Here is a 106,679-nt window from a genome sequence, read left to right as displayed (position 1 = left end):
ACATTTACATTTATTTCTTTAGCTGACACTTTTCTCCCAAGCGACTCAGAGTGTTAAGCTATTCTTGGTGATTTACACATTTACTAGCACATAAACTAGCGCACAAGCCTGAAGGAGAAAAACTCACATCTGGCTCCTCCTTTAATCATAATTACACTAAATAAACCCACTAATGCTGTGTTACTTATGTGAGTATTTTCAGGTTTGTGACCGGCTGGTGACCCCACCCTGGGGTTAGGCAAAGAAGCCATGGACACGATCGGCCAGATCCGACTACTGCTGTGGAAGAACTGGACTCTGCGCAAAAGACAGAAGGTAGAGCTAGCTGCTCAGCTGCTTCACCCTTCCTTCGCTCGGCCTTTTGCTCCGTCAGAGGTGACAGGGACTCTCGGGACTGTCATCTTGTGCAAGTACTCCACGCGGGTATCACCCCACCCTTGACTTATGGGGCCGTTGCAGAGTTTTTTACAGTACCCCGTTGTGGAGGCTGAGGGGTTAGGCAGCACCTAACTGGGGACTGTGGTCTCCAGAAAGACATTGCAAAGCGTTGGAGATGCTTTCATGCTGCACCTCTTGACCAAGATCACGCAGACTTGGACGGGGATCCAACGTGGGGGCCCATGCAGTCCATGTAGCCATTAAAAAGCTACTAAACTGTTTCCACTGAAAAATTTTGAAGTTGAGCGGAAACAAGTTTTCAGGTGATAAAATACCCGACACTGCAGTTTATTTACCCATGTATTCATTGATATAAGTACAGTAATAACCAACCAACCAACCAATTTCAAGAACTACTTGTCCCGAGTGGTGTCGCGGTGAGCCGGAGCCTATCCCGGAGTCATTGGGCACAGGGCTGAAGGGGGCCACACCCCACACGGGACGCCAGTCCATCGCAGGGTAAACACAGTAATGGTTATCAAAAAACATAACAATCCATTTATCAAATTAGCCTTATAAATGTAGTGTTTGTCAAAGTGTTTTCAATGAGCATTGGGGAGGAAAATGTAGAGACCAGGCTGCCTGCTGCAATGCAGTATTTATTTACTCACAAGGCAGAAAGAGGGTACATCCCAAGGGAATGATGGGAAATATTGCCTATTTGGGCTATGGACTTTGACTCCTCCAGTGGGGGCTAATACCCCCAAGCCTGCCTGCCCAGATAGAGGTTGGTTCTCACCCCATTACTGGTGTGAACCTTTCCCAGATATCTATGGCATTTAACCCACCTGTCATAAAGGTACATGCAATGCATCCCGTAGATGTGCAAACAACACCAAGAAACACATTACAGATGAACAAAGAAAGTATGTGAATATAAAAAGACTTTTCCATTATGCAAATTAGCAGTCCAACTAAATGAAGCTCAGTTCTTTCTGGACGCAACTTTACAATTTCAGATATTTTACAGAACATATCAGTGCGGACCCCTTCCCCAGGAATCAGGATGAATAAGAACAATTGTCTGATCTTCCTGCACAGATTCGTTTCCTCGCTGAGATCCTGTGGCCGGTGGCATTGTTTATCGGTCTGGTGTGGCTGCGAAACGCTAACCCATTATACCAGCAACATGAATGTAAGCTTTTAAAATCACGTTTTCACTCCTCAGCCATCTTCCTCTGGCATCTAAGTTACTATAGTGTTGCTTTTACTGTAGCCTTGTAAATGTTCCTTTGCGTCGCTCTTCCTAAGAAAACTGAACAGATTTAATGTGGAAGCTATTGTGTATTGAGTGTTGTATAAACTCAGGGTTAGGTGCTAGTGGACCACCTTTAATAGTAACGTGGGTTAGGGTTCGGTTGGCCGGTGATGCGTACCAAAAAGAGCGGGAGTTGTTGCTTGCGCGTGGTTCAGTAAATAGAAATTAGAAAATATAATCCGTAGTGTCTTGTCTTTATTCGTTTTCCGGTGTAACGAATACGCCAGCAAAATTCAACAGAAACATAGTGTTTCTTTATCCCGGTATTACTTCTAATGTTATGATAAAATATATCTAACTTCCTTTTTCTCAGTCAGTGCCAAAGTGCTTTTGAACGAACTCATGGAATAAATTTAAAATTAACGCATAATGTGAATGAATACCTTGCCACTACCGTGTTAAGGCTCTGCCACACCTTTCTTCCTGTTTCAGGCCATTTCCCCAGCAAAGCAATGCCCTCTACGGGGATTCTGCCCTGGATCCAGGGCATTTTCTGCAATGCCAACAACCCCTGCTTTCGGTACCCCACCCGCGGAGAGTTGCCTGGTGTTGTCTCCAACTATAACGGCTCCATGTAAGCGGACTGATCCCAAATCTTATTCAAAGAAGTCTCTCGCTGCTGATGTATCTGATGTAGCGCAATCCCAGATCTGCTGGCCCGAACACCTTCCTTGGCACGCTTCCCTGGGCAGCGAGCAGAAGCAGAAGGTAGTGTGCAGTAATTAAGGAAACTGAATTTACGTCAGCGGCCCAGGAGAGGCTCTGCTGTCGTACACTTCGGCGAGGTGCAGATTGTTTGCTATAGTGTAAATATTTGTCATTGTGAATAAACAAAATGTGGTAATCGGAGGATTCTTTGTTCAAAAATATTTACTAACCAAATAATCTGCACAACACACACGCACGCGCACTGTCCGAAACTGCTTGTCCCAAGCAGGGTCACAGTGAGCCAGAGCCTAACCCGGCAACACAGAGCGTAAGGCTGGAGGGGGAGGGCTCACCCACGACGGGATGCTAGTCCATCGCAAGGCACCCCAACTGGGACTCGAACCCCAGACCCGCCAGAGAACAGGACCCGGCCAGACCCGCTGCGCCACTGCACCCCCTCTATCTGCATAGCAATCATATGCAATTATTACTATGTATATATAATATAATTATTAAACCAGTTCAGTATCAGCCTAAATCCTGGAAGCGTCAGGAGTTGGTTTTGCATCCCATATCATTAGGACATTATGGAAGTTTATAATCATTGACTCTATGTACATCCTAATAGTGGACAAAAGACACTGTTTTGGCTACGCGGCTGACAGGTACTTGTTTCTTTAAATGCAGTCATGTGCAAAGTTGTCCCGGTTAGTGTATTTTGAAGTGACTCGTGAGCACATAGTGAACTAATAAATTTGTAAAAAACATTTGTTTTCATATATAAAATACTTCTTTGACAAAATGAGCCTAGTTAAACCTCTAGTTAAATACATTAATATAAAATGGCTGATAACCTTATTTTGTAATAAACTAGAGAGTATTACTAACTCCTACATTCTGCAAAAGTGTTGCCCATGTTGCTTTTGCTAATATGGGCAAACTAAGCAGTACCTTAAAACTAGAATTTATGAGCATAAATGTTCAATTAGACACAAGAATTTCAGCGTTAAGTAGATATTTTAACAACGTAATATGAATCATGCTCTACTTTAGGGGTGGAAGTTGCTCATGCTGCATGATGTGGTGGAGATTGAGAAAAATATGTCTTATAAGGAAGATTGGTCCTTTCATTTTCTGAAACAAATTTCCCTCAGAGAAATTCTAATGATAAATTAATTATTATGGAAAAAAGCATCTGCAAAATGAATATGTGTAAATGTTAAATATATTATTACCAACAATATATATAGTTTTTGTTGATGCTCTCTGAATTGTGCATGTCAAGCATTCAGCTGTGAAAAGTGATTTTCAGCAGTAGTGTCCAGTATCACGTTCTCTATTTGTCTATACACTAGTCCAGTTCCATTCTTCATACTCTCTGCAGAAGGGTGTGTGACAGTGATGCATCCACACATTTGATCAAAACAAATGTTTTGTATTTGTGTTACTGATTTCCACCACCGATCTCTAATTTTCCTGTGTCTCTCCGCACCTCCATCAGTCTTGCCCGGTTCTACGCAGATTCCCAAGAGCTGCTCTTCAATGACACCGAATTTCAACAGCTAGGGAGGCTGTGGAGAGAGCTGTCCACCATGAGCAACTTCATGGAGACCCTACGGAACAACCCGGGCCTTGTCTCAGGTGTGGGAAGGAACACATTACTTCCTTCTCCATTCTCATGCTCAGTGTTGCTCGTTGTCCTATGGTAAAGTGGAAACATGTCTCTGTGAGCTTCCTTCTTTCCCATTCTCCATATTAAACATCTCAGTCACCAAGCTGACCACAGGCATGGCTTCTGTACCAAAAATATAACCACAGTAACTGCAAAATGGGTCTTCGATGGCCGAAAGCAGAACTCCCGATGATCAGCACGCAGGTTGTTGTTCAGGGCGGTCCACTGCTTGAGGAGTCATGTGTGATGATCTCCTAAGAGGACTGCAGCTCCTTTGTTGGTGTGTTCACAAGGACAGAGTGGTGCAGCCTTAGGGAAGCTAGGAACAAAAGGATGGGGAAAGGGGACATCTCCCTCTTTGTCTGTAAAGTTCACTGACGTGCTCCGTCCTCTGTAAACAGGACATGGGGTGACGGCAGGGCCTGTGGGTGGAGGGCAGACACTGATAAAGTCTTTTCCAATGCCCTGGACATCCAGCCATGACAGCAATCTCTTTGAAGACCCGTCTCCTGTTTAATGGACCTGAAAATGTCATAAAATTCACTTCCCTTAGTAAACATCCAACTGTTACTTTGTATTTCTTTAACCACACTTGCAAGCATTTCTTTCTTATCGTTTTTGTCTGACTGGAAGAAACACTGAAGTCCTCATACGGTGTTATTCCAGAGCTTTCCTTGAGCACTAAAAAGGACTATGAATCAGTCTGGCTGCCACTCACATCCTGCACTGCTCCCTTTCTTGGATATATCCTGAGTAGTAGAGGTCCCGCTTATCTTCTGTTCTCTGTCCAGGTCGGGGCCTGAAAGTCGAGGACATTCTCAAGGATGACGAGACCCTCACGTCCTTCCTGTTGAGGGACGTGGGCCTATCAGACTCGGTAGTCCACCAGCTGGTGAAGGCCCAAGTGCGCCCTGAGCAGGTAGACACCATCATCCTGCTCACGTGTACAAGTGGTACAGCTACTTGGTTCTTCGCATTTCTGTAGAAGTGGTACACAAAGGCACTAAGTATAGTAATGCGTTTATTCATTTAGCTGAGTCTTTTCTCCAGAGCAAGTTACAGTGTTAAACTGGTTACAATGATTTACAACTTTATACAGTTGGGAAATTTTTCCTGAACAAATTTAGGGGAAGTACCTTGACCAAGGGTACTGCAGAAGGAGGTGAGATTCAAACATGAGAATTCATGTACACTGAGACTGACATCCTTTGGCAGACAAGGATGAGAACCCACATGTGGAATGCAGGAGGGTGTGTACCAAGTCTAACATTTTCAGCTCAGGGGGGAAGTGTACACAGCGTAGCCTCTGGGTTGGATAACCAAATAACCAGCCTGCTTGGTTCCAACAGGCATTTATTTCTGCAGTTTCTTTGTTTCATTTTGTCATTTTTCCAGAGTGTGTAATGCCTTTGTTTTAGAATAAATCACAGTTTCAAATAGATGAATTCAGTCCTAGTGGTATTATTGCCCTGCTATGAATATCTTTTGATTTGAGTCCAAGGCCCTTCATATCCACATGTGACTGAACAAAGGGCTGGATGTGAATCACTTTCATCTGTGTCTAGGACTTTGCTCACCAGAGAATGGGACAATGTATGGAAGGAAAAACACACGCTCACCCTTTGGTCCCCAAGAAAAGCACAATCCAAAAAAGCAGGAGCAGTTTTCATCATTAAACCTTTCCAAAGTACTACAGAGCTTTCACCAAGTCAGCCTCCTTGAACTTTTCCATTTCACTTGTGACTACGGTGGGATAAATCTGACTGGGGGACTCCTTGGCAAAGAAACACTGGTCGCCTTCCTGTCTATAGCACACCGCAGTCATACTTGGCTGAAATAATCACTGTCCACCTAGGGCTACGGTGGAGATGTGTCTGGAACATGTCCTTGGTGTCCATGTGGATGTGGGAGTCTCGGGTCTGTCACTTTCAGTTCTGAATAACAATGCCAGCAGGATGGACAGTGTCCCTGTGCAGGTTTTTCTGGCTGTCCTCCTGGAAGGGGGCTTCCATGACTGTTTAGTGGCTATAGAGTAGTGGGAAAATACCTGGCTTCCTGAACTCACCTCTCTCATAAGTCTGTCTCAGTCAGCTTCCCCCGCAGCTCTATCTAACACATTAAAAACCAGCTGAACTTCACAAAGAGCTTAACTAGTGTGTTTGTGAGTATGTGAGTCACTGTGATTTAATGCGTTTATTGTAAAATGTGTTTCATTTAATCAAATGAATTCAAAACGAACGCAATAATTTACTTTTGTCTTAGAAATGTTGGTGTCCTTTGTCTACACATAATGTGCTTTTGCGAAATGCTGTCTGCAGTACTTGTTGGCAGAGATTTAACCATTTCAGTGTTTCTGAGTCTTTTAAAGTGATAAAAAGTTGCAAGGCCAACTAACCCTATTGCCAATGACTTACGGAGATGATATATGAAAGCTTTTGCCCTCTCCTGTTGCCAGTTTGCCTATGGCGTGCCGGACCTCACCCTGAAGGACATCGCCTGCAGTCAGAGTCTGCTGGAACGCTTTATCATCTTCCAAAGCCGTCGAGCGCTGTACACTGTGCGCAATGCCATGTGTGCGCTCTCCCAGCAGAAACTACAGAAGATTGAGGACAAGCTGTATGCCAATGTGGACTTCTTCAAGCTCTTTAACCTGGTCAGTAGGCTATACATGTATATCCCCTGTACCCTGACTTCTCCAAGAACCCATGCACTGTGACTTTGTGGTATTTTACAGTTGCATTTATTCCTTTTGTAGACACCAAATTGACTTACAGTAATTATGAAATAGTATTTACCTGACACCTGACTTATGACGCTTAGAAAGCTACACTGAACTCCCTAAAATCACTGACCCGCCTATACACCAGAGCAGAATGACAAACACACAGCTGCACACAGCTGCACACACACACCCTCATACACACTGATCATCTCAAGTCTTTGTTTGTCAACATGTAGTCTACACAATATGAATATTTAGGATATTTTAACCAGTTTATAGTGAATTTACTATTGCCCCTATGTGATTCTTTAGATGTGAGTTCCACTGCTCAAGCATTTGTTGTCTTTTCTTTGGCCTGATGTAGAAACAGCACTTACATTTACATGTACATTTATTCATTTAGCAGATGCTTATCTCCAAAGTGATGTACATCTCATAGAAAATACAATGTGTGCATTATATCAGCAGGAAGAGAGACTTAGATGCAGACGCGTGATTCTAAAATAGTTAGTTTGTTACTTTCCACCATATGAACCAATGTACATCACACGAGTAGCTGCATAAAACTTCATCCAAATATCGACAATTCCTAATCACACACACACACACACTAATTGTTTTTTTAAATATATATAAACATTTACGTTACATTACAGGAGTAGCTGCGTAAAGGTTTATCCATTGTTTAACAGGCACGATCTCAAAGTCATAGTGCATGAACATTTACACCTTACACGAACTTAAGAGATCATGGGCGCAATGAGTCTGGAAGAGGTGAGTTTTAGGACCCTTCTTAAATGTGGACAGACTTTCAGCAGTCCTGAGTGAGAGGCGGAAGTCGTTCCGCTACAGCGGAGCCAGAGCCGAGAACCTCCGTGCTTTACTTTTCATGAGTGACTTAACTTGATGGGACACATGAGGCTGCACCTTAGGGCTATGCACTCTGCCTTCTCAGGCACAATACAGGACTATGATTAAATGGCGGTAATTAAACCAGAGACGCTCCAGCCGTCCCCTTTCCACCTGCACTTTCCAGCTGCCCTGGCAGTGCTGTATGTCCCTCAGGAAGAGCGAGGTGATCAACACGTGGGGGTTAACGGCCGAGGTTCCCTTGTCCTATTTCTATAATGGGATTAAAGGGAACAAGCCTCCTAGCACTAAGATGTAAAGGAGGCTGCCCGTTATAACCAGCTAAACTCGACTCTAGAGGAGAGACAGCTTTACAAGGACTGTGGATCTGCCCGTAGTCCCACACAAATGTGTGTAGGACAAACTTCTACTGTACTTCAATACAATGCAGCTAACATCTAGGCTTTTAAAAACTTTTTTTTGTATAATGCTCAAGTTTGTAACTATAATGATAGATGCGATTTATGAAGGACTCTTGGTTTCGCTGTTTTTCTATGTGTCTTGCTTTCATTCTGCAAATTAAATTTTTACAAACTGTTTCGGTTTTGCATGCTTGGTTCCCATTCGTTTTGAGCGTCCTGGAAGTGCGTTGATCCGCCTGAGCCAAACAATGATTTTCCAGGCCCTTTTCCCCTGCTGGTGAAAGAGCCAGATTCAGTGTTGCGCCAGGAATGTCACAGGAAGGATGTCTTATTTCAGCGTTTATGTCAGCCCATAGTGCTTCCTGAATGCTCACCCATTGTATTTTGAGCAAGTCGGGAGACTTTCTGGTTAGTCATTAATTTACTGGGAGTAGTGGCCCACTTTGTAAAATGGTGAAAAGGCACAGAACACTCTTCTTTTTGGGAAGAGGTCATGTTGTTCTTTTATAAATATCCTTATGTTGGGGGATTTCTTACAGTGAGGGATTTGAATCATGCCTGCATCCCTTCAGGGTAAATTCTCAGTGGTGAGCATGTGTTACATGTACTGTAGTTGTCTTAGACTGTCTAGAACCATCTAGCATGCTTGAGAAACTGAATTAAATAAAAGGTGTGAAGCTCTGGCATTGGCAGGCGGGGTCGTGTGAACTCCGGTTGTCCTGTTTCTTGTGATTGTTGCAGCTGTTTATGAGGCACTCACGTGAGCACTCTCCTCTTCCCAGCTGCCCCGGGTGCTCGACAACTACTCCTCAGGCATTGACCTGCACTTCTGGGGCCGTGTGCTCAATGCTGTGTCCGAGAAGCTACAAGAGGTACGCATTCCCCATCCTCCCTGGATCCTGCGTGGTCTGCTACCCTTATTTTTAGCATCCAGGAAGCTGTGGCTTCCTCTCGCTTTCGGCAAACGCAAACTGGAAGCCCAACACTGGCCTTGGTGTCAGGGCAGTTCAGAGTCTGAGAACAACTTTGCACTCCTACATATAGCTGTGGAGCAGTTTTCGCATATGCCTTGGGTTTGCTAACTCCAGGTGGGGCACTATTCAGGCATAGCAGGGAAGGGACGCAGCCGTGATCCCCCATTTGGTCCACGGTTTCAGGTGGGAGTCGTGGGGAGTGGGGGTTTCATTCTCTCAGAGCACATCCAGAGGACATCCCATACACATCCTGTAGGTGGGGCTCAATTCCCGGTTGTCGCTGGGTTGACAAAAGACCTCATTAGCCATGTACTTGGGAAAAGAGATTTTTGGAGAGCCAGTTGTTCCCTTGAAAGTATTTCTCAAAGGGCAAACTTGCCAAATGCTATTGACACTCCCTGTACCTTAAAGGAGTCTCCCCCCTCATGCGGAGGTGTGTGATACCACTAGACAGTGTTAAGTAGGTTTGTTAGACACTGCGTTGGCAGAATGTAAATGTGTTGCGTAGAGTGTTTGTGTAACAGTTCTGTGCTCCTTTGTGCGGTGTGAGAGGGTGGCTGAAGAGGTACCCCTAATGTAGTCACGCATTTAGTCCATTCAGGGTCTCTGGCAGGAACAGAAAAAACTTACTCTCCTGCTCCATCCATGTGATGTGTGAAAAGGGGGAATTGGACAGGTTTAAGACATCAGGTTTGAAATGGATGTTCCCACAGTTAGCAACAAGGAGCAGCGCTAAGGACCTGTTGCGGGTGCTGAGGTCCTTCCTGCAAGAAGGGGGTCCCTTGTCCTTCAGCCAGCTGATGAGCTCGGTATCGGACCTCTTCTGTGGGTACCCAGAGGATGGAGGCTCCCGGGTCTTCTCCTTCAATTGGTATGAGGACAACAACTACAAGGCCTTCCTGGGCATTGACGGCAGTAGGAGCCACGATCGCTACGTGTACGACAGAACTGCGAGTGAGTAGGGACGGCACTGGGGCCCACTCCGAGGTACTTTGGAAATGTAAAAGTACCACATCTTACACACCAGAACATTCACAAACAGCTAGTCTATTTACATTAGTTATTAGTGCTTCGGGATGTGCATTTGTTACTAAAAGGTAGGGAGGCATGTTACCGCAGTGGATAGCGTTGCTGCCTCACTGGTCCTGGGCTGCGTGCTTAAATCTGACTCGGTGTACGTGGAGATTGTATGTTCTCCATGTATTTTTGTGGGTTTCTTCTAGGTGCTCCTCTCATAGTCCAAAGGCACATTTCGGATGAATTGGTGACTCTAGATTGCCATAGGGTGTGTGTATGACTGTTATTGCCGATGCAACTGAAGTGAAATGCTCTGGTAAATAAGATATGGCTGGGTAAATGGACAAAACCACAAGTGATTTAAGCTAAATGACTGGATAGAAATGCCACCTATATGAGGAATGGTGCAAAAGTAAAGTTGCAAACTAAAGAAATCAAATGCTGATACTTACATTTACATTTACAGTTATTCATTTAGCAGACACTTTTCTCCAAAGTGACGTGCATCTCTGCAGGGGAATGCGATGACATTAATTAAAAATAAGGGATATGGAAGAGCTGAGGACACAAAGTTCTTGGTCATGTTTTCTCTCAACCTGTCCCATGTAGCTCCCTTTTGCAACACACTGATGGAGACCATGGAGTCCAACCCAGTCACAAAAATACTTTGGAACTCTGTGAAACCACTTCTGATGGGGAAGATCCTGTATGTGCCGGACTCACCTGCCGTGCGGCTGATCCTGAAGAGCGTAAGAGCTCCGCACATTCACACAGCGCTAGCTTACAGTCACGCACAAATGGAGCGCCCCCTATCAGCTCACTACCTGTCGTCACACTCCTGAGACAGACAAAAAAGCAGTTTGGGAGGGATTTTTAATTCAGAAACTAAAATAAAAAAAAAATAAAAATGACCTGCTTTCTTCATGTGGACAGTGGACACTGATAGCAGCGAGCATTTCGATTTCTTAAGTTTTATTACTTTGAATAGTTACTGTGGATGGGAACTGACAAAGTTGAAGGGCCCCTTGCTCACTTTTTAGCACCTTCTGCCTATTATTAATTTTAATCACACCCATTCAATGTAAATGCTTTATTTACAAAGTGCCATGCCCTATTAGTCACATGAATCCAGTTGTGCATTTAGTTAGATCTTCTACAAAGAACTTTTTTTGTAAAATTTCCTCCATATTTCACTATTTTATGCAATCAAACATCTTGGTTCACATAATTTAGCAAATATTTCGCAAAGTATTATTACTTAAAATAATACAGTGAAAATAATGCCCTCTCCTTCCATGGAGACTCCAGAAAGCCAGCAGGCCTTCGGACTGTGAGATGTCTGTGGGAGTTTTGGTCGGATGCTGGGGCAGTGACGGGTGTGTTGTGTGTACGTGTGTGTACCTGGCAGGCGAACACCACCTTCGAAGAGCTGGAGCGCCTGAGGAACATAGGCAAGGCCTGGGAGGAGGTGGGTCCTCAGCTGTGGGACTTCTTCCAGAGTGGCGTGCAGATGAACATGATTCGTGTAAGTCTGTTCAGCATTTTGTTTCTGATTTCTGATTTGTTTTTGATTTGTTTCAGATTAGTTTGTTTTCCTTTTTCTTATCTGCTTATCTTCTTATCTGCTCTTCCTTATCTGCTTAGAAAAATTGTTTTTTTTTTTTCCACCAAAATACATACCTAGTGCAGTATGTCAGATAAATTTATTGAAATTGGGCATGCTTTAATATTAGCTCTGTTCCTCTGTCTCTAGGACACCATTAGAAACCCCACTGTGAAAAACCTGATAGATAAGAACCTTGAAGGCACAGAATTTTCATCCAGAGACATTCTCAACTTCCTACACCATGGACCAGAAGAGGACCGTGAGGAGGACATGCCCAACTTCGACTGGAGAAATGTCTTCAACCTGACTGACCAGCTCATTCGCATTCTTAACAAATATGGCGAGGTGAGCAGCAATACAGCTGTTGTGTGTCTTATGTCCAGACATGCTATCCAAGGGGATACAAGCAAGGTGTCTCTTTTTGGTCACAAGGGCAGTCCCTTGCCTAGTGCTTCACCTGCTGTTTTGATGATTCAACTAACTCATGAAACTGCTGCACCTCCTCTTGTTTGGTCACTACATCAGGTTGCAAGCTGATGGGTCTCTAAACGTGGACTGTCTGCTGCCACTGCACTCAATCTTTATTAATAACAGTATACTTTTCAGGTCTGATATGAAATATCTAGCTTTTTTATGTGGAAGCAGTAGGTGGCATAGTGGTTAGAGCTGCTGCCTTTCACTCAAAATAAACAGGAATTAACCCCCTGATGTCACTGTAGTACACTTGATCAAGGCACTTGAATTGATACGGTAAGAATTTCCCAGCTATATAAAAGGGCAAACAACAGTAAGTAACAATGTAAGCTGCTTTGGAGAAAACGTCAAGTGTAAATAAACAAATGTGGATTTAAGATGTATATGTGTCATTAGCTTCACACTACAGTAAAGTGCTACTGAAATGCAGTTAGTTTTGCTGCAGGGTTGAAATACAGATGGTGAAAAGCAGGACACGTGGCTGCTGTTATGCAAACCCTACAATGGGATGCTTTTACACGTCGCTCTGCAGCTAAGCTAGGGCCAAGTTGGGAGCTGCTATTAAGTACTCTGATCCAGCCAATGGGTTCTATTTCGATAGCAGTCATTACTCTCACACATTCCCCCCCAAACTGATTGGCATGGCCATGTTCTAGAGCTACTGTTGTGGGCACTGCAGCCTCCAGGCCCCAGACATGCTTGTTTTTGCTTTATTGCAGTGCATTGACCTCAACAAGTTTGTGGGCCACACTGACGAGGACCAGATGACTCACCAAGCACTCTACCTGCTGGAGGCAAACAAATTCTGGGCTGGCCTGACCTTTCTAGACATGTATCCATGGACTGCCAAGGTGCCAGCTCATGTCAAATTCAAGATTCGCATGGACATTGATGCCGTGGAGCGCACTAACAAGATCAAGGACAGGTATTTCCACACCAAAGTCCTTAGGAAGGTTGGTTTATGTTAGGGACAGCTGGAAGCATAACGGTTAGAGCTGCTGCCTTTGGACCCAAATGTTACAGATTTGAATCCCACCTCCAGTTGTAGTGGCTTTGATCAAGGTACTCAACCTAAGTTGCTCCAGTAAAATTACCCAACTACAGTATATAAAGGGGTAAATAATTGTAAGTATCTCAACATTGTATATGGCTTTGGAGAAAAGTGTGAGTTAAATGAATAAATGTCAACATTGGGAGTTTGCTGATCCTGACCAAACACTGATGTGTGTTATTGTTCTTAAGAAGGTTTAGTTATGCCCACATTAAGAGAATAGAATAGGTTAGCATAATTGCTGTCAAGTTGAACTTGACCCATAGCGACCACTAGCCTGGTTTTCTTGGTAAAGGAGGTTATGGCAATGGTTTGCCATTTCCTTCATCCACCAAACATCTGCATTGCTGACACAGGGAGAACATACAAACTCCACACACCCTGAGCCAAATTGGAACCTACACCTATGCATAGCCCAGGTGCTGTGAGGCCGTGGCATTATCCATCATGCCACAATAGCCTAACTCTAAGCTAACCTTAAAATTTGTTTGTTACTGTTATATTGTCCAAAGAGTATCTTTCAGGACATCAGATAGGTTCTGTTTTTGTATATATGAATGTTGTAAGAAATGAATACATAAAACAATATGGAAGCTGCAGTAATTTTCAGAGCCCACACCTTGTTAGATGTAATCTCTGACATCCCACCACACTTACATCTAGTGGTGGAAACCAGGAAGGCAGAATATAGATTCAATGAGGGAAGAATGTGGCTGTGAATGAGGACGATACCATTGTGTTCTTCCAAGCGAGGGGGGTGGGTTGCCTTAGGCACTTATCCCATTAAAAGTTGATTGAAGTCACAGTTCATTGAAGTCACAGACACCATTTATTCTCACAGTTCCACCTATTGCTTCTTCTTCCAGGTTTGTCACTGAAAACAAACCCCCAAGTGTTTCATTCATCCCACACGCAAATGGCAGCGGTTGACTTGTTACAGAGATGTGTTAAATCAATGGATTTATTAAAGTGTCTTTGCAGTATAGGAGCATTTTTGACAAAATGAGGCCACTTTTCAAAACGGTATAAGACTGGAAACTGAGCAGAGGACCAGAATGTTTTTAACAACCATTTAATAGACACACTAGTAGAAAGAAATAGCATAGTGTTCTTGATGTGGACAAAGCATGGCCTCCCAGACAAATGTGAAGTCAGAGCCCAGTGAGACTCACTGGGCTTGAGGAAAAGCATAGGACACATGGATTTGGATCCTGAACTAACTCCCTTCCCTCACACCCCCATGAATAGTTCCAGTGGGAGAGCTGATGTATGTAATTGTCTCTAACCTCCCTGTGTGGTTCCTCCTTTCCTCCCCTGCAGATACTGGGATCCTGGCCCTAGGGCAGACCCTGTGGATGATCTGCGCTACGTATGGGGTGGTTTTGCCTACCTGCAAGACATGATAGAACATGGTATCCTCAAGCTGCACACGGGCAAGGACTGGCCACTGGGGGTCTACCTGCAGCAGATGCCATACCCATGTTATGTGGACGACCTGTGAGTTGCATGTGCCGACAAATTTAAAAGCACACTAAGTGCTGTAGTGGTTAAGGAGGAGTTTACGGTATACACATACCATGACATGTATCTTGATTTGCTTCAGAAAAAAATCAGAAATATCAAGCTATTTAACATACATACTCTGTTTAAATGACTTTGGTTAACTTTAATAATCTCACTCAGGCTTGATCAGTCTGGTGCCAGCTTTAATCCTGGAACTGGTGGGCTTTTCTTTTCTGTCCTGTTTGCAGCTTCATGCTGACGTTGAACCGCTGCTTCCCCATCTTCATGGTGCTGGCCTGGGTCTACTCTGTTTCTATGACTGTGAAGGGCATTGTGCTGGAGAAGGAAATGCGCCTCAAGGAGACTCTGAAGGCTATGGGTGTGGCCAATGGCGTCATCTGGTACACCTGGTTCATTGACAGCTTCCTCATGATGAGTGCAAGTACCATTCTGCTCACTACCATCATCATGGTGAGTGCAGGTTCTCATCATCCAGTCAGTGCATAATAATCCTATATCATTTGATCAGCACGCCCTCATTAGTGCCCTCCTATTTGTGCTCTTCTTATGAAACAGCAGCGGGAAATACACCCAGCCCTCATATACTTGGGTCCACAGCTGTCTAAACTTACAAACACAACTGGCCCGAAGTCGATAAGTAACTCAAATTGTTGGTAGGTTCACCCCCTACGTCACAGTCAATAAAGCTTTCGTAATATAGCTTAATCCTTCAATTTATTCATGGCTCAAATTCTGTTAGAAACATCAGATGCTAAAATCACAATGCTAAAATTAAAAAGAAAAATGCTGTTTGAATTTATTTGTTTGATTTTCATTAATATTTCATGCAAGATCTCAGTGTTCCTATTAGTTATCTATCCTGAAAACTTCACAAATGAGGCAGGACAGAACAGAGATGGAACATCAGTTTGTTTAATATTTCATGAACATGAAACATGATTAAAGCTGACTACTTTAAATCAACTGAATATATAAAAGAACTCATCTTCACAACCTTCTGCTCAAATCCTACTTTACACACAAGTAATTGTGCTGTTACGCACAAGAGGTGGTAGAGAAAGGCTGGTGAGTTACAATGTAATCACATGGGGAGAATGAATTAAAAACTGTTTGACAATTAAATGCCAACTGCATGTCTCATAGTAAACTTTAACAAAATTGGTCCAATGAAGGCCGACAATGCTTTGTGTTAACATATTTGTCAGAATGTGGTTAATTTAAGTTTGTGGTCCAAAAAAATTACCTCTATTTATTTGCTCTGTAGTTTCTATAAAATTCTCAACAATAATAAATGAAAAAATATGCTATCTGATATTTGTCCATGAAGTTGCTCACTTTTGCTCCCCTTCCCCAGCAGTGCGTTTTGCTGACTTCAAATGACAGCAAGTCAGCAAGGCTTTTTTTTTCACTCAGCAACAGAGAAATTCTCAAAAAATTCAAAAGTGAAGAAAATCCACTTCAAAATAAATAAACTGTAAAATCTTCAAAAATTTGTAGCTTGGATGTTCTTAACACTAGGTATAACTGTACACTCATCACTTGCCTGACAGAGTTTATTTTTTTCATGAAAACACTGCATGAATAATCACCGCATCAAATCATCATTTTTATTACATTTATAAAATATCTTAGTATTATCATTGTCATCCATAAAAATACCTTGTATTCTGTTATTTTAAAATTAGGTGACATATTTTAATTCCAGTTAGAAGTTATTTTATTTTCACTAAGAAATAAAGGCAATTCCACTTTCCTACAACGGTAATGACCTAACAGTAATCACCTAAGAAATGAAGAATAGCTGTACCCAAGGAATGGGTCTACTGTATTGGCCAAAAAAAGAAATTAATTGCATTGGCTTCTGCTAGCTGAGAATGAAGTAGTGAACAGGCACTGGAAAATGAGCCTGTGATAATAAAGCAAACTCAGGGTACCCACTCTTATGAGGAAAGTATTTTGGGTTCTCGGGTAGAATAAATATTTGTTGATGCTTGGATTTAACAATGTTATACAGTGTGTCAGCATGACTTTTCATGGTGCTGTTCGGTAAGCAACAGTTCGGTTTGCTAACTTGACTGCATTTTATGTGCATTACCCAAGATGAATCTGGAATTTATTACCTAACATTTACCTTCAGCTAATGATGCCTCACCCCTATTGTTTTCCAGCTTGGGAAAGTGCTGAACTACAGCAATCCTATAATCCTCTTACTCTTCCTACTGACGTTCACTGTGGCTACCATTATGCAGTGCTTCCTCATGAGTGTGTTCTTCAACAAGGCCAACTTGGCAGCAGCCTGCAGTGGCATCATCTACTTCACCCTTTATCTACCCCACATCCTCTGCTTTGCCTGGCAGGAGCGCCTCACTAAGAACGTGAAGATCATGGCTGTGCGTCACTCTATATTGTAATATAGATCATATATTGGTATTTGTACAAATATCAAATATTTATTTCAACAGCATTTCTTTTAAAACAGTGCCTGCTACCTTAATGATAGAGAAAAACATACCTTTTGTCAATTCTGACTTCCAATTTAATTTAAATTCTTTAATTAATAATTATAATACATTTTGTTCCAGTCGCAGATATCTTCCAATGATCAGTATCAGTTTTGTAAAGCATGATGACTGGTGGTTGTCTTTTCTCAGAGTCTGCTCTCCCCGGTGGCATTTGGCTTTGGAACAGAGTACCTGTCTCGGTATGAGGAGCAGGGCCTGGGCCTGCAGTGGGACAACATCAGGACCAGCCCATTAGAGGGAGATGAGTTCTCCTTCTTCACATCTATCCAGATGATGGTGTTTGACATCTTCCTGTACGCAGTGCTGGCTTGGTACCTCGATAATGTCTTCCCAGGTGTGGGGCTGTCAAATTATTATTATTATTATTATTATTATTATTATTATTATACAGTATAAACAATGGCTTGAAGTGGTTGTAACCCTCTGTTCTTCCCTATAGGCGAGTATGGTATTGGAAGACCATTTTACTTTCCATTTCAGCCCTCATACTGGCATGGGCCAAAACACTTGCATGCAGAGAAAAGCGATGTTGGTGAGTGATTTTCAACATCTATTAATTTTCTTAATATATTTTAAAAATTAAAAGATACCTGAAATGTCATGGAAAACCACCCATTCTTTTATAACAGAACACCACCTACTGGAGAAAAGCACAGTGACCCCAGATGATTGCAATGTGCTTAGTGTTCTTGTACTGTTTTCCTCCACTGTGCAGTCATCAAGCCAGATCCAGAGAAACAGGAGAAGCAGGAGGATGTGGAGGCGGCAACAAAGTTAGAAGTCAAAGGCTCCAATGAGTTGGATAAGAAGCCCTGCAAACACCAGGACAAGCGGGAGAAGCTTGAGAAAGAGAAACAGGAGCAGCTTAGGAGGGCTGAAGAGCAGAATCAGAACAATGAGAACAACATTGCAGGTAAATGAAGATACAAGTAATGATACTGGTGTCAAGTGTGTTGGTAATGGTAGCCACACACACACACACACACACACACACACACACACACACACACTGTCTGAAACTGTTTGTCTCATACGGGGTCGCGGAGAACCGGAGCCTAACCCGACAACACAGGGCGCAAGGGGACACACCCAGGATGGGATGCCAGTCTGCCGCAAGGCACCCCAAGCGGGACTCAAACCCCAGGCCCACCAGAGAGCAGGCACAGGCCAAACCTTCTGCGCCACCACATCCCCACTTAAGTAACCGTCTGGAGAAATTGTACTTTACAGAGTAAATTTGGTTTTTATTCTTTTTCTCCCACTGGTCAGTTTTAGCCTGCCTTTACTTCACTCACGAGCTGCAGAAAAGAATAATATAAAAAATGTTTAATATGAATAAAATGTATCTGATGACAGTTCTTGGACTCTGTATACTTCAATATGTTAAGAATAAGTTTTTTTTTTTTCCAAATTCTTAATTATATTTTAGCTCATATTTGGAAAATTGGGACATCTCATCATATTATACATTCAGAGCAGCTGGGATGGCTATTACAAACACTGCTGACAAAAAACATAATGTAACCAAGCAGAAACGAAGGAACTGGTCAATGTCACACACATAGTGTTTTATTAATATGTAGTAATAAACCAATTCATGAATGGGTGGAAAGTCTCACAGTCACATTCTCATTTTATTTTTAGGTCTCTCTTCTGCTCTAGCAATACTTCCATCTCATCATGATGTGATGGACACTCTGATGGCTGGCCATCTCTCTGTTACTGTTTTACTTCTCCAGTAAACTGCTACTTTGAGCCGGATCCAGCGGGACTTACTGTGGGCGTGATCATACAAGACCTGGTCAAGGTATTTGATGGAAGCCCTCGACCAGCGGTCAACTGCCTGAACATCACCTTTTACGAAGGACAGATCACCTCATTTCTGGGCCACAATGGGGCAGGGAAAACCACAACGATGTATGTTGATGCAGAAGGTTCTGTTCTCTATCTTTTGTTCCATAGTTCTGCCACACAGCTGAGCATGGCGTGTGACAGTGAATCACTGATCTTCTCTTTCCTTCCAGGTCAGTTCTCACAGGCTTGTACCCTCCTACCTCAGGGACGGCTTACATTAACGGGAAGGACATACGCTCAGACATGGACTCCATCCGCCTGTCCCTGGGAATGTGCCCCCAGCACAACATCCTGTTCCGCCAGTAAGCCTGCTCAGTCATCACACATAGGGATTTAAAGGACTTCATGGCCATATCCTAGAAAGCCATGGGATATAACTCACTAAATATCTCTTGTCCAAGGATTGTGATCCTGCATGAATGATGAATGAATGAAGGAATGAAACTTTATTAATTTCCGATGAAAATTCACTTTGGTTGTAGCAGCATGCAATACAACATTCATACATACACGCATATGACATCTGTACACATACATACATATGTAAAGTACTGAAACATAAAAGTAAATAAAACTTGGCAAGTAAAATAAGTTTAAAAAAGTTAACAAGTGAATGAACACACACATTGTCTGAAACCGCTGTGGGGTCATGGTGAGTGGGAGCCTAACTTGGCAACACACAAGGCATAAGGCCAAAGGGGGAAGGGACACACCCAGGATGGGACTCCAGTCTGTCACAAGGCACCCCAAGTGGGACTCGAACCCCAGACCCACTGGAGAGCAGAACCCAGTCAAACCCACTGTGCCACTACACCCCCCCCCCAGTGACTGAACAGTCACACATATTTAAATACAACCAAAGAGGGGCAGGGAGAAGGAACACACAGATACAGAGAGCGAAGAACACAAAAGACAAGAAACATGGATGCAACCTGTTTTACCAGTTAAATAATGACCAGGTTGGTGTATCGTCTCCTCTAACAAGGTACAGTAGAATGTGCTTCTGCTTGTTAGAGAGTGGCTGCATGGCCTAAGGATCTGTCCCGGCTCTTCTCAGCCTGACGGTGGAAGAGCACATCCTGTTCTACTCAATGCTGAAGGGTCGACAACTGGCTGCAGCTGTGCAAGAGGTTGAGGACATGCTGGAGGACCTGGGGCTACCGCACAAGCGCACTGATGAGGCACAGAACCTATCAGGTGAATCAGTAAGGAGTGCTCTGCATCCTGGGCAGCAGTTGGTACAGATTCGAGTATGCGGATCTCCAGGTACAGGTTCACACGTTTCAGTTGCTGTGATGGGATATCTTACATGAAGGTTCCTAACCTTGTTTTACATGCAGGGGGCATGCAGAGGAAGCTGTCTGTTGCCATGGCGTTCGTGGGTGGCTCAAAGGTCGTCATTCTGGATGAGCCCACATCTGGGGTAGATCCTTATTCGAGGAGATCCATCTGGGACCTCCTGCTGAAGTACCGTTCAGGTACATGTTTGTCACCAGCTGCACAAAACAAGTCATACATTACTCATAGTAGATAATAGACTTGCTCCACGAACAGAATTTTTAATACAGTACTTGATTTTTTTACTAAGAAGTAAATTCAGACTCTGAATGCATTCTATAAGAACCTTTTGATATCTGTGTTTCAGAAAAACAGAATAACAATACTTTTAAAAGGTTGACATTTTGGTAGGTTACTGTTCTTTACTAGGATCTGACCTACACTGTGTTCCATGAATGTATAATAACCACTGGTAAAGCCTGGATGCACTGGTTTTGATAAATAATAACCACAGGAACACACTACCACACTACTTCCTTTCAGGCCGGACAGTCATCCTGTCCACCCACCACATGGATGAGGCCGACCTTCTGAGTGACCGCGTGGCCATTATCTCTCAGGGCCAGCTGCACTGCTGTGGTTCTCCACTCTTCCTCAAAAGTTGCTTTGGTGCAGGATTCTACCTCACATTGGTGCGTCGCATGCAGGACCAGCGGCAGCGGAAGAAGGAGGTGAGAAGCTGGGCTCTGTGGTCACGTTTCCTTTCCCAAGCAGCGCTGAAGAGGACTAAGGCATTCCCCTTTTAGGTCACAGGGACAGAACAAGAAGAGTAGCACCAAGATGACATTGCACTGTGATCCAGCATGCGCCCATGTATGAACTTACAGTTAATAGGTTCTTTAGTACAACATTGATGTTCTGGGGTGGCCACTGATTTTTGTTTGCTTGCTAGTGTGCATGTTTTTGCATGCCTTTGGAGATATACCTCACTATGAGCCTGTGTCTTCTCACCGTCCAACCCCTACTACAGAACCAGTGTGACTGTGCCTCCGAATGTTCCTGTACCTGCTCCACCTGCACCAAATACAAAGATGAGGCGCAGACTCAGCCACAGATCCTGGAGCGAGCTCTGGACGGTGAGGCGTTAACATAGAGAGAGGCATGAAGACAGAACTTTTCAAAAAAGTGTCATGGGAGTTTCACATTTCTTTTTGTTCTGCACAAAGCTAGTTTGGGAGCAAAATCTCTGTGAATGTTATGATACATCTGGATCTTTGCAGGTGTGGTTCTAGAACATTTTACACGGAGAAGATCACACAGGCAGGTATACACATTCAAGATTATGACATGGCTGAGTCATATGTCCTTTCCATTACCCCAGGCAATGTGGAGAGCATCACCAGCCTCATTCACCACCATGTTCCAGAAGCCAGACTCATCGAGATGATTGGTCAGGAGATGATCTACCTGCTGCCAAACAAGGGCTTCAAGCATCGTGCCTATGCCAGCCTCTTCAGGGAGCTGGAGGAGACGCTGTCAGACATGGGACTGAGCAGCTTTGGAATTTCTGAAACCTCCCTGGAGGAGGTAGGCCTAGTATCTTATAAAGTCATGTATCTGTACAGTGATTTGCACTCTCCAGGCTATGTTATTTTGCCTTTTGTCTATATTCAGTCATGTTTAGTTCCCTGTTGAGTTGGCAACTTGAAAGAAAGGAAAAAAATCTTTGTATAAGCTTGTTTGCAGGAACCTGGATCTAAGGAAAGAAACTGCTGTTTGTAAAAAATAAAAATAAAAAAAACACCAGTGCATCTTGCTTGTACAGTTGACACAAGACAGAGAGATTTTTGTTTTCAGATATTCCTGAAGGTTACTGCTGATGGAGAAGCAGCTAACAGCAAAGCTCCACCAGGTAAACACAATACCTGCCTGTCTCAATACATACCATTTATCCCCAAACTTTTTCCAGTTTTTTTTTTAAAACTTGGTTTTAGACTTTCCAATTCTTTCCCTCGATCATATTTGTTTGTTTAGAAGATTTTTTTTCTTCCCAGTCTTTTGGTCTTGGGATTAGCAAGCCAAAGAAATGTGCTCTTCTTCTCTGCTGTGTAGTCTTTCATGTTGATTTCTTTTAGTTAGTTTTGTAGTTGATGCTCCTTGTGCCTGATATGTTGACCTGTGTGTTGTTTATGTGTTTCTGTCTTTTTCCACTTACTGTGCAGAACACTGAGTACTGGGGAAGAAATTCCCATTGTAGAGCTTGCTTTGTGCTATATATGATGTCCATACATTTGATGCATGGATCCATGTGAGATGTTCCTGTATTTGTCTCATAAATCCCTGTGTAATGTTGCTGTCTTTGATGTGTTTCCCTATTTTTGTCAACCCATGAATCAGAGAAGTGGATTCTGCAGCAGAGGAAAGCCCGAGGAAATTTATTAAGAGATAACACAGTAAATGTTGACATGCATGCAGGTGAAGATATAGAAGCTGTTACACTGATTTGAACTCATACAGAGTATAAAACAAAGTTTTGTTGGTTTACGGTAGAAATGAAAGGTACTATTGCTGAAAGATTCTGATGTGAAAGATGATTTTTGTCTTAAAGTAACCGAAGAAACTAGATTTTGTCACCTCTCTTTGATCTTCTGATATTGGCAGTAGCTGGAAGGGATGTTTACCACTATGTGCTGCAGATTTAACAGGGCATTGCCTGTTCCAAGTAAAACTTTCCACTTTATTGCTGGCCAAGCTATTTAACTGAATCTAGGTATAATTATATGAGAGATCTAAATTTGTAAATACTTTAAACAGCATGGAAAAATTTTTGCGTGTGTTCGTCAGAAAATTCTTAATCTGGATTGGAGAAAATTAAAGATTTAAAAGACATCAAGACTAACTGTTATTAAAGGATTATCATATCAAAGTTACCGACTGGTGTTCTGTCAGTAAAGCATCAGGATTAGTTCGTCCCTGGTACTGTCTAGAAGATGTAGATCTGGTTCCACAGTGCACCACAAAACACTCACGCTAGTGCAAAGAAAACTTTTTTTTAGTGATGTCTGTTGGGCTTCCTAGTTTTAAGTGCATTTATGGATGTTCATTTCTTCTCCACTCTAAAAGATTTTCCATTTTGTTCATTGTCTTCCAGAGGCCAATGGGGTGCCACAAGCCAATGGACAGGAAAACACTGGAGAGCCGGTCAGTGGTGATGGGAAGGGCTCACGGCAGGTGAAGGGAGCCAGTTTGGTTGTTAAGCAGTTCTTTGCCTTGCTTGTAAAGAGGTTCCACCATTCCACTCGCAGCTACAAAGACTTCCTTGCTCAGGTATCTAAGCCGTTCTTAAGGTTGCACAGTGAATACATGTATCCTTTACTTTTATAAGGTTTTCAGGGCCTTAACCTTAGCATACAATATCATTTTCATTTCAGATTGTTTTACCAGCAAGCTTTGTCCTATTGGCCCTGATATTCACGCTCATTGTTCCTCCGTTTGGTGAATACCCTAGTCTCACCCTCACACCATGGATGTATGGCAAACAGTTCACTTTCATCAGGTAGGGAGACCTGAACTGAGAAGTAGTTCTGTTAGAGACAAGGAGGTCTACAGGTTATGGTCAGACTTGTTGATCAAGTTCTCTGGTTAAGTAGCTCTGTTCTCTGGCTAAGTAGCTCTGCTAGAATTTTTAGAAATTAAGATATTGTTTCCAACTCACCTTTAGAAAACATATAGCTATATGAGAGGACCCAGTACTGTTGTGTTAATAATTCAAGAAAAAGGCTGCTTAACAGATCCATGCTCTTGCTTTTAGCAATGAACTTCCATCCAATGAAGAGATGAAACATTTTACAGAGAAACTGGTGAACCATCCTGGGTTTGGGACGCGGTGCATGGACAATCAACCGCCAGAGTAAGTGACTGGAAGTCCTGGGTCACTTGTACAGAGGACAGGCTACTGAGTGTCAGCCTTTACTTTATATTTTCTTTTGATAAATTGGGATGTAGGTGATGATAGTGGTAACAAGATATCCAGGACTATCTGCCATAGCAATAATAAAATTGAAACTTTTTGTGTATAAGTCTGAAGTACACAGGAGACACAAGACCGTAAGTATTGTCTTAATCACTTGACTTGCACTGAGCTTGTACATGTGGGGCCAACAGGATCCTGCCATGCAGTAACACTACCACAGAATGGGAGGTGCCCTTAGTTTCCCCAGTCATCACCAACATCCTGCAAAGCCCTGACTGGAACGAACTCAACCCCTCCCCCACCTGCCAATGTAGCACGAAAAAGAAGCTCACCATGCTGCCCTACTGTCCTGTGGGGGCTGGTGGTCTGCCCCCACCACAGGTTAGTTCCTAATTGCCCGTTTACTGAAACAGCAGAAAATGCAATGATTCTTGAAAGGGCCCTGTGATCATGAAGTTGCTAGGCCACAGTCCATAATAGTGTCATGGTTGAAAGGAGGTATCGGACCCAAGTGCAGTTGCACCATTTTATTTCTGCTGTCAGAGCGACAAGTGACAGGCGGAGAGAATCGTCAACAACAGGCAGGGGTCACTGATGAGTGATCATTGAAGCAAAGGGACAATCCGAAACGATAATCCAGGAAACAAAGTGAAAGACCAGAACACCAGGAAATTGTCAGGACAGGGACTCAGGGAATAAGAACACAGGCAATAGCACAGGAAAGCACAGGCGTAGGTGAGCGGCTGGTTCAAAGAGGTTCTGCAATCTGGGCAGTTCGGGATTGCCCTTTTATGCTCCATCTCCCAGATCAGCCACAGGTGCGTCGGATCATTGTGAGGCTGTGGGCATGACAGTACCGTCCCCGTATGTGCGACCCAAGTCGCTCTACGTCCCCTGGTGGAACATCCCCGCGGCCTGGGCGCCGGCTGATCCCTGTGAAAATCAGAAATAAAGACAGGATCCAACATATCCCGCATCGGCACCGAGCACTGCTCCTCCGGACCGTATCCCTCCCAGTCTACGAGGTACTGCAATTCCCTCCATCTGCAGCAGGAGTCCAGTAGTTCCCTAATGGCATAAGCCTGGCCCCCATTGACTCGCATCGGCGGAGGTGGTGCCGCAGCCACGGGTGGTTGGTGAAGGGACACAGCACCTTGAACAGACTGATATACTGGGGCCTGAGTTTCTCGGCTGGCAACTTCAACCGGTGATCCTTCTTGGACAACCACACTAGCTGACCCGGCAAAATGGAGAGCGGACACTGGTGGCAGTCCACTTGTTGTTTGTACCTATGGGTACAGCGTTGGAGATGGTCCCGGATGGCTCACCAGGTCTCCGCGCTGTCATTATACCAGGCGTCCACGGCCGGTACGTGGCTTGAGTTGGGGTGCCAAGGGAACAAAGGAGGTTGATAACCTAGCACACACTGGAACGGTGAGAGTCCTGTGGTCGTGTGGGTCAGTGTGTTGTGTGCGTATTCGGCCCACGGAAAGTATCGAACCCACTGCAGTAACACTGCAAAAAACTACTGATGTCTTGTTGCAGCGCTCGACCTACCCATTGGCCTGGGGGTGATACCCCGATGTCAGACTCACAGAGACCCCCAGCTTGTGCCAGAAAGTCTTCCAAATCTGGGATGTGAACTGGGGCCCCCAGTCCGAGACGACATCCTCTGGAAGGTTATAGAGACAAAACACATGATCGAAGAGCAGTTCCACAGTCTCCAGGGCTATGGGAAGCTTGGGAAGAGGGACAAGACGGCATGCTTTGGAAAACCGGTCGATCACTGTGAGCACTGTGGTCTTACCTTCCAATGGGGGAACATCCACGAGGAAGACGAGGGCCACATAGAACCAGGGACGGGCTGGGATTGGCAGAGGTTTGAGGAGCCCTGCTGCCTTCTGGGTGAGGGTCTTTGACTGGGTACAGGTGACACATGCACTAACGTAGTCCAAAATGTCTTCTCGAATGGAGGGCTACCAGAATTGTTTGTGGAGGAGGGGAGAGGGTTTACTGAGACCAGGATGTCCTGCTGCTGGGGAGTCATGTCCCCACTTCAGGAGTGTTGGTTGCATGCTTGTGGGTATGTATTGTTTCCTTGTTGGTGTCTCGGGGGTCCAGGTTTAGTCTGTTGCTCCTTCTGCAAATCCTGGGTGAATTGTCACTGCACAGGGGCAATCACACAGTCTCAAGGCTGGATGAGTTCTGAGTTAGCCGGGGATGGAGAGCCCTCGTGTACCCGGGAGAGAGCATCGGCCTTGGTGTTCTTGCTGCCTGGCCTATATGACACTGGGAAGTGGAACCTGGTAAAGAAAAGGGCCCAGTGGGCTTGTCTAGGGGCCAGACATCTGGCCTTCTGGAGGTACTTCAGGTTCTTATGATCGGTGAGGACCAAGAAAGGGTGCACAGCCCCCTCCAGCTAATGCCTCCACTCTTCTAGGGCCAGTTTGATGGCCAAGAGCTCCCGGTTCCCTATATCATAATTTTGCTCCGCCTTGGATAACTTGTGTGAGAAGTAAGTGCACAGGTTAAGCTTGGGTTGATCTCCCTGTCGTTGAGACAGCACAGCACCTACCCCATGATGGAAGCGTCCACCTCGATGACAAAGGGTAGTGTTGATGGCAGAGAACAGGTGCAAAGGTGAGTCGCTCCTTCAGGGCCTTGAAGGTGTGCTGTTCTGGTTTGGTCCAGTTGAGGCGAGTGCTCTTACCCGCTGTGAGCGCGGTGAGTGGAGTGGATGAACCCTGGATGAACCTCCTATAGAAGTTCACAAACTCCAGGAACCCCTGCAAGGCTTTCACGGGCCTCGGACAGGGCCACTATGTCACCGCTCAGACCTTCCCGGGGTCCATGGCCATCCCCTCATTGCTCAGGATGAAGCTGATGAACGCCATCTTCTCCTGGTGAAACAGACACTTCTCCACTTTAACAAACAACCAGGTGGTGCAACAGGCACTGGAGAACTTCTGTTACCTGTCTAATGTGCTGTTCCTTGAATCTGGAATAGATGAGAATGTCATCCAGGTACCCCAGGACTTTGTTGTTTACCAGGTCTCCTAACACATGATTCACAAAAGCCTGGAACACACTGAGCACGTTAGCTAGGCCAAATGGCATCACAAGGTACTCATAATGGCCCAGGGTAGTGCTGAAGGCCATCTTCCACTCATCCCCCTCTCATATCCGAACCAGGCTGAATGCGCTGCTGAGGTCCAACTTGGTAAATATCTGTGCCCCATGCATTTGCTTGAGTGTGGCAGTGATGAAGGGTAAGGGATGTGGATATTTGCCCATGATACTATTGAGTCCCCGATAGCCTGTATACAGATATAGGCCCCTGTCTTTCTTGCTGTTGAGAAAGAACCCGGCAGAGGCCAGAGAGGTCGAGAGATGAATGATGCCTGCTGCTAATGCTTCGGTCATGTACTGCTGCATGGCCTTCAGCAGTGACAGGGGGTAGACCTGGCCTCAGGGAGGTGTAGTACCCGGAAGGAAGTTGATCGCGCAATCCCAGGGTCTGTGCGGGGGCAGCACCGCTGCCTTTTCCTTGCTAAAGACCTCCCCGAGATATTCAGCAGGAACCACTACCTGCTGTGGGTTCTCAGCGCACTCCACCAAAGTGGCTCTGGACGGCATGGACAGACACGCCTTACTGCACTGGGACCCCCCACACGACCAATTCCCCCTTACTCCAGCAAAACATCAGGTCGTGCTGTACCAGCCAGGGGGAAATCCAGGATGATGGGGTTGTCTGGAGACTTAATCAAGGAGAACCCAAGCTCCTCCTGATGACGAACCCCTACTCCCAGGTGTAACGGGACCGTGCGGGTGTCTACAACCCCGCTCCCTAGAGGTTGTCTGTCCAAGGCACCGATTCTTAACGTAACATCACACGCCCACCTGGGTACTTGTCAAGCTTCTGAGAATCCAATATCCATAAAGCACCCTACTGCGCCTGAGTCCACCAGTGCCTGCGTACTGACCCGATTCTCCCCCCATTGTGAGAACCACTGGAAGCATTTACTGTGTGCTTACAAGGTGAGGACATCTAGCCTTATGTCAGGGTCATTTTGGGCAGGCTGCACGAAAGTGACCACAACTGTCGCAGTACAAGAACAGGCGGTCCCTGAAACAGCGCTGTCGCTCTTCAGGGGTCAGATGCTCCTGCCCCACCCGCATGGGTTCTGGCGCTTCTCCATGGACTCGGGGAGTTGGAGGCCACAATCTGGGTCGGGGTTCTCAGTCCCGGGCTAGGTTGTCAATGGCCATCACTGTTTCAATGAACCAATCTGGGGTCCAATCTTCCCCTCAGTACTGGAGCTCAACCTGTATCTGACGGCTCAGCCTATGCCGAAAACTGACCAGGATGGATGCCTCATTCCACCCACTCTGCTACACCAGGGTGTGGAACTCAAGAAAGCAGTCAGCCACCAAGTACTCCTCCTGCTGGATCTGCATCAGACGATCACCAGTGACACGCGCGGAAAGGGGGTGGCCGAAGACTGCCATGAAGCACTTCTTGAACCCTATGTAGGTGGTCTGGGAGTGTCTCTCCCATGCAGCCATGGCCCACTCGAGCGCCGGGTCAGTCAGTAGCGCAAGGATGTAGAGGATCTTGCTTTCAGCGGTCTGGTACACGTGAGACAAGCTGGAAAATATGAGCTCACATTGCACGAGGATGCCCATACAATGAGCTGGAGTATCATCATAGCGCTCTGTGGTGGCTAAGCACGGATCCTAGTCTGGGACGTGTGGTGCAGACTGCGCTGTCATTGCCACAGCTCGCTCTGTGGTCTCCTGCAGATCCACCGCTCCCTTTTCCTGCAGGACTTGAACCAGTCCCTGTAATGCCTTGGCAAATCTGGTCAAGGTCTGCTTGTGGGAGCCTAACAGCATGCTCTGAGATGAGAGCGCCTGTTGCAGGCGGTTCATCGCTGGGTCAGAAGGTGAGGTGGAACCTGTCATGCAAGGAGGCGATGGACCCAAGTGCCGTCGCCATGTTTTATTTTTGCTGTCAGACTGACAAGGGACAGGCAGAGAGAATCGTCAACAACAGGCAGGGGTCACCGATGAGTGAACGTCGAAGCAAAGGGACAATCTGGAACCGTAATCCAGGAAATGAAATGAATGGTCAGAACACCAGGAAATCGTCGGGACAGGGACTCAGGGAATAAGAACACAGGTGATAGCACAGGAGAGCACAGGCGTAGGTGAGCAGATGGCTCAAAGATGTCCGCGATCTGAGCGGTTTGGTGTCGTCCTTTTATGCTTCATCTCCCTGATCAGCCGCAGGTGCATCAGGTTGTTGCGAGGCCGTGGGCGTGACAAATACGTCCCAACATAGCTTTACCCGGTATAGTGCATTAAAAATAAAAAGAGTGCCTGTTGAGATTTATGTAAAACTCCAACAATAAAACAATATTTTTCGGCTTTATCTATTTTCATAAAGAATATTTCTGTCTGGTTTCAAAAGAAAAGGACGACCCCTTTCCATGTCGCTCTGTTTTGAATAAATTGTGCATACCTGTTCCACAGCGGGTTCAGGCCACTGGTGATGTGCTATTGGACCTTACCAACAGAAACATCTCAGACTACCTGGTCAAAACCTACCCTAGCCTCATCAGGACCAGGTATGCTGCACTTTTTCTCACAGCCATGTGTTCAGGAATAAGTGTAGCATTTCTTCTGTGTTTCACACCATTATATAAATTTGCATTTGATTCCACTTTAATCAGCGTTTTGACAAACAGGTTACTTCAGAACATTTAAAGCAGATTTTTCAAATAGCTCAGAGAAACCTGCAGTGGTTAAAATAACTAACAATATTACTCTTAAGACTGGTACAGGATTAAATGAAAAATCTAGGGGATAAAAGGTCATCTGTCCATCCACGTGTCCTTTCTATACTATTAAAAAAATATGGAAAAATTATTACTCAGTGAATCAGTTCTGGGGGGCGCGGTGGCGCAGTGGGTTGGACCGGGTCCTGCTCTCTGGTGGGTCTGGGGTTTGAGTCCCACTTGGGGTGCCTTGCGGGGCACTGGCGTCCCGTCCTGGGGTGTGTCCCCTCCCCCTCAGGCCTTACGCCCTGTGTTGCCGGGTAGGCACCGGTTCCCTCGCGACCCCATGTGGGACAAGCGGTTCAGAAAATGTGTGTGTGTGTGAATCAGTTCTACAGTATCCAGGTGGTTGTCTGAACACTCTGTCTCAGCAGTTATTCATCACTGGGTCTGCCAATGCAAAGTGGCAAGGGTTTACAGGCTTTGTTCATGAGTCAGATGGCGAAAATGAACATATACTCAACCTATGAACAAAAATGTGAAAGGAACCCTGTTTTGCGATTAAAATCTATCTTTCTTTCAACTAATTCAATGCACGCATTGTAGCTTCTATGAGATGTACATTGCTTTGAGGAAAAAGTTTGCTAAATTAATAAATGTAAATGTAAAATCTCCCTCCCTCTCCGGCCTTATGCCCTGTGTTGCTGGGTTGGGCTCCGGTTCCCCGCGACCCCGTATGGGACAAGCGGTTCTGAAAATGTGTGTGTGTGTGTAAATGTAAAATGCTGTCTTACTGATGTACTCTCATTTTTTCAGTTTGAAGAGCAAATATTGGGTGAATGAACAGAGGTAAACTTTCAGACATTTACAATTGTCATAAAACTTTATTCTTTTATTTGGTTTTGATTATTGTGCACACTGCCAATAACGATAGTAGCAATGTATAGATGATGGTACTGTATGTTACTAGTTTCTTGCAAGTATACTCAAAATTTTTACTAGTACTGTAGTCTATTAGTGTAAACATAAAAGACCATGAGAAACATCTTATGTTCATGTATATAGAAGTGAGAAAAAATTTGTGAGACCTTTGGACTATTCTGTATGAATAGCTTCTAAAACGTGACCTGCTTCAATCATAATGGTACATCAAGACAGATTAACAGACTGAGCTTCAAGTCGCAGATAGATACCCTAATTTTCTGCAGGATTTCCTGACATAACATTTTTAAGAAATTCATTGTTCCCTCAAGAAGCATAAGCCATCCACACTCTGAGATCGGAAAGGAGCCTCACACATTATTCTCCTTCTACTGTGCTTCAGAATTGAGATGAGGTTTTGGTCTTGGTATGCAGTATCTAGTGCGAGTGATTCCTGCTGATCTGTTACCCTAGGGTCCTTTTTTTACCTCCCTGAGACCTGTATATTACACTCTGACAGCAATCTGTGTACCCATTCATCCAGAAATTCACAAAATTCCAAAGGGCTCACAAATTTTTTGTCACAACTGTAAGTTCTAGAGCTCCTTTTAGAGGACATGTAAATCATTTAAAACCACCTGGTAGTTTAAGGAAATGTATGGATGTGTTTGATTGTAGATATGGAGGCATCTCTGTTGGAGGGCAGCTTCCTGTCCTTGATGTGGATCCCAAAAGCATCCAGGATGTCCTGGCACAGCTTGGTCGCATGCTCAATATTACAGGGGTAGCTTTGCTATATTAATTTCTGCCATTAGCCTGTGTAGGGCAGCACTCTTAGAAACCACAGAACTCACTTCGTAAGGAATAAGAGCCCTGGAAACAATAACATGAATCAAATACTGTACATACAGTGTCCTTACCTTCTAGGCTGAGGTTTAATTGTGCCAGTGTAATTCCCTTGGCCATCAACTAATAAGATCACATTATTTACCCTGCAATCAGACATAACCACATAATCACATAGTTGCAGAAAATTATTCTGCACAAAGTGCTTAATAAGACATATATAAGAATTAAAGGTTAAAATGCTAGTTTGCTGCAATGGAAATGTGTTATTTCAAGTGACTATCCACTTTCTGGTTGGTTTCACAGGGTAACTACACCAAACTTGCCATCAAAGAAATAGGGACATTCTTGAGGTTCATGGAGAGTGAATATAACGTCAAGGTAAGCAGGAGCTTTCAAATACTGTGAAGGTAGTTTATGCCTGTTATCTCTTAAAGACTTTATCGTTATTTATAAAAATTAATATGTGCATTTTGTTGTGCTGAAGCCTCCTTTTGTAATTTTTGTGGATAAAAAATTGCCTGGTAGCCAAAAAGAGCAGGTATATAGAGCAAAAGAAGCTACAAATCCTCGTTACTAAATTGTTACATTCTGTATAATTTTAACATAAAAGTGCTTGTGTATTATTTACTAATAAGCACTTCTTCCATGTGTGGCAGGTGTGGTTCAGCAACAAGGGCTGGCACTCCATAGTGTCCTTCTTGAATGTAGCTAACAATGCCATACTAAGGGCCAACCTGCCAGCCAGCGCCAATCCAGCAGAATATGGTATCACCACAATCAACCACCCCCTCAACCTGACCAAGGAACAGCTCTCTGAGGTCACTGTGTGAGTGTACACTACAAGGGTTCCTTCAGAGCAAAATCAACAAAGGAAAACTTGCAGTCCTCAATCTATTTTCCTTGGGACTGACATAATCCATACCATTTTGATTCCATTTTTCATTTGTTTGAACATGTTCAACACACACCTGAGTATACCACATGCCATATATGTTAATGATAAACTTGGTAAATTCAGGGTTTATGACTGAAAAAAAGTTCTCATTATGTTCATCCCTCACAGACTAACGACTTCGGTGGATGCAGTGGTGGCCATCTGTGTGATCTTTGCCATGTCCTTCATCCCAGCTAGCTTTGTGCTCTACCTCATACAGGAAAGAGTCACCAATGCCAAGCACCTCCAGTTTGTTAGTGGCGTCAGTCCTCTGGTCTACTGGGTGACCAGTTTCTTCTGGGACATGGTCAGTTGCTGAGAAAAGCCTTTGCCCATCTCAAGATCGTGAGTGTATAAATTTCCACAGCTGATCCCTGTCCTCTCTTTTCTTTTCTAGTTCAACTATTCCCTCAGCACTGCCATGGTTGTAGGGATTTTTATAGGTTTTGACAAAAAGTGCTACACGTCAGCGACAAACTTACCTGCCCTTGTTGCTTTGCTGTTACTCTATGGGTAGGTCACCACAAAGACAATCTACCAGCTCTCATTGTTTTGCTTTTACTCTGTGAATTACAAAAATTCTGATTCCAGTTCCTGTTTAATTTGTCTTCAGGTGGTCAGTGACACCTCTGATGTATCCCATGTCATACATCTTCAATGTTCCCAGCACGGCCTATGTATCCTTGTCCTGCCTCAACCTGTTTATTGGAATCAACAGCAGCGCCATCACCTTCATTCTGGAACTCTTTGAAAGCAACCAGGTATGATGAGGAAAAATTTTGCTGTTAAATACATTTAGCTATTTATTTATTTGATTGTTTTTACAAGCATATCAATGTAAACTATTTTATCAGAGCAACATTGCATGTTGATGGAGTGAAATGCAGTACAGCCATTTTTATTTGGTTTGTACAGTATCCAGTGCATTTCTGCTTGTTTAATGTTCTGTTGATCAGAATAATAATAATAATATATATACAAATTGTAGCAGTAATACTGTACCACATATTTTTGTACTGAAACATAATACTGTACACCAAGTATGGTTGATTTGTACATGGTTTATAGTTCTCAAATATGGGTTTGGTTTTTTTGGCTTTTTTCTTGCTCTCCAGACACTTATCAAGTTGAACGAGCTGCTGAAAAAAGCTCTGTTGGTATTTCCCCATTTCTGCCTGGGCCGGGGCTTGATTGACATGGCTATGAATCAGGCAGTAACCGAAGTGTATGCCCGCTTCGGTAAGTACTCTATGTCGACAAACAGGGTGGGGCTTTTATTTATGGCGGGAAAGAATGTAGGTGGTCAGCAAGTCCCCTTTGGTGGACAGAGTTATTGTAGCATTCTTTTCTGGGAGCATGGGTTCTACAGGAAAAACATATTAACTCCATGTGAGCATGATTAAGCATAACTTATCATTGATCACTCTCCTCTTCAGCTTTAACAGGCTTGATCTACAATATGAATTTGTGAAAAAAAAAATATGAACACTGCACTGCTTTGCGCCATCTGGTGTGAATAATTTAAGTGGAAGTTGGAATGTCACTGAAAAAATAACAGTATCCCTTCACTAATGGAGAAAACACTATATGCTGGAGCAACTTGACTGATCTTAGAGCACATTATACCTACTATTGTATTGAAGTTACAGTGCTGGTATTATATTGTTATTCTTTGTTATATTCTACAAATCTAGTACTGTTCCATACAGCTTTTAGCAAAGGAGTGAAAGGTTTTTTGTACAGTTCAACAGCATATTAAATGTTATAAAGTGCACAGGTATTTTACTCCTTATGTTAACTGTTAAAATGATTTTTATCTCCTTCAGGGGAAGAGTACAGTACAGATCCATTCAAATGGGATTTTGTGGGAAAGAACTTGGTCTGCATGGCGGCTGAAGGTTTCCTGTATTTCCTCTTGAATATATTGATTCAGTATCGTTTCTTCCTTGACCACTGGTGAGCGGTGGAGGCCCTTTTCAAGTTTTTCTCTTTGTGACCCTTTATTGATTTTGCCTCCCACAGCTTGAAAAAAACTGTGACAATATTGTTATGGTGGTACTTCTGAGGAAAATAAATAGTCAATATGGTTGACAAAAGAAACCATTCTTCTTATTCTAATGATAATAATAATAATAATAATAAGAAGAAGAAGAAGAATACATTTAAAGTGCTACGTACTGGGAAAGGTCCTTCACTGAAAATGTGCTCTGTGTTATCCAGGATGACGGAATCTAAGGCCACCCTTCCAAAAGATGAAGATGATGATGTGGCCCTTGAAAGGGAGAGGATCTATAAGGGTGGTGCCAGGAGTGACATATTGTGGATCAAAGACCTTTCCAAGGTATAATGTTTCAACAAAACACTTTTGGCATTATGATTTATATACAGGTAACTTCAGGGACATTCTCATACCCATGTCTTTGCAGACCTATGTCGGAAGAAACAGACCAGCTGTGGACCGGATCTGCTTGGGAGTACCCCCAGGAGAAGTATGTAGGGCTTATTTTGGGGACATTTGCATTAGTTCAGGGCTTATACTCAGGTATATACATGGGCATAGCATTTGATTATGTACTAACTATAAGTAGAGGTGGGTAGAGTTATCAAACATAGTAGACAGACACACACACACACACACACTGTCTGAAACCGCTTATCCAGTCACAGCAAACCGGAGCCTAACCCGGCAACACAGGGTGCGAGGCTGGAGGGGGAGGGGACACACCCAGGACAGGCCAAACACAGAACTTAAGTAAAACTGCAGTTAGCACTTGCTGATCTACACCACGCAATTAGAATATTATCGCAAGTAATAGGCATATACAATTAGCATATTAATCATCATGACAATTATCATTATTTACCAAATATTTCCCAGCTTTCTAGAATTTAGTTCTACAATTAGATGTTGAACAGCAAAACCAAACACATTAATTTCATTTGTCACTCGTTAGAAGTACAGTAAAATTCTCCATCCATCCATCCATTTACATTAATCACCTGTCCCAGTCATGGTCGCAGGGGTCTGGAGCCCATCCGGAAATCACTGGGAACAATAATGGTACCAATAATAATAGTTATTGATTCTTATTGATAATAATATTGATAATAAGAGTTGTTTTTTACCTGTATAATTTTTACAATGCTTTTCAAATATTGAACTTACAGTAAATATAAATGCAGGAGCATTAATGCAAAAAATGTATTAGTCCATACACTTAAAGCAATAAAATAGAAGTGATTCACCAAATAACTGATAAATTTCAGAAACAAAGACCTGTTTAGTTCTTATGCAACTTATTGATGTCAAACATTACTCTGAAAAGTACAATTTCTCCAAAAAATGACTTGAGTACAGGTAACTGAGTACATGTCACTTGTTACTACCCACCTCTGACTATAAGCCACTTTAAAGTCACTTTAAATATATCTGGTGAACAACATGACTGTATGTATAAAGTTTCCTGGATGGAGCCTGACCTCCCAGACTTTGAGCTAATTTTTGTAATATCCTCCTTGCCATTTTCAACTTGACCTCCTTTTACCTTTCCAGTGCTTTGGCCTTCTGGGGGTGAATGGTGCTGGAAAGACAACCACTTTCAAAATGCTGACCGGAGACATTGATGTCAGCTCTGGAGAGGCGTATATTGCTAGATACAGGTGCAGGACCAGGAAAACATCTGTACTGTTATTTATATGTCCATATCTGGGGGTAGTTCTCATTAGAACCTTCGTTATCTAGTTGTATACAGAAATATGAGTAATTTGTCATGCACACTGTACAGTAGTCCACCTATGGTTCTCAGCCTGTAGAAGCCAGCAGCCTATTCCAGAATTTGGGATTTGTGGTCATATTATCTGAAATATGAACCATCCCAGCTCCATGTCATATCTGACACTGATGTCTCACTCTCCCTCAGTATTCTCACCAACATTCTGGATGTACATCAGAACATGGGCTACTGCCCACAGTTTGACGCCATCGATGACCTGATGACGGGCCGGGAGCACCTCTGTCTATATGCTCGTCTTCGTGGAGTGCCCGAGTCTGAGGTTGGCAGGGTGAGTTGGGGGTTCTGCGCTGTCTGGTGGAGTTCGCTAGTGGAATATGGGAGGAGTTATGGAAGTACTGCACTTCCTGTCTAGCTGTACTGTCCCTCCCTGTCCACCAGGTAGCAGAGTGGGGCATCCAGAAACTTGGCCTCTCCCAGTATGCCGAATGCTGTGCAGGAACCTACAGCGGTGGCAACAAGCGCAAGCTCTCTACAGCCATTGCTATGATCGGCTGCCCCTCTCTGGTTCTGCTGGTAGGTGTCCTGTTGCAGTATTAGACATGGTTGGGACTGTGCATCATTTCATGACTCCAGATGGACTCCACACTATCTCTGTCAGCCCATCTCTGAGTTATTTGCTCACTCTCTTCTATTCCTATCAACCTGTTGCTTATTCTGTTTCTATCAACTGTTGTGGAAACTGCCAGAACTTGATGCCCTTAACACTGAGCTGTGGAGACGAATGTCTTACTTGAGTCAAATTATTTTCCAGTTTGGCTAGAAAGTCCACATTCATCATGCATGTTTGTTTGTGTGCATGTGTCTGATGCTTTAGGATGAACCCACCACAGGCATGGACCCCCACTCCCGCCGCTTTCTGTGGAATGCAATCTTAAGTGTCATCCAGGATGGGAGGGCAGTGGTGCTGACATCACACAGGCAAGTCCTTATGACAGCAGCTCGTGTGGTTTGTTTGTGTTCATATAGGTTGTCCTAGGAGCCTTTCTGATGAGCTTTTTACTTGAGTCACTGTAAAGGAACATGAGTCTTGTGACGAGTTTCAGTGTGTAGTGAGTGGTTAGATGGGGACCAACTCTCTTTCCTTGTACACTGCTCAGCATGGAGGAATGTGAAGCTCTCTGCACTCGCCTGGCCATCATGGTCAATGGAACCTTCAGATGTCTTGGCACCATCCAGCACCTCAAATATAAGTGGGTCCACAAACCCGGTGGCAAATACAGTTAATATTACACGTAGTCCTTACAGCAGTGTGGTGTGTATTTCGCTGTTTTGCATGTTACCAGGAATTTCATGATCTGTTTTTATACAAGACAATTTAATTAACTGAACAGATACTGGCAGTATTTATGATGATGCTTTAATGGCTTATATGAACAAGTCCCTTGTGTTGCTTTTTCTGGATCGTACTTCCAGTCCTTTATAAATACTAAGTCCCTCTTAGTCAACATTTTCCTTATTTTGTGTCAGACTGTGACGTTGTGCCTGTGTGTCCTAGGTTTGGTGATGGCTACGTGGTCACAATGAAGATCAGGGCAGCTAAGCCAGGGGCAGTACCGGACTTGAACCCTGCCGAGGCTTTCATGGAGAGCAGCTTTCCAGGTTGTGTGCAGCGTGAAAAGCACCATAACACCCTGCAGTACCAGATTGCCACCTCCTCTTTGGCCCGCGTCTTCCAGCTTGTCGTGTCCAACAAGGAGAAGCTCAACATTGAAGACTACTCTGTGTCTCAGACTACACTCGACCAGGTATTGGGATGCCAAACACTACCACTCTTCCAGTCAACAAATACATGCTAAAATTAAAAATGAATGAATTCACCAGTTTTCAAGACCCTAACCCTCATCATATTGAGTATAGACATAATTTAATAAGAGCTGTAACTCGGGGCAAGCGGTTTCTGACAATGTGTGTGTGTGACTCAGGTAGGTTAACCTAAATTGGCTCAGTCGAGCACGTTTGAAGCCCCTTTTTTAGAAAATATGAATAAGTTTTATGTTGCTTTGGAGAAAAGCATCTGCTAAATTATGCTTGAGACTTTCATGTCTCCCTCTCTTAAAGTAATGCATAAATTGTACTTTTGCTGAGATGTACATTGCTTTGGACAAAAGTATCCGCTAAATGAATAAATGTAAATGAATAAATGTAAATGTTTCACATGAGGGGGGTGCGGTGGCGCAGTGGGTTGGACCGGGTCCTGCTCTCCAGTGGGTCTGGGGTTCGAGTCCCGCTTGGGGTGCCTTGCGACGGACTGGCGTCCCGTCCTGGGTGTGTCCCCTCCCCCTCTGGCCTTACACCCTGTGTTGCCGGGTAGGCTCCGGCTCCCCGCGACCCTGTATGGGACAAGCGGTTCAGAAAGTGTGTGTGTGTGTGTGTGTGTTTCACATGAGCTGATGACATGCTGCCATTACACTGCTGAAATAATGCATTTTGGACAGTTAGTGCACAAAGAGGTAGATTGTTGGTTCTAATCCATGGAGCTTGCTGTAGTGTGCTTAAGCAAGTTACTTTCTCCCAGTTTTTTCCAGTAAAATATTTAGAAATGTTTCATTTTTTAAATAGAGGGGCAACAAAGCATATAATAATAATAATGATAACATAGCCATAGACATTTTGACATATCTATTCATAGCTAAGGGTATGTATGGAAGTGTGTTTATGCTAGCAGTGTGTTGCTCATGTTGAATGACACTTACTTGATGAATTCAACCCATCGCAGGTGTTTGTGAACTTTGCCAAGCAGCAGTCAGGGGAGGACGAAGATTTAGTTCTGCATCCAAGAGCAGCCGGGGCACGACGAGAAATGAAGATCTCACCACTGAAGGGAAAAAAAGCCTGAGAAACAAATTTTTGCCTAAACTTGGCAAAAAGACTAAGAGTTGTTTACAGTACTGAAATATTTGGGCAAAAAAGAAAAAAAAAAACAAAAAACTTTCAGCAGTACTGTCAAAATGATTTAGTTTCTAGAAAATGACTTTTTTGCTGCACAAGACTTTTTTTTATTATACAAGAAACCAAAAATCAAGGGAATGTATATGCTTTTAATAAACAAAAGAAAGTACTTCTGAGAATCATATGCTTATATATGCTATTTTTACTTGTATTTGATTTACCATATATTGAGTGTAATTTCATAGACATGCCACTGTTGAAATTGTAACTTCAGCTCCAGTTCGTTGAATTTGTATTTCAGTGATATCAATTCATAAAAAAAGTCAGTACTTTTGGTTATCACGATTCAAGGCTTTTAAAATGTAAAAAAGTTGTCTGTAAATAAAAATCATACGAATGTGGTATGAAAGGATATAAAATTGTTACAATTATAAATGATCACTGTGAATAATTCTTGAAATATATCCATCCATCCATCCATCCATCCATCTTCCTCCGCTTTTATCCGGGGCCGGGTTGCGGGGGCAGCAGTCCGAGCAGAGTCCTCCAGACTTCCCTCTCCCCGCACACCTCCTCCAGTTCCTCTGGGGGAACCCCAAGGCGTTCCCAGGCCAGCCAGGAGACATAGTCTCTCCAACGTGTCCTGGGTCTGCCCCGAGGCCTCCTCCCAGTGGGACAAGCCCGGAACACCTCCCCAGGGAGGCGTCCAGGAGGCATCCGGAACAGATGCCCGAGCCACCTCAACTGGCTCCTCTCGATGCGGAGGAGCAGCGGCTCTACTCCGAGCTCCTCCCGGGTGACTGAGCTCCTCACCCTATCCCTAAGGGTGCGCCCAGCCACTCTGCGGAGGAAACTCATTTCTGCCGCTTGTATCCGCGATCTCATTCTTTCGGTCATGATCCAGAGTTCATGACCATAGGTGAGGGTAGGAACGTAGATCGACCGGTAAATTGAGAGCTTCGCCTTACGACTCAGCTCCCTCTTCACCACAACAGACCGGTACAATGACCGCATTACTGCGGACGCCGCACCGATCCGTCTGTCAACCTGCTGCTCCATTTTTCCCTCACTCGTGAACAAGACCCCGAGATACTTAAACTCCTCCACTTGAGGGAGCAACTCCCCCCTAACCCAGAGGGGGCAATCCACCTTTTTCCGACTGAGAACCATGGCCTCGGATTTGGAGGTGCTGATTCTCATCCCCGCCGCTTCGCACTCGGCTGCAAACCTCCCCAGTGCACGCTGCAAGTCTTGACTTGATGAAGCCAACAGGACCACATCGTCCGCAAAAAGCAGAGACGAGATCTCGCGGCCACCAAAACAGACACCCTCCGTTCCCTGACTGCGCCTAGAAATTCTGTCCATAAAGATAATGAACAGAATCGGTGACAAAGGGCAGCCCTGGCGGAGTCCAACATGCACCGGGAACAGGTCTGACTTACTGCCAGCAATGCGAACCAAGCTCCTGCTCCGGTCATACAGGGAACGAACAGCCCGTAGCAACAAGCCCCAAACCCCATAATCCCGAAGTACCCCCCACAGGATGCCACGAGGGACACGGTCGAATGCCTTCTCCAGGTCCACAAAACACATATGGACTGGTTGGGCAAACTCCCACGAACCCTCCAGCACCCTAGTGAGGGTATAGAGCTGGTCCAGTGTTCCACGGCCAGGGCGAAAACCGCACTGCTCCTCCTGAATCCGAGGTTCGACTATCGGTCGGATTCTCCTTTCCAGTACCCTGGCATAGACTTTCCCAGGGAGGCTAAGGAGTGTGATCCCCCTGTAGTTGGAACACAATCTCTGGTCCCCCTTCTTAAAAAGAGGGACCACCACCCCGGTCTGCCAGTCCAGAGGCACCGTTCCCGAACTCCACGCGATGCTGCAGAGGCGTGTCAGCCAAGACAGACCCACAACATCCAGAGACTTGAGAAACTCGGGGCGGATCTCATCCACCCCCGGAGCCTTGCCACCGAGGAGTTTTTTGACTACCTCAGCAACTTCAGCCAGGGTAATGGACGAGTCCCCCTCCAAGTCCCCAGCCTCAGCTTCCTCTACGGAAGGCGTGTCGGAGGGATTGAGGAGATCCTCAAAGTACTCCTTCCACCGCCCGAGAACATCCTCAGCTGAGGTCAGCAGCGCACCACTTCCACTGTAAACAGTGTTTGTGGAACACCGCTTCCCCCCTCTGAGTCGCCGGACGGTTTGTCAGAATCTCTTTGAGGCCGACCGAAAGTCTTCCTCCATGGCCTCACCGAACTCCTCCCAAGCCCGAGTTTTTGCCGCGGCGACTGCCAGAGCCGCGCTCCGTTTGGCCCGTCGGTACCTGTCAGCTGCTTCAGGAGTCCCATGAGCCAGCCAGGCCCGATAGAACTCCTTCTTCAGCTTGACGGCATCCCTTACTTCCGGTGTCCACCACCGTGTTCGGGGATTGCCGCCGCGACATGCGCCGGAGACCTTATGGCCGCAGCTCCGAACCGCCGCCCCGACAATGGAGGCGCAGAACATAGTCCATTCAGACTCAGTGTCCCCCACCTCCCTTGGGACCTGGTTGAAGCTCTGTCGGAGGTGGGAGTTGAAGACCTCTCTGACAGGGGCCTCCGCCAAACGTTCCCAACAGACCCTCACTATGCGTTTGGGCCTGCCAGGTCTGTCCAGCTTTTTCTCCCACCATCGAATTCAACTCACCACCAGGTGGTGATCAGTTGACAGCTCAGCCCCTCTCTTCACCCGAGTGTCCAAGACATATGGCCGAAGGTCAGAAGAAACGACTACAAAGTCGATCATTGACCTCCGACCTAGGGTGTCCTGGTGCCAAGTGCACTGATGGACACCCTTATGCATGAACATGGTGTTCGTTATGGATAAACCGCGACTAGCACAGAAATCCAATAACAACTCACCGCTCGGGTTCAGATCAGGGAGGCCGTTCCTCCCAATCACGCCCCTCCAGGTATCACTGTCGCTGCCCACGTGGGCGTTAAAGTCCTCCAGTAGAACGACAGAGTCCCCAGTGGGAGCGCTTTCCAGCACGCCCCCCAGGGACTCCAAAAAGGCCGGGTACTCTACACTGCCGCTAGGCGCATAAGCACAAACGACAGTGAGAGACCGTTCCCTGACCCGAAGGCGTAGGGAGACGACCCTCTCATTCACCGGGGTAGACTCCAACACATGGCGGCTGAACTGGGGGGCTATTAATAAGCCCACACCGCCCGCCGCCTCTCACCTTGGGCAACGCCAGAATAGTGGAGAGTCCACCTTTGATCGAGAAGAGTGGTTCCAGAACCCAAGCTGTGAGTGGAAGTGAGCCCGACTATATCTAGACGGTATCTCTCAACTTCCCGCACCAGCTCAGGCTCCTTCCCCGCCAGTGAGGTGACATTCCAAGTCCCAAAAACCAGAGTTGACGCCCGAGGTTTGGGTCGGCCGGGCACTCGGCCCCGACCACCGCCCAAATCACAATGCACCGGCCCCTTACGGTTTCTCCGGCAGGTGGTGAGCCCACCGAAGATCTTGAAATACATACATTTTCTATTTACAATATGAAGACAACCAGTTTATTCAAACATATTTCTTTTTTACATTTCTGAAATCTTAGTTGCACCTTCTCTATGAAAATGACCATTTTCAGACAGGAACTGAAGTTACAACAAAAGCCACAACAATTCATGTTTTTTTTGGAAAAGGTAAAAAAAAGCTGGACAGACCACTGGGTTCCCGGACTGAGATGAATTTGGTGCTGTAAGTGTTCTGGTCCCTCTCTCCTACCCCGCTGTGTATTAGGTCGAGAAAGCTTCCTGGCTCATGCTGTTGTTGTGTGCTGTTGAGGATTTAAGTCAACTTATATGTTTTAGAAAAGAATTTTCTTTTACATTTTCACATCTTTCCAGCAAGAGTGATGCATACAAAAATAAAGAATATACTTAAGGGCAATGTCTTATGTAATTATTGTTTATTGGAAAAAGCTGTTTGGATTAAGAATCTGGAAATTGTTCCTGGTATGACAGTGCTGTATCGTATCACATATGGTATGAAGAAATTTTTTTTTTTTTTTTTTGCTTATTGTGACAGACTTGAAACATTTCCTTTTTGGTTATCACACTATTCTTAACTTAGGGTCCAATCTTCTAGTTAATAATTTCCCCCTAAATATAAACACAACAATGAAAAAACATTTTACCACTCTCACAAAACACCATGTTGTAGCTTCAGGGTAATGCTTAGTACATTGCTATGTTGTCGAAAGGCAGTGTATTAAGTATCTATTGTAACATGCTGCATTTAATCAACAATTTCTATTCTCAACCTGAATTTTATCCATTCTAGTAACAAGCATCTCCATGTATTAACTGCTACTGTGCCATCAAACTGATACCCTGTGGCTTACTAGTCAATTCCAAATGTTAATAAAGGTTGACAAATCATACAGTTTTCTTAACTGCTGTTATCTTAAAATCAATACATCCATTTATGCTCTTTCACCTGTGACCCCTTTCAGCTCATGAAATGTCATAGGTCTGTCTGTGCCAGCAAATGTTCTAGATTTATGACTATGTTGTCATTACAGTCGGACAAGCTGCACGTTTCTCACATGTGCATAAAGTTTAATCAGCACAAGACCTTTCTCCACAATAGAGACCCAGGAACAATTTTCACTTGTTTCTGATGCTTGGGAGGGATCTTCTTTCCCTGTGGGTTGGACTTTTTTTAGCCTTGGAGACTGGAAGAGGAAGCCAAAGCATCAGTGCAGACCACAGTGAGCGATACTCTGCTTAGCACCATGTGCCACCTTGCCACTTGTTTGTGGACCAGTGTGTAGCAGGAAAACAAAGCTGACATTCATCATGGTACTGAGAGCAGCAACAGTCATCTCAGCATCTGATTCTGTCAGTGTAGCTCTATCCTCATGTTGAATATACAAGCTGAGGAAAGCCCTCCTTGGAGCTGGCTCACAAAAACATGTTAACCCCTCCATTTGCATGCAGGCTGCCCCTTCACAGAAAGAGTGGGATGATTGCCATTCTGAGGGCAGGGTAGTCCTTGAACTGTCGAAGGTACATCTTGTGCTTTCCCCGAGCCCAGATAGTCATCTGGATGAAGCCCACCAGTGTGAACAGGGCCACTGGACAGATAGAAAGAGTGCAAAACAGACCTGTGTGTAGCACTGTCATATACAGAGAAATATTTATAGAATGACCAGCTACAAAGCTTACCTGGAACACACTGTGTCATGAATGTGAACCCAATCCATGCACCGACCTGAAATGGACATAAATATTCACTTTTGTTCTGCTACTTCTGTGTAAATGTATTAAATATATTTTGAAACATACTTCCTACCTAGGACAGACATTTCCAGATTATTTCTATGCTTGGTTCATAGTTTCTGACTTTCAACATTTTCTTTCGTAATATTAAACCAAAATAAAATATAGTCAATTCTGAATATAGCAGCATTTTTTCAGAGAGTCTGAAACATTTTCATTGTGGTTAGATGGAAAATCTGAAAATCTGTAATTTGCTTCTGTTTGACTCAGCAGTAACACACAGTACTTTAGCAGTTTAAAAAAAAAAGAAAAAGTATGGTAACTGTCATGCTTCATCTGTCACACCTCCAGTTGGGAAACCAAAACCTCTAAATTCTACTTTTCAAATTTGTATAAACCTCCTGAATGTATAACAGTTTAACTTTGATCATAATTAAACTGTATTTTAATAATTACACTAAACCCTTCATGTTTGCTGAGGATCCATGCAAGGGCCCCTGTAAAAAGTAAATTTCTACTAAGAGCTCACAGGGAACGAATACACCCAGAAACTTACAAAAAATACACAATAACAAATAACTCAATTAACAATGCCCAACAATTTTTGGACAAACTGAAAAACATCACAATGGAAGAAAATGAAATCATGGTTTCCTTTGATGTAACAGCGCTTTTCACATCCATCAATCTGGATCTAGCCAAAGAAACATTGAAAGACCTTCTGGAACAGGTGGGACCAAGTCAGAATTTGCTAACCAAGAGTGTATATGAACTTGTGTGCCTATGTCTACGCACATACTTCAAATTCAACGGACAGATTTACAAACAACTGAAAGGAACGCCAATGGGATCACCTATATCTGGATTCATTGCAAAAGCTGTCATGCAAAAACTGGAGAAAACTGCCATACCGAAGATCAAACCGAAGCTATGGGTACGATATGTCAACAACACTTTCGTAATTGTAAGAAAATCTGAGATAGACAAAGCCTACAATACAATCAATAATATCTTTGAGGACATAAAGTTCACAGTGGAGAAAGAAATTAACAACAATCTGGCTTTTCTCGATGTACTAGTCAGACGGACAATTGGAGGAACTTTGGAAACATTAGTCTACCAGAAACAAACACACACTGACCAAGTGCTCAACTTCCACAGCAATCACCCAAATTGTCACAAGAAAAGTTGCATCCGAACCCTATTTCGAAGAGCAAAAACACACTGCGGCATCAACGCCCCCAGAACCAAAGAAAAAAATACCTCTTCAAGTTATTCACTCGCAACAGCTATCCACGAAACTTTATCAGAGGATGCTTACTTCACCAAGACAAGCAAACAAAGTCCAACGAACAGCCTAACAAAAGAGTAGCTCTCCCATATATAAGAAATGTATCGGAATTGACAGCCAGATTACTCTGGCCACATGGAATTACAGTAGCACACAAGCCAACAGCCACTCTGCGAAGCATCATTTCGAAACCAAAGGAACAACTCAAGAACGAAGATAGAATGAAGGTGATCTACAAAATCAACTGCAACAAATACTACGTTGGCCAAACTGGAAGAAAATTGTCAACTCAGCTCCATGAACACAAGCTGGCCACCAGGAGGCATGACCCCATTGTCCATGATATCTGTACACCAGGATCAAGGAGGACATACATTCAACATGGACAATGCAGAAATCTTATCTCAGGCAGATACAAAACATTTGAGGGAGTTCCTTGAGGCTTGGTACTCTTCAGTCAATTCCATAAACAAACATATTGATCTGGACCCCATCTACGAGCCAATACGACGCAAGAACCAACGAGGGCCTAACCGGTATCGAACCGGTTCTGGTTTGAAACTGGCAACCGACCAATCAGAAATTAGAAGAACCGCTCATGCTCAAGGTCACATGAAACCAACCAATCACGTCCAAGCTTCAGGCAATCCCACCCATCAAACTACATATAAAGGAGGAAACATCCAACACAAATTGCACAACTTGTGCACTGATGATGTCACCTTGACTGGCGAGGAATTGTTTACAACCTAAATGCCAAGCTCAGCGAACAACCGAACACCTCAACAGAATAACAAATCTTTAACCAAGTTTTGCAATGATTCAGAATATAGAATAGAAAAAAGTTAAAATACAATGAAATAAAAAAAAATTCCTGGACTCCCACTGAGTCTATGGGTGTGCAGACAGAGGAGATAAAAGGAAGTGTGAGTTGATATATAGTCGTGTTTGCTACTACAGCTGCATGCAAGCTTCAAAAAAGCTTCATGGATGCAATCAAATTTAAAAAAAACTAACATTTAAATTTTAAAATGATTTTTCAAGAACAAACCAAGGAAAAGTACAAATGAGTAAAAAATTTGCAGACATGAAGGGTTGTGTGTATATACATTTTCATGGCCCACCTCATAGGTGTAATTAGGACATGACACAAAGAAGAACAGCCAGGTGAAGGGGTTCCTGGTGGGGCAGGGGATCTTTCCTGACCCCATTCCTGTTGGTGTGGCAGAAAAAACCACAACTTCTTATTAAAGAAAAATCTGGACTGCAGGCCACCTGGACAACTTTCAGATCCTACAGGATTGACAGGTTTTCAGAACAAGACACTAGCTATCATTTAAAGAAAAGAAAAAAAACGAAGAATTGTGTAAGGAGCTGTTTTTTTGGGACATAAGTAGGAATACTAATTTAAAGTTTTTTAAATACACACACACACACACATTTTCAGAACCGCTTGTCCCATACAGGGTTGCGGGGAACCAGAGCCTAACCCGGCAACACAGGGCGTAAGGCCAGAGGGGGAGGGGACACACCCAGGACAGGACGCCAGTCTGCCGCAAGGCACCCCAAGCGGGACTTGAACCCCAGACCCACCGGAGAGCAGGACCTGGTCCAACCCACTGCGCCACTGCGCCCCCGGTTTTTTAAATATTAAATGTTAATTGTTGCTTGTTTGATTATTAAAGCATTAGTTCTTGTAGATACATAGTTAAAACAATAATGAACAATAGTTTAGAACTGAGTTATAATCATCAGGTTTTGGAGAAAAGTCCTAAAAACTCACCATCACTTTTTAGGTTATTGAGGGCCAGGTTAATGGAAAAATTACCAGCTTCACAGAGCTGAAATCAACATACACATACAGAGAATACTTTAAAAACTGGCTTACGAGAATGATTAACACTTGAAGACAACCATTGTTACACCATCAAAGTACAATGTGGCATGCGAGGCAATACGTACCAGAAACAATATCAGTGCATAATATATTTGGCGGTTTCCGTAGGCTGTGGAGGGGGAGAGGAAAAAAAAAATGGTTACTGTGTAGGAAAAGCAGACAGAACTAAGGGATGTGTCTTTGCTTGCAATATTCCTAAGAAGAGTCTTACACGGTGGTGTGTACAGAGGATGGTTGATGTAGTAAGCCAGCCATGCAGCAAATCCCCAGTAATACAGACAGTTCTGTGGGAGAAAAAGGAAACAGTTAGATCATTAGTCTGATTTTGCCTTTATTAATGTCAGGTGCTCATTGTACAGTTTTAAACTGTAAAGGTGTAGAAGAAGTGGACAGAACTACAGTAGTTTTCACACAGAGCTGTGTTTCTGCAAAATTCTGGCAGTAGGTGAATGATGTCAGATAATACAGACCATTTATTTTAACTCTAACGCCATCTGGGCAGTTGTAATACAAGACTCTTCCTCGTCATAACTGAGGTGTTATTTTTATAATTTCAGCACCAGGGTGGAGTGCCGCCACACATTACCGCGGCTCTCAGCTTTCACTCTTAGACTTGAGAAGCAGGGGGCTGGGAGCTGGTCTTACTCCAACCCACGCTGATGTAGATTCGACCCCAGAGTTGACCTTATAGTGACACCATTGTGCCTTAGAAATCTTATTGCAACATACTGCTACTTCAACATACAGAAATCCTTTGCAACACACACATACACAAGTTTAAAACAGAGATCTCTTTAAATATAAAGTGGTAACTGGAACCTTACCTTGACCATAGACCGCAAAGGCATTGTGCCATGAGAGAAGCGGTGTACAAATATGGTTTCAATGAGCCTCTTAACGTAGTGGAATGAGTGACACAGACACGCCAGGCTGCAGGGAGACAGATGGGGAGTGGGGATGGGGGGTGCGAAGGGAAGGGTTTTGAAAGAAGGTCAATGATCTCCACAAGTGAGCAAAACGGTTCTTGGTTCACAGTCTAGGATGGGCTTTGATAGGCTCACTCATATCCCTGAACAAGGTATTTAACCTTAATTAGTTAAAGAATAATTTCAGGAGTTTACATTTTGGCCAAAGACTTCCAGTAAGAAATAAAAACACAACTTACGGGACCACGGGGTATGGGCTGGATGTGAAGGTATACTTTGGGCTATAAATGTATGGTAGGCGGAAATAGAAGAGCAAGTAAATAAACAGGGGCCCTATGTACTCTGCCAGAAACACCTGTCAAGGAAAAAGAAAGAACAAATAGCCTAATTTTTGTATAATGCCTTTCCTGAATAGGAAATCCCCCACTGCTTATAAGAATCAAGCAGAAACACAGATATAAACCAAGTAACATACATGTACATACATGTACATAACATACATTTATTCATGCAGCCGATGCTTTTCTCCAAAGCAACATACATCTCCAAGAACAATACAAAAAGAGCATTACATCAGCAGTATTAGAGACTTGGGTGCAGACATGTGATTCTTAAGTACAATAATAAAATAATATTAATTACTAAATAACTTACATTGTGAGTCATTATCAATGATGTATGTAAGATCTAAAACAAGTAAGTCTTTGTCTTTACAAAATTCATACTTTATTTAAATTGAAAACATACACAAATAGAGTGATGTTATACTGGCCACAGTGATAAAAGTCAAACAAAAAAAACAATTTTAAGTTACTTAAAGATTGCTGTCATATAAATAGTTTATATGGTATGATTTTTTTTTTCTCTCCATTTCAACAGGGGAAGTTTTCATTCTGAAACTTGATTTCAACACTAGTGACAGAGAAACCAAAACGTGATTGAAGTAGCTACTGTATATACACTAAAGAAGGGCACTTTGAAGCAGAACTGGATTTTGACACTACTGTTAGACTGACAGTCCCTTCGGAAATTAAAAAGTAGAGCAGAGTTTGGTAGTCAAAAGTGATACCCATAAAAGTACTGTTACATTAAAAAAAAATTACTCTAGAATAAGTAATGGCAGGATGGATGGCTATGCCTTTGAGCCAAATTAAATTAATAGCAACCACAAGGATGGTTTTTAAAAGCAAGGGAAGGAAAAGAAGTGGCTTGCCTTCTTCCATGATTATTTGTGGAGTGTAAACACAGGGAGGGAAAACATATAAACTCTACACCTTCTGAGCTGAATTAAAACCCTGTTTCCACAGTGCATCTCAGGAGCTGCAAGGCTCCAGCTTTACCCATTGTAAAAGTGCCACCAAGCAAAAGTATTAGCCCAAGAAATTACTTAAAAAAAGTAAAAATAAAAACATTACCGGGGGAAAAAAAACCCCAAATACAAATACCCAAAATACACACACACACACACACACACACACACATTTTCAGAACCGCTTGTCCCAGACAGGGTCACGGGGAACCGGAGCCTACCCGGTAACACAGGGCGTAAGGCCGGAGGGGGAGGGGACACACCCAGGACAGGACGCCAGTCTGTCGCAAGGCACCCCAAGCGGGACTCGAACCCCAGACCCACTGGATAGCAGGACTGCAGTCCAACCCACTGCGCCACCGCACCCCCCTACCCAAAACACCTTGATTCAAATGTTCTGAACCCCTCGCAATGTTAACAGCTTCAATAAACGGTTTTTAATTGACGGAAAAAATATATTTGCTTGTTAAGTGTACAGGTATTATCTGCAGGCATTACCACCTGTCACATCTCTGCCTGTGCCCTTGGGCTGGCTGTAGGTTCATAAGCCAGGAGCAATCTGATGAACCACGAGCAATGTTAACAACTTCAATATACTGTAGATTTTCATTCATGTGGTGAGAGAAAGAAAGACAACCAAAAAAAAAAAAAACCTCAACTATGGTTCAGTATGGTGTGCCACTGAGAGGTACCAGCATGCAATACAGAGGAATAGGACAACCAAAAAAAAAAAAAAAAAAAAAAAAAAAAACTACCCAGCTTCACTATGAAATTAAAGTGTAAAGTAGTCAGTTTATTTAAAAAGAAATTACATGTTAAATGACAAATACGTTAACAGAATTAGTACTCAAAGAATTAAAACACTGTAAGAGGACAAAAAAAAAAAACTCACTTTTTTGTATTTTTGCAAGGAAAAATATAACACCCCCCCCAAGAATAAAAAGCTTGTGTACTGCTGATGTCTTATTAACAACAACTAACATACCTTTTCAAACATTCTGTAACTCATTTCTAAAATATTTAATCTATTCTTCAGATGCAGTTCTAAGCAAACTAAAACGCTCCAGACCAATAATACTTGAGTATTTAAACACAGGTTGTCCCTGATTTACAATGGTTCGACTTACGATTTTTTTTTTTTTTTTTTTTTTAAACTTTACAATAGTGAGCTGGCAATAGATATTCAGGAGAAACCGTACTTTGAATTTACATTTTTTTCCCCGGGCAACTGATACACGGAGTGATACTCTCCCGCGATGCTGGGCAGCAACAGCAATCCGCATCTCCCAGTCTGTGATGTAGAGCTGTGTATTAAATGCATTTTCGACTTACGATGGGTTTCGGTGAAAGCAACCCCAGTTGTAAATCGGGGACCGCCTGTAAAAGGAATTGTTTTAACCAGAAAAAATTTTAAATGTTTCTTTCTCAAACCTTTTACTTTCCACATATATGTTAACATAGTCCATAATTAGAAAATTATAAACAATGAACAATTCAGCAGAAAATTCAGGTAAAAACAATTAAGATCTGCTTAACTGAAAAAAAGTCAGCTTTAACAAAATGGGGGAGAGGAAAAAATGTATTCTTAACTTGTTAAACATAGTATTTAAAGTGAGGTTCTCAATGAAAGCAGGATGAGACTCAATACCAAACTGATTTGTTAGCACTAAACTAGGTGGGTAAAACCATATACTCACTGGTCTCGTTTTAGAGAGAAAAGTAAACCTTTTATCATCTTAATTTACTGCTTGTATTATGTGTCGCTTACATCTGTGATACGTGTGGTTCTTAAAGGTTCACAGTAAAGTCACAGAAGGTGAGAGCTGTTACTGAGTATGTGTAACTAATATGACTATTTCTCTTAGAGAAAATTTAAACACAAAATTTGGCAAAATCATAAGTGACACGAATATGGTAAAGGAAAGTGTAAAATTAAGAAAAGTCAATGCCAAAATTAACAAGAATGTCATAAACTGAGCTGACAGGCAAGTTGGTAGCAACGAATCAGTAAGATGCTGGCAAAATACCATCAATGAAGTGCTGTACCTTGTTGCTGCTGTTGCCTGTTCACATGCATTTCACTTTGTACTGCTACACTGCTTGTTTTGGTTCGGTATTCCACTTAAGTTTTGTTTGAATTAGATTGGGTACCGGGAAAGGCCTACCGGTATCTGTTTGTTTGTCATTAACTATTAACATTTTTTTAATCAAAGTATGACAGTATGCAATTGGTTGTTAAATACATTTATTGTTTTCATAGATCATTTCTGTAAACCTTTTGCTTACCATTCAGCTATCTGGCATTCTGCGTTGTTTGTACGTTCTATTGCAAACCGGATGGAGTGAACCATTTGGGGTATTTCTAGGTGGGAGTCCTTGGCCACACCCAACTTGACAGGGGTGTTTTACTGTGCAATGGGATAAATGTTTTTTTATAAGTTGTAACATAGGGAAATTTATAGTAGAAGGATGGTTTGTATGGCTTCTATGTGTTTGTATTTATGTTGGATGTAATTTTTGGGGAAATGCACTATGGAATAGTTGAGGCTGTTATGCTGTAGCCAGAACTACAGATTATAGTTGGCATTGCAATTTCTGATGGAAATCTGAAGCCTGAATATACACACTTCAATGTAAATGAGAATCTATGGGGCAGCTGGTAGTGTAGTGGTTAGAGCTGTTGCTTTTGCACCCAAAGTCACAGATTTGAATCTCATCTCCAGCTGTAGTACTCTTGAGCATGGTAAAGCTTGCCTTAAATTACTTCAGTGAAATACCTAGCTTCATAAATTGGTAAATAATTGATAGCTTAACACTATATTGCTTTGGAGAAAAGCAAAAACTAAATATTTCTTATGTGATGGGTGACATTACCAATACTCACAAAATAAGTGTCTGGTGTGATGCTTATACACTTATGGCACACTATGACATAACATACAAAAAACACTGGTGCTGTCATTTTCTCACCATTGTCCATCCCAACTGTGGACCAAGGTCTTTAAAATACATCGTTGCAGTGGTCCCAACCGGTAGATTTTCTAGTATTTCATCATCTTTAAGTGTCTTTCCCTCTTGAAGACAAACATTTAATAGAAAAAAAGAAAAAGACACATACAAAGCTGTAATCTACACAAGGCAAACATACAGCAGCAAAGCAAAACTGTAAAAAAAAAAAAGTCTTAAGATAAGCTGACCACTTGGTTTTTACAGTGTACTGCATTCAGTTATGATAATACACACACACTTTCTGAACCGCTTGTCCCAGACGGGGTCGCGGGGAACCGGAGCCTACCCGGCAACACAGGGCGTAAGGCTGGAGGGGGAGGGGACACACCCAGGACGGGACGCCAGTCCATCACAAGGCACCCCAAGCGGGACTCGAACCCCAGACCCACTAGAGAGCAGGACCCGGTCCAACCCGCTGTATCACCGCACCCCGTTATGATAATATTTAAATAAAAAACAATGTAGTACTTAATGAAGCTATATTGTATAAACTAAAGAAACAGTCGCAGATGTTGTGAAAAAGTATACTTGGGTTATTTTACCATTTTGCTGTGAACAGCAGTCTCAGGCATTATGAATGAGTGTACTATTAAGTTATGCCTGCTGCAAGAAGTGCAGTCCCTGACATTTTGAATGACAGCACTCCAGTATTTCTCAGTTAGAAGGCCAAAGGTCTTAAGATTTTTAAAGCCATACCATTTCACAAAATACTATCCAGGAGCCTGGAGCCCAAAGAGTTCCCACAATGCTGCTAGCCCTCCAGTTCTCAGGGTTTATCAATCTCTCATCGCCTCTCCTTGGGGTCCTGGTATGTGACATCCATCATCCCAAACTGGCAGAGAAGCCAGTGACGCTGCTGCAGCTGCTCGAAATCTATGGTTTCACTACAGGCGTGTATCACGTATGTCCCACAGAGACCAAGAAAGCCTTTACATTCCTGTGAGCAAGATTCTTTTTCTAACAAAAAAAAGTTGCCTTGATAGACCTGAAATTCATATTCCACATGCCATAAAAAATTCTATCGTAAAAAAACAGATGGAAAAAAAATGCAAAAGGTTTGCAAGAGTTCATAAGTATAAGGTAGCATCAAGACCAGCGTAGGAAAAGGTTATACTTTACTAAGCCTTTAATCTTTGTGTTATCTTGAAAACATTTGGCACGTGGCTGCTGGCTTTTGCAATGGACACCTGAGGAGGACTGGCAGAAAGAAAACTTTGCTAACAGGTGGCATCAGGAGTGAGAATGGTAGCTCGGAACTAGAAGTCTGCTGTTGACGCTAAATGCTAGGTTAGTGTATTGAGCACTTTACAGTCACTCACGCAATGGGAGTCAAAACACTTGACAGAATTAGTCTATATACTATACACGTAACATTTAAGCACGGTCAGGCTAAAAGAAGGTCAAGAGGAAGCTAGGATAGTCTTGTTTGCTTGTTTCTAGGTAACAAGAGTGTGTGGGCGTGACTTCCTGCAAATCTCGCATCATGCATTCAGTGTTTTTTTCCACACAGCAAGGTGTTACACAAATCACCAGTGCCAATAAAATGGAGAACTAGCGGGAGAGAGGACCTGCACTGACCAACCACTTAACCCTTGGCAAATAGCATGCTCCGCTATAATATAACCCCAAGTCAGTGAACAGCACTGGCTCAAACTATGATCACACATTTCATATCGTTTAGTGTTATCCTGTTACTTTCCATGATATAGCCCTATCGCCTTGTTGTAACATGCAAATGCAAACGAAACCACACTTACTGGGGTCAAGCTTCAGGGCCTGTCTTGCTGGATACCACTTGGGATCTGCAGTTATTAACATCTTTAATCAGAATATTGCTGTAAAATTATTAAAAGTTATGAGACCTTCATGCAGCACAGAGGTTAACAAAAATGCACTTATGATTTACAGATAGCTGGCTCAAGTTTACCTTGCAGCTACTACTATGGTACCCTTAAGCAAAGTCCTAATGCTAAGCTGCTCAAATAAATGTTTTTGCTGTGTACACGGATCAAATACTATTCGCTTCTTTCAAAGAAAGCAGGAGCTAAATACAAAATTAATCATTAAGAACAGAGAAGAAGCCCTTTTTAAAACTTGAAGGACATCAATACATGCCCCAGGAATTACTACAGGAAATGTATCTATGCATAATGCTCAAAATGCAGAGACTTGCTGCCACATCAGTACATAAATAACAATACTGATAAATATTTCCTACCTAAAAAGCCATCAACCAAGATTTAGTTAAGAAAATGTAGTGGATTTCAATATACAGACAGTTGGAGAATTTGTTATATAACAGGAAAATAATGACTTTTTCTTAGAAGAAAAAATTTTAAGTATCTGAATTGCTTCATTATCAATGTGATGTAATTTTATGGATATTCTGAGTAAATGAGCACTTACAACACTTGTGCAGAAGACATTTGATTTCTGCTACTGTAGCATGAGGCTCCACCTAGCAGAAAGAGAAACCAGTAGGTGCCCATGGGAAATTCACTCTTTCTGCTCAAAGCAGTAAGTAAATCTGTGATTTGTTTACTTGACAGGCACATGAAAAGAGTGGTGTCTTGGTCTCTAAAAATATGGGGTAACAACAAAAAGTAAGCTACAATCACTTGCTCATAAATCACGACTGAAGTGTCACAAAGAATTGCAGGGGAAGGGCCTCACCTTGTCCAGAAAGCAGAGCTGTGCCTTGGTCTTGGGATCCAGAATCTCCACCTCAAAGAAAACATAGTTTTTATCCTTGAGCGCTCCTGCCTTGAGACCATCTGCACACCTGCTTTTGATGAAGTGTGCAACAGTGAACAAGTTCTGTAGTTCCACAGCCTCCATGGTGCCCTGGGGCAAATTTAAGTCACACAGGGAGGCGGACAATGGTGACAGCCACTACAATGCGTGGGACACATCCCATGGACCTGCAGCAAGCAAGGGGAATTTCTCTGCGTGGCCCGGTTCTTGGAGGCCACCAACAGTCCTGGTATGTGGATGGTGACCTCACTGAGGTATCAGCTTCGGCAACCCAAGATTGAAATGCAATAGTGTGGGACACCAATGTGGGGGTTGTGCCTCTGCTCTCCTTCCAGGCATGTAGCAGTAAAGTACAACTCCAGACAAAAAAAACCCACCTTGACCTACCTATCCCAAGGAATGACCCATGGAAAAGCACGACCTGCTGGTGGCATCTCCCATGCCACAGATAAGCATGTAAAACCTATTAGAGAACTGCTTCTTGTATCTTTTTAAGGTATCTGTCTCACTTGTTTTTTCACTGCAGACAAAAAACACTTCTTCCATTTGTTCACATTATGAGACACAGGATTTCCAGGGGATCTGAGCATTAGAACAGTGCATTTCTCATTCAAGTGCCACAATACATCTATCCATGACTGCAGGAAATTGTTTTAGGTCTTACAGGGAGCATAAATTTTGGAGCATCGGGTGGTGAACTGGATAAGGATTTGCACTAGTGCCAAAAAGATGCAAGAACAAAATAGCAGAATAAAAGAACTATCATAAATAATTACAGTGTTGCAAATTATCCCGCTTGTTAAAACTTGAATTCTTGTAAGCCAACTTTGGATGGTAGCAAATAAACAATGCAACGGTAACAAATCTAGTGCAGACCTGGATATCATGTGAAATGGTGCAGGAGGAAAATGATCCTTTGGTTTATAGGTGTCAATTTGATCTGGCAGTAAGTAGGATGATACACTAAATTTATCACTGTAAAATAGAGGGTTATTTATCATTTGTGCTGCCGGAGCAACATCTGAAAGCAGATACTGCAGACAGATGCCAGGATCAAAGCCCTTGCGTGAACTGACGTGCACTGCACAGATGTGCTGTCTAAACTGAGTTACCTCACTGGACAGGAATGCATTCTGGTCCCAAAGGGAGAAATACAGTGTAAAGGGAAGCCCTCTAGTGGTAAAAAGTCACATGTTTCCATGGATAGTATCACAGTCAATAGCACAGAAACACTGCATCTATCATATCATAATGTATCGTATCCTTTATACACCACTGCAGCCATAGGTGTAAAGTGCAGGGCACGTATCATCAGTGTTTAGGGACATCTAGTTTTACAGTATTTGTGTATAATGCCATTGAGTTCTATTTGTAATACTTCTTGGTCGCCCAAACACCTAGCAAGTTGTTACACCCCTGAATAAATGCAATATTCATTATTCAAACTCTACAATTATTTATTCTTGATATAAAATTACAACAGTTCATACTTTGCTTTTTTCTTCTTTTATGCATTTTATGAGAACTGCTTATTGAGGACAGTTCGGTGACACTATGATCACAAAAGTCTTACATACTGTACATACCAGTGCTCTAAGACCTACAGCATTTGGTATATAATGCTATTAGTGGAGTGAATGGGAGATGAGCCCATCCTTTACTTCAATCTAAAAAAAATCAAAATAAAATTGGAAACTCCAAAAGACACTCATCCCATTAAAACCATCTATTAGACTGTGTAGATGAATTTAATGTTAGCAAAAAGGACAGTTGGCGGAGTCTCTGCTTGTGTGCCCCCGTCCACGAGACAAAGACACATTGCTTTCAGTTAGAATCACACTGTCTCATTGTGCAGCAATTGCATAGCTTTACACTGCAGTTTGCAATGAAAGCATTCCAGTCCGAGCGCCTCAGCAGAACTGTCAGACCTGAAAGGCCATTTTACTAGGCAGCATAATAACCTTCTAATGGATACCTTAGGAACTGCTGAATACAGGGGCCAAAAAAAAAAAAAAAAAAAAAAAACACTGAGACAATCAGTCAGTGGTAATCTTCCTGGCTGGAACAAAATATCGCCTTTGCTTGAACCCGAGTCTTTTTGCTGACACTGTGAACTTTGTTAAAATAAGAAAGCTTCACTAAATAGAAAATCACTGGTCACCATGGTCTTATTTGCCAACTGTACTTCCTTAGATGAGGACATGACCTGGGAAAGGATAGCAAACTAAGCAAGCTGACATTACTTCCATCCATCCATCCATCCATTTTCATGAACCACTAGTCTAGGTTAGGGTCACAGAGGTCTGGGGCCTATACCGGAGTCACAGGACGCAAGGCTGAGGGATGGTACGCCCTGGATGAGATTCCAGTCTGGTAACATTACACTTTATTATAAAACATACAGTTAATTTTTTATGCATGACCAGAGAACAGGGGCTGACAGCTGTGATAAAACATGTTGACTTAAAGATCAGATTGAAAACATCCTTCCCAGGCTCCCATCTCTCATCAGAAAACATGTGTCCTGCCATGAAGAAGATACTTATTCCCCCAAGTGCCTCTCAGTGATGACAAGATGGAAACAGTGACACGGAACCTGACAGCTGTGGAAGATGTCCCATTTTCCATGGGGGACATGCACATGCCTCCAGAGAAAGTAGCCACTGGAAACATAACTACTAGTCCAAAGTTAAAAGGACTAATTATTATTATTTGCAGGAGACACTCTCTTGTAACCAATACCTATAACACCCGTATCTGGTAAGCTGCACTTGATCAGCCTGACCATTCTCTCCTCTGAGAGTCTGATGTTTTTTACTGCTTTGTCTGAGTAATCTCTCTTAGTGGAAATACCCACCAGCAGTGTTTGGCATTCTATCCTTGTTTGTTCTTCAGCAGGAAACGAAGCCCAAGTTTATAGACTTTTGGCAACATCCACAGTTGCAGTTTATCTCAGCGTGAGGCCACACCATGAACTCTGGAACATTGACCAGCTATAGTAAAAGGATGACAGAAGGATGAAGGGAACGAATGGACCCACTGTAAATCAGGGAAACATCATCTGAGGGAATTCCCTTTTTTTTGGTATGTAAACAAGGTTAGAATTTCAGAAACCTTTATCACTGCATTAGGTTTATCATTGCAAATTATTGCTGTGTATCATATCTCTCATCATGCTTTTCAGCACCCTAAATGTTTAGCAAAACTGTGCTGGTGTTTCCACAACTCAAGTGTTGGCTATTTAAGAGCTGCTTACTGACACTTTTATAGGGAGTTTCTGATTGATAGGCCAACATCTAATAATAGACAACCCTTAGAAATAGCACATGTGGCAGATTACACTTAAATCACTTTGAACTTGGGGCACGGAATACAGAGGAATGCATTTCTGCACTTTCTAAATGTCTGTATTGATCAAGAGAGCGGTGAAAATGAGCACAGTTGCCATATCTCTAATCTGAGAAAGCTACTGCTTTCTAATGATTGTGTGTGGAGACTGAACCTCTTAAACTCTTAATGAAACGGAGCTCAAAAACCATGCATCACACTTGTCTATTCATACTGGCGTTGCAAAAGCGTGAAGTGCGAACAACTTGTTTCTTCACAAGTTATTTTGCTTTCTGTAAGTCAAACTCATTATGCAAGCTAGGAAGAAGGGTCCCTTTAAACAGGGCTCCAGTTTTCCTCAAGTGTACATGAGCAGTAAATCACTTTAACAGGACTCACCTGTTGCTCTTCTACTACATTACAAATCTGTTTATGAGGCTCGAATTTGCTGCTTGTTGCTTTCGATAGTTGTTTCTCATGATGGATTGAAATAAAATCGTACTAACAAGCATATACTATAAATTAAACCAACGGAACTTTTAAATAACTAGGCCATTAACTATAATACCAGTTTTACAGTTGCATCAAGAGTAGTTCTAGTCAAATAGAAATGTCAGCAATCTACTACTAGTCATTCACTTCTTCTACACTGTATATAGGAAAGACTGCAAAACGTAAATCTAAACTACAGCATGTATGTATAGCCTTTTCTGTCCATCTATAGTATAAAGTAATTTAGTAACACATAGTAATTCATTTCCAAATACTAGGAATTACTGATTTAGCATAAATGGAAATCTACAGTTCACTAATACTTTAAATGGATATATATTATTAAGTCATAACATGATGATCAAAACCTCCAGCAGCAGGTATAACTGCAGGAAAAATTCATCGAATTATAAAAAATGTAAAGTTTACGAAGTTCACACACACAGGACTCACTCACTGTGCTGCTCTCACAAGTACTTGGTCTGTTTTAATTATGAATATACTTTGAGAAGTAAATTATTCCGATAATAAAAAAATTACGGTGGAAAAATGAAAAAAAGACGGTTCGATGCCTGGCTGTGTAGCAAAGGAAGAAGTTTAATTCGTCATGTCCAATAGCAGACATTGCCTTACAACGACACAAGGCGGCTGAAGAAAAAAAAAAGAAAAACGCGAGTAATGAGATCTGAGGCGAGCACAGTTTCGGACACAACCCCTGTTCTAGAAGTTTGTAGAAAGCCCTTCGGACGGCGGCCCTTACCTCAAAAAAAGCTGCCCTGCTCATGGCGCGCTCGTGTGCCTGGCCGCGCGCTCCCTCCACAGCGCTCAGAGGCGAGTCCGCTGTCGGGTGCGCGCCTCGTCACGGGGGCCTCGGGGAGACCCGCGGCGACGCGCATACGGAGACCGTCCAGCACGTGCAGGCCACAGCGAAGGGCGGGAAGAGTACCGCTCAATTCAGTTTTGACAGCACGAGTCACGTATTGGCCGGCCGCCCTCTGTCGTTAAGGTCATTAGCGCGCGCATTACATTAATAATTCTGTGTCGCGTGACTCAACGGTAGACATAGGCGAACATGCTGCGTTTGAAGCATTGCGCCTTGGTATCTGTTTAGTTTTTATTTATTTGTTAAATAAAAAATTTAAATGACGGAAGTGATGAATGGAGAAATGTTACCTGTCGTGTTGGACAGTCAGTGTGTGCTGCCAGACACGTTAGTGTTCTGGTAATCCATTGTTCTGTTAAGAGAAATAATAATAATAAAAAAAAGGATGTTATCTCTTTGCTCTGGAACCGAACTTTTTACTGTTTTTGTATAAGCAACTCAACTAAAAATCCCAAAAATAAACAAACACACACACTTTCTGAACTGCTTGTCCCATACAGGGTCGCAGTGAGCAGGAGCCCAACCCAGGGGAGACCCCCAGGATGGGACACCAGTCTGTCACAAGGCACCCCAAGCAGGATCCAAACCCCAGACCCACCAGAGAGCACGACCTGGTCCAACCCGCTGCGCCACCGCACCCCCCCCATCTAAGTACTAACGAGGCCTGACCCTGCTTAGCTTCCAAGATTGGACAAGATCGGGCATATTCAGGGTGGTGTGGCCATAAGCCAAAAATAAACAATAAACACTCATTTTGTTGACATCTGTTACACTTGTGAATAATCATTTTAAAATGTATAATGGAAAATTCTATACATTGTTTTGTTTCAGTCCCATGGCGGGGGAATATGGTGGCACAGTGGGTTTAGCCAGGGCCTACTCTGTGGTGGGTCTGGGGTTTGAGTCCTGCTTGGGGTGCAGCGTGACAGAAGGGTGTCCTGTCCTGGGTGTGTCCCCTGTACCCCACACTCTCGGGCTAAGCTCTGGCTCGCCGTGATCCTGCTTGGGCGAAGTGGTTGTAGACACTGTCTATGTGTGTTCTCATCTTAAATTTTTTTTTCTCCCTGGAAAACACTGTCCCTACCATTTTCCAGCCAAGTCACATTAACTCATTTAATTTGTTACATTTGCACCTACAGGGATCAAGTACACTTTGGCGTTAAACTGGAATTGGTTGGATTGGATGGAAGGCAGCTTTAAAATCCAGTTTTAGTGCAGTCCTTCCGAGTTTAGATGGAGGAAGATAAAGTTAGTGGGTGGCTCTGCCTCTGCTATGATGGGGTAACAAAAATACACAACCACCACTCTGCAGTTCCTCATCCAAAGCCCAGACACACTGAAGGGAAGCAAAGAAGAGTGCCCATTGTGTTCCGTACGCTTCCTCAGAGAGTTCAGGAAATCCCATGTGTCCAGCAGCATTTTTCCACAGTTAGACCAAGGCCAGCGTTCTGAGCAAAAGGAATCCATTCAGAAAAATTCCCGTCATGTTCCTTTTTCCTGTACTCACAGCACATGCCATTCTTCATCATGACCTGGATGCTTGGACCCATCATCCTTGCTCTGGAAGCCATCCTCATCGTCTTGATCTTTAGGAGAGCTGGGCTAACTAACAAAAATGCACTAGAACATAAAATATTCCATTTCACCATGCTCAAGCCACCCAAAATTCTGCACATTAGGCTTTACAATGTGCTCACAATAAGATAAATTGAATCATACTAGCAGGCATAGTATCCTCCATGATATCCATTCACTGCATTAGTTTGACCTTCTGTCATAAAAATATGGAATGATTGAGGGAAGATGGATAAGACACGATGGCTCCACCACAAGGTCTTCAGTGTAATGATCTTATTGACAGCACACCCTCTCAAAAAAACAGCAAAAAGAGCAGAACTATTTGCAGCAGGACCAGGGGGTGCGGTGGCGCAGTGGGTTGGACCGCAGTCCTCCTCTCCGGTGGGTCTGGGGTTTGAGTCCCGCTTGGGGTGCCTTGCGGCGGACTGGCGTCCCGTCCTGGGTGTGTCCCCTTCCCCCTCCGGCCTTACGCCCTGTGTTGCCGGGTAGGCTCCGGTTCCCCGTGACCCCGTAAGGGGCAAGCGGTTCTGAAGATGTGTGTGTGTGTGTGTGTGTGTATTTGCAGCAGAGACAAAAGCAGACAAACCATATATGCATTTAAAGAGATTTTATTCTTCACATTCATTCTGATGACTACATTACACTGTAACGAAGTTTCTCGTTCCTTCCTGCTGCGTGCCCCTTTTTACTCTTTCTTGCCACCAGTGTAACTGGAAGTCAAAGTGCATACTAGTTTGCAATAAAAGCAGTACCAGGACACTGGCCATGTATGTGAAAGTTAAAGTTTTTTTTTTAATCTGAAATTTTTAACATGGATGTTCTTCACCTATAAATAAATAGGAAAGTTAGAAGAATTCTGATTTACATTATATCTGTTGTGTAACATGTGGCCAAACGAACCCTGAATGTGTATAGTAAGTATGTACATGTAGAACGTCAGTGGTAGTTCGACAGTGTGCGCCCTCAGTAAGTTCAGTGTTAACCTACCATGGAGACACTATTTTTTCAAGGTGGAATAGTTCTGTTACAGTTCAGTCCTATGGTTCACATGTCGTGACTGCGTCAGCCACATCCTATTTTTGAACAACTGCTCCCTACCCACCTCTCTAGCAGCAGCACTGAAGCAGAAATGATGCAAAAGATGGCTGATGGCTGTCTAAGTCTTATCCTGTCCCTCAGAATGCTCAGCATGCTACAGTAACTTCAGATGAGTTGATTTTTTTCTGAGATTTTAACAGATTCTATCCCGTGAATACCTTGAGAGATCTGTTTTATGTAGCTTTTTTGATAGTGTTTTTAAAAACGTGACCCTGGATTTACTATCAACGCTTCATGTCTCAGTTGCATTCCTAAAATGAGGACCCAGCTGTCCGACTTCATTTCGACCTGCTGCATCTTGCAGTTCTGCCTCTCATACTTCATTTTGACTATGAATTTTCTCCATCCTGAAGCTGCTCAGCTGCCCAGCATGCTCCACCTTCTCCTGCAGGGTCTCCTTTAAGTGTTTCATCTTTGTCTTTAGTGAGGTCACCTTCTCCTTGTGGTTCTCTCGGAAGACCTCCTTCTTCCGGTGTTTGACCTCCATCAGTCGGATCTTGGACTGCACAACCAGTAACACAATGTTAGGCATTCCACTCACTCTCTGCATAATCCTGATTAATTCTCAACATTTACAGAAGTTATGATTTATACGAGGTAACTCAATGATTAAAACTGACTCATAGGAAGCAGAGTATGTTGCAACATCAACAGAGTATGAAATTGCTTATTCTAAGCAGGGTTGTGGCAGACCGGAGCCTAACCCAGCCATGCAGGGTGCAAGGCTGGAAGGGAATACATCCAGGACAGGGTGCTAGTCCATTGCAAGGCACCCCAAGCAGGATTTGAACCCCAGACCCACCAGCAAGCAGGAACAGGTCAAACCCACTGTGCCATCACACCTCCCCTATAGCAATATATTCTTCAAATGTAATACTGGAAAGCTCAAAGCTAGCCTAAAGTTGAACACTCTACAAACTACACACACATTTTCTGAACCGCTTGTCCCATACGGGGTTGCGGGGAACCAGAGCCTACCCGGTAACACAGGGCGTAAGGCCAGAGGGGGAGGGGACACACCCAGGATGGGACGCCAGTCCGTCACAAGGCACCCCAAGCGGGACTCAAACCCCAGACTCACTAGAGAGCAGGACCGTGGTCCAACCCACCGCACCCCCTCTACAAGCTAAGCTACAGTTAATTCAGTTCACAGTATAAATCTGTTATACCCACTATTCAAAAACCATACACTTCCCTCAAAGTTCGGTTCACTAGTGTCCTGTTAACAACCATGGTGAGAAGTGGTAGGTGTGGTAGCATAGCAAGTAGCACTGCCACCTCACAGCACCTGGGTGGTTTGAGAAAACGTGGGTTTGATCTGCACTCAGTCTATGTGGAGTTTCGATGTCCTTGCTATGCAGGGGTTTCGTCCCACAGTCCCAAGCTCTTCAGTTCAGGTGAACTGGTGACACTGAATTGCTTGTACTGTATAAATGAGGATGTGCATGTGTGGGTCCCATGTGATGGATTGGCATCCTGTCCATGGTGTACCCCTGCCCACTCTTACACTAAATGTTCACTGAGACTTTGACCAGGACAACAGATTATTGAAACTGGATGGATAGATGAACTTGAACCTGTATCAGTTGCAAGGCCAGGTCTTACAGTCACTACTGTATTCTTTAAGTTAAAATGATTATTGTTTACGGATATTAGGTATTAATACATTGCCTGCTTCTTAAATTTAAACTACATGGTCATACACTGCATTTATCTGTAGTTGGCAGATATACACATTTAGTCTCTTTTGTCCTGCTCCTTGTCACAAAGGAAGATAAAAAAATTCAAAGTAAACATTCAGTCATGATAGCACAAAATAGTTTTTGCAAAATCATTTTCTTAAATGACCTTCTACTTATGCCAGCCTTCATCTCATAAATTAGTTATAAAGAATTATCAAAGCCCAAGGTAAACCTTCATATTAATATAGCATCACTAAAATCATCTGTATGCTCAACTCCTTTATACAGTCCTACACAATGGAAAACTGCTGCAACAGCTTATGAAAATATAGTCCTTTTTTTCAAATAAGTGTGCCTTATTATTCATTACAAAGGCATTTTTACCTATTATGGAGTTACTTTACTTCTTCCACTGTTTTATTCTGTACAACAGCATGGTCACTTGTATAAGATACACCTGACATTTCAAACCCAGAAGTCTTTGTCTCTCAGTGGTGTCAGTTTGGTTGTTTGCTGGCTAAATCTATTGCAATCACTTCTAAATTAGCTTGTAAACAATGATCACTAGTGTACAAGTGAAGTTTGAATTGCGGGTGTTGGGCTCTTCTCTTAATGTAGGCACTGGATGGAGACAGAGACTGTATTCCTTGAAGCAGTTTATTAACTCAGTCACACCTCTTCCGTAAAAAAACCAGTCAAAATATATACTTCCTACACCCTTTTTATCACATTGACAATGTGAACCAGTCACAACCATCAATCAAGGTGAATCTAAATCAATACGAAAGTTCTAGATTCAGTACTAACTTTATTAAAAAGTATAAACATTAAAATATTTACTAAATTATTTAAATCACGTAAACTGCATTTTTAACATGAATACCCTTTGAAATCTAAATAAAGATAGCAATTACATGATAATCTAGTAACAAACATTTGTCTTTAATTCAATGCAGCTTCTCTAGTGGCATAGTATCCAAATGCTTTACAGAAAGACACAGGCAGTGACATTATGAGCTTTACTTTGTTATATCAAACATCTGTGATCAAATTATGAAAATTTCTCTTAAAAAGAGCAAAAAGCATTGGGAAAGGCTATAGTGCATACCTTCTATGTTGGTATACTGATGAATTTTAAGTGGCATATTTTTCATCCAGAAATTATTTTATTTTTAAGAAATTATGGAATGTCCCTTTATAGCAGGAATATACCAAAAGAGGTAACTTAATTTTTACCATTAAGCTGAAACTTTTCTCCAAAGCAACTTTCAATGTAGGGCTACCTGCAAATATTTACCCATTTACAGAGCTACAGTAGGCTATTTTTACCAGAGCAGCTGAGGGCTAGTATGTGTCTCAAGGGTTCTACAGCAGGAGGTAAGATTCAACCAATAACTTATGGATCCAAAGACAGGAGTTCTAACCACTACGCTACCAGTTCCCTTATCAGGTAGGCAATGAGCAAATCAGCCCTGTTATGTCAGGAATGGGTGTACGTGTTTACGCAGGTTGAAGGAAAACATGACTTAATGATCCTTTCTCATGTGCACCATATCAGTGACTTAAGGTGCAGAAAGGAGTGACACACATAAAGGCTATATAAAAAAATCAATAAAATTTCAGTTTTTGACTAACCTCAAAGCTTAATCATTCTCCATTCTGCTCCACATTTACTAGTTATATTCATTATGTTTCTCATCCATCTTCTTGAACCATCACAGCACCTTCTTAGAGTCATCTCATGAGCTATTTGTGCAAAACCTTGTAGCAACTGGACACTAGCTATTGAATCTGGTTACCTGAAACTACTGCGTTATGGATTCTGCCTATACAAACGCCAATTTTTCATTGGCTGATTGAAGTGTACCTCTCAACTGTAGAAGCAGCACAGGTACGTAGCAATGCACTATAATTCCCAGAAGGGTTAGGCAGATATCCGATGATCAGGTATCAGCTATCAGGATATTTTTCACCAGCTCCCTTAGCCTATGAGTCTTTTTTCCTTTCCTCAGTTTCCAGTTGGGTTATTTCAGTGTAGTTCATTAGAAGCTGCCTTCACTCCTTATATTTTCTTTGCCTTATTTATGCTTTTTTTGTGTTAATTCTATGTGCTGTGTTACTTTGTTTAAAAGAGCAATACATTAAAACTAATTCTTAAATTTATTCCTTTGATAGGTTAGTTTTGTGTTTGTAATGTAACTTCATAGACTGACATCAGCTGATGGTGTCTTGCTAACTTCTAAAAACTTAAAAAACATAAGTAAAAATATAAAATAAAAAAAACCTAGGCATGTGCAAGTTTGATTCCTTAAATCTGGCAACACTACCCTGTCTTGGATATTCTCTGTAGGATCACTCACCTCTGCTAGTTTAGTCCTGAGCTTGGTGGTAGAGGTGCAGAGTGGAGGTAACTTGTCAACCGAAGTTACATTTTCTGAGCTCTCCAGGACCTCCTTCACGGGGCCATTATCCCCAATGGGAGCTTTTATCAAACAGCTTTTGAGCCAGGGGTGGTGCAAGGCTTGCGTGGGGGTCATACGTACTGATGGGTCCCACTCAAGACACTGTTTCAGAAAGTCTAAAAACAGTGGGTCATCACAGCCTTTGAGGGCTGTTGTCCACTCCTTGCTCCCTGGGGGCCCCCTGAACTTTCCCCAACATGAACGTCCCCCATTCAATACCACTGAGCCATCTGACAGCATGGTAACCTTGCAATAACGGGGATAACCTTTGGGGCTTATAAAATTTTTGGCTCTTTTGGAAACATCCAGAAGCCTTTCAGGCGGCATACCTAGCAGCTCTATAATACATGCCAGTTGGTCCCCTTCATCTTCTCCAGGAAACAGAGGGTATCCAGTGAGTAATTCCACTAAAATGCACCCAAAACTCCACATATCAATGGGCATACCATAGCGTGATCCCAGGATGACTTCTGGAGCACGGTAGTAGCGGGACTGAATGTAAGTGTAAATCTGCTGGTGCTCATAGCAACTAGTACCAAAATCGATCACTTTAATTCCAGCGCGACCTTGCTGCTTGATCATGATGTTCTGAGGTTTTAGATCACAGTGGATGATATGGTTCTTGTGTAACGAGTCCAGACATTGCAGGATAGGGTGTGCAAACTTGCGCACTTGTAGTAGGCTGGACCCTTGGAACTTGTTGCTCTTGATGAACTCATAAAGGCTTATGCTGAGCAGCTCGAAGGTTATACACACATGGTTGCGGAATGTAAAATGTTCCAACATGTGTATGACATTCATGTTGTTATCTTTGTCCTGCTTGCGAAGGTGTTGTAGGATCCGTATCTCTTCTTCTGCCTGCTGATGGAAGTGCTTCTTATTCCGCACCATCTTGAGTGCCACCTGCTGGTTTGTTTTATGGTCATAGGCCTGTACAACCTGACTGAAGGTGCCTTTGCCAATGACCTTGAGCAGCTCATAGCGATAACCAACATGATCATGGGGCACAATAATGTAGGAGCCCTGGTCATCATCATAGCCACAGTTGTTTGAAGTTCCAGCGACACCTGAACGTTTCTTGGCCTTCTGACCCACAAAGAAGATTTTGGTGTAACTGAAGATCTCACAATGTTCAAACAGTGTCAGTTTAGGCTTGTAAAGCTTCATGGCTTGTGCAGAAGTCATGGGGACTGATTTAGACTTGCGGTCAGATGATATGAAGGAAGTAGAGCAGCCCTGCTGAGAAAGAGCACACTTCTGCTGCCTGCGCTGTGCTGGATGGCTGGACTGACTCACTGGGGGAAGTCCATTAAGCTGTGTACTTAACACTGTACTACAGTCATTTGTATTCTCCTCAAACATCTGCTGAACTTGGACCTGATGCTGTTTCTCAGCATTCAAGTTGTTGTTTGTTATTTGCTTGGAGCCTACAGGCTAAAAAGCAATAAAGACAGCAGTGAGAAAGAGCTTTCCAACACTGGTGCCTAAATGTTAGGAAAAGACAGCCAGCACCGAAACTTGACAAGGCCTTTTAAAAGGGGCAACTGGAAGTGTAGTGGTTAGAGCTACTGCCTCTAAACCCAAAGACTGCAGATTCAAATTTCACATAGTGCTGTAATACCCTTGAGCATAGTACTTACCCTAAACTACTCCAGTTAAAAAAATTACCCACTTCTATAAATGGGTAAGTAACTGCAAGTGACATACAAGTAAATTTATATTTAATGTAGTAAAATTGTTGTCTAGACTCTTGGTTTAATACATTAAATAAATGAATGAATTTATGATTGACTGAGCAATTAAATGTAATTTATCTGTGAACTTAATTGAGAATAAACACAGAAAGTCTGTGGAAGTTTGACAATCATCCTTAAAAATTTACCTCTTTCAGAGTAGTACTCAGCTTGGAGACTGAGCTTGAAGGGAGATGTGATTTGTTATTTGATTTTACAGCATTGGAGCTCTGTGGTGCATCCTTCACAGGGCCATTTTCCTCAATGGAGGGCTTTAGCAAGCATTTTTTGAGCCAGGGGTGGTGTATGGCCTGGCTCGGGGTCATGCGTTGCAATGGGTCTAATTCCAGACACCGCTTCACAAAATCAAGGAAGAGGGTGCTGTCTTGTGTGCTGTTTGCCTGCAGGAAAGACTCCAGCTCTACAAGGCGGGCCTGGGCCTGGTCACGCTCTCTCTGCACCATCTCCAACAACAAACTCTTCTCACTGAGGGAAAGCATAATGCAATCGAGCTCATTCTTCAGAATGCTGGTCCAGGCTTCCGACACACCCAGCTGCTGGCAGAGAGTGTGGACAGACTGGCTTGCCTCCTCAGCAGTGTGTTTCTCCTGTGCCTGCTGCCAGCATTCACGCTCCTGTTGCAGCGTACGCTCAGCAATGGCCCTGGCCTCATTGCTACGCTCCTGTTCCTGAAGAGCAGCTGCCAGCTGTGCCCGTGCTGCCTCTAACTCTACCTCCAGCATCTCCCGAGCTTTTCTCTCATGCTCCAGCTTGGATGTAAGAGCGCTTAATTGCTCATTGTACTCACAAACTACTTTAGCCAGTTCCTCTCCACCCAGCTTGAGCTGGCGTCTGGTGTCCTCCAGCAACTCACGGAGTGTCTCACTCTCATTGGAGTGCAGGTTCTCTTCCTGACCGCTACAGGTAGGAACCTGCTTCACTTTGTCATGGAGGATCTCCTGGGAATGTTTAATCTCCATTTTTTCCATAGTCACCTTTTCCTGGGGGTTCTCCAAGAAGAGCTTTTTCTCATGGTTGTTGACCTCCATCAAATGGGTCTTGGACTGCAGAGCCAGAAACAAAAACACAATGACAGTCATTACAATCAAGACACCCTGCTGATGCACCTTGTCCAAACACTTGCCAGTGGAATATAATGGAGTAGTGGAGAATATAAAGGAGCTAAGAGCTGCTTTGAAGAGATATGAGATAATTTTGAAGAATCCTGTCTGTTATTCTACTTCCATCTGTCTTCTGATATCCTTTGACGATGCAAATGTGAATTCAGTGTTCTCAAAGGCTTTCTCCATATGCAAGAGTCACAGGAGATTTGCTTATCCTGGCCAGCTTAAATGTCTCCTTGAGGGGATGATTGCCTGTTTGACAGATGAGTTGGCGAGTACTTTTCCTTGGAGGACTGAGAAAGGTTTATATTTGAAATGTTGGGAATCTTGGTTTTATTGGCTCTGAAGGCATGTTTTACTTTAATATTTGAGGGCTGCTTTTTAATTTTATTTGTGGTGGGTTCTGAGGCATTAGTGCAGCTAGAGATGTTGGGAAGCAGATATAGGCAGGAGCTGTCTCCGCCTGGCGTACATGTGGTATTGTAGACGTTGGGTGGAAGTTTGCATTTGGGGGCTGCCATTGCTGCTTTGCTTTGTTTCTTCCTTGTTTTGTGTTTCATTGGGTCATGTGTTTCAGTTTGCAATTATTTTTTATTCACTTAACAAACAGTATTACCAGGAACATATAAACATAGGATGTAAAAGAAATGGGACACATAAATAAGAGAAAATTTTTCACTGTTCTTTGAAAAGTAGAAATTGCATTGCTGTAAGTAACCCAACTTTGCCCAATGGAGCATTTAAAATTTAAAAGAGACTGGGTTGGCAATATGTATTTTTCTTCCTTCAGCTCCAACAAAAGGTGTAAGAATATCCCTTTTATTATTAGTTTTAAACAATAGGACTCAGACGGCAGGTTCACTGAGATCTCTGGTTCTATTTTTGCGCAACATATTAGTTTTAAATGTTTATACCCTGAATGTTGATGCTGCAGTTCATATATTATTATTTTATTTATAATGAAAAGGATTTGGATGCCTGGTGAATGATTTCAAATGTAAATTATACAGTATTCTAGTTAAATCATCAGCATCCTCTTGGTCTACAAAATTTAAGAATTTGAGTACCAGTCTATGTCTGGTTCACAGGGCAGCTGGTAGTGTAGTGCTTAAAGCTGCTGTTTTTGGGCCCAGAGGTCACAGGTTTGAGCCTCACCTCTTGCTGTAGTACCCTTGAACAAGGTACTTACCCTAAAAACTGCTCCAGTAAAATTATCCAGCTTTATAAAAAGGTAAATAATTGTAAGTACCACATAAGGTGTCCATTGTAAGTTGCTTGCACACTTCTCATTATTTTAAATGAGAATAATAATATGCACCTAGTACATCCAAAAACTCCAAACCAGTTTTCTCAAATATGTCTCATACACTGTATACCACCTATCAGCCCATGATTTCAGCATGGCACTTATATTAACATCTATTCATTTGCCAGATGCTTTTCTCCAAAGCAATGTACATTTCAGGAAACAGTGCAAAAGTGCATTATACCTGTTACTTTTACTGGCTTGCTTCCAGACCATACTCGGAAAAAACCATGGCAGTTTTCTGTCTCCATTGAAAATTCCAAGGCTAGAATTATAACTCTCAGGTAATTCCCACTTTTCTTTATAATTAATCAGTTCTCTGCAAGATGAGCAATTAACCAAGCAGGGAACCACTGACATGTCATGTTCATTGGGAACAACTTTTTAAAACTGTGTACTGTTGCTAAAGAAGCGAATTTTTTTGAAAAACCATCACCCAAAATCTTTCTATGACTTTAATATTAATGATACTTTAAAACCAGCTTACAAATGTATGTGTTTACATATGTTGCAAGAAAGCACAGTTGAACATGTATCCATATCCATACCATAATCGTGACAATACAGTCCTGGGAAAGGAAATCCTGTGCAAATGTTTGGGCACCCCTTGTCATATTACATGTTTTGTTGGTTTTCTAGGTGAAAAGAAGTTAACACAACCTCTGTAGGTGATAAACTAAAACATGACATGTTTTGACAAATTGTGATGCACAATTGCTGAAGTTAACAAACTGAAAAAAAGATAAATGTGGCAACTGCAAAACTTTGGGCATTCTTCCAGTTGATCCACTACACTAATATTATTTATTTGCAGGGTCTCAGAAATCAATTGACTCAGTATGTCTTATTACAAATCAGGCGAACACAATTCGAGAGCTTAACACATTAAGCAAGTCTATATTCTATTTTAAAACAATAAATTAGTAGACTAAACATGAGTGAGTTTAGTCTACTAATTTGTTTTAAAATAAAAAGTAGACATGAGAATCTATGTTGGATTATACCATTTGCACCACTCACCTCTGCCTGTATAGTGCTCCCTTTTGAGGTTGAGGTAGATAGTGGGGGTAACTTGTCAACTGAAGTTACATTATTTGAGCTCTCTGGCACCTCTGTCTTGAGGTCATTATTCCCAATTTGAGGCTTTATCAAGCATTTCTTGAGCCAGGGGTGGCGCAGGGCCTGGAAGGGGGTCATGCGTAGTGACGGGTCCCACTCAAGACACTGCTTCAAAAACTCTAGAAACAAGGCGTCATCACAGCCCTTGAGGGCTGTTGTCCACTCCTTGGTTCCTGGAGGCCCTCTGATGGTTCCCCTGCAAGAGCGTCCCCCTTTAAGTACCAGTGAGCCATCTGGCAGGGTGCTAACTTTACAGTACCGGGGATAACCTGTGGGGCTTATAAAATTTTTGGCTCTTTTGGAAACATCCAGAAGCCTTTCAGGCGGCATACCTAGCAGCTCTATAATACATGCCAGTTGGTCCCCTTCGTCTTCTCCAGGAAACAGAGGGTATCCAGTGAGTAATTCCACTAAAATGCACCCAAAACTCCACATATCAATGGACATACTATAGCGTGATCCCAGGATGACTTCTGGAGCACGGTAGTAGCGGGACTGAATGTAAGTGTAAATCTGCTGGTGCTCATAGCAACTAGTACCAAAATCGATCACTTTAATTCCAGCGCGACCTTGCTGTTTGATCATAATGTTTTCAGGTTTGAGGTCACAATGGATGATCTGGTTCTTGTGTAATGACACGAGACACTGCAAAATTGAATGTGCAAACTTGCGCACTTGTAGTAGGCTGGACCCTTGAAATTTATTACTCTTGATGAACTCGTAGAGACTCATACTTAGCAACTCAAAGGTTATGCACATGTGGTTGCGGAATGTGAAATGTTCCAACATGTGTATGACATTCATTTTGTTGTCCTTGTCCTGCTTGCGAAGGTGCTGTAGGATCCGTATCTCCTCAGCCACCTGTCGATGAAAGTCCTTCTTGTTCCGCACCATCTTGAGTGCCACCTGCTGGTGTTTCTTGTGGTCATAGACCTGTATAACCTGACTGAAGGTGCCCTTGCCAATGACCTTGAACACCTCATAGCGATAAGCAACATGATCATGGGGCACAATGATGTAAGAGCCCTGGTCATCATCATAGCCGCAGTTGTTTGAAGCCCCAGCAATACCTGCCCGTTTTTTGGCATTTTGACCTACAAAGAAGATCTTGGTATAACTGAAGATTTCTTGGTGCTCAAACTCTGTTAGCTTAGGCTTGTAATGCTTCAGAGCCTGTGCTGGGGTCATGTGAGCAGGCGTGGCCTCGCAGTCAGATGATATGGAGGAAGTAGAGCAGTTCTGCTGAGAGAGGGGTGGGACCCCTCTATTGAGCTGTGCATTGGGCACAGTATGCTCATTGGGGTTGTCCTCAAACATCTGCAAAACTTGGACTTGCTGCTGTTTCCCAACATTCAAGTTCCTATTTATTGTGAGCTTGGAGCCTGCAGGCATAAAAATATAAATTTTAGGAACATCTAAAAACCATCTCTTAAAATAAGGCTGCCACCTTCCTAAATAATCCTTAACTTGCATTTTTTGAGGGATAAACGACAATAAAAGTTAAACACATTAGTCTAAATTTTACTGAATAATTTTTGTTCAAAAAGCTGAAATTAATTTAAAATGGCAGTATAACAAATGTAGTAATATGCATTTTCATTAAGATCTATATTAACATTAATTTGTAGAATAAATTTAATGATTATGAATTTATATTTTATATTAATGGGTTGTTTGTATTTATTGTGTTTAGTTTGGTAATTTTTGCTTAGAAAATACACAAAAAAGCTTACTTTTGAATTTTTTTCTCTCTTTATAAATCCATTATTTTGGACATCAAAGGAATTGTGACACAAAAATGGTCCTTCTGAAAGGTATATTAACTGATGAAAATAAGATTTTTGGATATAGTTTTTCAAGCTATACAGTATGTCTTCTGTACAAAATGTGAGGACTGTTTCTCACCAGTCGCCAAAATTTCATACTACACAAAAATGGACATATTGTAAAAGAAACAGTTGATGTGTTACCATGGCAACTCCCACATGTTCATTATGTCACTGCCGTGGTAACTCCCCTGTGCATTTCACTGAAAAATTAAGTGAGTGATTTGGAGTCATCAAACTCCAGGACTACTCTGAGATGACCTCTTGCTGTCATACCCTTGAGTCACTTTTCTACCATAAAATTCCTCAGACAAAATAAAGTATCAGTAGGTAAGTCTTAATTGTATTCCATGAAGAATTACAATTTCATATATACCTCACATTTAATTATCATACAGTGCTGCTTGAAAGTATGCGAACCCCTTGTGTGCTTTAGTTTTACCAAGAAATGGTTATTTAATGAAAATCAGTATTTCGAAATACTTTTTTCGAATTTATTCATTTTGTAACTTTAGTTTAAGGCTTGGGTGCGTGGTGACGCAGCTGGCTTGGCTGGGTCCTGCTTTCCAGTGGGTCTGGGGTTTGAGTCCTGCTTGGGGTGCTTTGTCTTGGGTGTGTCTCCTCTTCCTCCAGCCTTATGCCCTGTGTTGTCGGGTTAGGCTCCGGTTTGCTGCAACTTTGCTTGGGACAAGTGGTTTCTAACTGTGTGTGTGCTTAAGATTTAAAATTTAAATTCTATGTATAAGTGTAATATTTTATAGAAGAATAATGGTCATTCCTAGAAGGTTCACAGACTTTCAGGTAGCACTGTATATGGTCCTTGTTAACATCTCAGCATACTTGCTATAAATTTTATATTTACTGTGGTTAAGCGATGTCCAGTACACCCAGTCTGCGACGTGCCTGGATCAGGGACACAAAGAACTGCAAATGTCACACCTTTGAGCCACTTGAGGGCAGTATCATTCCTTCCTACTGCAAAAATGCTGCGCAGAGGTACAAGTGTCCCTCTTTTGTTGAACTGGCGTTCAAATTTTCAAGTTGTGAAGGGCCTTGAAGAACACACATTCAGTTTAATAAAAATGACGAATGTGTGCTGTGGTTAGTGTAATGTTCCCCTTGCTTACGCTGACCAGTTTTCACTTTCCTTAAGGGAATCTTAAAATGTTGTTGTTTCAGGGTGGGATCGCATGAATGAATGAATTTTCAGAAACACTCCCTCATGACTGATCAAGCATGGTAAACAGTTTTCTGTGAATTCCTCAAATCCCTAGTTTGACTTTTGTGTTATTTCAACCGTGTTCCTCATTGAGAAGAGTGGCTCGAACCAAATGATGAGACTCGATATACAGCAGCTGCTAGTGACTCTGCAAATGCACTATAAAGTGTCACTGTTGTGTCCAGACAAAGGTCTTTAGAGCAGCAAGGCTGCGATGACCGGACCTTTCCTAGGCAAGGCGCTCATCATTTACAGCCATCCAAAATCAGCGCTATCGTCAACATATCTCTTCGGAGTCACCGCCGCACAGCTGGTTCCTCTGGAAGCCATACAGTAGTTTAGCTTGGCTCGCATCGTTGTTTATATTCCAGGGCTTGCATTGTGGAACCTGTCAAAGCCCAGAGAAGAAAAAAGAAGCCATATTCATTTATACATTTAAGAATTCTTGCTGAGAGTCAACTGTAAAGGTGGAGGCAGAGGAATAATACTTTGCATGAGGGCACTGCTGAAGGTTACTGAACAGCTCCACTAAAGTCATAGAGAGAAAGGGCTGATATTGCAATAAAATATTGTTTCCACCAGCACCATTTCCCTTCATCAATAAAATGGTCTAATTCATTTGGTTTCTAATCAATGCTAATGGACTTGCACTGATGACTGTATAAACAAATCGCTGATTGAACTCTGTAGAGAGCTTGATGAAATTGCAAGAATCTGGGCTCAGCAGACAAAATATATTTAATGTGTTTTGTGTTGCTTTATTATTGCTTATTTGTTTAGAAGGTGGTTTTCCTCCCAGGCACTTTTTATAAGGTTTTAGATGTTGTTTTAAGATGGAGCAATCCAAACTGAGGAAACAGCACAACCTGGACCTGGAATATTTTGGTTCCATGCCAGGCTCAGTGAGCAGCACAATGGCTGTGTGTGTGACTGGATAAATGTTCATGTGATGTTGTAATCATTTTGGATCCAGTGCGGAACCAGAGTCACACAGAATTTGCGGATGAGCCAAATTGTTTCAGGTGTTTCTGTTCCCTGAGAATCGAGAGCAGACTCCTCCGTTATTGTTTCAATATAGCGACATAATGTTCTTGATTATTTCAAATAACAGTTGCAGACTCCTCAAGTCATCAGTACAATCTAACAGCATTGTTAATACATCTACTTCCCAATAATGTAAGCGCTGTGGGGAAACACTACAGAGGAATGCATTTACGCAGTAATATCGCTCATTTCTGGGTCCATTGACATAAGTGTAAATGACTCCAACACATTAAGTCCCAGATTACAGAAAACTACCATATCCATGAGATATTGTGAAAACTACAGCTATGTGAACATTCATAATCACCTAGAATCAGAAATACACACACATTTTCGGAACCGCTTGTCCCATACGGGGTGACGGGGAACCGGAGCCTACCCGGTAACACAGGGCGTAAGGCCGGAGGGGGAGGGGACACACCCAGGACGGGACGCCAGTCCGCCACAAGGCACCCCAAGCAGGACTCGAACCCCAGACCCACTGGAGAGTAGGACCCTGTCCAACCCACTGCACCACCGCACCCCCAGAATCAGAAATAGTAAACAGTTAAATGTTTCCTTCAAGGACAATATGCTAGTTCCAGCTTCTTATATTTTTGCACCACAAAACTGAGGGTTATGACTGATGATACTGTTATATATTGATCTATCATCTGTCAGATATCCATCAATGTAAATCTTTTTAACTGAATCGTTATTATGCTCTGTAAACCCAATTCCCTCACCTTGCATTACCTGTACATATTCTATTTGCGGCAATATAAATCCTTTTGTTCACCGCATGGATTAAAGGCAAATCAACATTTACATCTATTTAGATTGTGCACCTTTATAGTCTAGTAAAGTGACGTTTTGAAATGTGTGGCTCAAGGCAGAAAACTGCAATAGTCAGCACTGTCATTCAAGAATGTGGCAGCACACGCTTTCCTGGAAATTTATGGCACTTTGGTTAACAAAAGCAGGCTGATTTTAAAGTTCATTTTGAAAACAGTTTGCCTGGTGTTCTTGAAAGTTCATGCATGCTGACAGCATATTTAAATCTGAAATGCAACCTACAGCACAGTGATGAACAGCAGCGAAATAAAGGATTTTCTCTCTTCACAGGATTTTACAGTTTATTATGGTTTGCTTACACTGCCTATCACGGTTTGCTGATACTTTGACCTTAAATTTACGCAGAAGGCTAAATATCCTAATTGAATTATTCACAATAATCTGGCTGCTCTTCCAGGAGAGGGACCCCCCATTTTCTAAACACGTAATAACAATACACAGAGGAGACATTAATAAAATATAACTAAAAATAATACATGACCAGCGGCTTAGTTCAACAGCTGTAAAATTTTTATCTATTGGCAGCAACACAAGTTTTTGGACATGTAAAATTCAGTAGCACAGTGAGTAGTGCTGCTATCTCAAAGTGCCTGGTGGTACAAGAGGATGTGGGTTTGATCCTTGCTCAGCCTGTTTGAAGTTCTGCATGTTCCCCTTGTGGTGGCATGGGCTTCCTCCAGGTGCTGTGGTTTCCTTCCCCAGTCCAAAGACAAGCTGCTCAGGTTCCCCTGTAGTGTGTGAGTAACAGAGAGCATGTGTTCCACTGATGTATGTGTAAGTGACCCATTGTCAGTAGAGTATCTAGCAGTGTAAGTCACCTTGCTGAATAAGGTGTGTGGGCTGATAAAACTACATAGAGTTCATTGGAAGTTGTTTTAGAGAAAAGTCAAAGTCTAGGCAATGAGGGCAGCCTTGTCCTAAACTGTTGTCAGAGTAACACAAGTGCCTCATCAAATTTAATGTCAATAAGCTGAAAAAAAGAATGGGGGAAATGCTTTTACACAGCATTGTAATTAGTATTAATAGAAAAGACTTGAGTTCTTAGCTTATGAACGCAACTTGGACTGGAAGTCTGTTTGTAACTCAATTTGTTCTTAAATCTAAATAGTATGTCACAATCAATAAAAGGTTAAGAATACAGACATACCTTAATCAATTCACAAGCTAGGTTCTCTAAAACTTTAGGTAAATCTCTAATTACACTTTTTTATTTATTTATTCAATTTTCATCAACCACTCGTCCCGTGAAAGGTTGCTGCATTCCAGCGCCTATTGCAGTTGGTAGAAAGCAGTTGGTAGGTAGGAAAACACCATCAACAAGATACTGGCTCATCGCAAGATATTTGAGTATTTTTCATTGTTTCTTTGACTCTCTTCGCTTGTAAAATAACCTATTAAATAATTGCCCCAGGGTCTCATACATGGAGTAGACTTGGTACCGTCAGCTGTATTGCAGCAGGTCACCTTACAGTCTGACCGGCCCAGGTTCAACTCCCCACTTCTCCTGGAATGTCCTTTGTCAAGGTCATTACCCTGCATTGTTCTAGAAAGAATACCCTGCTATATGAATAGGATTTTGTTAGTATACAAACTCAACAATGCAAAGTCTCTTGGACAACTGTAGCAGTTAAAACTGGAATTCTGAAAGAAATAATTTCAGAAACAAATTGACTGGAAAACAAACAATATGGACTGTCTGCATGTTGTTTTAACATTGGTGAGTTTACAGTAAACACACTTCCCATCACTCATTTCATCAATGGTGAGACTACTGTGCATAGTACAAATACAGGGAAAACAACCTTTCCAGAAGCTCTGCTGAACTATTTTGCGTACTAACAATTGAGGCAAAAGCAGCAACAGACAGAATTTTAAATGTCTTAAAAACTGAAAAGCTAATCATGTTTTTTAATCAGCTAGAAGGAGGCTGGCAGGCAGGATAAACCAAACAATTGTAAAATGCACATGAAATATTAAGTGGCCTGACTATTTGACGTCTGAGTTCACGTTTATAGGCTGTCTAGCTTAGAGCAGAAAAACTAGTTGTACACAACATTTGATCATTTTATCTTTGGAATTGCTAGTTAGGTAATATTACACACACACATTGTCTGAAACCGCTTGTCCCAACCCAGGAACACAGGGCACAAGGCTGGAGGGGGAAGGGACACACCCAGGACGGGACGCCAGTCCATCACAAGGCACCCCAAGCGGGACTCAAGCCCCAGACCCACCAGAGAGGAGGCCCTGGCAAAACCTGCTGCGCCACCGCACCCCCCTAGTTAGGTAATATTTAGTGGGTAATACCATATTACCATAACATGATTGCAAATTTTCTTTAAAAACATCTTAAAGCAGGAATTAATACCATGCTATAAGATGTAAAAGACTAAAATACATTTTCACATTTTCTAACTTTCCTAATGTTATTCATGATTATGATTTCATGACTGAAAAGTCATTTTTTACGATTTAGAAGTTATATTATGGCCTGCAAGAAGAAGCAACGCTATAACACGTCTGTAGTGAATTATGCTCAGGTGATAACGGTGATGAGCAGCTCAGATGTTTCCCCAGTATGTGAGCAAGAAGTGAAAAATGTGTGACTTTGATTTTATTTCTGAGCTGAGCTTACCTGGGAAGAAGCTAAGGTCCATCTGCACTTGTGTTGCTTCTTCTAGGCGATACTTGCAAAGAAATGCTCTCAGAAACATATATGAAGAAGTGACTCAAATTTTATGTTAGTAACAGCAAAATTTTTAGAAAACATTAGTAGCCACATGCAATCAACTTTGCCTCATTGCGCTTCGAGGTGCCAAATTACTCTTGTTATTCTTATTCGGTATTCCTGTTTAAAGTTTGAGTGGGTATTAAGGACTGACATGTGCTGTCATTTTGTATATGTTAAAGTAAGACCATACTTGTCTGAAAGAAAATTAAATGCTCTCCGCAACATGTGCCTGTATATGTGTCACTTTTTAACTCTTGTGAAATTCTCCGCGTGGCACTGGAGAGCTGATTCTGGGTGTGTTTTTTGTTACTAATCAATATCTTTGGAGGAGCTGAATCAGTCAGAAAACTGATGATAGTTTGAGGAATGTGAGGAATGATCTGTACAGTCATCTCCAAAACTACCGTATGCATTTGCCTCTCCATTTGCCAACAGCATTAAAATATTTTCAAGGTATGTTACAGCACTGTCAAATATTGAGAGTGCTTTTTGATTACAAACATATTTTATACACTTCTCAGTATTCTTGTTACTCTGTAAAATAAATATGAAAAGCCAAGAGTAAATAACAACAAGAAATCCTTAGAGATGTCAAGTCAGAGATAAAACGTTACATTAGACAAAAAAAATTGTAAAGCTGTAAACACATTTTTTAATGTAATGTGGCATGAAACAATTTTCATTTTTGCCCATGCCTAATGTTGTGTTTCAATTTCACGGGGGCAAAGAGATAAACCCTGAACAAGTTTTCAGGTTTCCATGGTGACTAAGTGTTTCTCTGCTTGTGTGCCACTCCTAGAAAGGAAAAGGAAAAAGAAATGACACTCTCTCACACGTGCACATAAAAAAAAGCACAATCGGGAGACTAGAACAACACTGCCCAGGTGAAAGAGACAGAGAAAGGAACAGCCTTCGCACATGGACACGCTCGTGCGCAGACGCACTCATGCAGCACGTACCTCCTTTGTCTCTGCAGCTGAGAGGCAAAGATAAAGGGTTGAAGCAAACAGCGGTAATGCTGCGGATGCTCTGATAGGACTATCATTCCTTCATCCTGACAAAAACTCAAAAACATCGTGGGAATCAGGCCTGCGCCGCTCATCCTGGAATCACTTTGTTCTCAGCACTGATGAGGCCTTGAGTAATGTCCATCAGCAGGTTCACACAGAGCTTCCCAAAGTCAAAGCCAGAGGAGAGATGCTTGTGAAGAGGACTCTTGGGCAGTACGTTTGACCAGATTTACTCTCTACTGGGCACCTGTCTTCAGAACGGTCCATCGGCACCACTGCCAAGGACCCAGCTCTTCAACAAGTCCCTAGCAGCACATAATGGACTCTAATGATATCCAAAAGAATCCGGTTTTGATGCTCATCAGTCATGTACTTGTTCAGCTTTTATTCAAATTCACTTGGGTAGCTGACATATTTTGCTGTATATACAAGTTCGTATTTGCTGAAACAATTGACATATATTATCATCCTAAAAAATCCATCAGCTGGGTGCTTTCCCCAACCTTTTTTGGGTCATAACTGGGCTGCAGAAGCACCTCAGCAGTCGCCTTGTCTCGTCTAACCACTTGCGTGGCTCACAACAGGCACACAAAAAAGCACAATTTCACATCCCCCCTCATGTCAGTTCTCTTTTAATCATCCAGGCAACCTTTCTGGAACTGTCAGGTGAGCAGGTAACATACATCACGCTCATTAATTATTCCCAGACACATGACTGACGGACCACATGCCATCACTCGCGGGAAGCAGTTGTTTATTGCAAAGATGTTTCCGAATACTTTTGGTACGCCACAGTAAATAAAACCCTGTTTGGTATGCTGCAGTAATGCAGAAAAAAGTAATTAAGGTATTCAGCACATCTGCAAGGCTGAAATGGATATGAATGCACAATGAATATGTTTAGAAGCATTCATAGAACATTAGCTTTCATTTGCAGCTGTGCTTTAAGTCAAATTCGGAAATCCATTTTAATGAGCAAATGCATTTCTGGGTCTTTGTTTTGCTTCCGGTTATCAATACTGTCTTTTTTAATACAGACATTGAGCGGAAAAAGAAAGTTACAATAAAGTTAGAAAACTGAGTCATAAATTTTTATTCTGGTAACTCATTGTAAGAGACGAGGCAGGAGACAGGAGATGCATTTGCCCGGTGCAGTGGGCTTTTATTTGCCCTCAGACGGGGGAGAAGGAAGGAGATGGGAAAGGAGGACCAAGGAACAGGTAGGGAGAGGTTTCATGCTGGTCAGGGGAGCTGGGAGAGTTGGGTCGGTCGGGACGTGGGCGTCGTCTCAGGGATCGGGTTCGAGTTCGCCTCTGTCTTGTTCTCCTCCTCGGTCTCTTCTCTCTACTGCTGGATGCCGGGGAAGAAATACGGAGTGAAATCAGCCCCAGCTGTGGCTGCTTTGCCCCCGTCTCCACCCCCTCCCCGGGCTGCCTCGGCGTGCTACACTCATATTGAGTCTGGAACATACAAATGTTCACATTTTAGGTGTCACCATTGAGCAATGTATAGATTAGGCATTAATTACTGGGATTATTCCCCACACTCAGAAGCACAATAACAGTTTGTTATGTATTAGGTCATTACAGGGGGGTGCGGTGGCGCAGTGGGTTGGACTGGGTCCTGCTCTCCAGTGGTCTGGGGTTCGAGTCCCACTTGGGGTGCCTTGCGACGGACTGGCGTCCCGTCCTGGGTGTGTCCCCTCCCCCTCCAGCCCTGTGTTGCCGGGTTAGGCTCCGGTTCCCCGCAACCCCGTATGGGACAAGCAGTTCAGAAATTGTGTGTGTGTGTGTGTGTGTGTGCGTGTGTGGGTCATTACATTTGCTGTGCTTGTGAGAACATGCAAACCCTGCACAAGTGTGGCGCAAAGTGATGTCTGCTGGTGACAGCACACCGTCTGACGGGAGAGGGCCTCCGCTTCTCATTTCGCCAAAGGGGAGAGGGAACGGGAAACCGATGTTAGAGCCACAGAGTCAAGCTGCAAGAGGACGGAGCGCTTTAATGGAAAAAACGGCACGGTAACGCCCGCAGAGCCGAGCTATGGCGGCTGCCTTTAATCCTGCCGGGCAGCTTTGCGGGAAGTGACATTTCAAGAGCTCATTGACTGCGGCACTGCTTCTCTAAATAATTGGCAAAGGGAGGATAATGAGAGAGAGATGGAGAGCAGCGGCAGAATAGCAGAGCTGCTCCCTTTCATCTGGGGGCCAGACGACCGACAGACAAAACACACACACCCGTGCTCCATGTGAACGACCCTGACCTACCTCATTTTCTCCACTGCCCCCAGCCCAGTGTGAGGCCGCAGTCCAGTGTAAAGTGAAATAAACCAAGGTAAGGTCATTTAGGTCCTTTTCGCGATGCCAGCTCACAGCTTTCGTGTACCATAATCTCACAGGTAACTGCTGGAGCAACACAAAGGGCTCAACGCCACCCGAAAAGAGCCGGTTGTTGAAATGGTGAAACGTGTACCTGTAACAGTCACTGTACGTGGCAAATTACATCGTTAAGGTACTAGTTACTGCTTGTGAAATGAGAAGGTGCATAAATTAGAAAGAAAAAAAAAAAGTCCCCGAAGCTCAGCTCTCTTAGCTAATTTTTCATGGTTATTCAGCCATTCAGTAATCAATTTTTGCAGCTACATGTTGCCAAGGAGGGAGATATTTTCCCGTCTCCTTCTTTGTGTCACGGGGTAATGGCTGTCTCAGAATGAAAACACACCTCCAAACCATGTGAGGTATAGCGCAATAATTGCATGCAGAATGGGTGACAGATTCTTTACTTCAGCATTTGTTTGATGTTTCAGTAATGAGCTCTTCTCAAGCTGTTTGTTCGCCTTTCGGCGTACCTCAGCCTTTGCTCCTTACGGCTGTGGGGTGCAGCAAGGCTCTTAATAGATACCAGTTCCAGAAATGCACCGAGTTTTGGCGGTGTTAACCCTTGCTGTTCAAAAGTCACATTGTTCTTGGGTTTTTGGAACGATGTTCACAAGATGATCCACTAAAAAAAAAAGTTCTTACGATGCGCGAGCCCTTCGTTTTCCTTAGAACTTCTTAGGTCACATACGTTTCGCTTTAGCTGTCTCGATAGTGACCTTTCTCTCATTTCTTTCAGAGCCATAATACATCTGAGCTTTGCTCCAATCTCAGAAAACAGTCATTGGAGTTGCGTGACCGCTTTGCGCTCTGTGGATAGTGTGGAGCGGCCCATTAGAACCAAGCAGCCATGCTTTTGAAGTTATGGAGGTGTTGGCAGGCAGTGCAGTGGAGCACACTCCCCTTAGTCACCATAGTTGTTGAGTTCCACCATGCAATCGAGGCCCCCGGGGACAGCTGGTAGCGTAGCGGTTGGAGCCGCTGCTCTTCGATTTTAAGGTCGCTGGTGCAAATCTCATTTCTGGCTGTAGTACCCTTGAGCAATGCACTTACCCTAAATTGCTCCAGCTGAATAAATGGGTAGATAATTGTAAAAAATAGCTTGATGTTATAAATTGTTTCTGAGAAGAACATCAGCTAAATTCATAAATGTACTGTGTTTAGATCAGCTGGACGGACCCCAGAAGGAAAATCCGGAGAATCAAGATAAACACTTAATTCAGCAGCTTTCAAGTACAGAATGCAAACAACTGCCAGGACGTGATTACTTCCCATGAAGTGATTCTTGGTGTTATACTTTGTGTTTTTGTCATTCATTTCAATTCTTTCATATTTCTTTGATAGTAGTACTGCTCCGCCTGCATTATTAGAATTGCCCTGACTTTCCAGTGATGGCTGCTGTGTTTAGAGAAGGCTGAAACAATGATGGAAGTGAACCAAAAGAACTGAACTGAACCAAAAGAGCTTAATAATAAGGAGCTAAATACAATACTTGCTCTGTTTTGAATCTGTTACCATTTTTCCATTGCTACCCCATCTGTTCATTTTAACATTTTAACTACGGATGATGCGTCAACCTTTTGCCAGCGCTAATAAGCCAGATCTTATAAATAAAGTGTGGACAAAGTGTGGAGTGAGCAAAATTTGCGTAACCTCCTACTTCAGAGGGTCCAGTTAATCACTATAATATTTCTGTGACTCATTTTATATTGCATGAATTTCCCTGACTACCATTGATCATCAGTTAAGAAGATGTTTGCAGATCTGGAAAAGCAGGGTTTTCATTGTAAAGCATAGCAATTATTGGAAATTTTATACATTTAGTTGCACAATGTTTGTTTCATCACATATAGAAACAACTTGTACTGTAACTTTTTAATTTTTTTAGTATAAAATTAAAATTATATATACATGTTCTCTCTTTCACACACACACACACACACACACACACACACACAGACACTATATATTTATATGTGTATATATATAGCTGGCTGGGGGGGGGGGGGTGCGGTGGCACAGTGGGTTGGACCGGGTCCTGCTCTCCGGTGGGTCTGGGGTTTGAATCCCGCTTGGGGTGCCATCCTCGGTGTGTCCACTCCCTCTCCAGCCTTACGCCCTGTGTTGCCGGGTTAGGCTCTGGTTCCCCGCGACCCCATATGGGACAAGCGGTTCAGAAAGTGTGTGTGTGTGTGTGTGTGTGTGTGTGTGTATGTATTTGGCTGGATAAGTTGTGGCCTGATACTACTACAAAGTGTACAATGGAAGCTGCTTGGTAGTATATATATATATATAGATTTATACAAATGCATGGATGTATGTCTTGGCATTCTGCCTGTCTATGACTGCTATTCTTATTGAATTCTTAAAAATATTACAGATAAAGTTTTGTCATTAAGTACTGTATTTTAGTGTGTTAGAGCACATCTTCCACTTCTTCATTTTTAACATTCAAACCAATTTATTACTGAAATATTTAAATTGAAACAGCAAAGCAGCTGTGATTCGTAGGTCAGCGAGAGAAGTATTATTTTGTATTAAGCAAGATGCAAAGCTACTGGTCTGAATAAAAAAATGGGGCCCGACAACAAAAGGACATTAAAATATTTTTTTCCTATGACAAAGTTCTCTCTTGGAATTTCTCTGTGAGATTCATCACAACTTCCTCATCCTGATGTGTGTGCTGCTTCTTTCCTTAATTAAAAATGAAACTCAACAGATGTTGATAGAGGTTGAGTTAAATTGACCAAAAACTCATTACAAAGACACTCTCCATTTGTTTAATGTCTCTGTAATGGTTCAAAGCCCATAGGGAATGTAACTCTTTATGAGATTATGTTCCACCAGAGAGATGTGCTTGTCTGGGTTTATGGGATTTATTTTCACTAATAAATTACCTATTATTACAACCAGGTGATTGGTTTAAACATAGCTGGTATAAAACACCAACATTAAAAAGACTTCTAGCTTTAAATGTGAAATATTTGCAACATATTTAAGGATTGCCTACTGTATAAAATCTGTCCTAAGACTGGTGTGTCAATATGAACAACAGAAAATTAAAAAGGAAGTGCATGATGATATTTGGATGAAATCCCAAGCACATTGTTTTTATTAATGTCCTGCTTCATGGGCTAAAGAGCTATAACGTCCCAGGAATGTACAATGGAATCATTTCAGAAATAAATCCTTATGTGTCAGAATACATATAGTGCAGCAATAGGTAAACATTTTAAAACTCCATTACTTAGTGCTGCAGACAGTAGCACTGGTACCTCCCAGCACCCGTGCTGACTGTTCAAATATGGGTTCGAATTTGGCTCTGTCTGTGTGGGTTTTACATGTTTTCTCCTTGTTTACATGGGTTTGCTCCAGGTGCTCTGGTTTCCTGCCACCCTTTAAAGACATGCGTTTCAGGTAAATTGGTAACTCTAAATTGCCTGTACTGTGTGTGTCTTTGCTTTGCCATGCCATATGAATGTGTTAAAGATTTTAAAGTGTTTAGTGCTGTGCATCTAGCACTGTAACCCACCTTGGATAAAGCTTTCAGAAAAAAAGACTAACCATTGTACGTTGCTTTGGAGAAAAGCACCTGCTAAATCAATACATGTAGTTGACAGTTTTTGGCAGTGTCCTTTAGTAAAAAGAATATAAATTGCTACAGAAACCTGACAGTATGAGGAAAATATAAATTCTTCACATTTATATAAATGGATTTGCCCAAATTTAGGAGAGTAGAATTTAGTTTAATTTGCTTTATAGCCCTTAAGCCCCAGAACACACCAGATAATACAACCCAAAATTTTTCCCTTGGAATTAAGTTTGGTCTCATGGACTAGAATAAAGGATGTTGTTTAGGCTTTGTATCATTTAATCACAGCTTGAGATACACATCAGATATAAAGTACTTTTAAGAATAGGCACATATTTGTCATATTTAATTTGAAAGACACACTGTCCTATTTTGAAAAATATTTACAGGATGGGTGGACATGTCAACACCCTATATATTAACCAACGTCAACAACCACTTGTCCCAGGCGGGGTCGTGGCGGGCTGGGGCCTTGCGTGACAGCACGGGACACGGGGCCAAGGGCATGCCCAGAGTGGGATGCCAGGCCGTCGCAGGGCACCCCAAGCAGGGCTTGAGCCCCGGACCACGTTACACAGCAGGCGCCTGCCAAACCCGCCATGCCATGCCACATCACCACCACCCCGCATATATTATTTATTCATAATTATCTTTCTTAAAACTAGATTATACTTTTCACTATTTTTTTTTACTGTATAATCTGTACAAGTTCTAAGAAACATAGCTTGATATAGCTAGTAAAAGTTTATTGAGATAGAAGAGACTGAAGATGCTGTAAAGCCTGCATTGTTCTTAAGCTACTGTTACAAATATATGCAGGCCTTATTTCAAAGGCTGAATAATTTTAGGGAGTGTCAGCCTAGTGCTGCAGTGAAGCATTCAGATTTGAGAAAAGAAAAAAGCATTGAATATAAAAGATTTTTAAGCCTATTTTGTTGTTTCTTAATGCAATGCTGTTCCTCTTTTAAGCATAAAATGAGAGAAAATTTCATTTCAGCTTCAGGAATGAAAAAGAATTATGACTGAACTCTGTAATGTAAAGCTTTGAAGGTAACTTGAGTTGTTATATTACTAGAGAAAAATTTAACTACTGCAATATACATTTTTTCTCCTCACATGTCAGCTGAAAAGTTTTTAGTCTGTCATTTATTTTGTCTTGAGGCATCAAATAGGTTGTTGAACTCTGGATCAAAATGTGATACATGAAAACTGATCAGATATTCTATCATTTTTATATCTAGTTCTCATACGGCTGCAGAGAGTTTGCGATCTCCAAGCCTCCGTTAGGAGTGCAGCAAAACGAATCTGTGAACATGCTTTTGTGGGAAATCTAACATAAAGAGGAACTGAAATGCTTGTTAACAATGGTACAGCCCATGAGACACAAAGCCTCTAACTTTGTATTGCACAAACCAAACACAAGGGGTTTTGCTATCTGGGAACATGTGTTTTTAGGCATTTTCGCTGTATCTATGCTTATATCTCAGTGTCTCAGCCGGTTGAAGAAGGAATTCACTTTGGGCTGATACAAACACTGTAGATGAGTACAGAAACGACACCATGCAATTTAACTCATTATAAAACTCTAAGCAACCTCTGGAGCAGAAAGAGCAGATTCCCACAGGATGTGGATAAAATATGAACATAGCTACTCTTTGACAGAATTCAAGACTTCATCAACGACAATGTTGCTGATTGCAACCAGTGTTGACAATTATCTATTCCAAAGACAATAAAACCTCTTTGGCAAATGTGTTTCTGACTGACTATACCTATGTCGAATACCCTGTAAAGACATCTTCCACAACAGTATATACTTGTTTTGGTCAGTTTCACAGTGTATTGATAAAAGCAATCAGGACAAGCAGGACACAGACAGTAAAACTAATGAGGCGTGATTTACTGGACAGCTTCGGCACGTCTATAAATCTCTGATACTCAGTGTGGTAATTTTTCTTAAACGGGAAATGACAGCAGGTGACCAGTGGCTACTTCGTAACAGTCAAAGCAAGAAATAAAACACGCAAGACGGCTGTGTTTAACCTTCTTGGTTTGAAGGTATAACAATAATACCCATTTTGACAAATGAATGAAAACACAAGGGAGTAAAAAAACAATGTAAACACATTATTACTACACTGTCTTTTTTTGGGGTCATATGAATGTGAGTTCAGTGTCTTCAAGTTCCAAGGGCTGTTTTCATGTCACTTACACAATCTTCTGTTCAACAAAACACATGGTTATTTCTATTAGACAATTTTCCTCTTTTTTACATAAAAAAATATATTCTCAACTGAAAGAGAGCAATGGCATGTAAAAATAATTTGTACAAACTTTTAGGAAGTAAATCATTTCACAAATTAAAAATAATTTTTTTTAACTATGTCTTGATTCTCCCAAAGGAGTCTTGTTTTTGCTCTTAAGACATCTATGAACCTCCTGTCTTTTTAAGGACAAATTTGGCAGTTTGTTCAGGGATCCTTTAAACTTTCAAGTAAATAAATAATTCAATGAGTGTAACTGAAATACATTTATCATAGTAATTGCTGACAGAATTTTCCATTCATGCAAACAAGCTGTTGATAGCCTCTGGCTTACACAACAAAAAGCAGTAAGTAAGGCTTACAAGTTTGGACAGTTATGACTAGAAAAGGTGGAAGGGAAATGTATGTAATTCTCTCAATCATCTGATGTTTCTGCAGTGGTTCCAGTGCAATTTGAATGTCCTTTCAAAGCAAACAATATAAAAGGCCTTATTTCAGGGATTGAGAAGGTAAATGTGGTCCATTTCAGAGGAAAACGCAATCTCGGTACAAATGTCTCGTCACAAATGTTGGTACTCCACTGTGAAGCATGACCCTTATGAGTCATCGGTGGTTCTGATGATGTGGAAAAGTGTGACATTGAAAAGCACCTGATGGCCATTGTTCCAAGCATACAAGGCCCTGTCCCTAGCATTGTAATCGAGCATGGACATGTGGAAGTACTGGTTGTGGAAAGGTATATCTGTGTACTCATAGGTAGATGTCTTTGTGGAATAGGAGTAGTAGACTTTGGCCCCAGTAAGGTGGGAGTTGGTTATGTACAGTGTCCCGCAGATCATGAAAGACTCGCCCGCGTTCCTCTTGGAGTATTCTGTGTTCCAGGTCTTCAGGACCTCCAAGGTGTCCGGGTCCAGCTGGCTGATGACAATGTTGCCGGCGTTTTGATTGGTGGCGTACACAGCCCACAGGCCCAACTCATCAGCCATTAAGTCAATGTCTGAGAAGCCCCCCCAGGTGTATGGGTAGACATTGTGGAAACCAGCATACTCCAACGCCCGCTGAGCCAGGACACGGCCCGTTTCAAAGCTGTACTTGACGATGATGTTGCTCTGGTACTTGTTGTAGTACAGGGAGCCATTGTAGACCACATGGTTAGTTCCAGCCCATTTGAATGGAAGGTTGTAGGTTCTGGACTCCACCCCTGATACAAAGTCTGCCATTGATTTGTACTCACGAACAATCTTGTTGTTGGTGTAACTGTCCATATACCAAACCTAGAGCAAATCATAGCAAAACAAATATTTGTGTTCAAGAATTTACATTAAAATAGGTGGTTGTCACAAATACGTAACTTACTTTTAATATGTAAATATTTCTCAAATTCATTTATCATAGTGATGCACAATTAGTATTTTTTAATATACCAAGACTTAAGATTTGCCTGTAGAAAGAATTCATTTAAATGGGGAAAATAGGAAATGGCAAATGGAAAAAACCATGTGGGATGCTGCTGGCTGTGTGCTTGATTGCAACGCCTTAAGGTGTTCTGTCAGAGGTGAGATCTGATAACTTGTTATGCAAATTTTTGGATACATGTGCAACACAAACATAATAACATCATATCATATAATCATATTTGATAATAAGTATGAAGTCTCATAAAAGGATGATCTGTTATTCAAGAGAAACCAGTATTTTTAAAAGTGTTGGATAGAAAGTGTTTCCATAGAGTTGCAGTTGGTACTGGACAAATATTGTCCATGTGAACTGCAGTACCATAACAAAACCCATTAACCTTTGCTCTTATTTGCATCTTGCAGGAGAAAAACAACCCCTCTTTCTCACTGGGGCAAGTTAAACATCGTCCTGTATTAGTTAACACACACACACATTTTCAGAACCGCTTGTCCCATACGGGGTCACGGGGAACCGGAGCCTACCCGGCAACACAGGGCGTAAGGCCGGAGGGGGAGGGGACACACCCAGGACGGGACGCCAGTCCGCCGCAAGGCACCCCAAGCAGGACTCGAACCCCAGACCCACTGGAGAGCAGGACTGTGGTCCAACCCACTGTGCCACCGCACCCCCCCCCTATTAGTTAACACCTCCTGCCAATTGAGAAGAAAAATTAAACAAATGAAACACTATAAAACTATTGAAAAAGACATTGCCAACCCTGTTGTTTTTGGAGGAAGCCTGGGGATCTGTCATCCACGCGCCAAATCTCGTTCCAGATGTCTTTACCGTTACAGGTCCAGTGATCTTCATTAACTTTCCACACGCTGTTGAGAGAAACCCTCGAAACTTATGTGTATCTTATAAATTGTATTGCTGTATATCTATAATTATTTGCATGCAGATAAAAATATTGCACAGTTTTTCATTATCTCTTTGGTGTCATGTTTTGTGTGAACCTTTCCTCTCTATCACTCTTTCTTTCTAGGATGATATTACACATTTCTTAAATTCAGCTTTGTGCCTCTTCTGCACAATCTCCACTAGAAAGGTTCACAATACCACAGATATTAAATCAATTTCTACTTTTTCGGAGGCTGGTTCTCCTTCCCTGTGCCCAGTAATGGCACCTGGTTCCATTCAGCTATGTCTACTCCTGTATTTGGGGATAACAAGAGTGTGCATGCCTGTAGACAGCTTCATTACACACTAATTTAGCAGGGCACAGCCACATGCCGAAGGCACCTGGGTCCTGAGGGGTGGGGTGGGAGGGCAGACGGCAGACGGCAGACTCACTCAGTTTACCCATGCACTCTCGCAGCCGGCTCTCTAGGCGGAGCACCCTATGGCTGAGCTCCTCATAGTCGTAGGCGCCAATCTCCTCCTGGATGCCCGTCAGTACGGCTGACAGGTTGCGCACCTCCTCCTTAAATTGTGAGATGAGACGGGCGTCTGTCTTGTACTGTTCCAGGACTGGAATCAAGGGCTGCAGCTCATCCATCTTTTCCTTCAGCTCCTGATATTAGGGGCAGGCCAAGAGTTGGGGCAAACAAGAACAGCATGCCTTGTACATTATTCAGAGACAACTGAACTGCCGTGCTGGATCTTGTGCTGCGTTTCTCAATTTACTGGCTGGTGGTAATACTTTTGTTGTGTCAATTTCATGAGCGGGGAAAACAGAGCTACATGTTAGACATCCAAAGCAAGTAGAAACAAGTAAAACGTGGAGCAGTGCCTAACGCAGGTGTCACAGAGATTATTTAGTAGCATGTACATGGCAGGCAGATTGGATTGTATTATTATGTATTTCATTTGGTATTTGACGGACGTGGTACTGTACTGACCCTTGCAATCAGCACATTTTTATTTTTACAATTCCCACCCTGCTGACAAACAACAGGCTGCATTTTACAAGAGTATTACATTTTTCTTGGATACGTTGCATGTGCATTACAGTACATGTGTCTCTTATCTAAACATGGTTTAGGCATAATTCACATTGTCATTTTGTATGGATTTCATTAAGATATGAAAAGATATTCATTCAGATTTTAACAAAGATAATTACTTGTAGACAGGATTGAGAGCTTCTGCATGCTTTCAGTTTGTGCCTTTTACAAAAGAACTTGTTCTTTCACTGAACAGATTTAGCGTGTATACATTTCTATATTTAGCCTGGTGTCATACATAATCAGTCAGCATCCCATGTGGGATATATAAGGCCGTCAAACAGAGACACTTACCTGAAAACCTCTGGTCATCAGTGTTTTCCTGTCAGCCTCAATTTGCCTGAATTTAGTCCTCAGCCCTTTCATCTGATTCTCCATTTTCATGACGTACTGAAAATCCCTCTGTGTTCGTAAATTCAGCACTTCTATTGACTGGGACATGTTCTGTACCTATAGAATACACTCCATCATTATGACAACAAATTCAATCCACACACACTGAGAATAATGCCATGGTACTATATACACAGAGACCATGAAATTAGAAACTTCCCAGTTATGCGGTTACCGCCCAACCAAGTCTTCCAGTTTTGTATTATTATTATTATTATTATTATTATTATTATTATAAAATAATAATAATACGGAGAAGAAGAAGAAGAAGAAGAAGAAGAAGAAGAAGAAGAACATTGTCCAAAATCTCCTACAAGCTTAATTAAAATTTCTAGCCCACAGTCCACCATTGCAGTATACCTACAGCATCAGTGGTGGGAGTAGGAAGCTTAGAGCTGCAGACTTTTTCTTCATAAACAAGGTGTATATTCATGAAGCCAGACACAGGCTCTATTCAGTACATATCATCGTTGTGTAGATCACACTAGTGCTCTAAACAATGAAACACTGAACTCCTCAATATGATGGAATCTGAAAAAGTTGATGCAATCAAGTTAATGGATGAGTCTGAGCTGAACAGGAAACGTCTTGCTCTCTTCATCCACTGCAGGGTACCCTCTCAAAGAATGATACACACTTATGGTTCAGAAACTCCTCCCAGTTCGAGCTGTTAGAAAACATTTTAAGGCCACGTTGTAAACCAGGGCTGTGGAACTGTGGTCCTTCCTGACCCTATTTCTCATGATTTTTCATTCCATTTTCTGCCAGATCCATTTGAGCAAATTAACATCTGCACTATTTATACCAATCCATTTACTTGAAAATACCACAGTGAAATCAGCCTTTCTAAACGCACATAAAACGGCTGCATTTGTACTTTATTTTTATTTTTAAGTGTAATTCATTTTAAGAAATGTCTAAATATAAAAATAATGGAGTTAATTAAATCACTGAGGGACAATGCTGGCATGAAAATGGCACATACACAGCCTGCCAAGAACACAGTGTTAACAGCCTTGACTTCTGCCAAGGATTTCCACACTGCTGTTACTGTGGTCCTGGTGGTCCAACCCATATCCTACTGGGCCTGTGTTCATGTAGATTTTTGTTCCATCTGAGCAGTTAAACAGTTGATTGGATTAATTATTTACATTTACATTTATTCATTTAGCTGATGCATTTCTTTAAAGCACCTTACAATGTTAAACTGCTTACAGTTATTTGCCAATTTATACAGCTAGGTAATTTTTGCTGGAGCAATTTAGGGTAAATATCTTGCTCAAGGGTACTAAAGCTGGAGGTGGGATTCAAACCTGCAACATTTGGAGAAAAAAAAATTCAGCATTTCTATGCTAGCAACTGCCCCTATGCTTTTTTCCCCCGTATTGAATTAATATAGCCTTCAGTGCTAAGGGTTGTTTTCTTATTTGACAGTCAACATTGGTCACCCCTGCATTAAACTTTTGGGTTAATAAACCAAAACCCCTGTTAACCTATTTTGCTATGTTTTCTTAATACATATTGATTTCTGGCATCTGCTGGGCACAGCGATTGTGATAACATCAGCTTGAATTTTTCTATGACTTTCCATCCAGGGCTGGATAAGCAAATGTGTGCAGAATGCGTTAGCACGTGGGCACGTTCTTGGTGCATGCTAGAATACTCATACTGCATTTGTTACTTTGTGTGTATATGCATGAGCTTCTGAGTGTCTGTGCGTACATGTCTATGTACATTCGTGTTTGTGCACATCAGCCTGGGCAAATGTGTTTATTTGTTAGTATATAAAGGTATACATTTGCGCTTGTGAGTTTACATTTGTGTTACGTGAGTATGTGTGTCTATGCACGTGTGTATGTATATATGTATGCAAATGTTAATATGTGGTACACATACTATGAGTAATATATGAACATCTCCCAGTTTGTTTATTTTTAATTGTATTTTCTTCACTGTTCCGTTTTCTAAAATTTGTCTATTGGAGAGCTAAAACTGACCTGTGTTTCTGCCTGCCTCCAATAGTTATCAGCTAGAAGCATTCAGAATAGAAAGGCACTATAAGTGTAGCGGTTCTAAAAGAGTTTACAGCTACTCTGGAATTCCTGAAATCTGTGATCAATAACATCAGAAAAACTGTATGTTTATGTCAACAGTTGGCATTGCATAAGAAATTGAGGAGTACTTTTATTTTTGTAACTTTAAATGACTTTTGATGTAGTTCAAAATTAATGAAAATGCTAAAAGCCTTGCGTATTTTTTATTTATTACAGCTATATCTGAGACTTTTACAGAAACTACAAAGTGAATAAATACAGGGATGTGTCTACTATTACACTTTTTTGATTGTACAGAAAATAAAGGAAACTGAAGGTGGCCAGATACCAAAAAATGTTAACCATAACTTTGTGATTAATTGTTCTCATCTTTCTTACTGAGATGAGATATGCAGTCAGTATTTAAGGTGAAACACTTTTTCAAAGGTTCTCTCCCGGTATCCTCCAGTACAGTGCAGCTTACTGTCATCTTTCTACTCCATACCGTTGTCGTATGACACTTAATGCACAGGAAGAACAATGAACTTTCTTGCACGTATAAAGCAGAACACAACTTTTTGAATATGAGGCGGTGGAGATTACGCATTTTTATGTCAAGTAATTTTAAAGTAGACTTTGTTCTAATGTTGCTTTAAGTAAATAAACAATGTTAAAATAAAAGTCCCACAACAAACTGGAATCTTATTGACAGTGTACCCTGCTTTGTGTTTCCAGGGTAGGCTCCATAATATTTAGGCCCTGAGATGTATGACCAGCTGACGAAAATAAAATAAAATTTAAAAAGTCATATAGTGAGATGTGCGTTAAAGCTTTATTAGCTCTTTCTTGGAGAACCGAAACACAGGGACATCAGCACCCCCCACCTCCCACTCCCCCTCCCCCCAAGCCAGAGGGGGAAAAAAAAAAAACCCGGAAAGATCAACGTGCATATATATATGTATGTACATATGTATATGTACTCAAATTATGTATAGATGGTGTGTGGACATATGTGTATATTCATACCTGTTTGTATGTAAATGTATATTCTGTGTGAGTGTATATGTAGGTATAAATGAGTATATTTGCATGAGACCCAGCAAAAAAAGTTTCTGAATATATTTCTAGGATTACTAGAAAGATCTCCAAGCCCCACTTTCAAATACGTAGCATCATTTAAAAGCACACAGTATCACCTGTAAGGTTCATTAGAGTACGTGCTGTTTCGAAGATACACTGAAAAAGGTGTCCTCTAGAGTGGACAAAAATTAAGAGCAAGGTCTCAGGAGGATGTATAGAGATACTGGTGTTTGCTTGTACATATATGTGAATAGATGTGTATACAAGTGTGATCATCTGTGAATTTGCATTTGTATGCGTGTGTATATGCGTGTGCCTACAAATGTATCTACGTGTGCGCGCGCACCTTTTCCAGCAGCTGGCGGAGCTGTCGGCTCTTGGCGTCACGGGAGCACAGACTCTGCTCGGGAGCCACCACTGTGCAGATGCAGCGGCCATCAGCATCCTGAGCCGAGCTGTAGACCTGCCAGCCCTCCTGGGGCCCGATGGTCTGCGGAGAGGAACATGCCGGTCAGCGTGCTGCTGGCTGTACTGATTCTGGACCCAAACACTACCCTGTGTGCTCAGCACCAACACACTAAGTCTCCAGAATAATGGCATAGCAACAACAACGGCTCTGTGGAGCTTGTGTGTTTTTTGGAGATACATAGTTTCACTCTCAAGGAATCAGTATAAATTAAAATGAAATAACTACTTGAATATCAGATACATTAATAAGAGTAAAAACTATATTATCTTTAAAACTGCACATCTCAGTTTTTGCTATGACATTGCCTTTATTCTAAGAAAGACACATCTGCAGCAGGACAGCATGGTGGCACAGCAGGTATTATGACTCCATCGTAGCCGCTGTGAAATAGATTTGGCCCTCATTAAGTCTGTCTGGAGTTTGCATATTCTCCTTATGTTCAAACTGGTTTTCTCCCACAGTCCAAACACATGCATTTCAGGTGAACTTCTGACTATGAATTTCCGGCAGTGCGTATGTATTTTTGTTCTTTGTGTGTATGGCTGCCACGGAATGGACTTTTGTCCTGTCCAGCAATCCCATAGCTGGAATAGTACCCTGTACTTCCAGGATATGCTCTGGACCTTCGTAACCTGGCCTTAGGACAAGTAGTTTTCAGTAGTGAATGAATAACATCTACAGCGAGAGACTCCTGAGCTCTTATCGTAGCATGGTATCGGCTTCTGGCTGTTAATTCAGTATGTATTGGTTCCAGGGTATGGCTAATGACCCGACAACCCAAATATCCTTGGTTTTTGAGGTCTGGCAGTGAAACAAGTAACTCTTTTTCGACAGCACAAACTTTCCAGTTCAGAGACAGAGTTCATGTCACATCAACACTTCCATTTGATTATGGAATTCACATTATGGAAGAATTTGCTTTTTGAGTGAGAAGCAAAACATTTGTAATTATATTTTTAGAATAATAACCTTTCTCACTGCAGTTACTTTGATTAAAAAATATCCACTTCATTCCTTTTAAATGTTAATCATGTCTGAAGCCTTCAGTGTATAGAAATGGATTCCAGTCTTGGCATTTGTTTTACAGTTTCACAATGACTGTGAAGCTTGAATCTCAAGGTTAAAATACTTACAAGTGGGAAACTGGGATATGGTGCTGGGTATGGGGCACAGTCTCTGCAAGCTTTCTCTGTGGAAGTATTCAACTGATTAATTAATCACTGGTTTATTTGCTGTTATGATTTGTTTACAGCCACCTTGCAGTCTGAAAGTGCATTACTTCTTGGAGAAAAACATGTTAAAGTAGCTGCTGACTGGATGGTGGCCCAGCCTGCAAATCATTCACATCTGCAGAAGCCTGGTATATTTTACTGTGTCTATACAGCTACTGTAAAAAACAAATTAACTGAATGACGGAACACAAAAGCCACACAATATAGAGTCTACCTCTAGTATTTGCACCCATCATTTTAACAGCTTTTTAACACGTGTCTCTTCCCAAAAAAGAAAAAGGAAAACTGAAAGTTAATATTAAATAATAGTAGAACAATTAAATGTTCTAAATAATAGAGCATGTACTCCGAACCCATATGGACACAGCACCCACATATACATGTCCATTTTCACTGAAGGCCACTGTTTACCTGACTGGGTAACGCACATCCTCAGTGGCACGATTTAACCAAAAATTGTCCATATTACCAAAAAACAGTTCTTTATAAAACCACTTCAGATCATACGATGTCAAATCACTTCAGATTAGCTATTTATGATCAATGTGATATCAGACGTTAGAGACTATTGATGTTGTTCCTGGCTACTGTGGAGTTTCCGATTGATCTCACTACGGAGAAATCTATCGTCTCCTTTCCAACGGAATAAAAATCCAGGAACAGGAAAAAACAGGTTCTTGTGGGCCACATAAAAAATTCCATGAGAACACAGAAAGGTTGAACTTTGATTCATTGTGTATGTGGATGGCAGTGCAGACAGGGCTGGCGGGTGCCCACAATGCTCCCCACATCATTAATCAGGCACCAAAGTCAGGCTGCCTTCCTTGTTTCTTCTAATCTCTTTTGTAAACATTAGTGCATGCTGTATTTTATGCTGACACTTGTGGTCAGCAGGTAATTTAATATTATAGTGGTGCCTCAAACGGACCACAGGGCACTGTGTTATTTCAACGGATACCTCGGCCAGTCAGAGCAATTGGATTAGCGAGGAAAAATCTCTCGCCTTGATTGACTGAGAATGAGAAAGTGGTCAGTGAATATTACAACCCTACACTTTAAAAATGCTGTGAAGCTATGTATATTCAACTATAAAAAGTCAATTGTTTAGAAAAGGTACTTCAATTTACAATTTAAAACATGAAATAGAAGTGCTTTGTGCTGTGCATTTACATGATAAGATTGTTCAAACAGTCTGTGCCCATAAAATAGTTTGCAGTGCAGTATTGTCTATTATAAAATGGTCAGTTGTTTGTAAATTGTTTGGTTTGGCTAAAGGATTGTATTGCAATACTTCAGAAAAACATTCAAAATTGAGTTCAAAATTAGTTCAAAACTATTATGGTTGACGAGTAGGCTCCGGTTCCCCGCGACCCCATATGGGACAAGCGGTTCTGATAGTGTGTGTGTGTGTGTGTGTGTGTGTGTATTATGGTTGAACACATTACTTATGTTTACACGGTCAACTGTAATTCAAATGTTGAATGAATTTCCACTTGGCTGTCACACACTGAAGTGTAACAATAAAGTGATTTATTTCAGTTTAGAGTGCTTACAGTTGAGAGTGATTCTTGCAGGAGCTTATATAAGCCTGACCCAAACCCAACACACCTTACCAGTACCTCACATTGCCTAATATAGTGTAACTCAACTTAATGGTAGTTTGAAAAGAATTTTCAGTTTTTTTACCCAAGCTGTCCTGAAACCAGGCCACTTTTAAAACTACCACTTTGAGCTGACTGTGATGCGCAACCAAGAGCACTGCTGAAGTCATTTGGGTGCTGAGTGAAATATCATGGACACCACTGTTGTTTCCAGCACCAGAATCTCACATTAAAGCTAACCCATTGGCGCTGATTATAACAAATCTATAGCAAACAGATCTCAAAGTCCAGGCATGCAACCATCCTCTATTGTATAGTACAGGCAGTACCTGGGTTACGAATGTTTGACTTGCGTACAACCCCTAGTTACGAACCACCCCTTACTGACAGGAAGTATATTTTTTTGGCACCCTTAAGTAACAATCAAATTAAAACTTCATAATTAAGTCTATTATATTAAAAATTGAGTTACTATACATACAATGGTTTGTAATAACAAACGGGCGATACTTTGCGATGCGCATCAAAACATTGCGCATCTACAGCGGTTCGTTGGCTCAAGGCCGCACGGGCTCGTGGTTGGACAGGCTTCATTGTTTCCAGCCAGAATGTCACGCCCACAACCTCGCCCCGAATGTCCGCACCAGCCTGAAATCAGAGCAGTGGGGTATAAAGAAGCTGAATCTCATTTGAGATACCCGTCTCTCCAGCACTCTTGAGAGAACCCACGACAACCTACCCGGCCTTCGTTCCTCATTCTCCTCAATCCCTTGTTCCCACTCCTGACGTCCACGGCTCCCGAAACTTGCATCGCCTCCTCAACTATGACATCGGATTCTTCCCAAGACTTATGTTTGTGTATCGACCAACCCACGCCTGTCCCCGACCACGAATCTCACCTGCTTCCTTTGTGTACCAACAATAAAGATTCCGCAAATGGGTTCACACATCTACCTCAGTCTCCCGCCCACTCAGAATAACATGGACCACGGTGCTGCTAACAGTATCTAGTGTGTGTTACTGTATTTGGCTTTAATTTTTTTATTTTTAGCCTCGTGACCATGGCACCAAAGCGTACATGTAATTCAAGTGATGGTGATACATCAAAGAAAAGGAAAACAATCATGACTGAAACTAAAGTGGAAATAATAAAGGAACTGGAAAAAGGCAAAACGCCAACAAACATTAGAAAAGTGAAAGTTTCTTTAATGTTTTTATACCTACACAGACATTCTCTCTCCTCCTTCTCCTCTCTCTCTCTCTCTCTCTCTCTCTCTGTTATAAATTCTGTAGTAACATTTATTATTATCTCTTTGTACGTCTCTCTATTATAAATACTGCACTTACATTTGTTATCATTATTATCATTACATCATGTGTTTCTTTAATGTTTTTATGCATAGAAAGGTACTCAATATACTATATATTACGTAAGAAAACATTTGACTAACTGATGTTAGACACGAACCGTACCTGACTATTCCAACGTACGTCAAAATCCGAATTAAAGACAGATCAAGGAACGGAACTCGTTTGTAATCCAACTGCCTGTACTATTGTTCATGGTGAACTAAGTACGCATCTGAGCTTCAGTCCAGGTACTTCCAGGTAACAAACCCTCCAGGTTAAAAGTTCACTTAGCAAGTGTGTTTGCTGCTATCCCTGAATCTCTGTATTACACGTTTCAAGGTAATTAATGACAGTGGCACTTCTGCAGCAGTCTTTGTTGTTATGCTCACCTGAATTGCTCAACTAAATTGCTCAGATGTATAATTTGACTAAAAGCTTCTTTGGATAAAAGCATCTGCAAAGTAACAATGATAATGAAATTGTGCTTTCTTATTTGCATTCATTTTACTGAAAGATTAAAGAAAAACAAATGAATTGGAATCAGCTTTATAAGCTCTAGTATAACTAATGGGATCAATGATAATTAACTAATATTCAATTACTCTGGCCTCAGTAGTAACACTGATAGTCGACGGGAGCAAGGAAAGCAGAAGCCATAGTAGGCTATACTTAATTTTCATATTCACCTTTCAACGTCCAGTTACAGCAGCATCATAAACCCTGTCTGCATCTCTTGACAGCCCATGGTCACCATCATCATTATTTCACATAGACTGAACAAAGAGTTTACATTTATTCACTTGGCTAACACTTTTCTCCAAAGTGACTTACAACGTTTAGCTATCTACAACTATTTACCCATTTACACAACTGGGTGATTGTGCGCAGCCAATCTTAGGACAAGTACCATGCTCAAGGGTACTACAGCTGGAGGTTGAATTCAAACCTGCAACCTTTTGGGGTCGGGTGCAGCAGCTCTATCCACTCTTCTGCCCCTACCCCATGAAAGCAATGACATAAAAGTGACAACTCAAAGGATCTGAGAATAAAAGGAAAAGAATGATTACAGGTTAACGTATTTACCTGTTTTGGAGGTTATCTGTTTTTTCTTAGTACATTCATTTTAACCGTGTGCAGTACACTTTTCTTTAAACAATGATTTATGGAAGATTTATTCAACACAGATTCATCAAAATGCAATACACCTACACATGAATAAAATATATGACATTTTCAAAGCTACACATACTAATGTTTATATATAGAAATCACAATGTTGGAAAAGAACACCTGTCGAATAAACCAGAAGTCGAATAAATGATGGAAGGAATATTTCCCATCTAAAAACTGCCATAAATTGCAGCCCTTTACTTTTTGTCCACATTGGTTTGAAATATGTATGAATTTAAAGTTCTACCAGGAAACAGGCCAACTCGTTATAAGCCAATGCAATTTATCCATTCCATGTCACCTGCCATCCTCTTGATTTACATTGTATTACCGCTGTAAGATTTTGAAGGCAACATGCTCTGCAATGTACACTGTGCAGTACCTAGTCCCAAAATGATCACAGAAGACATGAATTTTCCTTTCTTTGTAAAGCCTCCAGGTGTTCAATATAATGAATAGTCATAAAACATTAATTCCATCATGCCAGCAATTTCAGATGAGTAACTCAGAGATGATAACAACCAAACAAGTGGTGACTAACTGCGCTCAATTCAGATTATTCATTCAAAGGCCGACTGATGGTAAATATCTGTTTAAATTCATGGGATCTGCAAAAGTCAAATGAAAAAAGGGTCAAATAGTAGTCAGACATTACACCTGAATACCAGCTGATGTTAGTTTAATAATATATGTCGCCCCCCGTTCTTTGGGAAAATCTGCAAGTAAATGTTCTCTGCTCTTGGACTTCAAGGTTAACACTTAAAGGTCTGACTATCTAAGGGGACTTTCTACGTAATCTCCGTTTCGGTTGCGTGCACTTCAAATTGTTTCATCCAGCTGTATAAAATTGCTGAAAACTTTATAATTTTTCACACTCTGTGCCATAGTTTACATTCTGTATATTTTCTGTGTTGTTTTGATTTCATGCCAGTTTGAATCATTATGTCGTTCCATCATCATTGCTTATTTTTGTCTCACAATGTCAAATTTAATGTTTTTAATCCTTTCAAATAATATATCTATAACCTATCAGCACCATTCAGCGAGCTCAATATTTACTTAATTATTATGTCTTTTCCACAATGACACCTGTTGGTTAGTGACAGAACTGACACTACAACAAAATGCCTGTGTATTCCTAGCATCATTAACAGGTTCAGGGGGACAAACATTTTAGCCATTTTAGCAAACTCACAGGAGCTATTCACAGATACTGGGGTCAAACTGAGCTTGCATGAACACTGGGGGGCACACAATGCCCCTCTCCCTCTTAGTTACCCTATGGTTGATGTGAACTGTACAGGAATTGCAGGTGTACACGTAGTAATGGGACATTTTGTACAAATGACATATGGGTAAAACCATACCTTGTCAACAGCCCCAGTCTGTTTTGACATACAATGTTCACAACTTACCAGTGGGGCTGTGGACAGTGCAGTGGTTAGTTACCACGTTCCAAGGCGAACACCCCCAGTTTAGATACTCCTCCTGCTTTAGTACCCTTCAGTAAGGTGCCTGCGCTTAATTGCTACACAGTGTGCATAGCCTGTGGCATAAATGGGCACATAATACCGAGTAGCTTCGTCTGGAAACCGAACGTTGTAAGGTGATTAGACAAAGGTGTCACTTACATAAAGGTTAATAACGGTACAGTGTGCTCTGCAATTAGCAGTTAAATGGTGCACTGAAGGATCTTTTGTCTACAACCTACAGCCTACTGTTTCCAAGCGTCACCTCGGCAGACTAAAAGGCAAGACGATTCCTCTTAGACAAAATCAGCAACAGAGCAACAGAGACCGAATGCAGCCACTGCGAAGCTTTCTCTGTGAGTGCTCTATCTCCATGTGAGATGGGTGAGTAAGTGTGCGATGAGAAGGATTGCTCATTTTCCGATGATGTGCTCAGAGTACTCCAATTACAAAGTTGACTAGCTGAATTAATCTGTATTAGAAGTAATAACAGTTGAATAATATGTTCATTAAGATTACAAGTCACATTAGAGAAAAGCACAAGCTAAATAATAATAATAATAATAATAATAATAATAGTAGTAATGGGGCAGCTCGTCCCATAATAGTTAGAGCTGTTGCCTTTGGACCAAAAGGTTGCAGGTCTGAGCCTCACCTCCAGCTGTAGTACCCTTAAGCAAGGTTCTTACCCTAAAACTGGGCCAGTAAAATTACTCAGCTGTATAAAGGGTTAATAGTTGTAAGTGCCTTAACATTTTAAGTTGCTTTGGAGAGAAGAGTCAGCTAAATGGATGAATGTAATAATAATACAGACCTTAAACCAGAAAGCTTCATTGGAGTAATTAATACACCCTTGTATAAAACTCTGAAAGCTGGAGAGAGTTCAGGACATTAAGAAAACATTTAAAATAGAAGCACTAAAATGCACTGCTTGGTCAGGATATCCCAGGACAGTCAAACACTGTACCGGTCATCATATATCAGAGCGCCTCAAGGCAGTAATAATGGGCTGCTTGGAGGAGACACGCAGCTGACCATTAAAAGCAACGACATGTAAGTCCAAAACACTCAGATCTCTCTGGTTTTCTCTTAGCTGCTCAACAACTTTGCAATGATTTACACCTATATCCAGCGCAGCGTTCTTGATTGTTCTCCGAGGTAACCGCCTCAGACACAGGTACTACGAAAAGAGGGGGATTCGAACCCGGGACCTTCAAAGCACAAGGAAAGAATATGTAAGAAGTAAAACAATTGCAGCTCCATATTATCCTAATATATGGGATGGGAGAAAATGCATGACGTGACCACGGCCAGTAGGTACGTGGTCTGACGGGCAGATTTATTTTAAGGCGGCAGAATCACGCCAGTGCGCCGATCACAAGGAGAAGAACAATGAATGAAGTGCTGAAGCAGACAGCTGGAGTGGAGCGCCTTTCCTTCCTTCACTGCTGCCGATATGGTCCTCATATGGTCCTCATATGGTCCTCTTCTTATTCTCTCCCTGGCAGCACCAACCGCCCTTTTCCTTTTGCTTCTCACTTCGCGCAGCTCTAGTAACTTCTGCTTTGTATAGCTTCACACTCCCACTACATGTCATACATACATACATACAGACATTTGTTTTGTGTGTGTGTGTGTGTGTGTGTGTGTGTGTGAGAAACAGAAATATTAGCGGGAACCACAGGTCAGGTGTAAGCATTTTTTTTTTTTTTGCACATCATAATATTTGAATCTAGTGTTAAGGGATTTCTATTTAAACAGTTCTTTCAAAAATGATAAAGGGAGCCTCTACGTGAAAAAAAAAAACGCGTTGCCATCAGTGGAGCTTCCGTCAGTCACCCATACTTATTTTAACGCATTTTACACGGCCGCGTGTGTGTGTGAGAGAGAGTTAAGGAATGGCACAGGTGGTCTCCTTTTTTTACCTCATGAAGAGTCCACAAGGAAGAGCCCAGTGCAGTGCCATTATTAAATGCCACGGGCTGAATTCCCGCCCAAGCTACTGATACAGCACTCGAGACTCGAGTCTTTCGCAGGACTTGTGTCTTCAGCAGAAAAAGAGGAAACCAGAGCAGAGTCCGGCGTCAAGGAACCGGTTCGGCACCATCACGATTTACTGCACAAGAAGTGCAGCTTATCCTCACTCTATTTACTGTCCGTTAGAAAAGAACAGGGTAAAACGCGAACATCGATTCCTAAACACCTCAGCCAGCTGATACGATAGACATATACCCTCCTCGGCTCATCCACTTAGTTTTTACCCTCTTCGTTTTTCACTCAGCACTGAAGTTTTTTTCTTTGCGGCTGACTTGCCCGCTGTGGCACGCGCGCGCGCGCGCGAGGTGACCGGTACGCGGGGTTAACGCGCGGGAGACTCACCGTGGACGGGTAGCACCCGAAGAGCAGCAGCGCGAGCAGCGGGTTCAGCACGGCGGAGAGCGAACGCATCCTGGCCGCACGGCAGCTTCCCAACAGCCGCTTCTTCGCGCGCGGCGCTCACTGCGGGACCCGGAGCACGCGCAGCCACGGCAGCCCCCCTCCCCACCTCCCCCTCCCCCGAAGCGAGGGGGGGAGGGGGAAAGAAAAACCCGGAAAGATCCACGTGCATCGCCGCGCGCGCAGACAAATGCGTACGCGGCTCGCCTCGCCGCCGGCCGAAAAGTTTCCACCAAAACGGGAAAATTCTGTAAAGGAGGCGACGAAACGCGCGCAACGGAAATGACATCATGCGGCGATCCGTGCAATAAGTCAGTGATATATTAGCGCTTAAAACGCTCCCCGTCCCACAGCTCCGGGGGAACACGCGTGACTACCGGCTCTTTATGCAAATGCGGCTTCGTGCGCGAGGGGGAAGCTTTTGGGGAGGTGAAATGTGAACAG

General features: G+C 42.4%; 5 protein-coding genes across 7 annotated transcripts; 1 reads left to right on the top strand and 4 right to left on the bottom strand.

Annotated features, from left to right (window-relative positions):
- Positions 1 to 249: 249 nt before the first annotated feature.
- On the top strand, positions 250 to 39,396 carry abca4b (ATP-binding cassette, sub-family A (ABC1), member 4b). The gene is made up of 49 exons (XM_029250158.1): positions 250 to 315; positions 1,480 to 1,573; positions 2,129 to 2,270; positions 3,846 to 3,985; positions 4,808 to 4,935; positions 6,472 to 6,669; positions 8,792 to 8,881; positions 9,697 to 9,937; positions 10,610 to 10,749; positions 11,409 to 11,525; positions 11,754 to 11,951; positions 12,800 to 13,005; positions 14,452 to 14,628; positions 14,883 to 15,105; positions 16,824 to 17,045; positions 17,307 to 17,511; positions 17,617 to 17,709; positions 17,893 to 18,090; positions 18,917 to 19,094; positions 19,202 to 19,333; positions 20,089 to 20,228; positions 20,372 to 20,509; positions 20,853 to 21,040; positions 21,340 to 21,445; positions 21,691 to 21,896; positions 22,167 to 22,221; positions 23,461 to 23,636; positions 23,741 to 23,865; positions 24,121 to 24,219; positions 24,474 to 24,663; positions 29,818 to 29,912; positions 30,879 to 30,911; positions 31,662 to 31,767; positions 32,136 to 32,210; positions 32,489 to 32,658; positions 32,896 to 33,073; positions 33,164 to 33,279; positions 33,380 to 33,527; positions 33,882 to 34,005; positions 34,593 to 34,722; positions 34,987 to 35,107; positions 35,193 to 35,255; positions 36,320 to 36,426; positions 36,687 to 36,828; positions 36,939 to 37,073; positions 37,375 to 37,478; positions 37,658 to 37,750; positions 38,056 to 38,305; positions 39,277 to 39,396. Exons 1-49 carry the CDS (start codon positions 250 to 252, stop codon positions 39,394 to 39,396), a joined length of 6,921 nt encoding a protein of 2,306 aa, XP_029105991.1.
- A 3,775-nt stretch (positions 39,397 to 43,171) lies between these two features.
- LOC108935248 (very-long-chain enoyl-CoA reductase-like) lies at positions 43,172 to 60,716 on the bottom strand. 3 transcript variants are annotated; one of them, XM_018753707.2, is made up of 13 exons: positions 60,482 to 60,716; positions 55,822 to 55,872; positions 55,555 to 55,606; positions 54,906 to 54,950; positions 53,110 to 53,213; positions 49,070 to 49,185; positions 48,729 to 48,834; positions 48,116 to 48,188; positions 47,970 to 48,013; positions 47,791 to 47,848; positions 47,132 to 47,220; positions 44,663 to 44,708; positions 43,172 to 44,571 (listed from the first exon to the last, which is right to left on the bottom strand). In XM_018753707.2, the coding sequence occupies exons 1-13, from the start codon at positions 60,503 to 60,505 to the stop codon at positions 44,444 to 44,446; spliced, it is 936 nt and encodes a 311-aa protein (XP_018609223.1). In that variant the 5' UTR covers positions 60,506 to 60,716; the 3' UTR covers positions 43,172 to 44,443. The 3 variants fall into 3 exon arrangements, with proteins under 3 accessions (XP_018609223.1, XP_018609224.1, XP_029106217.1); XM_018753708.2 differs by lacking the exon at positions 47,132 to 47,220; XM_029250384.1 differs by lacking the exon at positions 60,482 to 60,716 and having other exon boundaries at positions 55,822 to 55,986.
- Positions 60,717 to 63,593: 2,877 nt separating this feature from the next.
- LOC108934978 (dual specificity tyrosine-phosphorylation-regulated kinase 2-like) lies at positions 63,594 to 70,257 on the bottom strand. The gene is made up of 3 exons (XM_018753225.2): positions 69,307 to 70,257; positions 67,247 to 68,858; positions 63,594 to 63,844 (listed from the first exon to the last, which is right to left on the bottom strand). Exons 1-3 carry the CDS (start codon positions 70,255 to 70,257, stop codon positions 63,594 to 63,596), a joined length of 2,814 nt encoding a protein of 937 aa, XP_018608741.2.
- A 193-nt stretch (positions 70,258 to 70,450) lies between these two features.
- Positions 70,451 to 80,286, bottom strand: LOC108934979 (dual specificity tyrosine-phosphorylation-regulated kinase 2-like). Its single transcript, XM_018753226.2, has 3 exons — positions 80,265 to 80,286; positions 72,568 to 74,088; positions 70,451 to 70,533 (listed from the first exon to the last, which is right to left on the bottom strand). The coding sequence occupies exons 1-3, from the start codon at positions 80,284 to 80,286 to the stop codon at positions 70,451 to 70,453; spliced, it is 1,626 nt and encodes a 541-aa protein (XP_018608742.2).
- An 8,946-nt stretch (positions 80,287 to 89,232) lies between these two features.
- LOC108934946 (noelin-3) lies at positions 89,233 to 106,299 on the bottom strand. The gene is made up of 6 exons (XM_018753183.2): positions 106,179 to 106,299; positions 96,855 to 96,998; positions 93,297 to 93,452; positions 92,350 to 92,569; positions 91,774 to 91,880; positions 89,233 to 90,872 (listed from the first exon to the last, which is right to left on the bottom strand). Exons 1-6 carry the CDS (start codon positions 106,245 to 106,247, stop codon positions 90,195 to 90,197), a joined length of 1,374 nt encoding a protein of 457 aa, XP_018608699.2. The 5' UTR covers positions 106,248 to 106,299; the 3' UTR covers positions 89,233 to 90,194.
- Between the last annotated feature and the right edge of the window lie 380 nt (positions 106,300 to 106,679).

The sequence above is a fragment of the Scleropages formosus genome, chromosome 3 (assembly GCF_900964775.1).
Source record: "Scleropages formosus chromosome 3, fSclFor1.1, whole genome shotgun sequence".
Taxonomy (NCBI): Eukaryota; Metazoa; Chordata; class Actinopteri; order Osteoglossiformes; family Osteoglossidae; genus Scleropages; species Scleropages formosus.
Note: the sequence above shows the minus strand (reverse complement) of the source record. Positions and strands in the feature narration are given on the sequence as shown.

Excerpts from the sequence above, each read along its gene's own strand:
- abca4b (XM_029250158.1), top strand. The coding sequence starts at position 250 with ATGGACACGATCGGCCAGATCCGACTACTGCTGTGGAAGAACTGGACT. Across the intron at positions 3,986-4,807 it reads CAACCCGGGCCTTGTCTCAG|GTCGGGGCCTGAAAGTCGAG; the intron begins GTGTGGGAAGGA and ends TTCTCTGTCCAG. Across the intron at positions 19,334-20,088 it reads CACAACATCCTGTTCCGCCA|CCTGACGGTGGAAGAGCACA; the intron begins GTAAGCCTGCTC and ends GGCTCTTCTCAG.
- LOC108934946 (XM_018753183.2), bottom strand. The coding sequence starts at position 106,247 with ATGCGTTCGCTCTCCGCCGTGCTGAACCCGCTGCTCGCGCTGCTGCTC. Across the intron at positions 93,453-96,854 it reads TCCGCCAGCTGCTGGAAAAG|GTACAGAACATGTCCCAGTC; the intron begins GTGCGCGCGCAC and ends TGTATTCTATAG. Across the intron at positions 92,570-93,296 it reads TGATGACCAGAGGTTTTCAG|GAGCTGAAGGAAAAGATGGA; the intron begins GTAAGTGTCTCT and ends CCCTAATATCAG.
- LOC108934978 (XM_018753225.2), bottom strand. The coding sequence starts at position 70,257 with ATGACTGTCATTGTGTTTTTGTTTCTGGCTCTGCAGTCCAAGACCCAT. Across the intron at positions 68,859-69,306 it reads TGAGTACTACTCTGAAAGAG|CCTGTAGGCTCCAAGCAAAT; the intron begins GTAAATTTTTAA and ends ATTGCTTTTTAG. Across the intron at positions 63,845-67,246 it reads TCAAACTTGCACATGCCTAG|AATTAATCAGGATTATGCAG; the intron begins GTTTTTTTTATT and ends GTAAATGTTGAG.
- LOC108934979 (XM_018753226.2), bottom strand. The coding sequence starts at position 80,286 with ATGGACCTTAGCTTCTTCCCAG. Across the intron at positions 74,089-80,264 it reads GGACCTTAGCTTCTTCCCAG|GCTCCAAGCTCACAATAAAT; the intron begins GTAAGCTCAGCT and ends TTATGCCTGCAG. Across the intron at positions 70,534-72,567 it reads AATCCAACATAGATTCTCAT|GCAATCATCCCCTCAAGGAG; the intron begins GTCTACTTTTTA and ends TCTGTCAAACAG.
- LOC108935248 (XM_029250384.1), bottom strand. The coding sequence starts at position 55,986 with ATGGAGGCTGTGGAACTACAGAACTTGTTCACTGTTGCACACTTCATC. Across the intron at positions 48,189-48,728 it reads CTTTGCGGTCTATGGTCAAG|AACTGTCTGTATTACTGGGG; the intron begins GTAAGGTTCCAG and ends TTTCTCCCACAG. Across the intron at positions 47,221-47,790 it reads CAATAACCTAAAAAGTGATG|GAATGGGGTCAGGAAAGATC; the intron begins GTGAGTTTTTAG and ends CCACACCAACAG.